This window comes from Gouania willdenowi, chromosome 24 (genome assembly GCF_900634775.1).
Source record: "Gouania willdenowi chromosome 24, fGouWil2.1, whole genome shotgun sequence".
NCBI lineage: Eukaryota > Metazoa > Chordata > Actinopteri > Blenniiformes > Gobiesocidae > Gouania > Gouania willdenowi.
This window is the reverse complement of record NC_041066.1, coordinates 9,254,660-9,365,352: the sequence shown is the minus strand read 5'-3', so window position 1 is coordinate 9,365,352 and position 110,693 is coordinate 9,254,660. Positions and strand designations below refer to the sequence as shown.

The 110,693-nt window shown below is 38.1% G+C and overlaps 3 protein-coding genes across 17 annotated transcripts; all 3 read left to right on the top strand.

Annotated features, from left to right (window-relative positions):
* Positions 1–25,402: 25,402 nt before the first annotated feature.
* Positions 25,403–38,712, top strand: LOC114457804 (sine oculis-binding protein homolog). 6 transcript variants are annotated; one of them, XM_028439896.1, is made up of 8 exons: positions 25,403–25,739; positions 26,342–26,487; positions 28,890–29,019; positions 29,234–29,443; positions 30,663–30,814; positions 32,304–32,396; positions 32,584–34,509; positions 36,383–38,712. In XM_028439896.1, the coding sequence occupies exons 3-7, from the start codon at positions 28,908–28,910 to the stop codon at positions 34,498–34,500; spliced, it is 2,484 nt and encodes an 827-aa protein (XP_028295697.1). In that variant the 5' UTR covers positions 25,403–25,739; positions 26,342–26,487; positions 28,890–28,907; the 3' UTR covers positions 34,501–34,509; positions 36,383–38,712. The 6 variants fall into 6 exon arrangements, with proteins under 6 accessions (XP_028295697.1, XP_028295696.1, XP_028295694.1 ...); XM_028439895.1 differs by lacking the exon at positions 26,342–26,487 and having other exon boundaries at positions 29,249–29,443; positions 32,605–34,509; XM_028439893.1 differs by lacking the exon at positions 26,342–26,487 and having other exon boundaries at positions 29,249–29,443.
* Positions 38,713–41,274: 2,562 nt separating this feature from the next.
* On the top strand, positions 41,275–87,892 carry LOC114457802 (rho-associated protein kinase 2-like). Of its 10 annotated transcripts, XR_003672958.1 has the most exons (35): positions 41,275–41,759; positions 48,473–48,554; positions 49,393–49,493; positions 50,115–50,252; positions 53,081–53,341; positions 54,340–54,484; positions 54,645–54,783; positions 56,050–56,141; positions 59,791–59,950; positions 61,731–61,827; positions 61,950–62,029; positions 62,484–62,532; positions 62,615–62,750; positions 63,877–63,968; positions 64,150–64,396; positions 66,215–66,321; positions 66,406–66,565; positions 67,839–67,999; positions 68,120–68,304; positions 68,429–68,498; positions 69,112–69,215; positions 69,550–69,736; positions 71,662–71,755; positions 71,850–71,944; positions 72,117–72,305; positions 74,957–75,125; positions 75,294–75,512; positions 77,070–77,137; positions 77,231–77,319; positions 79,132–79,210; positions 79,302–79,569; positions 82,632–82,917; positions 85,371–85,462; positions 85,617–85,708; positions 86,965–87,892. XR_003672958.1 is itself a non-coding variant. In XM_028439885.1 (34 exons), the coding sequence occupies exons 1-33, from the start codon at positions 41,664–41,666 to the stop codon at positions 85,699–85,701; spliced, it is 4,530 nt and encodes a 1,509-aa protein (XP_028295686.1). In that variant the 5' UTR covers positions 41,275–41,663; the 3' UTR covers positions 85,702–85,708; positions 86,965–87,892. The 10 variants fall into 10 exon arrangements, 6 of the variants coding, with proteins under 6 accessions (XP_028295686.1, XP_028295692.1, XP_028295689.1 ...); XR_003672957.1 differs by lacking the exon at positions 85,617–85,708; XR_003672959.1 differs by lacking the exon at positions 85,617–85,708 and having other exon boundaries at positions 85,195–85,462.
* Positions 87,893–91,001: 3,109 nt separating this feature from the next.
* On the top strand, positions 91,002–95,046 carry LOC114458055 (platelet glycoprotein V). The gene is made up of 4 exons (XM_028440300.1): positions 91,002–91,137; positions 91,311–92,301; positions 92,989–93,043; positions 94,026–95,046. The coding sequence occupies exons 2-4, from the start codon at positions 91,313–91,315 to the stop codon at positions 95,022–95,024; spliced, it is 2,043 nt and encodes a 680-aa protein (XP_028296101.1). The 5' UTR covers positions 91,002–91,137; positions 91,311–91,312; the 3' UTR covers positions 95,025–95,046.
* Positions 95,047–110,693: the final 15,647 nt, after the last annotated feature.

Here is a 110,693-nt window from a genome sequence, read left to right as displayed (position 1 = left end):
GACGCTGAAGTGCTCACCTTTGCGGGCGTGTCTGCTTACATGTCAATCACGGCAGAGAGCTTCCTGGAGGCGCGGCTTCTCCAGCTCAGTGCCTCGTCAAATTCGTCATCGAAGTGGGAACCCGTCATCAAATTAGAGCGAGGTGTTTGGGCTCACCCTGCAATAAGAAAGGAGCAAATTACCCTCTAACTAACAATTGAGGGAATCAATGAAGAAAAACACTTTGGACATGTGTATGAAGCCCAAATAGCACTTTATGATGTTTAAAGCACAGAAAAGTTAATTTAGGTCCTTTAAATGTATTTTTCACCACTTATTAAATTCCAAAATAAAAAGGCAAATGCTATGATGATACAACCTTCAAGCTTATTTGGAACTGTCGCCCCCTGAGGCCACAACTGTTTTTATTTATATTTTATTATTTATTAGAGGGTTACATCTGCATCTTTTTTTAACTTTTCCTGTTTTTATAGAGCAACCGAAACAAAACAAGTTGTAATTTTGACTGAAAAAACTGCTAAATGATTAAAAAAAGCAGACTGAAAGCTTTACTCTAAAAGAAAACAAGGGGATGTTTACAGGCAGTGTGACATCATCAATCACGTGATTTCATGGTGGCAGAACACAGGCTCCTTCACTGTAATGTAGTCCCATCTGTAAAAGCCATTTAAATGAATATGGTGCATAATAATGCATTTGCATAGATCTTCTAATAAGTGCATTTCAAAGATTTTAGGCCAGGTTTGTAAAAAACATTGCAGAATTCTTTGGAACTGTACTTGAGTGTTTGTTCTCTTTTATTTGTATATTTAATCCTCAGGCTGCAGTTGTGACATTTTCTAATGTCACATGTTTGTATTTATTTACATTGGAGTCTCAAAATTAAACTGTGTCTGTGATGATCTTCTCCTTATTGCATGTTGACAGGTCAGTGGTTAATTGACACCGACAGACGGCCACATTATCAACTTTGACATCAGCGTGAATTATTGGTTGTTTAAAAATGACCAACCTCAGCATAAATACTGGAAATAACAAAGGGTTTGTTTGTTTTTGGAGTTTTTTTGCACGCTTTTGTTGTATTTTTATCCCCCTGCTACAAAGTGTGGCTTCAGGCTATCAATACGTTGATGGAGTTCGAAAATGAGAAGTGCGCAATCATTGAAGTTGATTTCTCATTTATTTGCCAGTCAAATATTACAACGTTGGTGGTATCAAATCATTGGCACATACCAATATATAAATGGGGCCCATTACCCCATACGTGTCACGGGGGTGCCAAGTGGCCCCCCAGGTGCCCCATTTTTCAAACGTCTACTCCTCTGTTAGTTCTCCTTAGATCAGAATACAGTTTGGTATGAATAATCTATGAATGGATATGATGAGACACTTGTAATCCTTTTTTATAAATGGGGCCCGGGTGTCCACCCCCATTTCCGGTCATTTCATAATTTATGGGAACATAGTTGTGTGATATTTTGTTTTAAAGGTAGTTCAACGTAGATTATGATTATGCCTCGCACAATTCAATTAGGGGCCCCCCTCGCAAAATTCAATTAGGGCCCCCCCCCCCCTTTTTTTAGTAATTTCCATTAAAGTTTTCTCATTTATTTGTGAGTCAAATATTGCGACAGTTGGGGGTCCCGAATTACATTGACAAATACCAATATATGAATGGGGCCCATTATTCCATATATACCACGGGGGCCCCATTTTTTAAATGACTACTCCTCCATTAATGCTCATTGAATCCGGCTGCAATTTCACATTGATATTCTATGAGCGGATGTTAACACCCTCGAGGAGACTTTTTTAAAAGGGGGCCCGAGGGCCCACCCCTTTTCGGTCATTTCTACATTTATTGGAACATAGTCGTGTGATATATCGTTTCAAAGTCAATTCAACATAGATTACGATTTTACGTCTCACAAATTAATTTGTTTTATTCGGTGGAACCGAGTCATTTCACTGAATTCTCAGGAACGTGATACGTGCTACTCAACGCGGGCAGTAGTTTATTATTAGAACTTGTTTTTACTCTGTTTGAGGTATCTTCAAAGGGGACAGCTTTTCTTAGAAACCGTTTAAGATAGTCAGTAATTTTACGTATATTCTGATGTGATAATATTTTCTTATGTATGCATCTAAGTTCTTAGATTTAGGACATTTCGGAAAAGGTTGTGAGTTATAATGACAACCAATCTGGTGCGGGATGTTGATGACTGTCTTCTTGTTTTATTGTTGTTTGTTTTGTGTATTTTTGTTTTCTCTCATTTACATATTTTTGGAGTCACTTTGTGTTCCTTTGTTGTATTTTTTTTGTTTTGTGTATTTATTGTTGTCATACTGTGTAAATGTCCTTTTGTGTGTTTTTGATGTTGTTTTTTTCTGGAATTTTGTGTTTTTTCAAGGTATTTTTGTGCGTCATTAATATATTTTGTTGTAATTTTGCACATCTTTTTTTTGTTCTATGTATTTTTCTTGTCATTCTGTATAATTGTGCGGTTTTTTTTTGCATTTTATGTCTTTTTGGAGTCATTTTAGGGGGTTTTTCTGTCATTTTATGCATTTTTGGGATTGTTTTTTTTTCATATTTAGGTCTCAAGTTCCTTGTAAATAAATGGAGTTCAGTATGTTCGGATTAAGCTGACATGGTTTGTATAAAATGTAAATACAAACAAGAACAACCGCACAAAGATTTGCACTTTGTCCTTTGTTACATTTGAATATGTGCAAAAGAGTTCGGTTATCCTTCACTGCTCATGGATGTTATTTGTACTTCTGCATGTCACATAATTTCAAAGCAGAGGCTACAAATGTATCAAGTCATCTTTGTTTTTAATCTGAAAATAACAAGAAATTCTTTCTCAATTTTTTTCTTAAGTTCAAAATATAAAAACCTCTCATGGATCAGTTTTCATTTGATTACTGATACTATTCTAATACTGTTTTATTATTTATTTATCCAAGCTTCATCAAAGATTGAATTACAAAACACACACATTATACATTCACATAAATTGTGTCATCAATAATAAATTACAGCTCGAAAGAAGGCATGATACTCTCTAGAGTAAAGATAGCATCTTATCTTGGATTTATGGTAAATGGACTTGTTTTTATATAGTGCTTTATCACCACACTGAAGCAGTCTGAAAGCACTTTACATATCAGCTCATTCACCCAATCACTCTCACATTCACACACCAGTGGGACAGGACTGCCATGCAAGGACACTTCGACACATAGTCAGGTACTGGGATCGAACCCCCAACCTCTCGATCAGAAGACGACCCTCTACCACCTGAGCCACGGTCGTATCTATAGACACTGTATACAGCTGCCTGACTTCTTGTCTGCAGTAAGGAAATATACATGGAAACAAGGGGAAAATAATCACATTGTGTAATATTTAGAAAAACAAGTCAATTAGAACCGAGCCCGTTTACCCAGAGAACATTGTACGAGTCCAAATACTAAACCCTCTCCACAGCTCACTCATGTCTCACACTCTAATTGGGCGACCATCTGAGAACAAACCACATTCATTACACAAATGTCAGTGCCTGCTGGTGGAGTGTGGGATGAAAAGAGGGGTGTGATGGGAGGAGGCATGGACGGACTGTGAGTCGGGCTGACAGCCACATAATGAGGCATCAGCTAGGAAAAATAAAGCTCTTCAGTCTAGTAAAAGCACACATTTTAACATCCATGTTGGGTCTATAGCGTATAACGGGTCATAAAGTAATGCCATCATCGTGCATGCCCTTTGCTATTTTTTCTAAAAGATTAACAACATGTCTGACATTCATTGGCTTCACTCAATATATTTTTTCTCTTGCCCTAAAAAGAGATGAAACTTGGGGTTGTAGCTGAATATACTCCATTGTATTTACCTTTGAGTAAAACAGCCAGCGCAGAATAATGTAAATATTGAAGTCATTCTGCTTTTGTGCCAACAGCACGACATTATCTCTCCCCAGAGAGTCGAAACAACAATATTATTTTATCAATAGAAAAGAATAAAAGGTCAAAAAGATTCATTTGCTTTGTTTGCTGTTTACTAATTTGCTTCGTTTGCACTTTTTAAACATTTTTTTATTAACTCCTGGTACATAAATACCTTAATAAGTACCGGTATATATAAACAGCAAGTACAAAAATATAAATCTATCCCCTCTGTAGCCTTTACATTTACTGCACTTGGTGAACAAAGATGCAGGTCACATGACGTCATTTCCACTTAAAAATTGGGCTGCGTTTTACTGCATTTATTGTCAACCTAAATCAATGAGGGGTACTACATAATTTGTGTCAATTCATTTCTATTTAAATGTATCCAATTTAATAAGCAACAACAGTACACCATCTCATATTGTAATGGTACAGGTGATTATGCCTTTTTTTTCCCCAATAGTTGATGACATCAAAAACGCACAGTTCTTGTTGACTGTTACTATGGTAACACTAGCGATTGCTTAGGGTTCATGCAAAAAATCTTGGGGGCTTGAAATAAGTATTCAATTTTCAATTTGTGTGCAGCGGATGTGACTCACTCTAGCCATCACGCAGAATATCAATCCAAGGAAAGATCAATGAGAAATGACTTGAGTAACTATAGCTATAATTATAACACACTATGCTGGATTTGCATCAGGTGGCAGTTTAAAAAGAGATCAGAAAGTACATGTATATTGACTATTTCACTATTTTAGTGAAAATAAGAGCACCCTGAGAGCGCAAACCTTCGCCAAGTGCCAAATCTCTTTGCCAGATATTGGCAGTTATCTGGATCCTAATAGACCAGTAGATATTATTTTAGGCTAAGATGTTCACTTCTAGACGAAAGCATAAAAATTTGTACATAGGGGGTTTTTGAGTCCCCAAAAACCTACATTTTGCCACAAAGATCATGTTTCTATGTCAAACAGAAACACAATTATGGTGAGATTTAAAATCGCATTACGGATGGTGGCCATCTTGGATCTTGCTCTGAGCACAATTTACAGTATATCAAGATATATTTTTGAATTCATCACTGAAATCATACTACTATGTCACATAGAACCAAAGTTATGACAAAATATCCAAATTGGCAATACGGATGGTGGCCATCTTGGGTTTCTCGATTTTAAGTGGGAATCATTGCTTTGCCAGCGTGGATCACATTAAAAATGCATTCAGCATACTCATAAACCCTAAAGTACAAATTGTCACGCTTTCTTCCAGAACTGAAAATCTTTTTGACATATCTGCCAGGCTATAATCATGGTACAATGGTCATTCACACTTTAAAGGCTTGTGTTGAATTAAGAAAGGCTTTGAATTCAACACAAAAAGCAAAGCCTGAGATTTACCTCCAAAGGGATTCACTGCAGTGGATGTAAGTTTAAGTGTGCATAATCTCAGTCCGTGGCATTGCGTTTGTCAGATGTTTTTGACAGTTGAGTGGAGTTTTTGAGTGGAGCCTCGCAGTCCAGATGGTACGGAGACATAGCGTCTTGCATACTCATATTCAATAGGCATTGTCTGCAGCAGGGTCAGTCCATTTACAACCTGGATGTCTGACTAGAGCTTCTGAAATACTCTCCTACCCACACAGGAGGTGGATGCTTCCCCCAGCAAACAGGTGGCACCATGTGGCATCAGGTGTCCTAAAGGTTAAACCAAAACCAAACAAACAACAGGGTTTGTCCTTCTCCATGGACACTTCTCCTGTGTTTGAAATGGCATACTTCATACTATGCACTACAAACTCAATGAATATATATATATATATATATATATATATATATATACCGGTGGTTCCCAACTTTTCACAGTCCCGTACTCCTTCAGGCATTTAACCTGAAGCCATGTACCCCCTACTCCTGCACACTTAAAATCATCATAATGTATTGTTATAATGTAGCCCTACAGTTAACATTGTACCCCAATTTTACCTGTCCTGTTGAAGAATAACATATAACAATGATCACCATCATCATCATCATCATCTGTAAGCACACAAGAAAACATCTCATTCAGAATGACGATGCATTTATAGTGAGAAACCAAGCTCTTTTTTGGAAAATGAATTGAACTTTTTTGTTGGGTTTGTTTGTGTGAGGCTGCATAACGGGGCTCTGCATAGAGTTTAGATTCTTGGGCCTGGCTCAGGCCTCATTTTTCACTTTTTTTTTTTAAATTATTCTTTTCTTTTCTTTTTTTTAATCTTGATGACATTAATAAACACAAAAACACTTGTGGTATCAAGTGATTTCTGCTAGCAGTGGGATGGGATATTGATGCCGTTGTGTTGCGTTTTGTTGTTCAGCGTTCACATTCACTGCATATTTTTTGCTGATTTTGCTCATTCCTCTGCGTTCCACGCACGGGCCGTGCGGTCTGGTCTGCAATGCTGTAACGGACTGGGTCCTATGTTCTTGTTATGTTCCACTTGTGTGTATTCAGTGGTTAACTGATGCTGAGATTTCCCATGGCCGAGAAGGCATCAGGGTTACGTGCAGCTTTCTCTGCCAATGTGTGTCTTTGTTTACATGTGTTGATTGGCTCGGGGGCTGGGGAAAGGGCGGGGGCCTAAGCGGGGAAAAGTCTAGTGAACAATTCTGTTCCCACGGTATATATACACGACAGTGTAAGACGGTTCTTTGTGTGTTTGATTGTTTATTTTTGGAGTGTCACTACGACCTCCATTAAAGCCTGTAAAACTGTGCTCGAGTCACGTTATCGAGTCACCGCAGAGTTGCGGTGCATGTGTGCGCACCCCCCCTCCCCGTGCGAGGTACCGCGCTACTAATCTACAGGCAGCAATACGTTCAATAAAATAATAATTTACATCGGGTTTGCTTCGGGCTCAGGCCTACGTTTTAGGTTAATGGGTCGAGCTTGGATCAGGTCGGGCTTTATGCCCGCGGGCCCGGGTCGGGTCGGGCTGGATTTTTTGGGCCTGATCTAAACTCTAGCTCTGCATGTGTAATTTGTGGCAATGCATGGAGGCTCCTACAGTATTTTCCAATGTTGTCGCATTGTTTTTCATTTTAATTCACGTACCCCCTGTGACAGTCCGCGTACCCCTATGGTACCCGTATCATACTTTTGGAACGTAGGCTATATACTATAAGTAGGGTTAGGATGATGAGCGTTCCCACTGAAGTATACTTCCAAGTTTCCCAAGATGCATTTCGAACCTACAATGACAAAAACCTGAAGCAAACTGAGGCTAATTATCTCTGTTAATTCTCCACCTTTGAAAGTTCTGAAAGAATTTTAAACAAGAAAATGACCAAGTAGAATATCAACATGTGGTCATTTGAACCAAAAAAAACACATTTCATACCAACATTTTGGAGATTTTCAGAGACCCGCCATTGTGCTACTGACAAAACTTCCGGTTGACTTCAAAACAAGAGCCATATTTTTAAAAGTGTTAAATAAAAACTAATGGAAGACAGTAAGAGATGCTTTTGTTTTGAAAGGGGGTGATTGACGATTTTGCATTTCGCTCACAGTGCATCATGGGGCGGTTGAGTATGACTAGTGTACCCACTGTGCATACTTAGGAAATGTCCACATATAGTATAAATGAGGATATTTGTCACACACTCAATCTTTTCATACTATTTAATGTGAACACACTACATACTCATTTTGTCAGAGTTAATATGAATAGTACGTTAGTATGCAGTTTTGAACACGGCCTTTGAGTTTTGTATTTTTACTCAGTGGGACAGTAGAGCTGAAAATGTAGGATACACCCTATTGCTCTTTTTAAAATCAGTGGGACTATTTGGGTTCTCACTACTGTAATTGGTAAAGTTGATCTAATAATGCTAAAAGTAATGCAAAGAGACACCTACGCTAAAATGCACATTTTTTCTATTATTGTTCTGAAGATTCTGGTCATAAAACAAATAAACAATAGTTTATTTTCATTGTGCATAATGCAGGATTAGTGCGAATTGGATAAACTTAGGATTCATTAAATGTTTCTATCCATTCACTGTAATAATCATTTCACTTTTGCTGTTTGTTGTTACAGCACAGACAATTGTAAGTGTCTAGAAAGCTTTGTTAAAAGGCTTACAGGAAAAAAAAAAGTACAACTGGCCATCTGGCAGGAAGAGCTTTTCTGCTGATTTACAGCCTTTTGTTTCCCTTTTCCTTTTCCTATCTTTTTTTTTTTTTTTCAAGCAATTTGGAAGCTGATGCCACCAAAATGATTCAGTGCAGCTTTGAGTAAACAACATGTTGAGTTAAATTCACTATCAGCCTTTGATTTAGTTGGAACAGGCATCAGTGGAGCATCTCACTGTGGGAAATGGTGAAAAAGAATCAACAATCTGCCATTGCTGATGGAGACATGAATGTTTAGTTGTTTCTTAGAGAATAAAATGTTAGTTTTTGCAGGAACTATAACTATACACCAACAACTGGCTTTCAGTGAAGGACAGATGCTGCTGCTGCTGCTGCCCGGGCAATAGGATAAATTAGGGATAGCTGGACTTTAAAGTTGTGTCAAATCTATTTCTTTTATATCAGTGGAATGAATCTGTTCAATTATGTTACTGGTTTGTTTATTATTTAATTTTGTATATTATTTAATTACCCATTAAAAAAAAAACATCTATAGTATATATAGCACTTTGGAATGAAGTAATAATTTTGTTGCGTCCTGAATTTCATGTAATATATTTAAATAACAACGTAAACTGCCACCAAAAAAACCCTAAAAAAAAAAAAAAAAAAAAAATTGAAAATGTTTGTCTTTCTAAGAAAAACCACATTTCACTGTTATCAATCAATCATCTCCATTCAGGAAGTGTTGTACCTACCCAAAGACGACAGCTCGTTCTCGTCGTGAAAATCAAATTTTCAAAGGAAAAAAAGCTTTGCATCAACTGAGAAGGAGAGAGTGAGGAGGTAAACAGAGATGCAATGTAATCACATTTAAACATAAGACTACTATGCTAAGTCTAGAAAATAAGCACCAAATTCAGGGAGAAACTGTTTCATTTTATATCTTGAATATCTAATACATTTGTGTGTAACCTTATGCGTTATTTATTAAAGCTTGCAAGCAATCATAAAGTGTTCATCTCGAATTTAAAGAACACATATTTAGACTTTGAGGCGATACCACTGAAAATGAGCCCTGAGTTTTGTCAAGAACTCAGTAATGTTGAAGTAATGGAAAACATACACATTTCTGTGTAAATGTTTGCATGTTTGCAGAAATGTAAATGTGTGTAAATGACTGCTGCTCCTTAAGTACACTCCGTGGAACTCATCTACGTGTATGACGACGCTGTTGTTTCTTCTTGAATGGTTTTCCAGCAGCACTTACTGGGATTTGCATGTCTGTGTTTTTTTAAGTCTGTGTCCTCCAACAATCCACCTGTTAGACCAGGGGTATCTAACTCATTTTAGTTCAGGGGCCAAATACGGAGCAATTTGATATCAAGTGGGCCACAGATTTTAAGCAAGAAGACCAGTAATTTCCACATTATTGTGCCTTAGTTTGCACTTCTACGTACACATAAAATATAAAATATAAAAGAAAGCAACCATATCCATGAAATAAGTGACAGATATCAGTCCCAGAAGAATCTTCACTTTAAATTTCTTAGATTTTGTGACCAATTTCTATTCAAGTAAAGGCAAATATTATGTCATAATTTGAGAAAAATGTAAGATTTTGTGAGAATTTTAGGGTTTTTTTTTTTTTTTTTTTTTTTTTTTTAACAGTTTAATATTAAAAATGACTGGAATCATGCAATATATGCACTGGGAAAACTGTGTGAGCCTCTGTTAATATTGTTGAGTTTCATTTGCACAATGATTCATGTTTTTCTCTGTTAGTTTTACTTTCTTCTATAGGCCAAATTGGGTGCTCCAAAGGGCCCGATTTGGCCCCTGGGCAAAGTGTGTTAAATATTTTTAAACTGTGCATTTCCAGGTATTAATAATATTTACCTGAGTCCTAAAAATAGGGTCTATAAAATCCCCCAATCCCCCTGTTTTTATGGATGCCTGGTCAATGCATTGACTTGCTAAGGTTTGACGATAATTGTTTCAGACGTGTTCTGTTCCAGTTGCAGATTATTTATGAATTCAAAACAAAGAAAATAAACTAGTGTGGTCACATACTAGACTGCATTTCACCAAAAAAGGAACATTTTAAAGGTAAAATTCAAATATTGGCATTTATTTAAGACGTAATGACTCTCAAGTTTCTATGGTAGTGCTTTTGTCGGGTTCATCAGTCGCACCTTGAAATACGATACAAGCCACGGAGGCCTGTCCCTCAGAAACGTGACTGAATCTAATTAACGCGTGAAAATGTTCTTTTCTGTTTTCTATCGCAGAGTAATCCATTGTATGAAACACTGAGTATTATGTTCTACTGAAGACCAACTGTTTGCTTTGACAAAGTCCAACGAAACAATGTATGAGAGAGCTCCAGGTGAAGGGCGTCCATGTAGGTCAGGGAGTGACGTTGTGCCCGCAGGAGTGGCATCTCTAAATAATTCATCGAGCCAATCAATGATTAAAGGTCTGAAAGGTGTCACACTTCACACACACCTGATAGGTGAGCGTAGGGTAATGGGACATTGTGGAAAAGGCAGAAAACCTATGATCATGTTCAAAACGTGTTCTAACAAACTGTGAATACCTTTTAATTCTATTTTTTCTTTGTTCTTCTTAGTTTGTGTTAATGTTTATTATCTAATATTTGAATGTATCATGGGTTTATCTCTAATATCGAAATATTATTTTATGATTTGTTTATTTATTTAAACCTGACACTTGACAACTCAGGGGAGATAAACTGGGAGATTGCAAATTTTAAAAGAAATCCATTGAACAAAGGAAATGCTACGTTCATTAAATATGTTTTGGCCAAATACTACTAAATATTTAATTTCATTAGCATGGACAAATGAAGCCACTAAGCTTCATTTTTATTCCATTTTTCTAAAGCTTTTCCCATGACATGCATTGTTATAGATTGTGTGTGTGTGTGTGTGCGTGCGTGTGTGCGTGCGTGCGTGTGTGGAGGTGAACAGTGCAGAGAGGATTGAGAGACAATCGGTCAAGCTAATGAGTCACGAGGTTGGCTTTGCTGAGGCTGAGGCATTTCCGAGCCACATGCCAATTACTGCATGTGGAGTTGAGTGATGATCATGAATTATTGCAGATCTGAACATTTGCCGTTTTCTCCTAATGCTACACAAGAAAACCTCAAGAAAGTATCGTAGTTTTGTATGAAGTAAAGATTGACAATGACTCGAGATATATTTGCTAAATATTTTAATGTTTTAGTGTCAAAATTAAGTTTTTCTGCAACGAGCTGAAATAACAGGTCATTTCTTTTATATAATTTTAAAAAAAGACTTAACAATTTTTTAAATAACAGCAAAGCATAACAACAGGTTACATGTATTCGGTTTTTTTTTTATTCTGCAGAAATGCTGTACTTGAATTAACTTAACAGTAGCATAACTAACTTCGCATCTGCATTGCTTCAGCTCATGGAATTCATTTCAGAGGGTCCGGCTCTTATAGTGGGGTCTCCTAACCCTCTTCCCCTGGAGAACTGCAGCTGAACATCTGGCCAGGCATCATAGTCCATCAGTTCTGGTCCCTCCGTGCTGATTCTGATGAGCGTGTACGCTCTATCGCTGAGCTCGCCACGTTCTTCCTTTTTACTGCTGCTCTCAATGTGAGCGCGCACTCGTTATGCCTGGCTCCGTTCGCGGACTGCACACGCGCTCCAAAGGAGCACGCCGGTGTTTATACTCGGCGCATTCACCGTTGCAACTTGGCACCGCAGCAGTCAAGTTGTGTGAGCGCACACCGTCTCCTCACCCGCAGCGCAGAGAGAGAGAAGTGCACTCAGTGTGACGTAACGGGGCGCTCAGCCGCTCCGTCCAAAATAAGGTCACCCATACCCACTCGCACTGATGCGACCAAATAAAATTTTCACTCGCACACACTTAAAAAATAGTCGCATATGCGACCAGTTTGGTCGCAGTCTCGAGCCCTGGGGGTTTTAAGTTCTTCTTTATTGATATTTTTTTGGGTATTCATTGGTTTTCTCCTGTAAGTCTTCACAGTAGTTGGTTAAATGCTTTGAATGTGTCCAACTCTAACAAAGACATGAGAAGACATGACAATAAATGATAAATCAAATTAGATGAGGTGAGAAACATGAAATGAGACGAGATGAATTAATACAAGTTAGCATAAAACAAGTCAAGACGAGTTATCTTTGTGATGGACTGATGTCCTATTCTGGTACACTGCACTTAATGGGATATGCCTTAGCAGACTCATTGAGGTGAAAAAGCAGGTACATAAGAGAAATGAATCAAACTTCAGTCCTATCTATCCAACAACTTTTAATGGGTGCAATCAGTAGGGCATCTGGATGGAAAGACAGAATTCACTTTCTTCATTTATTCTTTTTCCAAACCACGTGCTCCTTTTCAAGGTCGTGGAGGAATTCACATTCTGAGATTGAAAAGCAATCTGATCCCTTTATTTAAAATCGAGCCCCAACATGACGTAGAAATGCCTCGCATGCATGTTTTGGGACAATATAATGCATTCATGCACTATTTTTCACCCGAAAAAGGGTCACTTAAAGCTGATATCCGGAGTTTCTGGGAAATCTATGTTTATGTCTCATTCTTTTGAAATGCGAAAAAAAAAAAAAACAAACTAGTCTTTTATTATGGTCTACTGCTGGTGGTCATTCATATATGTCAATGTACGTATATAAGTCCCACCTTCGTCCTATAGACCCCTATACCAATTGCAAATTACGCCGCGATCGCCCAGCCAATAGGCTTCGACTTCCTGTAACGGAGACTGTCAATCAAAGTGAATGCGCGTGCGTAAACTGTGCACGAAAACAAGGCCACGCGTCACAACAGCAAACAGGTGTCACTCTGAGCAGCATTTTGGCTCTTACCTCAGAAATGTCAATCGCCAAAAGAATAACATGGACCCAAAGACCTATATCAATGCGATGCGCGTGCACAAGAGTATATTAGCTTTAATGTCTAGAAAGTGTGACAAACGGACAAATATGTCCAATTCTGTCCATAATCCTATTAAAAATGTTGCATTTGGTGTTATGTTTGGACGAGTGACCATGTTATCCTGTGACTGAAAATGAATGCAGTGCTTCACCTGAAGTGTGTTTTTAATGAGTTGTGACAAATAGGGGTGTCCTGATCCGATACTGATAACAGATATCGGTCCGATATCAGCCGGAAAACGAATATCGGATTTTATCGGACTTCATCTAAAATTTCCGATATATATATTATATTTATTCAATTGAAGAATACTATAGATATTATGTTGAAGATTAAATAACCAATTGGTTAATAATAAATGGGTCAATTTTTCTCATACCTACTGTTGCTGACTATTGTTCTCTGTTTGAGTAACATCACTTGATCAAGCCTTTTCTAACATCCCACACTACAAAATAAGTAATAAAATTACGTATGATTTGTGCTGATATCGGATCGAATCGATATCAGTATCGACCAATACCCAAGGCTGCAATATCGGTATTGTATCGCAAGTGAAAAAGTTGTATCGGGACATCCCTAGTGACAAACAAACGGTTCAGATTATTTTGACCGCGGCTATGGTACAAAGTCAGGTTTAGCTGTTGGTGTATTATTTGAACTGGTGGTCTTTGTATACCTTGTGATGACACGTCACAGCAGAAGCATCTATGGAATCACACAAATGCAAAACGTGAGGGTGATTCTCCGGTTGGTGGTAATAAAAGATTTCACAAATAATGTTTTGGGACCATATCATGCATTTGTATGGTGTTTTTCCTGTTAAACAGGTAGCTAAGGGACTATCAGTGTAACTGACAGACATTTCAAGGTCGCTTGTGACGCAATCTTGCGTGATTTCAGCATAACCATCCCATTTTCGTAAATCATTTGAAGCGTATAAAATGTAAAATTGACAACAGTAATTTACTCTATTAACCCTATTTATCATGTTTTGTACGCTATAGGGAGGTTTAATGATGGCCAGTAAAGTAATTTAAAGAGTGAAATGGAAAAGTGGAACGTGACGCAGAAATGGGTAAACACCGAAATGGTATTGAGGAAATTTTGAAACAAAAATTAGCGTCCCTACAATCGTTTTTGCAGAGATGCACTTTGAAGAGGGAAATGTATCTGGGATGAGTTAAATGCACAGTAAAAATGTCATATAACTGTATATGTGTGACAATAAAGATTAAAATCTGCTTAAACCTCTTTGAACATCCTTACAATCTTTGAGGTTTCTTTTCTTTTAAGATTAAGATTAAATCGGGCTTTCGCCTTTAATTGGCCATGTAATGTTAGTACATTATTGGAATTTGTCTTCTGCACTTAACCCATCCCTGAGGAGCAGTCGGCAGCCATTTTTGCGGCGCCTGGGGAGCAGTTCGGGGTTAAGGGACTTGCTCAACATCCCACAGTGACAGCCCCGGTGAGGCTTGAACCGGCAACCCTCCGATTACAAGCCCAGCGTCCTTAACCACTAGGCCACCACTCCCCTTTTAGATGACTGATTACTAATCCTGCACACTTGGATGATCATGTCAAACTCAAACCATCCTATTAGTCACTATCTAATAAAATGACTGTAAAGTTATGTGTGGAAACCGTTTTGCATTTGATGCAGTCTTTTCTGCACGGAGACGTGATCTGCAGCTGTTGTGGCATTAAGCACTGGGACGTAAACAGGACCAAAAGGTGTCAAGTAACAGCCAGCCTTGGTGAACTAATCAAAAATGACATTGCATTCCCTAAAGGGCTCCTGGAACTCATCCATACTTACTCCGTGATTAAGAGCTGTGAAAAAAATGTGGTATTTAAACTCAAATGACAGGTTTGTGCATGCTCCGAGCATCATGGTCTCTACAAAACTTAACAATCCTCCCTTTGGATTTTTGAATGCTTTTCCATATTGTGCACCACAGAGGCTGATATTGTTTTTAATCGGCGCTAATAAGCGCTGCTAAGGCACTAATCCAAGGGGAGATCTGCGAGGACATCGGGGAATGCCGAAAGTCCATCTCCGGCCTGCAGCTCATCATCTGCTTGTCTAGACTGCCTGGCAGCTTTCTAATGAAGATTATCACCACACCCTTTGATTCAGTCGGGATTATATTCATAGCATGCAATCTTTGAGATGATAAAGTATGGTTAAGTCACAAAAATGATCAATATTTGAAGGCCAAACGTGAAAGGGACACGAGTACCATAATTTCATATTTTATTATCCATAGTTATTTCTTCCACTGTCTCATACATCAACTAATAAACAGTACATTTCCATTTATACAAAATATAAACTATAAGGGGGAAATATAAACCCAACACCATCCATGTCATACAGTTGGATAAAGGGAGAAATGTGTCAACCCAACCCTCAGTTTAATAGACCCAAACACAGACCCCCCAAAAAAAAAATAAATCACAAGGCAAAACTGACACAAGTTTGGTGGCAACTGTTTTGTTTTTTTTTTGCTACATACATTTCAAAGACATTTCTAATAAAAGAGCAGAAAAACAGAAAATAATTTTCTTCGGCCAAACTTTAGCATTAATTGGGATATTGAGAGTTAATCTGTATACGTTGAGGTGCAGGTCCATGATTTAATAGAGTCATGTGACGTGACAACTTCAGCCCTGAGCATTTCCAAAAATGTGATGATGCGACTTATGGAAACAAGAGCCAAAAGAAAAAAAAAGGGTGGAAGCAGAGAGCGTGAACCATGGGGAGTGAAGCCATGAGAATTGGGTCCCAAACGCCTTTATGGTGGATATATGTTGAAACAGGGACGTACAGAGTAGTGGAGTCCATCCAAGTTAGTCACATGGTCTCTGAAGCCAAAGGCTGGATGAGAAATGAAGAGGTGTTGCATGGTGAGGTGTCGACAGGGTCCGGGTTTCAGTAGGGGTTCTGGAGGAGGGAGGAGGCCACCATGATGGGGATCAGGAGGGAGAAGGGTCCTGCATGAAGCAAGAAGCCCGCTGCAGTGGGAGTGACGGTGATGTTGCCTGAGCCGCTCATGTTGCCAGGGGCCATGGTGGTGTAGTTCATGGTGGAGTTTCCTGCACCTGTTGGGTTTGTGCTGTTCTGGCACACCACCTACCAAGGAAGATAAGGTCAAACACAATCTTTAATATCAGAGAATTTTAAATAAATTGTTTCAAATAACGATGTTTGTCAGGAAGACTTCTTGGTGATCCACATAAACCAAAAGGAGGGGGGAAAAAGAGCCAAGTTTCCGCAGGTGTGTCTCAGGTTACTTTTGGCAAGCTGCTCTGAAAAGAAACTTTAGATTCTTCCTCCACCTTGAGTTTGTTAGACAATACACAGCAACTGAATCATTGATCCATTGATGTACAGGCTAATCAAGGAGTGAAGTACCAGCCAATGAAATACAGTGTATTTAAAGTTAACCACCAAAATAAAATGTACCAGCTGATAGAACAGAATCAATATCACACGAGTTTTGCTCTTTGAATGCAATCCAAATCAAACTATAAAGCATACAGTATTACAGACTATCCCACATGTGTCAAACTCAAGGCCCTGGGGCCAAATCCAGCCTTTAAGAGCATCAAATTCAGCCCACCCAAGAAAGTGAAAATAATAGAAAAAAGAAAAACAAAACATTTTGTAAATTACCAACTAATTTGGTTGTAGATATCTCAGCTCCTGCAAATACAAAAAAATCCATAGTATTTGCAGAGCTCAGTTTTCCACTTCTTATATCACATGACGACAGTCATTTCTCATCTCAAATTTCTTGAAAGAACTCAATTTATCCAAAATTTGGCAAATTTTCATCAAATTATTCCACGAAATTTCCCCAAAATTCTCAAAATCGGTTAAATTTAAGTGAAGATCCTGCAGGGACTGATATACTGTACTCACATAATTTATAGATCATTTATACGTAGGAGTGCAAACCAGGGCACATTAATTTTGAATTAGCTTTTTTTCCCCACAAAAAAACAGAAAAAAGATCTGTGGGCCTCTTAATAAAATGAGTTTGACACCACATACATTCTATACGTTTAAAAATAAAAAAAAAATCATTTAAATTGATAAGAAACCAAATAAACCGTTGTATGGCATAATAAAACGTGTTGTCCTACCTGTGAGAATAAACATAATGCGAACAACAGCACTCCCAGCTGAACGGGCGTCATCTTTACCACAGTGTGAGGGTGAAAGCTGCGCACACACACACAGACACGCGCTGCTTCTCTCTGAAGTGGACGGGCTCGACCTTTTATACCAGCCCCAGGTCTATGACGTCACTTACGTAGTCCCCGGCAGACTTCCCGTCAGAGGGGACGGAATTTCAACCCACCAAAGGGTTTGAGCTATACCCCCTGGGTTAATGGTGAGCTTAATTATAGGCGTTGCTAATTGGTTCTTGAGTGCGCATGCGCTATGGCGGATACCTTGGGGTTGTCTTTACTTTTACTGTAAAAAAAAAAAACTGTCCCTTTTTCCTCCATAGCAGGACTTGAACACCACTATTTACATAATAAAACGTATCATCTCACAGATGCGTCATAGTATAAAGGATTTCAATTAAATAATAGAGACAAATTCAGGTTTTATCTCCTTTTTAAAATCTTTACTGGTGGAACAAACAACAGGCAACAACCTGTTGGACAGTTGCGTTTAAATTACTGAGACAACAGCGATATCTAGTGGTTAAAATGCGATCTACTGGTAAATTAGGAAGTTCCTTTTTCAAAATAAACTAACAGAGGTGTAAAGATTACTGATATATCATACTCAAGTAGGAGTACAAGTAAAAAGTAGCTCAGTTAAATTACTCAAAGTAAAAGTTGCTATAGTTACTTTCGCCCCCATGTTTATTGTTGGTAATATATCTTACCACGGTTCCCTTGTATACAGTAAACATCTCGTATAAACTTAAAAAGGAAAGGACAAAATCTTGCACAATTGGAACTTAATTTATTTTTCACAAAGGCATCTAGGTTTGTCAAAATGTGAAATAATTATTTTCAATAAAATAAAAACCAACGAATTCATTTCAAAATAAAATTAAAAAAAAAAATCCTCAGGCTCTAAGTATTGCTACATTTATTAACTCTTAAAAATTACGTTTAATCTGGTTGGTCGGTTGTGATGTGATGCATTTGATTGTTGTCTGGTTAGTTAATTTTTTTGTATTTTCACAATGTCCATTGATCATTTTAAAACAAAAACTAAAAAATCTAATTTACTCAGTAACGGTTGGGTATAGAAATCTAGTTAATTACTTGTAAAATTACTGATTTAGAAATATACTTTAAAAAGTATTAATTCCCATATAAGCAACTCAATTACAGTAACGTGAGCAATGACGACTGGCCAATAGAGGGCGCTAGGGCGCCGCCCCACCACTTACCATGTTTGAGTGAGAAATTAAAATAATAAAAAATAATAATGAATTAAAAATACTACGAAACAAATGTATATCTGTATTTAGATAATCAGAATACATATTATATAGATAATAATGATGATGTGTGAAGTTGTTTCGTTCATGTGTGTCTGATTGTTGATGACGTGTTTCCTGTTTAGGGCGCAAAAATCTTTACCGTCCACTCTCGTTCAAAGTTTTGCATTCATAGTAACGCCTCTTCAATATGGGTGATTGGAATGTGTCTGGGCGCAGTTTACCTGCGCCCATGGGAGGGGCTGACGTCACAGTGGTCCGTCATAAAGTGGCTTTGACAGGTGAAACCGTGGGACGATAGAAGGTGAAGCAAAATGAAGAAAGAGAAATTAAATAATTCTGCTTTCCCTGCTTACCTGCTGACTCAGCATGGATAAAGACAGGTAGGACCCATTTAAAGCACTTTTCAGAGAAGGCAAAGAAACCTGAACAAACTACATTTGATGATTTCAAATCTTGAACATGTCCATATTTTGTAAACTAGGTCTTAAATTATATTTTTTTCACATCTTAAATACGTCTTAAATGATGTATATTCATTTACCACTTCATTTTTCACCCCCATTTTTATTTAATTACTTGTTAAACTAACTAAAACTGAAAAAAAAGGTCAAATCTGAAAAACAAAATTTAAAAAACAAAACAAATTACATATCAAGAAGTATAATAACCCTGACACACACTCACTCACTGTATTGTATGTACCAGAGTTTCTCAAGTTGTGGTACGTGTACCCCTAGGGGTATGCGATGGCACTACAGGGGTACTTAAGAGAGATAGAGAAGGGAAATTAATAAATGAAAGCATTAAAAATGTGGGGTTTTATAATGTTTATTTCTTTAGTTCAAAATGATAATACTACTAAATTTTACCAGCAATTTACAAAACGACAATAAAAACACCAAATAAGAGAAAAATATACTGAATAATAAAAAGAACAGACAACCAACAACGAAATCTGCAAAATGACACCAAAAACACCCACTAATAGATTAAAATACTATTACCAGCAACACACAAAACGACAACAAAGACACATTGCTACAAATTACACAAACATAACAGAGAAAATGACATCAAAATGACATCAGAAACAGACTGAGATGGAATACTTTTAGACAAAATACACAAAATGAAACCAGAAACACACACATTGACACAGAAAACCCACAAAATGATGATAGAAATGATACTGATTCGAATACTGAAAAAACAAGGATCATTCTCCTGGTCCCACATCAGGAGGGAGATGATCATAAATGATAAAAACTATAGAAATAAATCTATTCAGGAGGCACTAAATACTGTTTCTTTCCACTTATTTACAAAATGAGATTCTTTAAAATGTGTGTTATCACTCATTCATTCCATCATTATGATCTGTTGTTGTTTTTTCATAGTATTCTGAGCAAAATGTGGTAGTTGGACTTTGATTCAGAAATGAGAGAAAGGGGGTACTTGAGCCAAAAAAGTTTGAGAACCACTGGTATATACTATTACTATGTACTATATTTGTTCTTACTTGTTTATGGGTTCAATAAATGTGGTTAGTTTGAAAGCAGTTCTGTAAGTGCAATTGTCCTTACTTATTTGTTCAAAGCTACACAAAACTGTTTTTGATGTTTATCTATTTTGGAGTTGTAGCCCCCGCCCTGGAGAAAAATTCACCAGCCGCCACTGAACGTGAGTACTTGTAATCCATTACTATCACCTCTGGAAATTACTAGAGAAAAAGGTTTTTCTCTCCATTCAAACAAGTAAGGAAAATCAATATCCTCATGCTGAAGATAATGACATAAAATAATAATAATGTCAGTTTTACGTCTTCTTCTTTTTTGGTTATTGACGTGTTTGCAACCAACATGAATAGGTGCATATCACCAGCTACTGTATATGTTTTATTTAATTACTTTCCCTTTGATGGGTCACCAGCTCCTGATATAGTTTTTATTCTTGTTTTAGTTGCGTACAGCACTTTGTGCCAGCTGTGACTGCCTTAAAGTGCTATACAAATAAAGTTGCGCTGAGTAATAAGTAATATGATAAATATATGAAATACATTAGGAAAGAACGAATTAATCCACTTACCGATAAGTTCCATCCATTATCTGACCCGCTTGGTCCTTTTTTTGAGGGGTTCACTTAAGTTACATTAGGTAACGTTAGGTTGTGCTTTGTCATCTACTTTTTAAAATCAACCCTAAATAAAAAAAATATATATTTTCAATGAATATTGCAATTTACCCCAATGGGCTTGGCCCTAAATTATTACATCACTTGGTTCGATAGTATTATTATGATTATGAAGAATAAAAAGATTATTATCATTATCGTTGTTGTTGTTATTATTATTATTATTTTTATTAATATTATAACAATAATAATAATAATAATTATTATTATTATTATTATTATTATTGAGGATGCAGGAGGCATGCTAACGCTAACGTTAATGCTAATGCTAATGCTAATGCTAATGAAAACTAATGATGCGGGCCAGCACCTGCATCCTCACTAGCATTTTCTTCAGGAAATGCAAATATTCTATATTAGCAGGCTCACTCACTGGGCCTTGAACGTAGTTTTTTCAGCATTATTTTTATTCTATGTTTTTATATAGAGTTCCTCCTCCCTTGGCCCGCACATAGCTGGGACACGTGTCTTCTTTTGTTGTGATACGTAAAACATTTGCGTTTGTCAGCTACAAACATGAGCTTGTCTAAGATAAAGACAAACACGAATACATACAGGTCAAAGCATAGATTTCAAAAGTTTTTTATCTAACAGTATTCTTTTAATAGTTACTTAAAGATCACATTTACGGCTGATATAAAGCAATACAAATTATGTTCCAGATTATTGATTTATTCATTATTATTGTTTATCGTTTAGGGGTTGATTGTATCTGTTTATTTATATGAGTTGTTTAATGTGTATTAAGTTTAATATTTAAAATAGAATTATTCTTATTTGTCAATTATTTAGATTTTATGCCTTTTGGTCAAACTTTCTTTTTTTGGTGGTAAATGTATGAGTGTCCCATGCAGTTATTTACATCTGATTTGTCTAATCGCTTATACGTACTTGCTTGTGTTATTGTTAGATTTAGATGAAGTTGAAATCAGATGTTCTAAAACTGTTTGTTCCAATAAAAATTTGCGGTATGAAAGTTGACATGAATATATTTTATGAATAGAATTATTGAGTATAAATATATTTGATTATAGTGTGTTAAAAAAAGAAACAAATGAGTGATAATCCATTTCAACAGCAGCAGTAGTAGTAGTAGTAGTAGTAGTAGTATTGTTTTTCTTTAAAGAGACAATGTTTGAGTTTGTTGTGTTTTGATCAGCGTTGAAATGGTCTTACAGTATTGAATTATGAAGCATCATTTTCCATGATGCAGGCCAGTATATGAGTGTAGTCACAGGACACCATTGCCCTTATGATGCTGGCTATATTTGCATGAAATGTGATGCAGGGAAACCACCGGGCTGTGTTCTCTGGTGTAATTATTTAGCACTGATGGATGAACGTCGCCCTCTGTCGTCCTATTGTATCCTTGTATTAACCCTGACCAAACGAAATGGACAGTTTCCTCTTCTAAATAGCTGATATGTTCACATGTCTGTACCTATGAGCCGTGGTTCTGTAGCTATTGCAAGCAATCAAACACCAAGTGGCCAATTCTCCTGATTTGCTCCAGATGTTTGGGGATTGTAACTCTAGACCTAAAGGCTGCCTGCAGTCTTCTGTCATTTGTCTAAGTGGATTTCTGAGGGAACATGTGAGATGGTCTTTACTCCCATTTCCAGCCAAAGGGACAGCGCTCCCTGCAGAGGCACCAGATGTGCGCTGTTATGGTGAGCAGCAGAGAGGGGGCCTTTTGTCAGGCATCAGATAAGACCTGTTCCCAAAGCCGGGCTGGATCGGGTGTCATCAGCGGGTCTACGAGGGGGCGAAACTTAAGCTTGGCGCAGGTGGATCGAGTTTCTGTTTACACGAGCGTGATCCCTGGATTTCTCCAACCAGAGCGCGCTGAGGCAGGAGGAGGAAAAGGTCTGCGCCTGCTTCTCAATACCTGGGTTTCTAGAGTTCACAGGTAAACCCTGGAAAGGAGAGATATGAAAAAAGTAAAACATAAGTTCTAAGAGGCCTGAATAGGTCCTCAGTGTTTAATGGCGCAGAACGGACATGGACAACTGGGGGCCCAGGAGCCACATCTGGCCCTTGGAACAATTTTGTGCGGCTCCAAAAGTAAAGTTACAAATTGATTAGAAAAACACACGAGATGACTACAAGAGTAAGAGAAACGCACAAAATAACAACAAGAGACATACAAATGATGGGAAATGTACTAAACAATACCAAGAACGCACAAAAAAGAAGAAAATACAGAAAAGTAGAGAATATACACAAAATGACACCAAAAGCACACACAATGAAAGAAGAATACACAAGATGACTATAAGAATTCACAACAAATGTCCAAAACGACAACAAAAACAAACGACAGCAAAAAAAAAAAAAAAAACACAAAATGAGAGAAAAATATACAAAATGTTACCAGGAACTAAAAAATAAGAAACAAGTAAACAAGAAATACACAAAACGACAATAAAAACATGCAAAAATGATGGAAAATGTTCTAAATAATACCGACACACAAACAACAAGAAAATGACACAAAATGATTACTCAAACACAAAATAAATGAAGAAAACACACAAAAAGACACTATGACACAGGTTGAGAGAATATACACAGAATGACTATAGGAATCCATCAAATAAAGAAAAAATAAAATAAAAAACAAATGACAGTTTAAAAAAAAACACACACAAAATGAGGAGAAAAAAAACATGCAAAAGTTAAAAAAAAAGGCTACCAAGAACACAGAAACACCAACAAAAATCCACAAAATAACAAAAAATATGAAACTAAATATACAAAATAACACCAGAAACACACACGACGACAAAAAAAAAAAAAACATTAAATTGAGGGAAAACATTAAAACATATCAAAAACACACAAATGATAAGAAAAATAAACAAGATTATTACTAAAACACACAAAATAAATGAAGAAAACACATTGAATTAAACAGAAAGCACACAAAATGACATTGAAAACACACAAAATCACCACAAAAACGACTATAATAATGTTCATATTGATTATTACATTAAATATTGACGTGAAACCTTGTAATGTGATAGAAGTTGCCCATTTCTGGCCCAGAGGAATACTGTGGAAAGTATGATGTGATTTTGTTATAGTTTAAATAGCATCAAAGTGAGTTATTTGATGAATGTGGCCACAGGTCACTAAATGGCACCGGGTTGTTTAAGTGAAGTGGTAAAGTGTGTGGAGTTTTAGTTTTCCTATGCACTGAACTCGAATATCCTCAATACTTTCATCAGTGGTAGTGAAATGCGACACTGCAGCCTAATAAATACACTGGCCTTTAACCGTGAGACAAATGTTTACATTTCAAGCCATGTTTGTGGAGGGAGGCAGAGACACACACACGCGCACACACGCACACACACGCGCAATCAAAAGGATGCCATTGGAAAAAGGCTGCTAAACATTCTACCATGGTATCATTTCACCGCGGTGCTCTTTTCATCTCTTTATTTTAAGACAAGACTATACACACAGTGTTTGTACTGTGTCCCCTCAGATAAAACACAGTCTTTGCATTCCTTATGAAATGTATCTGTTGAGATTTGGGAGGGGTGGGCGCCAGGTGTTGGGTTACATCAAATCAGGGGGAGATTGGCGCTGCCTCGAGAGAGCGCAAGTTTGATCGGAAACTTAGGTTTTGGAATTTCAAAATAAAAGCACAGTAGCGTCGCTTTTGGAACAGAAAACGCCTTTAAAATGAGAAATGTTGTTACATCTACTAATTTGACCGGATTTGCCATCACCAAGAATTTGAAAACCTTCATAGGCAAGAACTAAAAGCGTATAGTTTGTTCATTATTGCAGTCAAATAGACAGAAGCTACATTTTAAAATAATTTAGACACTGTGGAGATGAGGGGTTCTATGTGGAGATTGAATTTTCTCCATGATCATGCAAATGTTTACTTCTCTTGTCGAAATTGGTGATACCATAACAATGATAATAGCATGAATAATATCCATCTTTATTTTAGCACCGTACCCACCATACCACCTTTGGCAAATACCAAATGTTAGTGTTGTTATCATGGTCACAGGAAATGGCAACTGGTTTGGACAATACAGCAAGTATTTCGTGGCAACTTGTTAGTGTTGAGTTTTCTACGGAGCCCTAGGCATGACATGGTAAAAAATACAAAATGAAAAAATTATGACTACAAATTTGTATTTCATGGCCACAAATTAGTGTCGCAATAAATCAATTTGGTTTTTTTTTTTTTGGTTTTTTTTTTTTTTACGATGTCATGTCTGGGGCTCCACACAAAAGTGATAAATCTGTGGTTATAAAACCAGTCAATTAGAAGGGAAATTAACCAACAAATACAGGCGAGGGACTTGTGGTTTAATTTTCCATATTTTTCTTTCTTTTTTTAACTTTACAATATATATATATATATATATATATATATATATATATATATATATAAATTAAAAAAAAATAAAAATAAATATATATATGTATTTTTATTTTTTTTTATTTTATTTTTTTATTTATTTTTTTAGAAGATTCTCAAGCAAATAGAAGCTGTAAATAATCAGCAACAAAGTTATGGGTAATTGTTTCTTCTCTGCATTAAATTAAAGTTAACTGTTAGTGATGTTTATTATGTAAATATGGGACACGATGGTGAGGTGTACTTTGAAAGTCCAGAGCGGAACTTTAACTGTTGGTCCACGGTGACTTGACGGCGGTGTAGAGGAAGGGTGAGTGTGGCTCGTTCATCCGCGGAGCCTCGAGCGCAGAGTGCGCGCATGTTCTGCGGACTCGCACGCACTGGAAGCCGCTCATGAGGAACTCAGACGTCCGGGAATGACAGCCGCTGTCAGCAGGAGTGACAGCTTTCACTCTGAGCCACTCCGCTAAAGCCTTCTCCTCCGGACACACCACACACTGATCCGGTTCGGATCCAGCCTACAGCAGGACTATGCCAGAGATGGAGAAAGGAAGACCACCGGAAAATAAACGCAGCAGAAAACCCGCACATCCCGTGAAGAGGGAGATCAACCAGGAGATGAAGGTGAGTCTGTGTCTGTTTGTTTGTTTGATCATCCAACTTTTTACGCACGGAGTGTGGCGATCCAGCTGTGCGCCAATCAGTGTTTGGTGTCAATGAATGTTGCCTTTGTAATGTTATTTCCTAACGTTTTGTACACACAACGAGCGCATGCCTTATTATATAAAGTTATCACCAAAATAAAACAACAAATCTATGATAACCTGTGAGTAATAAAGAAATCTGAAAGGACTGTGGGAACATAGACAGTTTTGATCATACATGTCACTATGTGTCTGGAATTGAGCTGGCTGACCTTTAGGTCCAGCTGTGGCCGGACGCGCGCATACACTGGAGATCCAGATGTGCGTCACCTCGTTGCTCGCATTCACGTGATGCGCCACTCACAGATGATTTAAACAGCATAAAGTAACCTGCTCCTGTTTCCCACCTTTCACACTTTAAAAAATTAAAAATCCCTATTATTTTGTGTTAAATAATGTGTTATAAAGGACAAGTTTTGTGAAATCTCAGTACTGGGCATGATTCCCACTCATCATTATGAGTCCATTACACCATGGAAAGTAATCCACAGATTGTCTGCTTTGCTGCTTTGTTTGGGTTAGGACTCTGGACATCTGAGACGGCTGACTGTGATGGTAAAGGATATTTGAGGCTCCTTCAAGCTGAGGCTGGGGAAATCTAAAAGGACAAGTCGTTTTCTTGAGGGAGACCAGCCCTTTCGTGAGAGAGGAAATGTGCTCTTTTTCATGTTAGTGGTTTGGATTGTAGCGTTTGATATCCAGGGGAGGTGTAGGGTTACATCTTAACTAATTTTAATCAAAACATGTGAAACAATATCCTCGCTTGATGTAAGCCCGCTTGGGTAGAATCTCGGGGTCGGGCCTAGAAGTTTGTTGGCTTTGGCTGCGACTCTCTCTGTGGTTTGGGATATGGCTTGTCACTCTCTCAAAGCAGATGTTTGTCTGAACTGCCAAAGAAACAAAAACAGCATTGCAGGATTTTGAAGGTTGCGTGAAAAAAAAAAAGAAAATTGTCCCAGTTGTTACCAAAATATAGATTGAGAGACACTGGTGTGTGTTTATAAGGGGTTTTATGTGGAGGTTAGGGTGGGACGATACGCGATACTGGCCTCACGATAATGATATGAGACGATGTTTTTGGAAAGTGAAAAACTAGAACAATCTACACAGCCCAGATTTAAGATTTTAAGATATGTGCATGTTTATTTTCAACAATAGTAGCATGTCAACAATTTCTGGTAACAATTGAGACTTTTGGACATGGAACGCATAGTAATGTACTGCTCATCATCAAAATAAATATTTAGTGCATTCTGACAATTGATTACGCTAGAAAAACCTATCGGGATACCGCCCCATGATGCATTGCGAGCAGACTGTAATATCGTCCTGTGACCGGCTAAAAGTCAAACATCCCCCTTTCAAAACAAAAGCATCTCTTCTTGTCTTCCATTAGTTCTTAGCGCTTTTGTATAATGGGGCTCTTGTTTTGAAGTTAATTAGAAGTTTAGTCAGTTGCACAATGGCGGATCTCCAAAAATCTCCAAAATGTGGAGATGAAATGTGTTTCCGTGAGTTTTATGGATGAAATGACCACATGTTGATATTCTACTTGGTCACTTTCTCACTTAAAATGCTTTCAGAACTTTCAAAGGCGGAGAATCAACAGATATATTTAGCCTCAGTTTGCTTCAGGTTTTTGTCGTTGTAGGTTCGAAATGCATCTTGGGAAACTTGGAAGTATACTTCAGTGGCAACAGTCCTCATCCTAATCATACTAGTAGTATATAGTAAACAGTATATACTTATTGAGTTTGTATGCCATTTCCAACGCAACGCTTGCTTGGGATGGATGTAGCAGGGATGGAAAGGTTTACTGCCTTGATGATATATATCCTCTTGTGGCATTTTGATAAATCGCGATACCTTGTTGTAAGATATATTGTCCCACCCTTTAGTGCACAACACTACAGTTCCCTGATTACGAAAGATTTGGAAGTGAAACCCAAGAGATGTGCTCATGTAAAGTGAGTTGGAAGAAAATCGAGGCATACAGGGAACTAAATGAGCTGATTTCCAGCCCAGCTGAGGTCCATCCAGTGTTGTCTCTGTCATACATCTGTTTCAACACCACAGTCAGACCCACTCCCTCCACGTCAGAGCCCAGCGCAGCTCTGGACACTGGATACCTAACTTTAATCATCGTTAGGCATATTTAGCTGGAAACGATACCACTGCTCGCACTCACCCACACAATCTCCCAGACGCACACACGCAGCAGAAAGTGAGCAAGCAAGGGGGAGATCCATTTCTTTGAGGCCCTAGTGAAGAGCAGAGGTCGGAGTGAGGAAAGCAAGGGAAAGAATGTGCAGTCAGTACCACAGCACTACAACAGCACAGAAAAGGTTGAAACCTGAGAGTCGGCGCTGTGTCGGGTGTCAGGACTGGAAGGTGCTGGGATGGAGGGGAAGATGGGGAGGATGGGAGGTGTGGGGAGGCAGTGGGAGGAACGGGGAAAGCTGGAGTAAAAGAGAGAGTGAGAGAGCGGTGGACACTGGAAAGAGAAGTGGAGAGAGGAGTGGGGCATTTCCGAGAACCGTGGGACCTTGCTGTGGTGTAGGGTGTCCCGCTCTGATTTCTGCCCGTTCTGGATCATGTTTCTCCTCCAATCCGGTTCTTCCATAACCACTGAGAGAGGTGGGTGGATAAAGAGAGAGACCTTTGTATTTTTTTTTCATCTGGTGGTAATAAAAAAAAAAAAAAAAACAGGAGACCACACATCCCATCTGTGAAGAACAGTTTTCTTTTTCCCTTACTTTTTTTCCCAATTAAAAGAGATAAACAAAGTATGATTCATAGATTTTACACTGGTGTTGGGTTTAAAACCTTTCCCTCTCAGATTTAGAAAGAGTAAACAACTCGAATACATCATGGAAAAACTGTCATACTGTACTCTACTGTGTCCCTATTCATTTCTCCAACAGGGCTGGGACTCAGAAAGAAAACCTCACATTGATTCAGAGTAGGCAGGTCTCATATGTTCAAAAGTTCCACTAGTAATTCAACAAGGAAAGCGTACACCATGCCTGAGTTACACTTTGTTTTTACAGTCATTTATTCTCCATTTTAGACATTTGCAGAGAGCACCATGAATGAGCTCCTGGGATGGTACGGCTACGACAAGGTAGACCTGCGAGAGTCCGAGGCCAACGAGATTAGAAACTACAGAGAGAGGCGTCAGCATGTGTCTGTGCTAAAAGGTGAGGTCAGGTGGTAACAGTTCACCGTCGGTGCAGTCTTATCGATTTCAAAGTCACAAACAAGTTCTGCAGGTTTTATCGGGGACATTGAGTCACGACACAAATAAAACGTCTTGCAGTTGCTCAGGTTTCATTCATTCAGAAACATTTGCTTTCTATGCAAAAAGGTATTTAGATTTCTGCTGTTGGTATCACATGACCAAACCCAAGTTAGCATCTTGTCTTACAGAAAACTCATTGCCAAAACCTAAAAGCCTGGACACCCAAATCCCCCACTCCGTCCTGGCAATGAGGAGCGGAGAGAGAGAGCCTTCCAATGTCCCTTCCTCCTCGCCATCCTCCTCATCAACAAGTTCATCCATGACCACCTCCAAGGAGGTCAAAAGTGCTCCTGTAATCGTCCCCCTTATAAAGCCATCCGCAGGTAGGTTTCAGGAATACTGTTGAATACAAAATGTGTTGTTGAAAGCAGGGTGGTTGATGCACATCATATAACACGTGATTGGCCTTTGATTTATGTGAAACGGGGTCAAAGTTTAGGGTCAGCAGCAGGCGCTGGTTCAGGTTTTAGTTTCAGCTTCTTCCTCATTAACTTCTGAGCAGTAACAGGAACCTTGTAAAAACTAAAGAGGTGCTGCAATTAAATGACATGTCTCCATGTTCTTCACATTATTGGTCTTTTATTGTGCCTTAAGATTTCTTTTTTTAATGCTGTTTTATTATCTTGATCAAAACTACCATCAGAAAACACCTTAAAAAAAAATCTGGTTCACACAACAACTGAGAAGTTTAATCTTTATCTCTGGGCCACAGCCTGATACCAGATGATGGAACAGTTGGTAGCAGGCTGTGGAAAGCTGTGTGAAGAACACTGAGTACAGTACATAACCAAGCCCTGATGTTGCAGCTTTTATCTAATCGAAGCTGGATTCATGCAGTCTGAATATTTCCAACCTGAGCTAACTTCTTACCTATCACAACTACTTCCACTACCAGTATACGCTATAACCCGAGTTTGGTTGGGAACCAGTGCTTTCAGGAATTATCTCACTTTAAAAATGTACAACTCCAGTAGATCTACAACAGTAGTTCCCAAAGGTTTTGAACCTAGAGTTCAGTTTCATTTTTTTGAAGAGTAACTAAAACCTGAGTTTTTGGCTGATGTGCGTCGAGGCTGTAACTTAAAAAAATGCCCTGATTATGGGCGGGGCTTCTGGAGCTGTTCAGACACACCCAGTCTATACTATAAAATCTCTAAAGAACAATTGATGCTACTCTAACTATACGAAAATACTCACTATACTTCACTATTTGCAATTCTTTCAAGCCAAACAGTTCTCGTGCGTGACATAAAAAGCCAACAAAACATCACAAACTACCATTTTTCAGCCAATTACAATTCAATTGTTATAGCTGGTTTTCAACCCATAGAGGGCAGTCACTTTGATATTTTCAAAGGAAAATATGACTAAATGAAATAATTTGACTAAAATGTCAAGAGTTGGATAAGAATCAATCAACAACACTACTTAATACTCAAACACGATTGTTTTCAGCTGAAAAAAAACGTTTTGGGGTTTTATGTTTATTTAGGTGCATGGTAAACGTTAATTTTCCTGTTCTCCTTGGGTTGTCCTTTGCAGTGGAAGATGTGCAGAATGTGCAAATAGTTTGTGTTTGGTGCCAGAAGGAAGGTGTGAAACGCTACTCCCTGTGTATGGGTTCAGAGCTCAAGAGCTTCTGCAGCGAGAAGTGTTTTGCCGCCTGCCGACGGGCCTACTTCAAACGCAATAAGGTCAGTGGCTGGGGAACGAAAAATTACCATCACTCATTAATTCTCAATTGATATTTTTCCTTCATATGTTCGATACACAGAATTTGATTGCCTAACTGTTCTTAACACTGTCAAAGCATTACTGCTTTATTCGTTATTTTATCACTTAATGAACTGGGAACCACTGTTGACTGGAAATTCCTCACACTAGTGACAGAGTTAGAGATGCTCTGGTTTTCACTTTTTGCCATTTATCGAACCTGCTCAAATCCATAAAATTAGCCTTTATCTGCGGTTTTGTTATGTTATTCCAGTGTTTTTCAACCTTGGGGTTGCCTGGAATTAAAATGGGGTAATCTGAAAAGTCTAGTAATTAATACAAAAATTACTAAGTAAAACTATAGTTCTTTTTTATTATTATTCAATTATTATAGTAATTATTATTGAATTGTTATTGACACACAATCTCAATCAAAAGTATTCTATACTTTCTCTTCCTCAAAAATAACTAATCATGTGCACTAATCCTGGCTACTCTGAATTTGTAACAGTATAGCAAACATTGACTAAAAAGAAATTCTAGGAAAAAAAAGAAATTTGTGATATAAAAATGGGGTTACGACCCGAAAAAGGTTGGGAACCACTGTGTTAATCTAAGAACTCAATCAAAATTAATTTGCGGTCTGATTTTATTCACCTACTGTTATGATAAAGAGAGAGTCACTGTTATTCACGTCACCTCTCAGTAGTCATAATGTTATGGCTTATCAAGCCAGTGTAGGAATGGTTAGATGAAGGTCAAAGTTTGCGGTAGGCCCCGAGTATCAATTTCACTTTAACAGAAATGGTAAGACGTATTAGGTGGATTTGGTCTGCAGGCACAGGGAACCACTCTGATTCCCATTGCCTTGAATTCCCCCCAATCCATTATGGCATGGATATACCTTCTTTAGCGGTGTGCAGTGACAAGCCGTATTGCATTTCACCATCTCTGTTGTTTATACTGTGGTTTGTTTAGTCACACAACATGAGAGACAAAGAACGGCTGAACAGACTGCACACAACAAGCCCTTCCATTTTTTGTAGGCGGGGAGGAAAGCATTTCTGTCGGCTTGTTGCTGCTTGTCTGAGAGGAAGGCCAGGAGGCCTGGGGCAAGGTGTCCATTTTCATTGCATACCTTACCTTCAGCTGCCTCATATTTCGTAACTCAACACGACTCATTGGGTCACAGAGATGGATATGCACTTAGATCCACATTAGATCTGCTTACATGAATTAAGAAGAAATTCCTATATTAATACTAGCAGAGCCATTAATAAGATGAACACACTTCCTTTGCATGATCACCTTACTTGGTTGTAGAATTGAGTTTCTGTGATACCTCTTATCTCTTTCATTTACTTGCTTTTTTTTGTTGTGACACATGTGGGATCTGTTAACTGAAAATAAATATTCTGAAGCAGCTAATAATGACTTCAGTGGTTCATCTGACTCTGTGGTTTCACCTAGGCCAGGGATGAAGATCTCCACGGTGAGAGATCCCCCCAACACCCCCATACGGAGGATGCATCAAGGCTGATCAAGATCAACAGCAATGTCAGAGTAAGAAGAAACTCTGAATACATATTTTAATTTCCATTAGAAAGCAATAGCACAAAAAAGTCAATAGAAGATTTGCCTCTGAAAAATATGATTATATAGTTAGCTTCTGTTAGCTTTTGTATCTTATGTTTGTAGAACATTCTTATTGGTCACTGCTAGAACCTGTCACTTCAATAACCCCCTACAGTCTTTGTCCCCTGTGCCACAGGTGTGCGATTGGTGCAAGCATGTACGTCACACTAAAGAATACCTGGACTTTGGATCAGGAGAGGAAAGGCTACAGTTCTGCAGTACCAAGTGTTTAAACCAGTACAAGATGGACGTCTTCTACAGAGAAGCCCGTGCAGCACTCACCAGCAGCAGTTCCAGCCCAAACAGACCCAATCATGAGGCAAGGGGAGAAAGCAGTGTGACAGGGCAAAGATTGCTCACTCCTGAGTCTTGGACCAGCAATAGCAGCTCTGTGGAAGCTCGAAATAAAAATCTATCCCCAAAAGGGTCTGTGCTTCTTCAGGGACCGGCAGAGGCTACTTCAACATCTCCTTCAGAAGGATCCTCGTCTTTTTCAAAAGTCTCTATGTCAGGGTTGAGGAACTTAGAGAGGTCCATGCAGTCTCTTCCACCACCCAATTCTGTAGAGGTCTCTCACCATCCTCCTCCACGGCCCCCTCTGGAACAAAAACCAGTTTCACAGATCCCCATACCCTTCATTAGACCTCCTCTTCATGCCCAGGGCTTGAAAAGCCCTCTTTTGAATGTTCCCAGATATCCTGGCCCCCCCGCCAGCCCTATCCATAGACCTCCTCACTCTCCTCACCTGCAGCCCCCTACCCCTTCTTCTCTAAACCCCCCTGGACTAATGCCTCCCTTCCAAGGAGCCTATTTTCCAGGCTTGCATTCTCCTCCTATAAATATGATGCCAAGAGGTCCTGTTCCTGTGCATCCTATGATGAACTTTGGTATACCATCTTTTAGCCCGCTCTTGCCCCAACCCACTGTATTGGTGCCTTATCCCATCATTGTTCCTCTGCCTGTCCCCATACCGATACCAATTCCAATTCCTGTCCCCTCTAAAGGTACCCTGGAAACTCCGAGTCATGGAGGGGTTATTCAACCTGTCCCAGAAGGGGTAGACAGATGTAGATCCAGAGGAATCAGGGCACCAACCCCAGATGTTTCCGAAGGAGAGAGCAGAGCAATGGCCAACAAATTAGGTGGAACCTTGCTAAAAAGTGTGTCACCCCCAAGTGAGCATATTACCAGGGACACAGAGTGGGTTAAATCAGAGCGGTCATTTATGTCCCCAGCATCCACACCACAAAGTGGAGCATCCTCCCCGCTAACACAGTATAATGAATTTCCCTGCTCCGCTCGAGGATTAGAGGTGCAGGCAGACTTTAAATATCAGCAGACAGAGAGACATGTTATTCAAAGAGTTCTTCAGCGAACCCAAGTGAAGCTGGAGCCCAGTACCAATGGAGTGGTGGATCTCTCAGGTCTTGGGGAGTCAGAAAAGCTCAACAGATCAGGGCACCATGATATCATCAAACCCATCCTTCCCCTAACCCAGTCCCCTCCAGTTGACATTATTCACCAGCATCAAGACTCTCATAGTCCATCTTCTCACTCTCAATCCAGTCCAATGGGAAGCAGCCATGTACATGAACCCACATCCTCTTCTGTGAAATGTCACGCCCACGGTCAAAACGGGATGTCCTCATTGTCCACACCTGCCAGTCCAGACTTCTCCTTAAGTCAGAGTTTACCAGCAACACCCCTTGAACCTGCACTTAGTGAGCTGGAAGCTATTAAGGAGAATAAGTGCTCTGTTGTCAGCCCAGTGAGGGTTGAAGGCCTAGTTCGTCAGTCAGAGGAGCCTGTGACAGTAGCTAGAGATGCAGGAGAAGACTCCCATGTTCCTGATGAGGACCATGCTTACGCCCTGCCCACAGCACCAAAGACAGTTGGGACCACCGCACCACTGCTCTTGCCCAAACTCAGGGACAAGGGCAGCCTGCGGACCCCTGCGAATGTGCCTACCACAGAAGACATGGAGCCACCTCTGAAGAGGCGATGCCTACGAATCCGCGATCAAAATAAATAGACGACTGAGGTGAGGGATTCTGTTACAGTGAGAGGAAACTTAGCCTATAGATAGGAAATAGCTTCCATTATCTGGTATTACAGAGTTGCACATTTTAGGAAAGGCCAGAACTGCCCGACCAACTTATCATGCCAACACAGTAAAGGTAATGAGGAAAATCCAAATGATGTATCCCGTTTTGTGCAATTTTAATTTTATTCAGTAGAATAAAAGCAACAAGGAAACTCCAGGCATGTTCATATTTTCACTCAAGTCTAATGGCAGGTTTCACAGTATACACATGGTCACTAAACAGCATGGCGCCAAAGAGAGAGAATCCCAGTAACATTGCACTCCACAATGCTCTAGGATTACAGCAAGGGAAGGAGGTGTAGGGGACGAGGCAGTGAGAGTCACTTTGAAAAGATATCACTTCACCACAACCTGACTGCCACAGACCTTTGTTTGCATAGCCGCCTGCTACGAAGGGCAAGTGTCGTTAGGAGATGTGAGTGAATGGCAAATGAGTTTGTTGTGTTTAGGTTGCTATTTATTTTAAAGTATGAATTGGGTAGAAGTTTTTTTTTGTTTTGATTATTCAGATATATTGTATTGCACCATACAGACGTATGCGGAGGTTGCTGCACAGATAGAAGTGAGGGTAGGGGAGAATATGAGCCAGTCCACAGCAGTGATCAAGCTCTTGGGCTTCATTAGGAACCACAGAGGCAGAACTGTAGCGATCCAATTACACAGGTCATAATGACACCCAATTTTGGCCGTGGCTCGATTCTCTTCCACGTATCAACCGTGCACTCTCGCTTTTCTTCACTCACCACTGCTGTCTGTTGCCAACCAGATGTTGTTAGAATGCAGCGGGGTTTTTTTTTTTGTGCTTTGTATCAATCAAGGATTCCAAATGCATGGTTGGTTCAGTCCAAATAGCTGTAACCTCAGCCCACTGGTATTTTGACACAGTGTGGTCATGTTACCATTCTACTGTATGTCTAAAGATTACCTTGCTGATACTACAGATATAGATTCGTTTTCAACAGGCTTTTGTGCCACTTCGTAACTCCAAAGGCCAGGGGTCACCCTAATATTAGGTTTTTTGATATCCAAAAAGTCAGCATCAGCTACATGTTATTCTTTTTGTCTGATGGTAATTGGATAAACATGTTGCCCCCTTGCTCTTTTGTCATTTGTTGTGCTTTCATGCACCACCATAGTAACAAATACATATGAAATCACAGTGTGCAACTTGTGTCGTGCAGATGGATTTATGTTCCCGGGTTGTGTGTAATTGGAGATGGCTGCCGTATGAGAATGGCTTTAGCCTCCCACTTCAATGGTCTAAACTGAACTTTACTATCCTGCTCTATTGTCTCTGCTCCTAAAAAGTCTCCAAAAACTCATGCAGTGACACAGTCCACAGCAAACTAAAGGATTTCACCTCAGGAAACAGCCTGTTTTTACGTCTCAGTTTTCCTAGCCTTTATTTGGGATATTTTACAGCCTCGTGTAATTTGATCCCACCACATGGGTATTTGCTGTGTGTTTGAAACTAAGACGCATTGGGACAGAGGGAGTACAGAACCCTAGTTTGGCCCTTACGTGTGTGCGCCTGTTTGTGTTTAATATGCATATGTGAATGAAAGTCTGTGGAAGTGTGTGAGAGGCCAGATGTTCCTTGTTTGATTGGGGCCAATGCAACAGTTATCTCAGAGTCGACATGATTGAAAGCCTCATTCTCAGTGTTTGTTTAGAGTTCATTTCTCTCTGATTATCTGATACAGGAAAAGGTTTGGCGTAGGATGTGACAGAGCTTGAAAAGTCTCACCACGTGTCTAAATTTTCTCTGTTTTCTGTTTTTGCATTCCCACCCTCTCCGCCTAATGAACAGATTCCCTGTTCAACACTGAAAGGCAGTGCTAGATTCAGTGCAGCGCCCTCTAGTGGAGAAGACAAGTGCTCCCAGCATCCAAGCCTGCGTCCCAGCCTGTCAGCTCGCCAGAGTGTTGCTCTGCCTGTCGACCAATAGGGTGCCAACCCAGGAAGCAGCCCAGATGGCCAAAATATCACCAGTCAGCATGGAGGAAGGACAGAACACAGCCACAGATTTTGTCCTGGACCAAAGCCTTATGGGTTAGGTTGCGTTTGCCACATTTTGGACAGAAGCATCACAGATCTTCTTCCTTTCTAACTTTGCCCCTTAAGTGTGTTTGTGTAGCTGCCCAGATGTGCTCCTCTTCCTCCTCCTCCGCATGCGTTGGCTCTTCAGAGCAGACAAGGTTCAGATCAGCCTTGTGTGGTCTTCTCAGATGGAGCCTGAACATGATCTCTTTCCAGGGGAAACGGTTTGTTTTCTCTGCCCAGCTCGCACAAAGAGCCGTATTGTTCCTCTCCCCATATCCCACGCTGACTCCCCACTCCAGGTTTTGGGTTACCTGGCCGGCGGGGGCTCAGACTTCAGCAGCTTTTTTTTTTTTTTGACCGGCAGTCAGGAATATAGTATGCCCTTCTCTCCTCTTCCTATCCGCCCAATCTAAATATGGTACACACTACACTCACAAGCTCAGAGCTTTCATCCCTCACAACTGATTGCCTGTGATTTCCCACTTCGCTCATTTCTTTCAAGTTGAACATTTCTGCCACTTTTTACCCACAATGCCGAGGGAGTCAGGCCGAGCTTGTAGCACAGAGGACTATCTTAGAGGAGAGGCTGATGTGCCTCCTCTTAAAGACGATCTAACCAGAATACGAGAGGCTGCATCTACTGATGCACAGTAGCTGAGATGTGAAGACTTGAGTCATTGTGATGACGCTGGTACGTAAACGTGTGACTTACTGATCCACACTCAACGCTCTCACCTGATGCACCAAAATCTTTGATAGCAAAAAAAAAACAAGAATTTGTTTCACTTGTAGCACTGAGTGCCATGCATGTTTCCTTTGGTATCCTAAACATTCATGAGCCGTATCAGTTTAACTGATTCATTTATTATTATTATTATTATTATACAATGTGTGTTTTTAGCTCACTATTCTCACAAAGCTTGTTTTGTTATATTACTAAAGGTGGTGATATACACATAAGCATCAAATGCTGTAGTGGGCAGCGATCAGTATTACAGTTCCTGCTATTGTTGATACCTAAAGGAATTGGTCACATACTGTATTTCACATAGAGGATTGTCCCCTAATAGGATTCCTGTTCTCTTGTTGAAATCTCGACAAACTATTAAATGTCATATTAACTTATAAATGATACATCTGAAGAAAATTGCTTTAAATATTCATGTTATTTTTTCCTCGATTATTGTGTTTTTTGTAAAAGTGTCGAAGCTCTTGAACGCCCCCTTTGTTCACTGTATTGTCGCCAAGCATCCACTGGAGGGCAGTGTTTGTCTTTGTTATGTTTGTCTCATATTTCTGACCTGATAAAAGACACATTTGGCAGTCTGATAAAAAAAACACTACACTGCACTCAGTGATATTTAATGCCAATATGACATCTCGTTCCTCGCATCCTGACATCACAGTTATTCTCGTAAACAGATCCTCACCAAAGAGGTTGTTTTTTTTTTTTTTTTTTTTAATCAGTTTAATTTTGTAGTCTGTCACAAATTGAGGCTTACTATGTTGGTTTATTGTTAAAACCGCAGAAAAATTGTGAAAGAATTGTAACACGGCGGATGGAAGTGGCTATTGGTCAATGAAGATGAAGGATTTTGGTGCACGTTCTTAAAAACACAAATTCTTAAGTTTTCTTATCCATTATAGAAGCTTCTTGGTAGCATCCTTGTGGTTTTCAAACTTTGCAAAGGAAAATTTACCCACATTTTAGACTTCTTCTTTACAACGTAAGAGTGAATTTTGGCACCTTCGAAGTTTATTTGAATAAGTTTGGTGTCAATATAATACACACACACATTACTATACAGTCCATTGTGTGCCTCTGTATGTTTGAGACATGCATTTCTTTCTTTCTGCCAGTAATTGGTTCTGTTTGACATCTGATATTTCACTAATTTCATCCCTATCAGAGGATAAATAGTGTGTACAATCTTGAAAAAGATGTTTTTCCAGCCAACCAGCAGAAAATGACATAATGTTCATTGATTTCAATGGTCTGTTATTATTATATATCATATACTTAGACTACAAAAGTGTGTTTTACTTGAATTAAATACTAACAAACTCTATTAGTTTGCATCTCAGATGTCAATAGTTGGACAACACCTGTATTTCATCTTTAAATTCAAATGTCTGTGTCATACTGTCAGGGACCGAGGGTCAAAGTAGGAAACACACCAAGGCAATTCAAGTTTACGGCTTTTATTTAGCCAGAAAATAGTCAAAAATGACCAAATAAATGAGGCCAAAGTAACCAAATGTTAACAGAAGGTACAAACTGAACTCCAACTGAACATTTTTTTTTTCATATGGTCCTTATAAATCCCTTAAACTTGAAGGGATTACTAAGGGGTGTCAAACTAATTTAGTTCAGGGGCCGAAAGCGGACCAGTTTCATCTCAAGTGGGACATTGATTTTAGGCAGGAAAACATGGAATTTTGTGCCCTAGTTTGCACTTCTATGCATAAATAACATGTAAAATACGTAAGAGACTGACAATATTCAAGCAATAAGTGACAGATATCATCCCAACAGGATTTTCTCTTTAAACGTCCTTGATTTCTAAATGTAATCTAGTTAATTTAGGGACATTTTTGGAATAAACTCAGAAAATATTCCTAGTTATTTCAACTATTTGTAGTTCAAAATGACTGCTATCATGTGATATAAGCATGGGAAAACACAAATATTGTGGAGTTTTATTGAATTTGTGTATATGGAGGAAATGAATTAGTTGGTAATTTACACAATGATTCATGTATCATTTTTACGTTCTCCTGCGGGCCAAATTGGATGCTTCAAAAGGACGGATTTGGCCCCCCGTGCCTTGAGTTTGACACAAGATTCAAATTTTCCCCGTAGCAAAAGATTGAATGATCGCTTTTATTTATATTCCCAACCTGGTCCAAGAATTTCTCCAAATCTAACTCGCTCCTGCCATCATTCCTACATTTCTTGCTTATGTGCCGAAGAGTTCAACACATTTTCAGCCATCATGCTCCCCACAGGTCATGCCATTAAGTCACTGGTCATCCTAGATTCAGCTGCTTGTATGAGTCAGAGATGACATCACTTTGTGCACAGTGTCAACAAGTGACCCCTCCCTCACACCCCCCACCCCTCCCCTCAGCAACAGAGCAAGCCATTTTTTTTTTTTTTTTTTACATGACCACACCGTTACTTTCAATTCACTTTGTAAAAGACTAGAATGACTTCCTGTGTTTCAGTTGTTGTTGTTTGTTGCTGAAATCCCCTTTCAGACATTTAGCCTATACACTGTTTGTCTTTAAATGAAGATAAATAATCATGAGCTTTTGTGGAGAATTTGTAAAATAAAATAAATAAAAGTTATTCTAAGAGCAAAGACATGTCCAGCGTCTGCTTATTTCATTCGTATTGAACTTTTTTTTTTTTTTTTTTTTTTTTTTACAGTTTTATTTAGTTTTGATACATTTTCTTTTCTTTTTATTTGGTTTATTTTATGCTGGAGGATCACCTTTCATCCAAAGGTGATCTGTACATCAGTAACAAGCTCCCTGTGTTCCGTGTAAATGACTATTTTTAGTGGCAGTGAAGGCAGTGCATCAGCATTCTTTACATACTGAGAGTTGGTCTGACGGTAAAGCCGATGAATGAGATAGGAGGACAGGAATTCCGGCTGCGCGAGAGCCGCTGGGGAGCGGCGGTGGTGGTGGTGGTGACCAAGTTAGACAATGACACTGTCAGGCAGATGATTTACAAAATAAAAGACGGCAGAATTAGGATAGACGAGTAGCTTTATTGATCCAGCAGTGGGGGAAATGTATTTACTGTTATTACCGCTCAGATAAAGTGCAAGAAAAAGAATAGAAGGCAACACACAGATTACCCAAAAGACACCCTAAAATAGTGCAATAAAAAAGGAGATACAATAAACAATACAATTATAGAGGCTATACTGTATATAAATAGAAAATATAGTATAAAAATTAAAAATAATATCAATATATACATATTTACAAGCGGGGACAAGGAAATATATTACGAAAGGAAGACCCTGTGATATTTATTTATTGTTATATTAATTGATATAGGCCTATTTATTTGTTTAGCTATAAATGGTAATCCATCCACTCGTTGTAACTACCAGAGCTCTTTATTTATTTATTTATTTATTTGTTCTGTCTGTCTATCTACACAAAACAATGTACACACAAACATAATACATTTTTTTTTTAAATAGCAACATTCGTGTTGTGCAAAAGAATAAAACAAAAATAGAAATAGTTTCACTATATATGTAGAACAAAATTTACAATTAACAAAGTGTTATAAAAGGGGAAAAGGTTATATGTACAGAGATTTACACACATGTGCTATATATATATATATATATATATATATATATATATATATATATATATATATATATATATACACAAACACATCTATATCTATCTATGACAATTTATGTGTGTATAAATGGTGTCCAAATTTAATCACCAGTAGTTTTTTCTGTATTGTTACCAGTTATCTATTTATTTATTCATTAATGTTTAAAATTTGTTGTTTTTTTCCTTAGTTTTATGAATCATTTTCGATTCAGTCGTTTAGCGCAGACTTTTACGCTGATAGGTGTGACCGGAAACAGTACCTTAGGGCTGACCCTGGCTTGACAGTAATGCGTCCCGCAGGTTGCACGCGCTGGGTCGGTCACACTTTGTTTTACCTGCGCTGTTGTCAGCACACGAGCTCACACACCTGAGCCAGGGGCTCCACTGTCCTGTCTGCCCTCAGAAAGTGACTTTTACTGGGGACCAGGTGCTTCAAAGCAAAACCAGTTTGTTGACTTTTTAAAATTAGAATAATTAACTTGATAAGTCAAGCCGCACTTTGTAGAGGCACGAGGAGGAGCTGAGCTGAGCTGAGCCTGTGTATGGGACTAAAACCAGGCCTGGGCCACAGGTGCTTACTTTACCCCTGACTTCTTTTTTTTTTTTATTATTATTATTATTTTTTTTTTTTAACCTTTTCATGCCTGGTGAATTGAATTCACTTTACTGGAAACATGCTGGGAGCAGAGAACATACTGGAAAGCCGGCTGAAGAAGCTGGAGTCTTTGACCAGGAACCCTCAGTCGGCCTTAAACTTGGAAACTTTACTGGTGAGTTCACATTTATTACCCTGGAAGTGTAATTATATTCTGCTAATGTTCATGTCACAGCTGAATAAAACATTGTAGACTGGGTGTGAGTAAGAAAACGCCCAAAAAGTGCCACACTAATACATTATTATTATTATTATTGTGTGTTTAAACTACAATAAGCTATTGAAACTTTTTTTTTATTTTTTATTTTTTTAATTTTTAATATTTGAGTTAAATATACAGTAAGGTGAGGTTTACCAAAGGGTTTGGCTTCTAATCAGAAATGCAGGAGAGGGGAAGCCCCACCTAAAGTCTACACTTTTCCTGTGCCTGAGCACATTCCCTCTCTATGATGTCTAAACATGCCTTTGTTTACACGTTTATACGCATTATAAAACCCTATAGGTAGGCCTCATATATTTCTTTAGGTTAACATCTATATTATTTCGCTATCTTCCTAGAAAATCTTTGTTTGTTTTGAGTCTCCTGTTGAATTATTGGTGTTGTTTCTAAGTGACAAACCTTTACCTGACCTGTACTGTAAGAATGCATTGACATTCAGTCATTGATCTCTTTAACCCTGAACCACACACAGTTTATGTAGTGGCTCTTGATCTGCTTCTACAATATCCTACACGTCTTAAATTCCACTGTCAGGCGTGTTATTACCTGAGTTAGAGCTGGGCAAAAAAAAAAAAAAAAAAAAATCTATTTAATCGTTTAATCGAATTTGTAGATAAAAACGATTTTTATTTTGCAAATTCAAGTTTATTCTTATTTTTTTTTTTCCACCACAGTTTTTTTTTTTTTTTTTCGGACTTTTTCGCATTCCGATGTGAGCCCGCCCCCTCTTTGTTTACCCTTTGATTAGGTTATAATATGTGTGCCACAGGCATGTTAATTTTTTTATTCGCACTATGCTGAAATGCTAAGGGAAGAGTTTATTATGTTTTTAATTGTAATGTTATATGTTTAAAATTTTAATCTACTGTGAAGTAGCTGTTGCTCTTTTGCTTAAACCTGGGTTAAAGCGAGCCTCGTTTACTTTTTTTATTTTGGGATTGTTCTATGTATTTTAACTCTTGAGGACAATCACAGCAATAAAGTAGCACTTTTGACAATTTATCTGATGTCTGCAGTCATTTCAAGTGTATTAAAAAAATCAAATCGGAGATTTTTTTTAGGCAAAATTGCCCATCCCTAACCTGAGTTAATTATACCACAGTTTAGCTCATGTATTATGATAAAACTAAGGTCATTTGATAAGGCTAACGATGCTAGCTAGCTAAGTCATTTATTTAAAAATTTCCACATCTTTTATTGACACATACATCATAACTTTTTATCAATGTTTTCAGTGTAAAATATGCCAATAAAATATAATTCATTCATAATGTTCTCATGAAGGTGTACACATTTACAGATTAGTTGTTTCTTCAGTCATATGTATATATAAAAAATTGCAAAAATTGCCTTAAACTTTAATATCGGAATACATCGTATTGTGACCTATGTATCGGGATACGAATCGTATCACCTGATGCCAGCAATACACACCCTTATTTGTTTCTAAAGTTATATATATATATTTCGTATCCCATCATGATCTATGTATCGTAATATGAATTGTATCGTCAGATGCCAGGCAATACACACCCCTAGTCACCATGGTAACAGCCAATCACGAGCCCCCGAAAACTAAAGGCGGGGTTATGGTTATGGTATATCTCCCCTAGATTCATTTAACACCCTAATTATTATAATTTGGGTGAGGTTAATCAGCACAATTTTCTGATTAAATTACAATTATTGAAGTCTTTCGTTGAAGTTTTTTTGTAACATTTTGACGATGATCAGTTTTTGATTATTGCCTTAAATTTTTGAATTCCATTTACTATCAGTCAGCTGCTGATATATTTGACTTATCTTTTGAGTAACACCTCGCAGCACCTCAAATAGTTTATAGATAAATAAATGGATATATATCCAAATTAGGAGGACTCGTCTGCTTTGTATTACAAAAATAAAGTAAATTATCGATCTTTGGACATTTAAGAATCAATTAATCATGGTCAATAATAAAATTGTAATTCTGGTTAAAGTATAAATCAAATATGTTTTTTCCACTTATTTCAGTTACTTAAAGCTGCTGGAGGTTATATATTTATTTTTACTAGATAACTAAAGATATATTTTAGGCCTCATAGATAAAAAAAAATAAAATAATAATAATTAAAGAACATCTTGAAATTGCTGCTCGAAAGTTTGTTTTAATTTCCACCGTAAATACTCTACATCCCACAATGCAATGCGTAAAACTCGTTTACAATGGAGATAAAAAAAAAAAAAACTTTCCAGCAGCAATTTTAACCTCTTACTTCTACTTTTTTGAACAAACGATCTATGATTTATGGATCTATGAGGCCTACTCTATGTCTTTATCTCTAGCAGCTTTAAACTATCATTACCAATTCCATAAAAAATAGAATTCCACAATTCTAGAAATATTGTCCTTTGTTATCTTAGTAAATACACACACATTAACTAGTGCAATGTTGTGACTAGTTTTGACCCTTCATCCTAAGCAAACTCATTGAATTAAAATACTTTCTATTTTAATGTAGTTTCTTTGCGTTTTACAGCTTGGTGGAATCTGACTAATGTTAAAATGGGAATCAATGAAGATCTATGACATAGAATATAATCTGCTTGAATTGTTTTTGGCAAATCCAGAGATCCTTGTAAATAATAGGACCTAATTAAGACTGGATTAACCCGTTTTAATGCTCTCAGTCATGTTTAGCAAACCATTAGACTAGGCTAATTGTTTCTTGTTCCTGGTATCCAACTCTTAATGGTATGCTGATTCATATTTTGAACATGTTTTTGAATGTGACGGGATCAGCTGTATAACCTTAGGACGTTAGGGCCGCAGTGAACCATTGTTTATTTCGATCAATTTTTAAAACGATCATATAAGTGAAATTGCATGTTGTTATTCCATAGCTAACAGATTTACGTGACACAAAAACCAGCTGAGGTGTTTGTTTTTTTTTGTTTTTTTTGCACATTACAACCCCCCGCGCTTCACTAAACAATGTATTTAGATCTAAATTGAGGTCAAACTTTTTTTTTCTCCTCCCAAAGTTCAACAATGAACAATAAAGTTTTATGTTTAACTTAAAAAACGTTACACAAAACAAATGCAATTTAACTTTTAATTCCACCGATATTGCATCCTTGGGTCTCAGCCGATACCGATATCGATCCGATCCGATATCAGCACGAATCATACAAACTTTTATTACTTTTTTTTTAGTGTGGAATGTGAGAAAACGCTTGATTATTAAAAAAAAAATAAAACAGACCCATTTTTTATAAACCAGTGGATTACATTTAATTAACCTTTTAGAATAAGAATATTCTATAGATTGAATAAAATAGAAAACATTTGAAAAAAAAAACAATATATATTATATCTGCAGTCCGATAAATGCAGCCCGATAAAATCCAATATTCGTTTTCTGGCTGATATCGGACCGATATCCAATATCAATATCGGATCGGGACACCCCTAATCGGGATACATCAAAGCGATCAGCAGACGCCTCTGAAGAAGACTGGCAGTTGACGGTGGAAACATGTCAAGAGATTAAAGTAAATTTCCTGAGAAAGTGTTGCCTGAAAAATGTAACTATAACATATTAAATTTCACATTTGTTAGCAAAACAAACCGAAAACTTTTTTGTAAATAACATGCTTTTTTTTTGTTGTTTTTTTTAATGATTCATAAATATGCAATTGGGTTTCCATTTTCTTATGTGTGCATTTTATTGTTATTTATATATCAACAATTACAACTACAAGAGGGTACATGTGATTCTATCTACAGCTCGCTTAATTTTAATACACAATTAAAATAACAAACTTACAGTTTTCAACCTATTTTCACAGGTGTATCTATGTATTAATTTAGAATAAATGTGTTTTGCTAAAAAAAAAAGAAAGACAAACCTGCTTTGTCTTTGATTATCCGCTCCTTTAAAAACTGCATTAGCATAAACCCACTTTACTGTCTTTTTGTCCTGTTTGTATTGATCCCACTCATTTTCTTCACGTGTTGAATGGTTTTGGCCCGACAACATGTTATTTTATACCTGGAGAGTGACACTTCTATCCTCAGTGCTGATGAGGCACAAATCAAAGTCCAGTGTGTCGCTGCTGTTCCCAGGGAAACCTTTGTGTTTGTCACGTGTGACATAACCATTGAACGCCGTCATTTTGAGTCGATTCCCTCAGCTTCCTCTGGACGGCCGCGGCGTGAGTTTGAAGCTGTTACAATGGTCCACTGGGCTTCCTAAAGGCGCTAACTACTGCACAGGAAGCTGAAGTCACATCCTGGAATTGAGATGGTGATAACCTCCTAAGGCCTCTCGTTACCATTTCCTTTTGGTCCACTTATTGTTTTTTTTTTCTTTTTTTTTTTTTTTTTTTTTTTACCAAAAGCATTATTGAAGCATGTGGTTCTTATGGTTTTTATGTCACCCAGTAATAGAAAAATTATTAACATTTACACAATGTTTTATTTTCTACTCAATAATTGTTAGATACTGTACATTTTTGTGTTCTTTGGTTTAACCTTTTGCATTTTTAAGAATTTGTTTATTTTTAAAGTTGTAACCAGTAAACTAGGTATAAATTATTGTAAATGTACACTGCCTTCAAAATAAGGCTCAACGATTAATTGCATTTGCGATAATAATGCGATATCATGAAACGCGATTTTCTAGTCGCAAAGGCTGCAATTTTTTTACATTTTTTTTAGTAATTTATTTTCAGTTTGTTGGGAGTTTGATTTTCCCTAAAAAATGTCCAATTGGTTCAAGCAGATATTAGTTCTCCTTAATCTTTCCTGCACTTCAGTATGCGCTGACTGGATATTAGTAAGCTTTATTTAGTCCACATGTTTACATGTTTCATGAAACATGAAGTTAGTTAGATATGTTGAAGTGGTAAAGCCACAGATTTGTTTGCTTTATTGTTGTAATCTGTGCTTTAAAATGTATCTTTTATATGTATTTAAAGTTTAAATAAATCTGAAATTGTTTATTATGAAAGAGATTGATTTATTGCTTGTGTTCATTGAAAAATACATGACAAGAGGCCCTGTGTTTTTTTATTTTTATAATTTTAATTTTTTTATTTAACACTTTAGAGTAGCCATTAAAGGAAAAAAGAAAGAACATAAACATCCATTTGGATGTATGAATATACAACAAAAAATAGATAAATAATAATAATTAGGGATGTCCCGATGCAACTTTTTCATTTCCGATATGATACCTATATTGCAGGTCTGCGTATCTGCAGATACCAATATTGATCCAATATCAGCGTGAATCATACATATTCTCTCTCTCTTTTCTTTAATAAAAAATATTAATGACTTATTTTGTGGTGTGTAATGTTAGAAAAGGTTTGATCAGGTGATGTCACTCAAACAGAGAACAATAGTCAGCAACAGTAGGGATGAGAAAAACTGACCCATTTATTATTAATCAGTTAGTTACATACATTTTAACCTTCAACATAATATCTACAGTATTCTACAATTGAATCAAATAAATAAAAAATGAATTGAAATAAAATAATAATAATGGGAAAATCTGGAAATTTGAATCCGATAGCCGATATTCTTTTTCAGGCTAAAAAAAAACTATATCGGCCATTAGCTGAATTTTAATCGGTATCTGAGTCGGCCTTTGAAAATCCCGTATCGGTCGACCTCTAAACATAGTTGTGTTTACACATGATTCAATTATAACAAAGTTTATTACCTTGATATAACAAAGTTTTTCTAGTTACGCTGTGAAAACAGTGTGTTCACCTCACAGCAGCGTCCACAGCTGTTAGAAAACACACGGTCAGACGCACAGTGGAAAATGATCACAGATCCTCAGCCTGAATCCAGAGCCGTGAGCTGTCTGTCCCACAATAGCTTCTGAGCTTTCAGCTCTATTTCCACCCGTCTGCTGTGGGAGGGGGGGATCTCTCCTCACTGACGCTATTTAAAGGTGCGGAATTGTTCCTCTTGCCCCCTTGTCCACCCACCACCACCACCACCACCGCATGTACCCGAACAAATCAACCAGCCAGGGCTCAACACAAACACGCTGGGTGACACAAGATGACCCGTGTTTTTCTGGAACAGACGGTCACACACTCTGAGTGCATCAAGCGGCGTTTGGGTTCAACGTGAAATCTAAACCTGCTGGTTGAAAAGTAGGGTGCCATCGTCAGGTTCTCAGAAGGGAGGAGTATTGGGTGTTTAGCTGACCGTGTGTGTGTGTGTGTGTTGAAGCAAGAGGCACTTGTCTGTGTGTGTAACCTACTTGGATTGCTCTTTTGTGTTTGTCTTTGCTTTGCTGCACATCAGCTGTCCTCTTTTCAACCCTCCATTGCTATTTGTCACTCCATTCACAGAGCAATCTTTCATTACTTTATATCAAGTTATCACTTTCCAAACCTAACTACGTTTTCCAATATTATATTGATTGCGAAAGCTGGAGCCAAATAATATTCTTCCTGCTGTATAATAGTTAGTTATGATTATATTACCCAGAGGTACACACTAGCATTGTTTGTTTTTTGCAATAATGATCTGCGTTTTGAATGATCAAGTACATTTTCTTAATAAAGATGGCCTTATGTTTGTGTTTTCTGTCTTTCAGGACTCCATGAATGCTTTGGCTCATGATTTAAACTACCCTGCGATGAGGAAAAACAAAAATGTCGAAGCATTTCTGAACAGATGTAAGAGCTGCTTTGTGTTTTTGTTCACGCACTGATCGTCATCTATTTTTGCTAATATTTTTTTATACATATTTAATTGCTAATTGAATAAAAATCAAACTCAATAATAAAAGAGTAACGCATATTATAGACCAGAGGTGTCAACCTCATTTTAGTTCAGGGGCCAAATACGGAGCAGTTTACCTTAAGTGGGCTGCAGATTTTATGCTGGAAGATAAGTTATTTAATCATTATTTAGTATAAATTATAAAAAATATGTATGACACTGATAATATTAAACCAATAAGTGACAGATTTCAGTCCCCGCAGGTTCTTCACATGTAATTTATTTGATTTTTGTGGCCAATTTTTATGTAATTTGGGGAAATTTTGTGCAATCTTTTGAAGAAATTTGCAGGAATGGGTAAAGGTTGAGTTCTTTTTATCAATTTGAGATCATAAATGACATCCATTATGTGATATAATCATGGGGAAAATGTGAGCCTGCTAATATTGTGGAGTTTTATTAAATTTGTGTATTAATTTGGAGATATCTACAACTGAATTAGTTGGTCATTTACACAATGACTCATGGTTTTTGTGAATTTTTTGTTTTCTGCTGCAGGCCAAATTGGATGCTCTAAAGGGCCGTATTTGGCCCCCGGGCCTTGAGTTTGACACGTGTGTTATATATTTATCACATTTCCAAAAGTACTGCATTATTGTTATTATTATTATACATTAGGAGTCCATTATATTTATTATAACTTTCTGTCCTCGTGCAAGCAATGTGAGGTTTAGAACTTAGAGGCAAATTATTATTCTTGAATATACATAAATACCATTAATCATCCCACAGATGAGAAGGCGGTGAACCAGCTGCGAGAGCTGCAGGTGAAGCTCGAAGACTTCGAAAAAGTCAAGTTGATCGGGAGAGGCGCCTATGGAGAAGTGCAGCTGGTGAGATGTTTTTCCTCTGTGACGTGTTTATAGATAAGTGTGCGACGACTCCCTGCCATGTTTCAATTTCAAATCACCTGCAGGCAGCAGAGCAGAGGGTTGGGAGAAGGTAAAATGTCTGATGTTGCTTATGAACTCAGCAGTTTGGTGTTCTGAACCACTAGAGGGAGCAGCAAGCTACAGTTTAGTAAAACAGAAAATATCACAGCTTTAGGTGCATATTTGCACAGAAACTGCGGTTTAGGTGAACATGGAGGTTTAATGGAGGAAGTAGCGTCTTCTTTCCCTGGCTCCTAGTTCTTACCTCCTGTGCAGGCAGAATCTGGAATCTGCTGCGTGCATTGTGGTAAAAAACGAGTCTGGACAGGCTCACTGTGTGGGAGATAAGTGTGAAGTCTGCTGAGGGGGGTGGGGTGGGGGCTGGTGCATTGGTGTGTCTGTGCTGGAAATTTTGTGTAAGCATGTCTCTTAAGGGTGTGTACTACAATTTAGACTTTCCATCTTTGCCTACGTTGCTCAGCATTCCTATATTGTCCTGATCATGCTGACGTTTCTGTGATCAATGCTCAGTTGTTTGCATTCCAACGTCTCCTCTTCCGCCTCGTCCCTCCCCTGCTGCAGGTCCGACACAAGGCCTCTCAGAAGGTTTACGCAATGAAGCAGCTCAACAAGTTTGAGATGATCAAGCGCTCAGACTCGGCCTTCTTCTGGGAGGAGAGGCACATCATGGCCTTTTCCAACAGCCCCTGGGTTGTCCAGGTCTGTACAGTCCTGTATCTTTGTCATTCAAATACACAACATATAATGTGGTAGTAGATTAGACCCTTGATTAAACTCATAAGATTTATATCGCTCTTTTTTGTGAAGGTTGCAGTTGTATGAAATAAAGATGAGTTGACCCAAGCACTCTTTCAATGTAAAGTTTAAATGTAAAAACATTAACACAAACACCTGGATGCAGTCCCTCAGCCCAACACTTGGCCAAGTCCTGGTGTTTCTAAAACAATCCCAAGGGAAAACGTGACACTATCACAAATAGATGAATGTTTTTTTATTTATTTATTATTTTTTTTTGAGCCCATCAACACATTTTCTGCAATTTCAAAGTCATGCATTTCGATATGGTTATTTTGTGCTATTACGACTGATTAAAGGATCCACATCATGCTATTTTAAACCCTCCAAAGTCAACTACAGCCACATATGTTTAATATTTAACATTTTGCAAAATAAAATACTAATTTATTAAGAAATATGACTTATTTTCTTTCAACACGGAAGTTGAGACGCACGTTTCCTCCGGAGCGCCGCCTCTCCCCGTGTGAGTGCCGCCCATTTCATGATGTAGTCCTACAGCAGTGAAGCAGCATGGGCGACAGGCACACAGTGTTCACCGTGGAGGGAGAAGGGTCTAGCTGCAGCCACAGCCGCTACAAACCCAGCTCCGTTTTTAACGACTCAGCGCATTGAAAAATTGCTTGCGTGGGCGTTGTTTGTAGGGGGCGTCGCTTGTACTGTACCCGTGGCTGCAGTTTAATATACTAGCATTTGGTACTTACACATAACCTGGCAAGAGCCAGATTGATGTGTAGCCCCTCCCTCTAACTCGAGTTCTCCACATCGATCTGGGTCTGTGTCTGGTGAATCCTTTTGGAACCAGAGAGGGACATGAACAGAATGCTTGAAGCTGATTGGGCGAAGCACCTGTCCACCATGATTTGTTTTAGCCAATCACACGGTAACAAATGATGATGTCGTCGTCCGCATGCGCCGCAGAGACGCTGCTACAACAACAACAAGGCTCCGCTGGTGAAAACTTTCTTTTGGGATAGTGATGCTGTGGTCATTATGTCAGTGACTTTTGCCGTTTTTGCAACACGAGTATGCGAGTTAACCATCCTCCTGCATTGACATCTCTCTATTTTGATTCGGAGTTATGCTATTAGCGGTATCCCAGCTAGTTCCTCTACATGCAACTGCACATGCGCCAGTTTTGCTTCTGCCTTCATCACACCCGGATATCCCGCCCTAAGCCACAACACTGCCTCATGATTGATCCGAACCGTTTCGGTTTGGATTCGAAAGGCAAAGACAGTACAAGATGGATTCTGGTGTTTGTGAACACCAGAATCCATCTTGCAGGCAAGGTTAACTTTGGTTTCTTTGAATGATAACTTTTCACTGCTATAAGGTAATAACTGAAGAATACAATGTTAGACTCATTGGCAAGAAGCTCTTTGAAGCTGTCTAATGTCTGCACTCATTCCCTCTCGTATTCAACCACATCTTACTTTAGCAGAAGCTATTTATCACGATCTAAGTTTATTAAATCAGGGAGGTATCTAAAACAAGCAGGACAGTAGGGCTGGGTGGTATGATCAAAAATGTATATCACGGTATTAATTTTTTTTTTCATGCATAATCAGGTGTTCACAGCATTTTCTACTGGTTGAGAATCAGAATTTGAACGATTAATTTTGCCGAGTACAGTTTAAAAAAAAAAAACAGCACATGGAATTTGACTTGGTAGTCGGTACGCGGAACAAAAAACACAAGCCAGCAGCAATAATAATAATAATAGTGATAAATATAAGGATAAGGGATAAATAAAGGATAGAGGATAAAGATAAGAGAGAAATTACTGTAGTAGATTGATTTATGATTGCCTTTTTTATTGTCATGATGAGTGAATATTGTAGAATAATTCCACACTAGTAGTAATACAAGTTTACAACAGCAGCCCAATGGCTCTTTGCTGTGCTAGCTTAGCTTTAGCATTAGCTTGATTTCTAGCTTTAAATGCTGCATACTCAGTGATGTGGTGAGTTCTTATGGTGAATAAGGTAGCGTTTTGTTTGCGTTACAGTAATTACAAATTGTGATCCTTTGCTCTCTTCTTTTGTGTATTACTGCCGAACTGCCAACATGCTAAGCTAGCCGTGCCTCTGTGTCCGTGAGTGTTGTTCTCTTGTAGCAGAGGCATGTGCGCACACAGGCACATGCTCACATACAGCCTCAGAGCTTTTAATTGTTTTTCTTATCCATTTACATGTATGATTTACACCACAACTAACACCAGAGCGCTACTGTTTACCTTCATATTTAGAAGTGCAACATTGAAAAGGGTCCGGTCTGAAACGGAACGTAGCGTAGTGTTCTGAAAGTTGTCTCATCAAATACCCCGGTATGGCGGTATATTAAAAATTCATATCATAACGAAATTATATACCGATACTTGGAACTCCCTGTCCTACAGGACAGTGACTCTCCAGGACCAGAAAAGCTGGGATCTGAGGAACATCATGCAAACTCATGCTGGATTCAAACCCTTGATATCTTACTTGAGAGCCAGCAATGCTATCCTGCAAAGCTGAGCCACTTTGCACTAAATGTTTCTCAAACTATTATTTTATTTTTATCACATTGCAATTTGATGAGCAACATCAGTATGGATAGCAGAATACTTTCTTAAATAACAAAATTATGAGTACAGATTATTCAGAGGTTAAACCCACAATTTGCAGGAAATAGTAGTTGCAACATGATATCCTGAATGGGGCAAAGTAACACACTGCTCTGTCTCCCAGCTATGCTGCGCCTTCCAAGACTATTGCCACCTCTACATGGTGATGGAGTTCATGCCTGGAGGAGACTTGGTCACGCTCACCATGAACTACGACATCCCCGAGACCTGGGCCTGTTTCTACACAGCAGAAGTCGTGCTAGCGTTGGATGCTATTCACTCCATGGGCTTCATCCACCGCGATGTCAAACCGGACAACATGCTGCTGGATCAGCATGGACATCTGAAACTGGCCGACTTTGGCACGTGCATGAAGATGGACTCGGTAAGAATGTTTGTGTTTGAAGTCTTTAGACTTAATGGAAAACAACTTGTTTATCATAGCAGTATTAAAACAATATTTCTGCAAGGCTTTTGCTCCCCCAGGTGTTCACGAAGGGAAGTAACAAATAAATACTTTACACCTTCGGAAATTATTTATGGAAGTGCAAAGGGATAAAACCTTTGCACAAAACAGGTGAATTTTAACAATAAGGTTAAAATTCACCTGTTTCCTTCTGAGTTTGACACTCCTGATAATCTAAATGACTGTTAGGCACCAAAGGGACTTTATTAGTAAGGATGTAGCGTATCCTCACTATTGATTTCTATGTACTTTATTATTATTATTTTTATTATTATTAATAAAATAATAGAACAGATATTTGTCCTATAATAATTTAGTCTGATTTTACTAACAAGCATACAGAATACTGCAAACACTTCTATCTCCTTGTGTTTACTTAAGTTTAACAGTTATTGATTAATTAGCTAAATTCAACAGAAATGTTCCCATTCTTTTTTTCTGATTTTTTTTTTCTTTTTTCTCTTTTTTTTGTTTTTTCCCCATTTTTCTTTCATTTGTTTTCCTTTTTACCCTTTTTTCTTCTTTTTTTCTTTTATTTTCTTCCTCTTTTCCTTCCCTCACCCTTTTTTTCCTCTTTTTTCCCCTTTTTTCTTTCATTTTTTTCTTCTTTTTTTTCGTTTCCCCTTTCTTCTTCCTTTTTCATATTTTCTTTCTCCAGTCTTTCTCTCTTTTTTTTTTAAAGAAAAAAAAAAAGAAATGTTCCAATTCAAACATATTAGAACAATGAATACAGTGTTGACTAACAGTGAAGTTATACTGACTCCAATGGGTTCAGCTTATGCATCCTCACTTTCATTTACTTTAGGAAATGCAGTTAATTTACTGACTATTGAGTTTAATCATCTTCTCTCTTACATATTGCTTTAAAATGAAATATTGATATGTTTTAAAAGCTCACTGTGTCTGTCTCACTGCAGTCAGGAATGGTTCACTGTGACACAGCTGTCGGTACACCAGACTACATCTCCCCTGAGGTGCTCCAGTCTCAGGGCGGGGACGGTTACTACGGCCGGGAGTGTGACTGGTGGTCTGTGGGCGTGTTTATCTATGAGCTGTTTGTTGGTATGCTGTTTTTTTTTTTTTTTAAATATGCAGTAAATCTAATTATATTTAATACATGTGTATTGGTCAGGCAGCTTTTGCACCTGCCTGACCAATAAGTTAGACTAAAGGTTCACCTTCCTTAGCTCTGTGTTTTAAAGGTTTGACCTCCCTCCCTCAGGTGAAACGCCCTTCTACGCTGAATCTCTCGTTGGAACGTATGGAAAGATCATGAACCACAACAACACCCTGGTCTTCCCAGAAGATGTAGAGATGTCCCACAATGCCAAAGATCTCATCTGTGCCTTTTTGACTGACAGGTTTGAATTCATGTGCAAATGTCTTCTTTTTGGGTCTGAATGTTGGGCTGTTTGTGTCCCAGAAGTGGTGAAGAAACATTTATTGTCCCTTATGTCTGTCAAGAAATGTTAACAATGTTTGTTGTTCTTTTATTGTTGTGAAATGCTGTTTGTGTCTCCTGGGAGTTACTGTTTTCCAGCAAAAGAGAGGCTTATAAAAAGATTATATTTTAAAAAGGCAAAACTTAAGGTGAAGGCTGTGGAATCGATTTAAGACAGCAGATTGTTTAGCTTTTGTTGCACCAAGAAGTTTCAACAGAATTTCTACACATTGGTTATTTAATTCTCTCCAGAAAGGAGAGAAGAAGACAATAAAAACAAGTAAGGAATGAGCTTTTCCTGGCTGGAAATATAGAAGGCAATTTGGAACACAAGTTTTTCCGACCTCCCGCTTAGAAAAAGTGACTTGGAACGGCACCTGAGTTCATGACAGTTCCCCGCACAAGTCTTTACTTAATTCCCTTGTCGATATTTGATTATATAACCTCACTATTCGTGATAAGTCCTTTGAAGTGTAGGTCATGGTTTTTGGTTAATGGCCCTTCCCCCTGGAAGAAAACACTTCCTGTTTACATTAGTAGCCCCGCCTCCCAGGAGTGCTTGAACACAGGCCCTTTCAGTTCCAACACAGGGCGGCCTTTCATTCTTTACCCGTCTGTTTATTTACCTCCTCACTCTCTATCCTCCCACCTCAGACACACACACACACACATGCACACACACGCATTACTGACCAATGTCTGCATTAGCCACTAAACTATTAAGCTCCCACAGTACTGACGCTCCATTAAACACTTTTTCTCTCTTATTTAGGATTTATTTTCTCTGTATTCATGTGGATTTTTGGCTGCTGTCCTGACCTTTAGGGCTGACTTATTTTCTCCTTTCTTCCCCTCCACTCCTGCTCTGTCTTCCTCTTTGAATGACCAGGAATGTCCTACACGTGGCAGGCTGTGCAACCCTTTAGCCGTGCACTAAAAGGTGTTGGAGGGAGTCTTTATGCTGATGTTTAAACTCTTTTGATTTGTTTTATCATCAGTCTGATGGGCTAGAGGCCGCCCAGGTTACACCAGTGGTTATGTGGCTCTCCATGCTTGGTCAGCGTGGTCAGCTCTCCCCTGTGTGCCTTTAGGAATGACATGTTGGTGATGATAGGTTGAAGGGAGGAGTGACGGCTGTGCAGTGTTCGTGTTGAGGCGGCTCAGCTCACTGTGGTGCTCTGTGCAGGAAGGTACGCCTGGGCCGCACAGGAGTGGATGAAATCAAGTGTCACCCCTTCTTCACCAACAGCCAGTGGACCTTTGACAACATCCGGGAGAGTAAGTCCATCTGCACTCGTGAAATGTTTTTTTTTTTTAATATCTCCACATTTAATCTTTCTATTCTTGCTGCTTTTGCCCTTATTTGGCTCATTTGGTTATCAACAACCCATTGTTCAAAATATCTGTTTCATTTCAGCTTCAGTTCCAAGTTTATTTCTAGCTTTTGAGCAAACATGCCTCCATGTAGGTCACGCATGCTTTTTATATGCATTAAATGAGGAGATGCAAGGAGTAGCAGAGTGCAGTTTGAAATAGCAGACACCCATTGCACAAAACAACTTGATTTAATTATGCACAGAAAGAAAGTTTATTAATTTATTATGCATTTGTCTTCTGTTTAATATTAGATTACAACACACATTAATTCAGCAGAATACTTCTTACATGGAATATGATGTGATTAAAAATGTCGTTAAGGAAACAAATATGGAAAAAATTATTTAGGTAAGCCATATTAATATTATTTGCTAGAAGTGCAGTTACTGTCATTGAACCAGTGATGATATGACATCATTGATGGTTGAGATTATAGTGTTGGGATCTGATGTAACTATAAGTGGGGCATGAATCATCATTTTTAATTCATTGATGTTTATTTAGCAGCTTCTAAATTTTTTTTTTATTGCTTTCTGTGACATTAATAATTCATTTATCCTACTTTTAGGACAAGAATCTATTTTTTTTTAATTAAGTGATTCATGACTTTTCTGTGTTTGCAGATTTTCCTCTTACTACCCAAATTAACTCTGACAATATCTCAATTCTGTTATGGTCAAGGTTTATCACGTTTTGCAGTTAAAACTGCCAATTGTTATTAGTTTGTTGAGCAGTAGAAAATGTCCTGTTAATAAGAGATATAGGAATAAAAATAGCAATATTCTGCTTTAAACAGCCATATGTCGTGACTTATCACTAGTGGTTTCTTTTATTCACTGTTTGATTTGGCATAAAGGGAAAGGATAACACCCTTATTTTGGTAGCACATGAATTAGACGTCTGTGTGTGTATTTAATCACATTCAGAGTCGCTCCCTATGCTTCACCTGTGTCTGATTAACTCCACATACTGAACTTCTGATCAAAGACTGTAACTCCAAACCACTGCCCCTGTGTCTCCACGTTAACACACAACGTCACACACACACACACACACACTGTACATGAGGGATTCCACTGTGCCGGTATTTTGTTTTTGAATCGATATTTAATATTGAGACGATTAAGGACGAATGGTTGGGACGGGCGACAGTGTCCCCGTGGGCAGTGGGCGGGGCCGGCTGTGTGGATCGTGTGGCTAGGCCTAATGAGAGGGGTGTCCTTGTTTGGATGCTCGCTTCCCATTTCACTGTGGCCACGGCCATCTGTCATTAAGCGTTCACTATCAGAGAGGATTCTGGGAAATCATGCCACAGCGGCTTCTCCGGGACGGCTCATGTCTCCTTACGTCTCACCACACTCGGTTCTATTTTTCCAACATTGCTTTTTTCTTTTATGACCCCCCCCTTATTTGTTTCATTTCTGCACCTAATGTTGACCTAAAAGTAATGAGCTCCTTACTTACATCCATAATGGCTGTTTTGGAAGTGGAAGCTATTTATAGGTTAAAGTAGGGGTTCTCAACCTTGGGGTCAGGACTCCATTTGGGGTTGCAAGACACTGGGAGGGGGTCGCCAGATGCTTTCATGAAACTAGGAATATTTTTTTGAAAATATTTAACCCAGTTTTTGCTCAATTTTTTACCCCTTTTTCTGCAACTACTTTAACCTATTTTCATCACTTTTTCTTGCCAAATATTTTCTCCTTTTAAAGGTATTATGGAAGATGTTATTTTGGCCTCAAATTCCAGGTGGATCATCAAGACTATTGGTCCTAATTGTTCATCATTCTGCCGATATGTTTTTGTAAGGCCGTCGTACGTGCTCGTCCCTTGTTAGTTTTCGCTTGCTGCACATGCGCACTTTCAAGTGTCTCATAGATTTTCACTCACCGGTGGCGAGTTTGACATAGTAGGAAAAGTGCAAATCTTCTTTTGGAAAATAAGCTTGTATGAGCGATGCCAACATTAACTTGTAAACAGAGCTGCGCACGAGGAAAACTGGGCTCGTGCACGCTCTCTCACGTATAATAGGCGTTCCCTCTTGGGAGCAGGTAGAGTGTTGCGCATATTCATTTTTTCAAAAAGTGAAGGCATTTTTTTTTTTTCTAACTTTTGGAAAATCCTCCTTTATACCTTTAATGCATTGTTGCTACATTACTCCCATTTTTGCCACTTTTTCATCACATTTCAATGCCTTTTTTGCACATTTTTTTTCCACTTTCAAGACATTTTCAGCACTTTAAACCCTTTTCCCACCTAATGTCACTATTGTTGACCCATTATTGTCACTTTTAACCTCTTTTCACTATACTCCAGATTTTTGCCTATTTAACCACATTTAGAATTTGTATTGGCCATTATTGGCCAGTTTAAACCAAATGTTCCAATATTGACACTTTGAACCATTTTTACTACTTTTTCCACCATTTTTGGTCACTTTTAACCCATTTTATTCCTAAATAAAACAAGGATTTACATCTTTAAGATGACTATATACTGTACTATGGCACAAATAATAATACACTTACTGGATAATAGTGGATATTATTTAAATAAATAAATAATTGTGGTTATTAGGGATGTCCCGATACAACTTTTTTCACTTCCTATACCAATTATAGGAGTGTTGGCCGATATCAGCACGAATCATACATACTCTTATTACCTATTTGTAGGGAGGAATATTAGAAAAGTCTTGATCAAGTGATGTTACTCAAACAGAGAACAATAGTCAGCAACAGTAGGTATAAGAAAAACTGACCCATTTATTATTATATATGTTTTACATACATTTTAACCTTCAACATAATATCTACAGTATTCTACAATTGAATAAATACAATATAATACATATTGGAGATTTTAGATGCAGTCCAATAAAATCCGATATTAGTTTTCTGGCTGATATCGGACCAATATCAATATCAGATTGGGACACGCTTAGTGATTATCACAGATTCATAGAACAATAATGGACCATCATTTTGCTGACTGTACGGATGGGCCCCTATAACCTCTCCCCTTTATTCCCCCTTATAGATGACCCTGTCTCCTCATGACTGTTCTTCATTGTTCATGTCTGTGTTCAACCACCTTCTGGCACCTTTATTTTGGGGGTCGTGGGCTGAAAAGGTTGAAAACCTCTGGATTAAATAATCATTGGTTTGAGTTTTATCCGATTGACACATTTTGTCTGCGTTTTGTCCTGAGGTTTAAAGGGGCAGCGTTTTCTCCGGTCGTGTGAAAGGTGCAGTGTGAGGCGCACAAAGCCACTACTGTATAAGTAAAGGAGTGGTGTCAGGCTCACGCCAACCTGTAGAAAACCCACTCCCGCTCTAAGCTGCGTGTCAGCGTTAGCGCTCTAAAGTGCTGAAAAGATGCTTGTCACTAAGAGGTTTGAACATGTGCATTAGATTTAAAATCCTACCAGCAAGGGATTCACTCCCTCTCTCACTTTTTCTCTCTCTTTATTTTTTAGTGAAACTTTCTTTCCTCAGACGAGGTTGTACCTGCTCCGCCCCTTCACTCTCACTCTCTTTCTGTCCTCCAGCTGTGGCCCCAGTTGTGCCGGAGCTGAACGGCGACATAGACACCAGCAACTTTGATAACATAGAGGACGATAAAAAAAATGCGGAGACTTTTCCTCCTCCCAGAGCATTTGTGGGCAACCAGCTGCCATTTATTGGCTTCACTTACTTCAAAGAGGATCAGTAAGTCTTCTTTTTTAACCCTTTTCTTTGGTGTTAACTATGAGCTTTACTAACAGCCTTTGGTTTTTGAAGAATTTGAATTAAGTGTCTAAAATAATGTGTAGACATGTTTGTAGTCAGCACGCAGCCTGAAGGTTGACTTTATGTGTCGCTAAGACAGAAGAGGAAATGACAGCTTCAATCTGAAAACTTTGAGTGCGTCCCACACCGGTCACACACTGCATGCCTGTTTGTGTCCCACACTGCTGCCTTGTTCTGACAGCTGCACTAAGAGCTCACTTTGTTAAGGGTCAATCTCACTTTCTATATTTTTACCCATTTCAGCTGAAAATAACAAGAAAATTGTCTGAAAACTGGCAATTTATAAATCGCAGGTTGTATTTCCCTTTTTAAACTAGAATCAATCAATTGTAACTATTACACCAAGGAGCACAAAAAACATTCTATTGAAAAATGAAACTGTTGATTATAGACTGGGATGATTGTTGCTTCACTTTTACCTGGTCCTAGATTTTTCTGTGGGGAGTTTACATGTTCTCCAAGAATGTGTTTGGGTATTCTCTGGTTGCGTAATTTCCAAGGGTGTCATTAGTGTTTCCAAAATAACTACAGCATTGATCTGAGTGTGTTATTGACCCTGGATAAGGAGTAAATAGTAAAGCATAGGGATGTCCTGATACAACTTTCTCATTTTCGATATAATACTGATATTGCAGCCTTGTGTCGGCCGGTATCGATATTGATCAGATATCGGCATGAATTTTTTTTCTTTTTCTTTTCCTAATCAAATAAATATCATGACTTATTATTGTAGTGTGGAATGTTGGAAAAGGCTTGATCAAGTGATGTCACTCAAACACAGAACAATAGTCAGCAACAGTAGGTATGAGAAAAACTGACCCATTTATTATTAACCAATTGGTTACATACATTTTTAACCTTCAACATAATATTTACTGTATTCTACAATTGAATAAAATAAATAAATGAATTGCAATAAAATTAAAAAAAAAAAAACGGAAATTTGAATCCGATATTTGTTTACGGGCTAATATCGGACCGATATCCGATATCCTTTGGTTTTCTCATTGCAGGATTGTAGATGATAGCAATACTGGGGGGTCATTTCTTTGATATGAAAAATGCACTTGTAATGTAATTTGTCTTTATTGAGCACTTTAAAACAGCTCACAGGTGACTAAAGTGCTTTACAGAAGAACACCACAATAGAAATACAGAGCATAAAACTAATGACAAGAGTAAAAACAGAAGCATAAAAGCAGAAAATGTCGACGCACTACTAGATATTAAAAGCCATCCTAAATAAATGTGTTTTAGGTTTTGACTTAAAAAGGCTCAGGTCAGAGATAATGCACAGCTCGCAAAAGCTCCTAAGCACATAAATCATACAACATGCAGCAAGTGAGCACATTTCCACATGCATGAACAAATAGTTTGTTCATGCGTGTGCATAACTGTTGAGAATTTGTGAGAAAGCTGCAGTTTTACTCTGAGCTGTTATGTTTCATTCTGAGTGTTTAATTCTAATAACGGTACTTTGCAAACAAGCTGAAAAGTTGAACCACTTGATGTGCATCAGTAAAGGCTGTGTATACGAGATGATAAGGTGTGCTGTGTAAATCTGAACACAGCTTTTCTTTGTTGGTCGCCACATAGCCAAAAAGCGTGAAAAATGCTAAATTACAATGCTGTAAAATATTTTTTTAAAAAGAAGAAAAGCAAAAAGGAATGAAGCTTTCCTCCACTTTTATTTTTCCAGGTTACTGAAGGAAAATAAAATCTCCGAGGAGGATCCAGAGGACTGCAAAGAAAACTCAGAAGAAAAGGAGGAGAAGAGTTCTAACAATAGCAAAGAGGTAAAGTTTATTGTTTTATATGACACAGGAAACTCCAGCTGTAATGGAAAAAACAGACACATTAGAATTGAAGGGATTAGAATTGGAGGCTTTTATAGTCATTTGTCTGTGTATCTGAGCAGCTTCAGCAAAAGCTTCATCAGCTGGAGGAGCAGCTCAACAATGAAATGCAAGCCAAAGATGAGCTGGAGCAAAAGTGCAAGTAAGACCCAACAGTTATTCCACATGTTAAAATTATGAGACAGCTTTAAAGTCACACACGTGACCGCACGTTAGGGTGAAAGCAGTCTTTGTCTACCAGAACACTACAATAGTTTAAATATCCAGAATGCTAACCAGGATTGTTTTTAGCCATTTATGTGCTGCTAAAACAGAACCGACCATGAAAAGATTGCAGGTTTCTTCCTGCAGCTCAAGAAAATTCCATGTTGTGTGTTACATGTGTTTGCGTAATTGCAGATGCTAAAAAGAAACATAACAGCAGCTGCAAAATAAAGCATGGGCCGCGTTGTGGTTGTGCTTCGCTGCCTGTTTAGTGCTAAATTAGCTGCTGGGTATGTTTAATTTTGAAAAGTTGAACGCCGCACTTATAATGGTTGTAAGTTAGCACTTAAGCAGACATTTCAGAACATTATAATGTTCTTTCCTCTCCCCAGAAACGCAACAAACCGTTTAGACAAGCTGGTCAACGAACTGGATAAGGAGGTTAGTTTAGTTATGTGGTGTTATGAAGTCGGTGAGAGTTTGTCTTTATTCTCATCCTGTGTTTAAAACTCTTTCTCTTCAGATGAGCAGCAGGCAGAGAGTGGAGGCCTCACTGAGGCAGCTGGAAAGAGAGCGAGCTTTGCTGCAGCATCAGAGCACTGAGAGCCTGCGTAAGGTGGAGATCGAAGCAGACCGAAAACGCAGCCTGGAGAACGAATGTGAGGCTTAAATCTGCATAAACGGTCACCAGAGCAGGGTTGTTCAATTACATCTCAATTATGATTACAGTGACCAGCATTTTTTCCAGTTAGAATAAACATTTAAATTAATTTCATTAATTTTCCATGTAAGTCAATTATAATTACATGCTCAATTACTAATGTGTATTTAATAACAATAACTCAGCATTTAACTCATTCACTGCCAGCCATTTTCAGAGCAGCCTACCCCATATTGCCAGGCATTTTAGATGATTTTCACTGATCTTTCAAGACCCACAGAATATTTTGCACTATAACGATCTGAAATCAGATTCTGAAAGATTAGAGACTCTACTTTCATCTGAAATTTTTTTTTTTCTAGCTTGTTTCGTTCTTCCGTAATTGGTAGTGAATTTGAAGTATTTTTAGTGACGCCTCAACATTGGTTTTCTTCTATAAAACTACAAAAACAACACTGAGACCTGCCTTTTGATGACAAAAATGGTTATTATATTGCTATCTAGGTCAGAGTTGAATGGTTTTCTTACTGTATTTTGGCCGTCCTCCAAGTCTCTCCCCCCATCGCGGCACTCTCAATAGTCCACTTAGTTCTACACATGCTCTGGGCGAGTGTGCGCTGCTAAGAGCCTTTTTTGTGTTAATATACCTATAGATTTCAATTTCTTTTTTGAAATGGTAAAAGGATCCTCATGAAAACTGACAGGTCGTGGAAAAAGTTTATATGAAACAAATTTTAATTATTATTAACTACGTTTATGTAAGCCATAGAAATAAAACATGGTTCCGCAGTTTTGCATTTAATTAAATTGTACTACATGTTTTTATAGATTTTCCATGTCAATTACAAATTAAATTATCTTAACTCAATTACAATTAAATTATGATTACAACACACATCATGTCATAACTGTAATTAATTATCAATTACGCGATTACAATTATAATTGACCCCAGCCCTGCACGAGAGTGTCGTGAAACCAGTCAATCAGACAATTGAAGGGCAATGGATGCTCTAAAGTATCCTAATGGGTCATTTTCCACTGTGTTTAAATCAAAGTGCTCGTGTGAAGCTTTCTGTGTGTCTGAATTCTAATAAATCCAGCATTTTGTGTTCATTCTACAGTAAATAACCTGAGGGACCAGCTGGAGGATCTGAAGAAGAGAAACCAGAACTCCCTCATCTCTAATGAAAAGAACATCCTGCTGCAAAAACAAGTGTGGAAAGCTTTTATCACTCTCACTTCTTCTTTTATTTATGATCTTACGCATTGAATCTGTGTTTCTAAGTATCTGCACATCAGAAAATCAAGAAATCGACATCAAAAGCAGAATCTGTAACCACAGATTGAAATATTGTCTTTATCTGCTGCACTGACTGTTTCTTTCTCATGTGTAGCTGGAAGAAGCCAACAGCATGCTTCAGGCTGAGCAAGATGTAGTGGTGCGGCTGAAAAAGACTCAGTCAGAAGTGCAAAAACAAGCCCAGAACCTGGAGGCCAACCTCAGAGAGATGCAGGAGAGGTGCGACCAGCTGGAGAACAGCAAGGTGGAGCTGGAGAAGCAGCTGAGAGGACTGCAGGCAGAGCTGGAGCAGGAGAGGCGAGATCACAACCAGGGAACAGAAACCATCACCGACCTGCAGGGTGAGACGTGGACATTAAAGACACAGAATGTTCTAGAGGAGGTGAAACTCAAACTGAGGCAAAAAGAGAGGGTTCAATACAGGAAGACAGATCATTTTATTTCATTTGTTTATGAACATTTGAGTCACACAGAGTGACACAATCACACACAAAAGTGAAAAATGTAGCTAAAGCCCTATTCACACAGGATTAGTTTTGCCAAGGGACCACATGAGATTTATAATTGCGGAGAAAGTCTGTGATGTTAATTCTGTGCGAATCGGCCATGTGAGTAATTTGTAAAGTAAAAATTCCCCCGCAAATTACCTACTATATTTTGCTGAACTCTGAGGTCCTGTGATAATAGTAATCCAATGCGAATACAGTAGGTCTCTGTGATTTGGACAGAAATGGGTGGGATCTGATGTGTGATTATGCGTTGTTTAGTTTCTGGGACTCATGTTTATTTACTTTTGGCAAGTTTTAAGGTTTCTTCTCCCATCCAGTGCCTGCTTTTCTTCTTAGCGCCCGCCACGTTGAAAACAATGTGAGCGAATGTTACGCAATGTGCAGCGCGTTCATCATATCCGATAGATATCCGTAAATTTCAGCAAGATCTCAGGCTTTGGCTATCCTGCGCGAATGCGCCACATAAAAACAGACGTTGGGGGGTCATTTATTTATTGGGGGTCCCCAGATAATACTTATCTTGTGCGAATGGGGCTTAAGACATGGTAAGCAGAAGGAAAATTATGTTTTGGTTTCATATATTTTTCTCCACAGTTGTTTGGACGTAGGTGACTCATTTGGCTTTAGCACTTTAGGCTTGATTCTTTTGAATAATTTTACTTTATGCTAGGCTAAGTTATTTGTATAGTGCAATGTCCTTTACGTGATTAAAATGCGCAAAAGAAAACATTTAACAGTTTAAAAATATTTAGGAACATTAAAATCAGCAGTAAAAACATTTAAAATCAGTAGTGAAATATTAAATCAACAATAATATGATTAAAAATCTACCTTTCAGTCAGAAAATGTAATGAAAAAATGTACAATATTTCTGTTTAAAAGCATCATTTGTAAATATGTCATTGTTTGCTAAGTACTTAAATTGCTTTACCCTTTTAAAACAATAAAAAAAACATTATGAAGGTGTAGTTTTTAATTAATTATGATTTAGTTAAATGCCTGTAAATAGATGTGTTAAATTGCTGTTAATTGAAAAAAATATCTATTAATTGTTTTTTTTTATTTATTGTTTCATGTTATTTATGTTTGAAGTCAACATGAACTGATGAAAGTAATAGAAAATTAAGGAAATAGTGTATTTTGGTTACCTTAAACAAGAGGCAGAAATTAAAACATTATACAATTTGAATATGAAGACTTGATTGTGCAATAGTTTTTTTTTTTTCTTTTCTGGACTAAACATTGGGAACTTTCTGATCATAGTGGAAATATCTACTCATAAGGCTGAGACAGAAGCAGGAGGTTGAGAAAGCCAACATCCCGAGCACTGCCAGGCCTTGTTGTAATGAGCCTCTTCGGAAACTAAGACTCAGCGTGGAGATCCATGCTGAGAAACAGCCTCACCTGTTCCTGTGATGCATGATTTTCCCTTCGTGATACAAACGCAGCAAAGAGTGTTGTTTGTTAAAATGCAAATAAACATGAGTTAAATGTTCCTGCTTATTTAAAGCTGGACATGAGCTGTAGTGTTATGTAATGTCTAAACCGTTACCGTCACTGAGATATATGTCAATTCTTGCATGTTTTATCTGAATATATCTAAACATCTATAGTAGATCATAATAGACATTTTCTTTTCTTCTTCCTTAGGACACATGTCCATCTTGGAGGAGGAGGTTAAGGAGGGGAAATCCTCTCTGTCCAAGGTCCAGACTGAAAAGAAGGAGCTACAAAAAAAGCTCAATGACCTCGAGAAGGTTGGTGGTATTTTTTTTTGAAATGCTAGATTAGCATGAAACCTTTGCATTAATCATATCGACTATTGTAATGTAACTTTTAAGGAAAAGGGCAACCAGGAGATTGACCTGACATTCAAGCTGAGGTCACTTCAGCAGAGTTTGGAGCAGGAAGAGGCTGAACACAAAGCCACCAAAGCCAAGCTCGTCGACAAAAACACTATCTACCAATCTATCGAGGATGCAAAGTCCGAGGCATTGAAAGGTAAACATTCAAGCTTGATTGCATTGGGAAAAAATGGATTTAATACATATTAATACTGATAAAGTTGTTGCAGAAAGTGTAGACATGACTCGATGTCGTGTTCTCCGCTGTAGGAAACGTGAGTGAAGAGTTCATAGAGCAGTGGTTCCCAAACATGACCACATTTTGATATCACACATTTCTGGGGGCCCTCGAAAGACTGTTTTTTCCTAGAATTTTTTTTAATCATGAGTAGCTCAGATATTTTTATATTATCCCCCGCCACAAAGTGTGGAAGGGGGATGTAGGTTTGAGCTCCGTTCGTCCATCCATGAGTGCGTCCGTCCGAGTTAAAGGGGACAGTTTTCTCAGAAATTGTTTAAGATAGGATAACCAAATTTGGTGTGTGGCTTCAGGTTATCAACACCTTGATGGAGTTCGAAAATGAGAAGCGTGCAATTATATTTTCCGGAGTTGTCATCATTCCGCTTTTCTTTATCTTCAAAGGGGACAGCTTTTCTTAGAAACCGTTTAAGATAAGTTAGTAATTTTATCTTCTGATGTGATAATATTTTCCTATGTATACATCTATGTTCATAGATTTAGGACATTTAGGAAAAGGTTGAGAGGTTGTTTAAACTAGATTTATATTAGAGAAAGTTAAAGTGTAGAATACATTTATTTAAGATTGTGTTCATGTTTTAGGTTTAGAAATAATTTCATTGTAATAATAATTGAATAATTTCAAAAAATGTTGAATGTATTTTTTTAGGCATTTTGTATATTTGTGTTGTCAATTCATGCATTACTTTGTTATTTTTGTGTATTTCCCAATCATCTTATGCAACTTTTTGTTAATTTTCTGTGTTTCTGTTCACATTTTAGATTTCTTTTGTGTTATTTTTATGTATGTTTGTTGTGCTTTTGTGTATTACTCTGCAATTTTATGTTTAATGAGTCTTTTAGTGCATTTCTGTTGTCATTTTGTAAAATTTTCTGACATTTGTGTGTGTTTCTTTTTATTCGTTTTGTAATTTACTTTGGGGGCCATACACAATTAGACCGTGGGCCGCATGTGGACCCCGACCCTCCTGTTGCCCATGTCTGAGCTGGAGGTGATACAATGAGCAATACATATTTTAATCAGTAATTACTAGACATTTTATGTGACCCCATTTAAATTACAGCTGACCCCAAAGTTGAAAAGCCCTGTCATAGAGACTGCAGACATTTGCTTAATAGTGTTTTATGTTTTCTCTCTCTGTGTGTGTGTGTGTTCTCCTCTGTGGTCCAGAGATGGAGAGCACCCTGCAGGAGGAGCGCAGCCTGAAGCTGCAGGTGGAGGCACAGCTGCTGCAGCTGGAGAAGGACCACTCCATGCTGGACTGCGACTACAAGCAGGCCCAACACAAACTGGCCGAGCTGCAGGCACAAAAGGAGAAGCTTAGAGAGGAGGTACGGCTATAGGAGAAAGTATTAGAGAAGCTTTCTGATGTTTGAATAAAGCCCCCAAGAAGATCTGTGACCTTGTTACCTTTTGTTCTTCTGAAGTTTTGATCTCCTTTCTATCAACAGGTGAGGCAGCTCGGTCTGCGTCTGGAGGATGAAATCCACAAGCGTGGTTTGAGCCAGAGTGATCTGAAGATGCAGAACCAGCAGGTGGCCGTGCTGCGCTCCTCAGAGAAGCAGCTTAAACAGGAGCTCAACCAACTGCTGGAAATAAAACAAATGCTGGAGAAACACAACCAGGATCTGCGCAGGTTGGACACACACGCACACCTGCAAAAACATAGAAGAAGACAAGACGTTTCTGAAATAAATGTTATTTGAGGAATGAGGAGTGATCCAGAAGCAGGAAATGATTGGTTTTTGGATCCGTTTCAGGGAAAAACAAGAGGCTGATGGACACATCAAAGAACTGAAGGACCAACTGGAAGCAGAGCAGTATTTTACTGTAAATGTTTTACTCTCCTGCATGAATATTGCTAATGTCTGTCAGTTAAACAGTTAAACCATAACCCAACCCAGAACGATAACAGAGGTAATGTAATATGTTAAGGTTTCATTTATTCAGACAACTGTTTTTCAGGAAATGTACTTTGATCTCCTGACATGACAGGAAACATCAAAGCGATCAGCAGACGCCCCTGAAGAAGACTGGCAGTTGGCAGTCGAAACATGTCAGGAGATCAAAGTACATTTTCCTTGCCGCCATGATGAATTCATGTTGGGTGTGGGATACATATGTATGTGTATATACGTATATATGCATATGTGTGTATCCATAAAATGAAGAGTCCGTCCTTAAGACTGCTCTACTGTAAAGTGTCTTGAGATACCATTGGTTATGATTTGGCGCTATACAAATAAAGATTGATTGATTGATTGATTGATTGATTGATTGATTGATTTCCTGAAGAACAGCTGTTTGAATAAATAAAACCTTAATATATTATTCAAAAAGAACTTGCTGGAAGAGTTAATGTAATCGTGTCGAGAAAATGTTGAAAGTGGCTTTTTAATGTGCGTTTCATAACTAATTAAACTTCTTCCCTGTGTTTTCCCAGACCCTTTACAAGACCCAGATTCGGGAGATTAAGGATGAGTGTGAACAGAGGAATAAAATGTACAAAGAAGCACAGGAGCGGTTGGCAGAATACCAAGAGGAAAGGTAATCGCTTTAGCAGGAACATGGTGCATCACTGTTTCTAACTGAGATTAAAACTTCGATGCAAATGCAAACCACAGTAATGTTGACACAATCCATGTCATCCCTGCCTCAGTGTGTTTAATGTGCTAACTGAAGCAGGGACGAGTAGCTGACACAGACCCAGCAATGACACAAAGGTTATTGTATGATTAATGTATGGACATGCTGCACGTACAGGATTAGTAAACCACAGGGAAACCGCTGAGACTTTGTGTAATTCTATGACTTATCCAGCTCTGCCAGTGCTGTAAGGTAATAATGACGATGGTTTATGCTCCGTCTTTTCTCCCATCAGGGAGTCCATGACGAGCCAGCTTGAGGCCAGTCTGACCAAAGCGGACGCAGAGCAGCTGTCTCGCTCTATTGTCGAGGAGCAGTACTCAGAACTAGAGAAGGAGAAGATCATGAAGGAGCTGGAAATCAAAGACGTGATTGCCAGACACAAACAGGAGCTCAGTGAGAAAGAGTCCACCATCAGCTCGGTGAGGATGAAGAATGTCAGGCAGGGATTAACAATTTAATACATTAATAAGGATTTCACCCATATACACTCTGAAAATATGCTTTTATAATGTAAATATGATATAAATAATACATACGGACGGATTTCAGGATTTCAAAAAATTGATTACTGTGAATACTGCAAAAACTGAAAAGTAAATAGTGATTTCTTCACAGTGTTCTAATTTTTTGAAATCCTGCTTTCATGGGTTTTATGAGCTGGAAGCCCAAATTATGTAAAAACAAACAAATAAAAACTTGAAATCGTTTGAATTGTTGGCCCTGAATCTATAATCTATGAAAGTTTAACTTTTTGAATGAATTGTGAAAATTAAACAACTTTTCCATGATATGCTAATTTTTTGGAAAGGGTTTGCATATAAATGTAACAAATTCCCCTAAATTAAAATATTGCTTGAAATGATTCAACGTTAGAATATCAGAAATCTGTTAACATTTCATAAACTTCACAAATGTGACTAACAGTCCACTCGGCCTGTTTTGTGTTTTTGCATTACAAAAATGGACAATTTACATCACATGAGTCAAACTCGAGGCCCAGGGGCTAGATTCGACCCTTTAGAAGATCTAACTTGGCCCTCAGGAGAAAGTAAAAATTACATAGAAAGCATGAACCACTGTGTAAATTACCAATTAATCCAGTTGTGTATATATCTCAGCCCCTGCATTTACACAAATTCAAAGATACTGAAGAATATTTGAAGAGATCACAGTTTTCTTATGTTTATATCACATCATGGCAGTCATTTAAAATCGGAAATTGTTGAAAGAACTCTCAAATTTTCAAAATCATGCAATTCTTCTCAATTATATTCTACAAAATTTCCCCAAATTAATTTTTAAAAACTTGGTCACAAAATCAAGGAAATTTAGGATTCAGCATTTTTTTTTCAGGCGTGTGACATTCAATACATTTTGTGCAATCACATACATATCAAATATTCCTATACCTACATACATCCAAAAATATATACACCATTTGATGTTATTAAATAAAATTAATTATATCTTATGAAAATGTAGTTATACAAAAAAAATATATGAATATGTTTAATTAGACCCACACATACATACATATCTCATATCAGATTAGCATGCCCGTAAGGGGTAGGAAGAAGTAAACTTATCAAATCCTACCCATTGTCCAGTATTTAATAGTTATATATTACAAATGTCTTTTTGTATTAAAAATAGTATTATACATGTAAATAAAGACTGTTATCTAATATAGATGACCTATTTTCATATATACATGTATATATACAAACATACATATTTATCAGATATATACACAATGTCCAGTTTGCATTCATATACATTCATTCACATAGTGCTCCCCTTCCCAATATGCCTGTTAACACCCAAAACCTATATATAAAATTATATCTACAATCACCCGTGTATAATCCTGATTGCAGTGTAAGAGATTTCAAGTACTTCATACCTGTATTCGGTTAATATTTTAAGTTTGAGCCTTTTTTTAAACAGTCTCATGCTTGGACATTGTTTTAGGTCTTGACTGAGGTGCACATGCTCCTCATTGTTGTTCGAACACACTTGGTTCTGAAGTCCAGATTCCTCCTGTAGTTATAACTTTGACATTGACTGATATCTGTCACTTATTGCTTGGATATTGCCGTGCCTTGCATGCTGTATTTATCATTTATACGTGGAAGTGCAAACTACAGCACAATAATTGAATTTACTTGTTTTCCTGCCTTTAATCTGTGGCCCACTTAATGTCAAACTGCTCCGCATTTGGCCCCTGAACTAAAATGAGTTTGACGTCCCTGGTCTACATGTTTGCATCTTTTGCTTCAAACTTTCATGAAATGGATGCGTTCGAACCAGCAATTTCCTACCCTCCTTCTGCTTCCTTTCACAGCTGGAGGAGTCCAATCGAACCCTGACGGTGGACGTGGCCAACCTGGCCAATGAGAAGGAAGAACTGAACAATCAGCTGAAAGAAATGCAGCAACGTGAGTTTCCTTTGCTCTTAAGTAACTAAGGAGTAACTGATCCTTAACAAAGCACATCATCCCTGATCCTTTTTATTCCTCCGGTTTTTTATAGACTTCCAGAGAGTCAAGGAGGAGAAGAAACAGTTGAGTTCTGTCAAAATGTCCTTCGAGAAGCAGCTGCAGAGTGAAAAAACTCTGAAAATTCAGGTATGTGCCTACACAGGTCAGGAAAAACAACCGTCATTAGTAGTTCAGAGAAGTGTTTCTGCTTCAGGCTTGTGTTGAACTCTTACTGTGACTCTAACAAAATCTTAGACAGTTTCTCTGACTCCTACTGGTGATGAGCAGCCCTGTGAATCTGCACCCGTGTTGCTTTCAGGCTGTGAACAAGCTGCACGAGGTGATGTACAGGAGAGAGAAAGGCCGCGGGGGCCACCGGAGCATCGACACCGAGGTGCACAAGAGGGACAAGGAGAACAGAAAGCTACAGCTGGAGCTCCGAGCAGAGAAGGAGAAGTTCAACAGCACCATCTTCAAATACCAGAAGGAGATGACAGAGATGCAGGCGGTCAGTACGCCCACACACCGCCACAAATTACATCCAGTTTAAAGACATGCCCGGCTTCAAAACAAGCTGCATCTCTGGTTCTGTGGGATTTAAAGAAAATCCAGACATTTAGTCCCTTTTAAAATGTTGTGTGCACCATTTGAGAGGATTTTACTATTGGCTTTACCAGTGGTTCTCAACTGGTCTCACCCTGGGACCCACATTTTGCCATGGTCATTAAATCGCGACCCACTTTTTTTTTTTTTTAGAATTCAACCAAATTTAGTTTAAAAAAAATAGCTGTTTAAAACAATCTGTGTACCCTTTGTTCTTTGGTTATTCAGTTTTAAAACCAAATCAAAATAACAGTGTGGTTATTTTGTTTTTCTGATTTAAAACCAAAACAGAAATACGGAAAAACCAGATAAGCAGGTTTTTTTTTTTGTTTTTTTGTTTTTTTTAAAAAAAAAGAAAACTTGTTTCGTTTGTGTGGTATTTACGGGGACATTAGCGCGAGAACTGAAGTCCGCTGCACCTCGTTTCCCTCCACAGGTCTTGGACCAGGTCTCCACACACAATAGGATTGTTCAGGATTTATTTCAGCAGTTTTCTGGTCCTGCTCCTGTTTTAATTCAGTCTGTGGATGTTTTAGCTCGTAAAAAGCTGCTCACGATTATGTTTTGTTTTGCGGTGTTACGGTCCAAATAGTATCCAAATAAACTGGTGACTGACTATTAACTGTGAGGCTGGTGTGAGGAACAATTGATGTTAGAACTTCTACCATTTAACACTTTTGCAAAAAAAAAATACAGCTTTTTTTTAGGGTAGTAAAAATGTTTATTTTGCACTTTATTTTACCACTAACAGCAGCCGTCAACACAAATGGAAGTTGATCATAAGAAATGAGGAGCACCAGTAGATTCATTACACCACCTCTGGTTCCAAATATGTGCGTGTTTTACGTAACATCCATTTTTGGTTTTGATTTATTAATGTATTAATAACGTTTCAATTCACCAGTAATGTGAATTATGCTTTGCTTCTTTTTATGTCAGGATGGGGGAGCAAAATTCCACCCAGTCATCAGTTTATATGGATACTATTTGGACCGTAACACTGTTCGGTAATGTTGGCAGATAGAACTCTTTAACGAAACGTCATTGACCCACAAATTTTTGTTTTGAAACAAAATAACCAAAGAAAGGTACACGGATTAAAAACACAAACATATAATCTTTTTTTTTTAAACGTAAATTCATATATTTTCCTGTGCAGCATGCATATCACAGCATACCTGTCAAAAGAAAAGTTTATTTCAACATGACATACATTAAGTATTTATTTATTTTTGACCAGCTGTCCACGACCCACCCAGTACAGATCCGCAACCCCTTTTTGGATCCCGACCCACCAGTTGAAAGTCGCTGGTTTACTTTATACATACACACATATTCCATACATTTTCCTATCAAAATTAGCTTCTTCTCTCAAATCTTAACCATTTAAAGTCGTAATATTAAACATATTAACTGGTTTTTGCTTATCGGCCTTTAGTTTGACCCTTTTTGTTGATGTTAATGAAGGTTATTTTTCTCTCTTTAAACAACGACTTAAAGCTTCTACGTCCAATATTTTTCTTTTTCCTAATAAAACCATAGTGTAGTTTTACAGATCAATGAATCAAACATAATTTATTCCAAAAAAAAAGGAAAAAGGTCAAAATTGTAACTCTTAAAATTGTATTTTGCTTTTCATTCTAAACATGCCGTTTGTTGACATTTTCACACATTGCATTGTGGGATGTTGAGTCCTGTAGACCAGTGGTTCTCAAACTTTTTAGCCTGCGACCCCCAACATAAAAGTGCCAGAGACCCCCACTGTACTTGAAGGTGGTTGAACATAGACACGAACGTTGAAGAACAGTCATGTGGAGACAGGGCCATCTCTAAGTGACAAACAGTGGTTAAATGAGCAAAAATAAGCATGAAATATGGTGAAAAGAGGATAAAAATTACAACAATCTGTCAGTATATGCAATATTAGGTAGGAAAAGTGATGGAAAGGGTTTATACGTGCAGAAAATGTCTTGAAAGTGGAAAAAATGTGCAGAAAAGATATTGAAATTTGATGAAGTGGCAGAAATGGGAGTTATGTATCAAAAATGCATTAAAAGGAGCAAAAATATGGCAAGAAAAAGTGATGAAAATAGTTTGTAATAAGTTTGGTTACAGAAAGAGGGTAAAAATTACGAAAAATGCGCTCAAATTGTTAAAAAAAATCTTCCTAGTTTCTTGAAGGCATCTTGCGACTCCCTCCCAAATGGGGTCCTGACCCCATGGTTGAGAACCCCTGCTGTAGACGGGTGCAGCGAAGTGTTTTCGCTTCATTCTGATATCACAGGAAATATTGGGAACAAACTAGAACAAAAATGGTGTCAAGGGAATCACTGTCCTTGTGTGGTGAAGGATAACAAATAATCACGGTATGAATAAAGTTAAAAAAAATAAAATAAATAATCCACTTCATCAGTTTTGACCCTTTTCTTTTTGTTTTTGGAGCAAATGATGTTCGATTCATTGATCTATAAGTCATACAATATGATTTTATGTGAAAAAATCTTTCACGCTGACATTAGATTGAATAGAAGATGAGTTTGTGTCTCTGTTATTCAGCTGATAGCCGAGGAGAACCAGGTCCGTCAGGAGCTCCAGATGGCCTTGGACAGTAAAGACAGCGACATCGAGCAGCTTCGATCTCAGATCACATCCCTCAGCGTTCACTCTCTAGAATCCACCAGTATCAGCAGTGGGAATGATCTGGACCCTGGTGATGGATACCCAGGTACAAGCTTCACTTCTTCACTCCTACCGTTACGCTGGTTTCCCACGTCGTCTCCTGGATCTTTTCCTAGCTTTGACTTCCTTTGGTTTCCTTTTCACATTGACCTCCTTCTTTCTTTCCTTTTCTTCCCTCATTTCACCCCTTCCTCTCTTTCAAAATTTGGCACAGTGCGCATTACTCAATCTCACACCTCAGAGTCCATGTCCTTCACCTACCAACGCACACACAAATCTGTCTGCATCGACACTCGGCCCAACCTTCACTCTGCCCGCACTCTTTTTGACTCTGGCTCTGAGGAGGAGGAGGATGAATATGACGGGCATGAGGAGCAGGGCGAGCGTCCTCTGGCCCTCACGTATGATCAGTCCTCTGAGCCTGAATCTGAAGGTGACCCTGCATGGTGGTACTAACGTTTATCTATAGGATTCCTTAACCACTGCTTTACAAACTTTGCACAAGGACCCAAAATAGGAAGCACGGGTCTAATCTGCATGATCTGCTCACTGATGTTAGCTGCACATGTCAGTACTTGAAAGTTGATGCTAAACGTTTTGTAGAATGCGGTAAAAGTTTGGGTGCATGTGAGTTTTAATCACTTGTTCTAGTTTTCTGCAGAAATCTCTTGAAAAAAATCATTAATTTCTGCAGTAAAGCCAAAGGCCTTCAGTTATCAACCATGCGTAAAATTGGGTGCAAATCTGAGTTCACATTAGGCCGGACGACAGGACCAACGCGTGATTCATGAAACATTTGTATTTGACCAGTTCCCAGTGTACAAAATAAATGATTGGGTGTTGATGAATGCGGTGGCTAAATTTCATCTTCATTAACATGTCACGCCCTTAAATCTTCCTGGTTTGGATGCCCCGCCCACTGAAGTCAAACAAACACTGGCAAAGAAAGAAAGAAAATCCTCACATCTGAGGTGCAGCAAATCAAAGATGTACTTTTTGACAGAGTGAAAACAGGATTTAAAGGTATAGTTTGGAAAACCAAAAAAGTGGTTTCAATCATAACGTGGGCTTTTTGTATATTCCATTTATTGAGTTCAATTTGTTTTAAGAATATTTTTTTATCTGTTCTGAATGTGTGTACTTACTTAATTACTTTATTTTCAATGTCTGTCAGGTTTTGCTGCTGAACCACAAATCCACACACTTAGATTTGCGTACACGAGGTCAGACCTGGCGTATGATCTGATCGTAGCGTATGCTTGCGTGTTTATGGTCGTACGCTCAGATCTCAACGTACGAACGGTTGATAAATGAGGGCCATAGTGTTGTGACAGATATATAAATATAAGCCACACAAAAACAATGAAAATGTTCAATAAACGTGTTTTTTTTTTTTTTTTTAATCCAGCAAGTTCATTTTTGTCTCCTTTTTGAATGAAATGTTATGGTTCCATTTATTCAGACAAGATTTTTCAGGAAGTTTACTTCGATCTCCTGACATGTTTCGACTGTCAACTGTCAGTCTTCCTCAGAGGCATCTGCTGATCGCTTAGTTGTGTCAAAAGTGTCGGGAAGAACTCACAAGGACCAGAAATGAAACCTTAACGTGTTTTGTTTTTTTGTTTTTTTTAATGGATTTCATGTTTTTCTCCAGTGAGCTTGCTTTGGGTTTAATTACAAACACTTGTTTTTTTGACTCAGTTTTAACAAACTTCCCCTTTTGTGTTGTTTTCATACCGCGTTTGCCACAAATGTGCCTGAGATCCTTTGAAGCTTGTTGCATTTCCCACTAAAAAAGCCTGTTGCTTTTGCTCAAGAAACCAGCCGGACTTCCTGATTCCTGCCCTTCACTCGCTTGTAGTGAGGAGTCATTTCCTCCTGAGAACTGAGCGCCCGAGTCAGGAAAATGTCAAGATGTTCTGTGAAGGGATTGACATCATCAAAGCTGGCCTTTATGTCAACATCTTTCTGTTTTCTCTTCACTCACCAGACTCCAGGCTGGAGGGATGGATTTCCCTCCCCAGCAAGAACACCAAGCGATTTGGCTGGGATAAGAAAGTAATACACCTCTCATTAATGATGGTTATTCTCAATAATCACGTCTCCACTGAGTCACTTTGTCACTTTTTTTCTGATGTGTTTCCTTCACAGTATGTGGTGGTGAGCAGTAAGAAAATATTGTTCTATAACAGTGAGCTGGACCGGGAGCAGGCCAACCCTTTTATGACCCTGGAGATTGAGTGAGTCCTTAATGGCATCATTTGAACACTTAACTAAACGCCAAGTAGAGCCGAGGCTGATGGGAAATCAGCAATTCCTCTCTCTCTCTCTCTCTCTCTCTCTCTCTCTATATATATATATATATATATATATATATATATATATATATATATATATATATATATACACTCTTGGCAAGGAGACAGTTACCCTGTTTGTGTTTGTGTCCGACAGAATAAATCTCTGTGCATTAGGTTAATTGGAGTCCCAGTTGTAGGTTGAAATTTTAAACATGTTGAGATGCCTCTAAATCAGGGGTGTTTAAACTCAATTTACCTCAGGACCCACATCCAGTGCAATGTCACTTGCAATTTACTCGCAAAATAATGATCTATAACTCTAAATTTATGTCTTTGTTTTACTCTAAACAAGTTAAAACAAATTGAACTACTTTTTTCCAACACATATTATGAAAAAACAACATTTCAATACAATAGCTGCAATGTAATCAATACTACGCATCAGTTCATTTACACATGTTTATTCCAACAACAGACCACAGAGGATTTTAACTCATTTTATGTAACTGGGCAAGAAAGATTAACCACAGAAACTTCCTTACAACAAAAACACAGTGACTGTGCGCCCCCTGTGGTTAAATAAAGAACTTATTTAAGTGTAAATGTAAAATAACTTTTGTTGTACCCGCTACTCCTGGAATGAGCAACTGGCCGCCCTTGGCCGATATTTGTGTGGCTCCCAGAAGAAATTGCACAAAATGACAGAAAAATACATAACAAAATGAGAGAAAAATATACCCAATGATACCAAAAACACACAAACCACCACAAAAATGCACAAAAACATGCAGAGTGAGAAAAATATACAAAATGATAATTAAAAAAACAAGCCAACGGCATTAAGAGCACACAAAATGAGAACAAAAACACACAAAATGACAGTAAAAACACAATATGACATCACAAAATTACACAAAACAAAAATGACATTAATAATGTTCGAATTGGTTAGATTTATTATAATATTGTAGATTCTGGTGAACAAATAAAAAACGACTTTCCACGGAGTGCTTTTACATATCTTAGAAACGTTTTGTCTAAATGTTATCTCCATTAAGCACAATGTAAAATGTTTGTTTTTGTTTTTTTTTTTTTCAAGAATAGCTGATGATAAAAAACTAAACGCATTCAATAGTAAAGTTTTTTCACATGTCAATATTAGACATGTCTCCTGAAACTAGCAAACTGTGCATATTGTTGCTTTTGTGCTGAATCTAACGCAAATGAACCTCTTTTAATCATAGAGGATTACAGTTGTTGTGGAAAGTGGTGAACGCAGCAGCAGAAAGTACTAACATCACACTGGTTAAATATCTGACACATTTGAATAAAAAAGTTGTTAGTCCCGCTAAACTGACAGTGTTTCAAAACTGAATATATATTTTCAGGAGGTAAAAACAAAAGCTGTCAGCAGAGTTATGTCAAAAGTACTCACACCATGGAAGATTCCATTACACTTTGGAAGGGATCTGGATCAATGTACTGATTCTGGATCAGTTTAAAAAAATTTAAATAATAATAATTATGTCGTCATTGGCAAAAGTTAAAAATTGTACATCTCTGTTCGTGATGACTGATGTTTATGAAAGTAGACTCAGTTTTTTATGGTTGGTTTATCAATTATTCCACTGAGTTTCATCCAGATTGGATCCAGATTATGCATTTTATCATGATTTTTCATAATCATGGCACCAAGTAGAAACAGTTGGTAAATATCTCATTTCTCCGTTTTCTTTTCCTTTTGCTTCTCAGCAAGCTGTTTCATGTCCGGCCTGTCACTCAAACGGACGTGTACCGAGCAGATGCTAAAGAAATACCAAGAATATTCCAGGTAATGAGAGCGAACCGTCAGTGTCTGTGTCATTCTATGACACCATGTCATCCACTCACCCCCCCCTGCGTCCCCCTCACTTCTCTCCCAGATCCTTTACGCCAACGAAGGCGAGAGCAAACGTGAGCAGGACATGGTGGCAGAGCCTGTGCAGTACAGCGATCGCTCTCCCTACATCAGCCATAAGGGCCACGAGTTCATCCTCACGCTCTACCACTTCCCCTCCAGCTGCGAGGCCTGCACCAGGCCTCTGTGGCACGTCTTCAAACCCCCGCCAGCGCTGGAGTGTCGCCGCTGCCACACCAAGTGCCACAAAGACCATCTGGACAAAAAAGAGGAAGTGATTGTTCCCTGCAGAGGTCAGAATGACACGATGACATGTTACATGCTTAGTACTTATCAACAGGTACATTTTGAAAATATAGAATGTCATTAAAAAGTTCAATATTTTTTGTCACAAAGTTTAGAAGGTGAAAGTCATATATGATATAGACCATTTTTGTCAAACTCATGGCCAGCGGGCCAAATCCGGCCTTTTGGAGCATCCAGTTTGGCCCACAGGAGAAAGTAAAAATGACAGAGAAAACATGAATCATTGTGTGAATGAAACTCAACAATATTTGCATGATTGCAGTCATTACCTCCGCCAAGCGCAGAGTGGAAGGTAATGTTTTACACTGCGTTTATTACTTTCGAAAGTAATGTAGTGGTCGTAATGTTTGTGTGTCTGATTGTGTACGCGATAGTGTCCTCAATTTTTGACGAATCCACTTCAATTTTTTCTGTTAATTGGTTTTTGGCCACAGATGAGACCATATCATTTTGGTGAAGATAGGTTCAAGATCAAAGTCACAAAAAAATGTCAAAAAATTGCAAAATCCCCGATCTTTAGCATGGAGCAAAATTTCTAAAACTCATATCTCCGTCAGATCGTCATCCATTTTTTTTCAAGATTTTGCAGGATAATGTAAAGCTATGACATGCAACATCTGACCGAACTGGATCCGATCCAGATTGCTGACTCGGCGATTTTTGGAAATTAACATTGGAAAGGCCATTTACGACATTCAAAAATCCCTATACAGTTTTTTTTTTTTTTAGGATTTTTTGGGCTCTAGTGGCCTTTATATGACAGTTGCTTGACAGGAAAGGGATCAGAGAGAGCAGGGAATGACATGCAGCAAAGGGTCCCAGGCCGGGAATCGAACCTGGACCGGCTGCAGGTGAGGAACTACAGCCTCCGTTCATGGGGCGGGCGCTCAACCCACTGAGCTAAACACCACCCCGAAAAATCCCTTTACAGTTTAAATAAGTTTTGATGTCATTCAAATTTGGTGGAAAAATGAGAAAATACCCAGAAAAAAGGGGCTGTGCCTGAGCCTTCTCCTATAAGCGTGGTGGCTATTGGGTAATGTAGTAGTGTTAGGAAATTGCATTGTGTGTTTATCCCGCCTGGTACTTGTGCTGTACTTTGCGGAGGTCTGCGCTCTCCGAGTGCTCTAGTTTTTAAAGTTAAACAGTTGAAAAACTCAAAATTCTTTGAAATCCTTCAATTTTCTTCAAATTATGACATAATATTTCCCTTAAATAAATAGAAATTGGTCACAAAATCTAGGAAATTTAAAGTGAAGATCCTGTTGGGACTGATATCTTTTTGCTTGGATATGTTTGGTTTCTTACATATTTTGTATTTTATGTGTAGATAGAAGTGAAACTATGAGCACAATAATGTTGAAATTACTTGTTTTCCTACATAAGGTCTGTGGCCCACTTGAGATCAAACTACTCCATTTTTGGCCTGATATAGACTCATGTCAGATAGACTGAAATATGTCAAGTCTTTATTTCTTGAAAATGTGATGATTGAATCCATATCATATATGATTTTACCTTTATGAAATGAGTGACCAAAAATATTGAACTTTTTCATGGTGTTCAAATTTTTTTAGATCGACCTGTAATGTACACATAGACGATCAATGAAATGATTCATCTTTATTTATTTAGCACGTTTCATGCAGATGTACCACAATGTGCTTTTGTTATTTTGAACAGAACCCGATCTCCACATCACCCTTGCATCCCCCGTCCAGTCCCTCCCTTTGAATAAAATAATAAAAAGATATTGATTTTAAAAGGAGGAAAATCACAAACTTAGGAAGTGGATACAGAATTCCTCTATTGGGAGAATAATAGTGTTGTGTTTTTACGCCTCCAGGACACAAACATCCATTTTTAGCAGTTGGTCTTAACATAACAGTGGAGCTGGAAACAGAGCCAATTCATTTCATTATATACACAACACTATAGTGTGTGATTAGGAACGTAATAAATAGAAGTAATTAGTTGTAGCTAAGGAAAGATATTTGGCTTTCCATTTATTATGTATTAGTTCTTGGAGCCTTGTTGGAGCGAGATATGTAACAAGACCCTAATTGTTTTTTTTTTTTTGGTTTTTTTTTAAAATGTAATAAAACCTGAAATATAATAACTGGTCAATAATGTAACAAAAGTGCTGAGCCTGAAATGTAATTTAGAAAAGTAATAAAACCAAAAATGTTACAACTGGTTAATAATGTAACAAGATGCTGAGCCCAAAACTTAAAAACTTGTTTGCCTTTTTTATATACAGTATATAAACTTTATATATAAGTTACTTATGTGAAAGTAAGAAGAAGAAAAAGTCGAGATTCTGCAAAAGTCTTTAACTTATATATATATATATATTTTACACATATGCATTTGTGTATGATACTACTCATACACAATACGCAATAAGTCTTTAATCTCTAATCCATTACACCATTGATTCTTAACTGGTGGGTTGCGGGCCTGTACTGGGTGGGTCACGGACAGCAGGTCAAAAATAAATAAATACTCAATGTCTCTCATGTTGGACTTGTCTTTTATTTTGAAAGAAACTCTTTTTTTGACAGGCATACTGTGAAATGCATGTTTCACAGGAAAATATACATAATCCTTTTTAAAACATAAATCTAAATGTGTATTTTCAACAGCTATTTTTGAAAAACTAAATTTGGTCTGAATTGGGTTTCAAATTTATGACCGTGGCAAAATGTGGGTCCCAGGGTGAAACCAGTTGAGAACCCCTGCATTACACTATTAGGGAGAAAATGTTTTCCCTGCCCCATAACATAATAATGACGTTTTTGGTTCAGCATTTTGTCACATTATTGACCAGTTTTAACATTTTGGGTTTTATTAAGTTTTATTATTATTTTTTTTTTCTTCCAATTGAGGTGTTGTTTTCTTTATCACTAAAAGTCAATATTCATCAGTAGATGTATAAACATAGAAGTCTTTGGTTCAGTAAATGTTGTGAAAGACTATCGGAACCAAAGTTTTTCTTTTCACAGTGATTGACCTGTTTCTTTCTTCTCTTTCTCTCTCTCTCTAACAGTGAACTATGACATGTCTACGGCCAAAGACCTGCTGCTGCTGACCAGCTCTCAGGAGGAGCAGCAGCACTGGGTCAGTCACCTCCTCAAACGCATCCCCAGGAAACACCCGACCTTCAGCCCACCCTCCGCAGCACACAACCAGTCCCCCGAGGCGGCGCCGCGGCCGTCCCCTCGGGCGTCCCCCAGACTCTCCCCACGAGGGTCCCCCAGGGGCTCCCCACGCATGTCCCATCGTGGAGCCATTAAGATCCAGGCCAGACAGCAAACATCACCTGGGAAGCCAAGGTTAGGATCCACAAGAGAACTATTTCTACACACAAATACAATGAATGTTCACCCAACTGTGGCTTCTTTTCATTAGAAACTATGATTAATATAACAATGTTCAGTAGGTTTAATGATAGATTATTTAAAAATGTCTTAGCCTGGCAGATTTGTCAAAAAGATGTTCACCTTTGGAAGAAAGTATGAACATTTTAGGTTTTTTTTGTAAGCTGAATCCATTTTTAATTGGATCCATGCTTGTAAACCAATGGTTCCCACTAGGGCCGGGACAACGCGTCGACGTAATCGATGACGTCGACGCAAAATGTGCATGCCGATGCGTCGTCTGACCAAAACAAAGATGGCGAGTGGCTCCTCCGAGTTTCAAAAGCGCAAGCTGTTCCCCGTAACCCTCGTCCTTTATCCCGGGTGTGACCGGACGGCAGCGCGTCGACGCGACAAGGAGGAAACACCCGCCGTGACATCAGCAGCAGACACACACACACACACACACACACACACACACACCGAGCCAAGCGTAAAAAAAACTCATTCTCCTTTACAACTGAGTGCATAACATCAAATGGTTCTCACCATTAAAATATGAACAAAACATGCTTTGCTCTTTTCCAGAGTCAGGGTGAGAAGTTGCTCTAAACCAGTGGTTCCCAAACTTTAATATAGATCATAATAATGGAATGAATGAGTGATCACACACATTTTAAAGAATCGGATTTTGTAAATATTGTAAGTGGTATAAAACAGTATTTAGTGGCTCCTGAATAGATTTATTTCTATAGTTTTTATCATTTTGTGTCATCTCCCCCCTAGTGTGGGACCAAGACTGACTTTTGTATTTTCAGTTCATGTTCTAATCAAGATCATTTACATCATCATTATTATAATTATAATTTTTAACTAAGAATGAACATTATAAAACCCCAAATTTATTTAATTTTCCAATTTCTTTCTCTTATTTTTTGTTGGAAAAGCACTTTCTGTATTAGCATTTGGAATCTTGAGTTTAGGAAAATTGTGAGTGGCAGAGTGTCTTACTTTATTTGTTGTTATTCTCATGTGAATAAAGAAATAAAAGATGCACATTTTTCAGGAAGCTAGGTCTGTGTTTTCAACATAAATCTTAAATTCTGTTGGTTCATGAATGACACCATGAATGACGCCTTTTTATTTTTTAATGAATGCTACCTCTGACTCTGAATGCATTATTTTGTTCTTTTATATTCTTACTGAACTTTATTTTGAGGAATTTTGAGTTGAAGAGCAATACACATATACAGTATTGCAATGTTAAGGAATTCATGGAGTTTTTTTTTTTTTTTTTTTTTTTTAGATATGTAAATCAACATGTATAAATTACTTTTAGTCAATTAATGGGGAGATAATCGATAATCGAATTGGAAAAATGAATTGTTAGATTAATCGATGCATCAAAAAATAATCGCTAGATTAATCGTTTCAAAAATAATAGGTCAAGGAATTCAATAATATAGCTTAAATTATCGTAAATTGCGCCACGATCTGTATTGCGAATTTCAATCTTATCATAACTTTGGTTCTGTTTGACGTAGAAACATGATCTTTGCGGGAAAATGTAGGTTTTTGGGGACAAGGATTGTGATGAAATGGCTTAAAACACAGTTATATTTTGATATGTGCTGATGCCTGAGAAATAAATCAATGTTGCATATTTTCATTCAACTTGATGCATCACAATTTCACTCCTTCCATTTTCATCCCGAATTCTGAGAGTGGGAACAATATTGATATTATAGAGGGTTGTCGGATTTGGTCCAACAGATTGTTGCCATATTGGATCATGCTCTATTTGCAAGACATAGTATTTTAAGCCGTTTCATCACAATCCTTGTCCCCAAAAACCTACATTTTGCCGCAAAGATCATGTTTCTCCGTCAAACTCAACCAAAGTTATGGTTAGATTGAAATTTGCAATAAGGATGGTGGACATCTTGGAATTCCTTGTCCCTGAAAACCTATAATTTACCACTGATCTCATGCTGCTATCTCAAACAGAACCAAAGTTATGACAAAATAACCAAATTGGCAATACAGATGGTGGCTCATTTAAAAAGGATTCAGCATGCTCAAAAACTCACGTGTACAAATGTTCATGCTTTCTTCTAGAAGTGACCATCTTAGCCTAATATTGATTCTTATTTCTTCATCAGGATTTGATTTAGAAAATGATTTCATTTCAAGTGTGAATACTTTCAGTTTGTTTATGATCCAGTGAAGATGTTTCCTGCTTTGTTCTAAAAGGCTTCCTGAATCCTTTCCATAAAGCAGCATTAATGCACCAACCTGGCAACATGGCACCCTACCCTGTGACTGGAGAAACCTTAAACCCAAAGAATCACCACTAACTATCCTCTTTGTTTTTGGTCATGAATCCAATTAATGAGGCTCATCTTTAACGGGCTTTCATCCATCCTCAGCGCTGGCCCCATGCTCCGTATCATCCTCCACTGACCTTTGACCTCTTCACCTCTGACCCCCACCTTTCTAACGTCCCTCATGATGGCGGGCTGTAAGTAGCCGAGCTTGTGAGCCATTGCGCTGCATGGCTTTGCTGCTGTGCCCACTAACCCTACGGTCCCCGGTCAGCTCTACGTCGCCCCCTGCTGACCACAGCGCACCACCCACTGTAGACTTATCATTCAACCTTGGACCTACTGTTACAGATTGCTTGCAATTGACCTTAAAGGCTGGAATTGGTCATTGGATGATGCCGATAATGGTGATGATGGTGGTGATATGTTCTTCTAAATGAAGGGTAACTGGAGCCCTGAATGTGTTTGCAGTGACGCATGATCGAGTGGAACCAGATTCTTGTTGTTTTTATTTCATTTTGAGGTGTTTTTGTTAAATTTGAGTGGAAACCAAATTATTTAATACAGTGCTAGAATCTGGATTGATTTAATTTGACATTTTAACTCATTAGGAAACAAAATGTTTGCAAAAAAAAATCAAACCAACTGAATCCTTAGTGAAGTTGATGGAATATCTCCATTACTTTACTTCATATGCAGGTGAATGAATGAGGGTTCAGTGGAGGTCAAAAAAATGGCTGTTGGTGCTGCGCTAGAGCAACTGTGGCTACAGATGTAGATTACCTCCACCAATATCACAGTCTTGTACTAGGAATGAATAGTTATTGGATGTGTTTTATGTTTTTAAAACCAAAAAAAAGAGAACTATAAATTCAAGTCTATTAATAAAAAAAAAAAAATACGATTTCAACTTGTAAATCACACAACTGTGAAAAATCAAACTCCTTTTTATGTTCCGCAAGCAATGTCATGACACCAAAAACACACAAAATGACAGAAAAATGTACAATAAAACGCCGTCGAAAAACAAACATAACGACTTCAATAACACAGAAAACTCTAATAGAAATACACAAAATATCTCTAAAAAACATACATTACAGAAAAGTACACAAAATGACCCCCAATAACACACAAATATACCCAAATGGAAGGAATGAAAAGACGACAACAAACCCTTTTTTCTTTGCTGTATTAATGCTCAGATAGGTCATTATTTGAAAGGCTGAAATGAATATTAATAATGTGATCCTCAGATCATGAAACGATCACACATTTCTCACCCCCGCTGTGATAAAAGATGTCCATTTCTGACTTTAAACGAACCATCTGATCCCACACTCGCATCTACACTAAATTACATATTCACTTTGAAGAAAGCAGTAAACTAGTGGATTAATGTTGGTTGGAGGATCATTTATTCATTTCTTTAATGTTGCTTTTGATTTTCAGCTTCTCAAACATGCTTTTCCTTGTTTACAGGTTATAGTTTCCTAAAAATGGCAAAACTAAGACATTTAAACTCAGGATTTTACCCCGCAGACCTGGATTTTTCTGGATAGTCGAGATCTTCCTTATTTTTTAATGTGTGTGCGTGCTGTGTGGGTGTGCTTTTGAAGTGTTGCCATTCGGTTGGTTGCTTCTCAGGTTTTCACATCATCATGTTTATTTCTCTCTCTTTCTCTCTCTCTGTCCACAGTTAACCGGGACTAATCAGAAGCCTGTATTTCCACCGGCGGGTCTGGACGCAGCAGCATGGTGTGATTTTTCACTCACAGATGTAGGCTGACGAGAATAAGAAAAAAAAGAAAAGAAAAGAAACACTAATTATGGACAGAGATGCTGGCAGAAAAATGGCTGTCGTCATGAGAACGGTGTTGTTTTTTTTTTTGTTATCCTGAGAAGCAGAGAATGGTTCTGTCTGCCTGCTGCAGTGTAAAGAAATAAAAAGATCATTTTCAACACATCTGATGATTTGAAAAGCCTGATTTATAACTGATGAATACAGATGCATCACATTGGACTTACTGTATGTTCTGTTGAGTGTTAGACGTGTGTGTGAACATTTGCATAGAGAATGAAGCCTCAGTAGATTCATGATGGATGTAGAATTTTATGAATATCTATTTTTCTGTCCTGTAAGTCTGATCACTCCACATGCCTGAATTTATTTAACTAATCACATCATTTATTACTCATCACTACACAGTGAAGATAAGATCACTATGTTTAAGGTTGCTTCATTAGACTGAAATCTTTGAACATTTGAAGGCCATATCATCACCTCAGACTGGTCAATAAATACGCTTTCAAGTACAATGTGTTCAGTCATGACACAATCTGTTATAGATCTTTGTAAATGTTACTTTGACCCTTTGGTTTTCTCTGCAGGACATGTCCTCACACTGCCTTTTTCATGCTGTGCAACCTGGTGCTTTTCCTTATGGGGACACATTAGGGAGATGCACACCATTAACACAAGTCGTCCATCATCTTCTGTATCCATTCTGTGAAGTAGATAAATACCCACAAAAAAAAAACAACTACCAGTAGTAATATTAACTATTTATTTAAAATGAATTCCAAACCAGATTGTTTTTGTTTTTAAATAAATGTACTGTATCTTAGTAGATATTCTTTTAACAAATGTGTGAGGATGCCTTTTTTTTTTTTTTTTTTTTTTTTACTGTTTTGATTAGCACCCCTGAGGTCTTTTATGCATTCAGGTCTTAATTCAGGGTTGTTTAACTTACTTTAGTTCAGGGGCCAAATACGGACCACTTTGATCACACGTCAGCAGCCAATTTGAAGTGGGAAAAAAAAGAGTAATTTTAACATGAATTTGTCCAATTTTGCAATTCCGCCTATGATATGTAAAGTATGTAAGGCACGAACAATACCAAGCAATAAGTGACAATTATTAGTTCCTGCAGAATCTTCACTTAAATTTTCTTGATTTAGTGACCAATTTTTATTTAACGTGGGGAGATTTTACAGGTTATTTTGAGGAAAAATGCTTGCTTACTGTACATCACATGAATCACTTAAGACAAGTTGTTGTCTGAAGTGATTCATGTGATGCACAGTAAGCATGGGATAACTGTGAGCCCTGCAATTATTGCAGAAATGTGTTTAAGTTGTGTGTTGTGGAGTCGCTGAGATGACTACAACTGAATTAGTTTATGATTTACACAATGATTCCTCTTTAATATTAACGTTCTCCTGCAGAATTAATTAAATTAGTTTAAAAAAAAAAAAAGTAGGAATAATTCGTGTAAACTGGCAAATAATGGGCATGACAAAACGTGAATGTGGATAAATTGGCAAAAAATAAGTATGAAACTATGAAAATATGCTATATTAGGTTGTAAAAGTGATGGAAACGGTTTAAATGTGCAGAAAATGCATTGGAATTTGATGGAGAAGTGGCAGAAATGGCAGTAACGTAGCAAAAGTATGGCAAGAAAAAGTGATGAAAATAGGTTAAAATATGGCAAGTTTGGTGTAGTTGCAGAAAAGGGGTAAAAATAAGCAAAAATGGGCTCAAATTGTTAAAAAAAAATATTCCTAGCTTCTTGAAGGCATCTGGTGACCCCAAATCAGGTCCTTACCCCAAGGTTGAGAACAACCCTGCTTTAAAGTGCCGGATTTGGCCCCTGGGCCTTGAGTTTGACATGTCTTAAATGAAAGTGTACAGATTGGAGTTTGAAAAGCTGTGGTTTTCCACAAACGGAAAGTCCCAGGAGAGTTCCTCCATCCATCCATAGCTGTCCATTTTTCTGAATCTGAATAAATAAAATGTATGCATACATATCTACAGTATATGCAGTCTCAGTAACGTGTCCAAGGGTAAAAGTCACCACAGAGTAGTGGTCGTTGGTGTTGTTGGTGCATTATAAACTAAAAAAAAAGAGTTTTGGTTTGAATCCCTCAGGCAACAATGGTGTATCTGTTTTTCCCTGTCTGATCTGAACCAGAGAAGGTCTGTCTTTATTCTATCTTCATGAGGAGTGAGTGGGTTCGACTGAAATAAATCTTTCACAACAGCCTGAAGCCAACTGGCACTCATAATCCATAATGCAATGCTTCATCATGTTGTCCATCTGCAAAAATTTGTGTGTGTGTGTGTGTGTGTGTGTGTGATGGGAGTGAATCAGAGGAGGGAATGTGCACTACCTGCCTGTCATGGCCTCAGAAGGGACGCAGCCTCTTCCTCCTCCTCTCAAATGTACATTTTTCACATCTTTCATTTAATTTACATTTCAAACTTCCCTTGGAGGTGGAAGGTGAAATGGATGCGAGATGTTTACCTTGTGCTGGACTTAAAGATTCCACACAGAGGGAAAGGTACAGCTCTCTGTGCTTCACTGTATTCAGCTCCAGTTACTGTCACGTTACAAAATGAACATAATATATTGTTTTGTTATTAACCATCTATCTATGAGAGAGAAACATGATGTGATGACCTTTAATGGCAGAGATGGGCAACTTTATCACAGCGGTTGTCATTTTGGATATTTTCCTTTAAATTTTGTATATGATTGTTGTTGCTTTGTGTGGTTTTGTCCTTTTTTTGTGGTATTTTTTGTCATTTTGTATATCTTTTTTTCATTTTCTCTGTTTTTGTCGTTTGTTTTGGTGTGTTTTAGGAGTCATCCTCTGTATTTTTGTTGGCGTTTGTATATTTTTGGAATCTTGTGGTCTTCTTTTGTGTGGTTTGTTTACTCATGTTATGTATTTTTTTGAATATTTTTGCATGTTTTTTTGAGTCATTTGGTGTATTTGTGCCACTGTTTGTGTATTTGTCTGTTCATTTGTGTATTTGTCTGTTCATTTGTGTATTTGTCTGTTAATTTGTGTATTTGTATTGTCATTCTGTGTATTTTTTTTTTATTTTGCATGTTTTTGTATCGTTATTTGGTGTATTTTAGTATGTTGTTCATGTTTTTTGGCTGTTTTGTGTATTTTTGTAGTTGTTTTGTGTCATTTTGCTGTTGTATCGTGTATTTGTCTGTTCATCTGTGTGTTTATGGAGTCATTTTGCGCGTAGTCTTTATGGCATCAACGGCACGTGTTTTAATATAGAAACAGATCAAACGTCAACAGATCTTTAGGTGTTTTCCTCTCACAGCTCCATTAAAATGTGCAAAGATTTACACGAGGTCACCTTAACTACAAATCAGATTACATTCAATGTAATAGAATTTCAAGAGTTGCCGCTTTTATACCAAAAACAACTGTCAGACTTGTTTTGTAGCTATAATATATTCTGCCACTGTTTACTGACCTTTTTTCTTGTCACATGGAGATAGAAAATGAACCTGCTGGATTTGTGACAGGCTCTAAACTTGGCAGATGGCAAAAAAAATCCTCCTTTTATGTTGCTGAGCAAACATTTATTTACTTTTATGAAGCATTATGCATTCAAGCAAATGCACGTCACTTTCAAACTGATGATGGTGCATTTTCAATCCCCGCTATCGCTCGATCATTTGTCAAACCCAAAGTGCAACTTAGAGCAAATAAACAACTTGCAGACGTTCTGAACTCTGTCTCAACTCATTATTATGTGAAGCAAAAATAATGTCAATGTAATGTGTCAGTATCAGAGAATTGTAATTTAAAAAAAAGTGAAACTCAATTTAAAAAAAATCTCGCTTTACTTTTTGGACAGTTTCCAAAAGTGGAGCGTCCCCTGCGGAGTAAAGTCACCCACTGTGTTGCAACCCCCCGTCCTTGACTGTGCTGTGACGGCTCCTTGTTTACTCAATAAGTAATGATTAGATTAGGGGTAATGTTCCCTGTAAATGACTGAAAATTCACCAGTGGGACACAATCAGATCTCTGAGCGGAGTGGCTGCAGAAAACAGCAGTAAGTGCACGTTCCTGAACATAATTATATGCTATTTTCACTGAATCACTTCACTTGTAATTATCATGTGTTTCACTTGCATATTTAAAAGTTTGTTTTTCGTGAGTGATGCAGATTTATATCTGGCAGTACTTTAACAATCCTATTTAAGACCATGTTTTCTTGTCTTCTAGCTATGAAGCCCCGTTGTTATCTTCTCATCCTCTCTTTGGCTTGTTTCTCCAACGTGGTTCTCTGCTGCCCTGCCATTTGTAAATGCTACCCCCAAAGAGCCGAGGTGGTCTGTAACGAGGTCCCCCTGACGGAGTATCCCTCTCAGGGTCTGCCCGAGACCACCACCATGCTGACCATCCAGTTCACAAACATCACCCTCCTAACTGAGCAGCACCTGAACGCCACACCCTCCCTGACAGAGCTTCACCTCTACAGCAACCAACTGCAGAACGTGTCCTCTCACCTCCTCAGGGGCGTTCCTCACCTCCACACTCTGGATCTGACCGGAAACAAGCTGAATGAGCTTCCTGCAGGGGTCTTCAGCCACGCCCAGCTGCGCAACCTAGTGCTGAAGAAAAATCAGATCCAAAAAGCTGAAGCAGACTGGCTTCCGGACAACAGCAACCTGACCTGGTTGGACGTGTCTGGAAACCGTTTGACGGAGGTTCCTGCCTCTTTGCTCCAAAAACTGTCCCAGTTGGAAAACCTGGATCTGTCCAACAACAAGCTGGAGAAGATAGCTGCTAATTCTCTGACTATCCTGACCAGGCTAGAGAGGCTAAACCTGCAAAACAACAAGCTGGACACACTTGATCCGTCCGTGTTCCAGAGCATGCCTAACCTGGCCTATCTGTTCCTCACTCGCAATAAGCTCAACAAACTACCTCCGAACCTTTTCCAGATGCTCAGCCGCCTCCAATACCTGAGCTTGGAGGACAACCAGCTGAGTCACATCCCCACGGGCCTGCTGGACCCGCTGGTCAATCTGGACGAGGACGGCCTGGACTTGACCGTAAACCCCTTTGTGTGTGATGAGAAGATGGAGTACCTGTGGAGATGGCTGCTGAAGAACAAGAAGAAGGTGTTCCTCGCCGGTTCCATCACATGTGCCAAACCTCCATCTCTGGCAGGGCGTTCGGTTCTGTCCCTGACACAGAGTGAACTCAACCTGCATTCCTAAACACACGACTGTCTCTGCTATAGAAATATGGGGAACACTTTACTTGTAATGGTATACATAAGGCTGACATTACTCTGTCATTAGCATTAATAAGGTGTTTTCTCTTACCCTAACCCTTTATCTGCAACCTTTACTCTCAAAGGAGCCATCTTGCCTCATCTCACCTGGATTGAAATCCTTATGGAGCCGGAAAAAATACCATCTCAATTAAGACAATATAGTGTATAAAATTCTATACAGTTAAAATGATATCAAATAATGTTATGTAAAGAATTTTGAGGTAATGTAATTGAAAGGCTACAAAAAATAACTTGAATTTGACACACATGATCATGTACTGTAGGTAAATCCTAATTTTCTTCCAGAGTAGTCTGGAAGAGTTGATTTAGTTTTCCTACTAAAGGATTGTAGATGTTAAAAGCTAGATGAAGTAGGAAGGTGTCAGAGTTATTGCACAGCGTGATTTATTTCTAGGTCGACAAATTGTTATATCACGACTCTTTATTTCAATTATTTCTTTTAAAGCTTTAGGGAGCCATTGCAAAAGAGTCAAAGGGCCACATGAGGCTTCAGAGCTGCAGGTTGCAGACCCCTGGCCTAACCCTAACCCTAAGCAAAGAGGTTACCACACATAAATCAATGCCTGCTTTCCTATGTGCAGGTAAACTTAACCCCAGATACACCTTCAAACCCTGTACCCTACCCTTCCCTAACCCCAACCCCCCTCCCCCCGTTTTATTTCTAAATCTTAATTATTTGAATTATGAAATTTACATTTGGTGAAGCGATAATCTGGTTTTTTTTATTTTTTTATTTTATTTAATTATTTTTAATTGACTCTTATAGGGAGGGAGAAGGGCTTCTTGTGGCCCATACCCGTTAAATTTCTATCCCTACCTAACCCCTAACCCTACCTAACCCCAAAGATCCCTCCACCTAACCCAAAAAAAAAGCCAACATAGCTCCAAAGGTGTCATAATTTAGCGAACGACGCTTAATGGCAGCCTTCGTGACACCTTATTCATGCTAATGACAGATAATGACAGCGTAATGTCAGCCTTGTGTATAAAGCTTCAAACAAAGTGCATTTCTACAGCTGTGATGTGTTTTAATCACTGAAACATCCTTTTCGTGTTTATTAAAACAAGTTCTACATCTGAATATTTCTGTCTTTTATTGATTTCATTGAAACAAGATGAATGTGACTTTCCATTTATTTGCTCTTTACATATAAAGACGACTCATGTCTTATGGAATGCCAATCATTCCACTGTTTCATCCAAAAACAGCCAAAATGTGGAATTCGAATACTGTATATTGATAATCAAGCTTCAATATCTAAAATGAATGAAAGTTAAACAGAGGATAAAATGCAGATTTGTTGAAAAGAAGAAGAAAAACAGGTAGAAAAGCAGGCATTGATTTATGTGTGGTAACCTCTTTGCTTTTAGAAAGTACAGACAGCACTAAAAGGCCGATGTGCTGCTTTGTTTGCTTGGATTTGTTTGCCTCTTACAACATTTGTTCTGACTCACTGCAGAGAACTATCGCTCCCCACATTTTAAAAAAGCTAGTCTGAATAAGGAGTGAAAAGGTTCTCGTCTGTCTGTCAGGTAGGAAAACTTTTCAAATTATCTCCTTTTTTTTTTTGCACTTTCTTTAACCAAATTACCATTTTTTTTTTTTCCCCCCCAATCAACGTCCTCTGTTTCAGCTTCTAACGATGCGTTTGTGGCTGCTCGTGACTTTAGCTGCACTTGTTGAATGCAGTATTCAACAGACAGATGTTCCCTCATGCCCACATCTGTGCTCCTGCCTCCCTCTGCCTGTGGGCGTCGAGGTGTCGTGCAGCCATTTCTCCTTGTCTGAGAGTTTTCCACCCAACACAACTCGGTTGTCCATTCAATCCACGCACATCGGTGTCATCACAGCCTCCCACCTGAGACCGGTTCCTCTTTTAAACAAACTCCAGTTGTATCTCACCAACCTGACAAACCTACCGTCTGATCTGCTGAGCAGTAGTCCTCGCCTGCAGACCTTGGACCTCACAGGAAACCGACTGGTTCGCCTTCCCTCAAACATCTTCAATCAGTCCTCACTGCGTAACCTGGTGATCAAGGACAACCAGTTAGAAGAAGCAGATCCAGACTGGTTTTCTACTAACAGCAGCATCACCTGGTTGGATTTGTCTGGAAATAACTTAACCAAAGTCTCAGCTGCTCTGTTTCAGAGGCTGAACCATCTGGAGAACCTCGACTTAAGTGACAACAATCTACAAGTGCTCCATCCTGAGACATTTAGTAACCTCGGCCACCTGGAAACCCTCAACCTAGCCGGCAATAGACTAATCTCCCTCCAAGCTGCTACGTTTAGCAACAACCAAAAGCTAACCCAGTTGTTTTTACAAGAGAATCGTCTCCAAGAGCTTCCAGCAAGAATTTTCCAAAGCCTGGAACACCTTGAGCTTCTTCTGATCAATAAGAATCAGCTCCAGTCTCTGCCCACAGGTCTGTTCGATGGGATGAAATCCAGTTTTCGTACAGTCTTGAGTGGAAACTCCTGGAAGTGTGACAGAGAGATGACGTACGTGTGGACGTGGCTCAACGCTCACCCTGGAAATGTCTTCTTTTTGGAAGAGGTGACGTGTGACAGCCCGGAAACTTTGAAACACAAACCAGTCGTTTCATTAAACGTCAGTCAGCTCGCTTGGTAACCAACGACTTATAAAAATACATTATTATTATTATTATCATTAGCAAACCTTTGCGGCAATTATTGTGAAGTAATGTTTCCCAACTTTCTCAATAGTTTTTTTGTTTATCATCGGCCGAACATAAATGCCAGATTTACTGTATAGGTAAGCTGCTTTCTTCAGTGTAACTTCCTTATTCGCTTCAATGTTCTTGTTGTTGTTGGTGAAATAAATAATGGCTGCGCATTAGCAATGGCTTCATCTAATGTTGCTTTAATGTAAATTTAATGTAAGATAAGAGCTTTTACAGCCTGGTGAAGTGAGATAAACCTCAGTATATTATATACTGTATATTTTTCAGGCCAAAGGCGTTTCTTGCTATGCTCGAACTATCAGATGCATAACCCCCCCCCCCCCACGCTGTTAGCTTCTAATGGTTTCCAATACAATGGTATTCTATTTATTGGTTTAAGAGCAGGCTGCCTAACAATCATATACATTGTGTTATGTGTACAATAAACAGGCGGTTTTCTGTCTTTCCACTCACACTGTTCCCAGTCTCTTTTTTTTATTGTAGTATTTTATGCAAGGTCTCCACTTACCACACATTTATATTTATGAATATTTACTTATTACTACTTATTGTATATATACCTTTTTCTTTTTATCTGTTGGCAGCTGTAGCACGTGAGTTTCCGTGTTGTGGGATTAATGAAGTATAATCAATAAATCAATCAATCCATAAACATAATGCAGTCAGGCTAAGTGATTTTTGTCCATGTAAATACATTAAGAAAGGGGAAAATAAAGTAATAAGTAGTGAAGTTCCTTTTCTACGGTGCAAAGCACATTTTCAAATGCCGAAAACAAATTTACACATTACTGCAAGACTTTTACAAAAGGTCAAATAAACAAATATGGAAACATCATTGTAAATCTTTTTTTGCTAATCATGTACGTTTGTTTTCAAAATTGTAAATTTGTTGTGGCATTTGTAAAAGTACAGAAGTAACTAGTAATGAATGACTTTTTTTTATTTTTTTTATAGCAACTATACCACAACACTGAAGGACAGATTCTGATCTTTCCATGGAAGCCCCAAAATAAACATCTGCTATAGTTTTGCCACAACTTAAATGTGTTGGGGAGTCACTTTTTGCAGAGTTTTTATTTGGGGGGGCAAACACAATCACAGTAAGAATGAAGCGAAAACATGTCTATGCGTCTGTCTACAGACTCCACATCCCACAATGCAATGCGTGAAACTTTTCCGACACCGTCAACAAACCCGAGCGGACATCAGAACAGACTTTCAAGCAGCAATTTGAACCTTTTACATCTTCTTTTTTCTGTGTAAATCATCTTTGCTTTATTGACCTATGAGGCCTGCACTGTCTTTATCTGATTGAAAATAATGACTTTAAATATTTTGAATGAAAGGAGGACATAAAAACTAAATGGTGTGGTTACTGTTATGGTCAATTATTATATTCATCATCATATCGTCAAATGTATGTTCATGTGTACAATTTGTCATGTTTTAATACATGACGACTCCATTACTCTTTACACTTTTGAACAGATTAAACAGTACAGAGCGTACTCAGTGCACAGAGCCAAGGCCAGAATCTCTGCTCACATGCAGACATACACTGACGCACACACTTATCAAGACAGATAAAGACTGGAGCCGAACCTTCTCATAACATCTTCATCATCCTCCAACAATTCCACTATGGGCATCTGACTCCCTCCCTTTTGTCTCTCACTGTTGGGACCTTTTCTTATCTGTATAAAACCTTAAGCTGAAACTGTTAGGGGGCGCGGCACTTCCTTCGGACGTCCGCCTGGACGGACGCTAATTTTGTTTCACTTTGTTCCATCTTGTACCTTTTTTCTTAGTTTTAGAATAAACCTTTTTTTATAAAACCATCAATGCTTCTCCTGGACTCCATCATTCAACCAGAGCAATAAATCATGTCTCCAAATGAGGTCAACCGTAAATTCAGCCGTAACATTACAAAGTGAACAGCAGCAGTAGTGAAGGCCTGAAAGAAAGATAAAGAATTTGTATATTTCTGACTTGTGTTGTTGTCGGCTACATCGCAGCCTGCAGAATTGTTTAACTTGTAGCCTTTAGTTTGTAAAGATGTTGAGTGCGTGGGAGTGAGTGGGCAGCGTTGGAACTGACCTCCACTGAATGCATTAAAAATCCCCCTCTACTCTCATTCTTTCTCCTTATTCTCATTGCGAGAGTGTGAGTACATACATCATCCCCATGCACACGACTCCAACCACAATCCTTGATCAGATGAAATGCATCGCCGTTTATTTATTACACTTGTAAAAAGATGAGGCCATGTGGGAGTGTTACTTATGAAAATTAAACCCCATAAATGTTCCCTAAAGGAAAACTACAGCAGTTTGATTCAGCACGTTTGATTCTTCCGATCATTCATTTTATAAATGAGTTTGGGGAACGAGGTGTGCTGCCCTGCACTATGCCTGAATAGATGATAATGATGACTGCCTGACACAGAAATCTAAAGGTCACGAATGAAGTGTTCACACACTTGAAAATGACTGTCCCCTTTGTCACCCCCGTGTCCTTGTAATAAAGAGATGCTCATCTTTGATAGCGGCCTATTAGCACACAACAGAGCACATGTTGAATTTTTATATTGATTGTAAATAATATATCAAAAGAACATCTTTGCCAAGGTTTATCCAAAAGTGTGGAATCTGCACAGGCCTTCAGAAAAAACTGCTGAATTTGCCTAAATGCTTTAATCCTTAGATATTACACAGTAAAGGCAATTAATGGAAAAAACAAGTTAAATCATTGGTTTTATTGTAGAGATAGAGGTCTTTATTGGATTTTTGCTATGACAGAAAATGTACATTGTTTAAAGCAGGGGTTCTCAACATTGGGGTCAGGACCCCACTTGCGGTCCCAGACACTGGAAGTGGGTCGCCAGATGCCCTCAAGAAACAAAGAATGTTTTGTGCAGACAAGGTGAAAGAAAAACACAAGAAAAAAAAAAAAAAAGAATGTTTTCTGAAAAATTTGAGTCCATTTTTGCTTATTTTTACCATTTTTCTGCAGCTACATCAAATATGCCATATTTTAATCTATTTTTAATCACGTTTTCATGCCATATTTTTGCTCCTTTTATTGCATTCTTGCCATTTCTCCTTCCAATTTCAATGCATTTTTTGCAAATTTTTTACACTTTCAAGACATTTTCAGCACTTTTCCCATATGTTGACCCATTATTGTCACTTTTAACCTCTTTTCACCATATTTCATGCTTATTTTTTGCCAATTTAACCACATTCCAAATTTTCCATGCCAGTTTACACTAATATATATATATATATATATATATATATATATATATATATATATATATATATATATATATATATGAATTGCCACTTTTAAGCAAATATTGACACTTTGAAACATTTTTTACCACTTTTTCTGTCTGTTTTTGGCTACTCTAATGAGCAACTTTTAACCAATTTCTGTGGTTTTTAAAATCCCATTTTACCCTCTTTTCCACCATTTTTGATCACTTGTAACCCATTTTTTTTCTGAATCAAAATCAAGGATTTACATATTTAAGATGACCGTATACTATGGCACAAATAATAATAATAAGAAACTTCCTGGATAACAGAGGATATTATTCAGATGAATAAATAAATGTGGTTTTCACAGATTCACAGAACAATGGACCATAATGTTGCTGACTTTATGGATGGACCCTAAAATGCTATCCCCTTTATTCCCCCTTATGGTCCCTGTCTCCACATGACTGTTCTTCAATGTTCAATGTACCTTCAGGTACAATAGGGGTCCACGGTCTCTGGAACCTTTATTTTGGGGGTTGCGGGCTGAAAAGGTTGAGAACCACTGGTTTCTAGAATACAACTAACAGGCATTTTAGATTAACAGTAGACTAATTAACAACATAATGATTGTGCACCCGTGGCTCAGCCGGCTTCATACACCATTAACATGATGCCAGGTTATGACAGGGTTCTATTCGGCCTCTGCTCTCCTGTGCTGTGTCACATTCAGTCTTTTGGAAGAGATTTTGTCGATTCATTCAGAGGCCTCGGGCCTTTACAAAGCAAAGCTCCGAGCAAAAGCAAAACACTCCCACCGAGTCCTTTTGTTCACCTTCCCACGCATTTTGTTCTCAAATAAACCTTATATTCCTGCATGGTTTGGACCAGCATGCATTGCTCTTTGCATTATTCCAGCTGCATGTTTAATCAATTCTCACTTGTGCAATATGAATGTAGCGACTATAGGAGCATTGCCTGTTCATGAATCATAATCCTACACATACATGTTCGTTTGATCTATTTCATTCCATGGCCCATAAATCATGGCTTGTCTTGACTAAACAAACTGTGTAATGTAAAGGAAATGTAATGCTGACTTAGTGTGTTGTCCTATTATTGGGACAGAAGGTCCGAGGCTGCGTTCCCAGCTGTGTGATTGCTTGTTGTGAGCGGCCTCTCATGTTCTCCAGGGAAAATGGGTTATTAGGGAGTCTGTTACAGTGTGGATGTCGCCTTTAACAAATGGCGACAAAGTGAAACTGTTTTACGGCGATAGTAAAGGATTTTTCAGGTAATGCATCAGGATCCAACAAATAGATATTCAAAGAAATGTGCAGATTGGTAAACTGTGTTTGCAGATGTGGAGGTGGTGGCGCTTTAATATAAGCCACAAACGCAATATTTCCTTTTTTTCATGTCTGCATAAGTTGTCAGAGGTTAGCACTACATGTAGTGCAATATTATCACAACAGTATATTATTCTTGCAAAAGAATAAAATAATATCTTTATTATATTGCATGATTGTGACCGTCAGTAGCCGTCACTAAGGAGGGCTAAGCTCATCTGTAAAATGGGGAAAGATATACTGTAAAGAGAGGTCAGTGTTGCACACATGAGGGAGGGGAGATGCTGGAGGGGGGGGGGGCAATAAAAAGATGGATGAGTGCTGTTGTTGTTGGTTTACTGTGATGTTGCTACTGCCAGTGTGGAGAGAATAAAAAGGGATAAAATCCCACTGCTCAAACACAGCAATGATAAAAGTGAACATAGGGAGTGAGTGTGTGCTTACAAGTGTCACAGAGCTTAAGTTTTGTTTTTTAATCATGAGCTGCTGAATGTGACTACAGTCATTTTCAATCAAATAGCTGGATTTTTAATGTTGCAGTTTTCTTGTATTAAAAGAAGAGTAAACATTTGGTGTGGGTTTCTAATACAGATTAATCATTTTATGGATGTATTTTTACACACAGGGCTTGGCCAGAGTATTCACTCAATAAGGGAAGGGAATTTGCTGCCTGCTAAATTGTACGTGGGAGGCCTGCTATGTGTTGATAAGGGAGTCATTAAGGTTTGGGATGTTTGCGTGGGCTGGATAAAGTTGTCCAAGAATGCTAACTCTGTTTTGGGTTTGCTGTAATGTATGTAATGTCTCTATGGACATGTTTTCATATATTTTACGTAGTGTCTAGAGTTCTGGACTTGGACCCCAGACAAACCGGACTATACTTTCAGCACTTCCTGTGCGCATGCACGGACCTTTTCTGCATAAGTGGCACAATGTGCCTATGTTGCCATTGTGTCAGGATGGCCGAGTGGTCTAAGATGCCAGACTTGGGTTTGAATCCCACTTCAGACATACATTTTTTTCATTTTAATACATTTTTTTCATTTTAACACATTTTACACGGCAAATTCCACCTTTAAAAATACATACACAACAACAGATAGATTTTAGGGTATTTCCTGGGTTAGGGTTAAGGTTAGGGGTTAGGGTTAGGGTCCGGCAGTGACGGAACTACCGGCATTCAACTTTCTGTGCATGCACACAGAAAGTGTCGGAACTATAGTCCTTTTTGCCTTTAGCCTCGATTTTATTATGATCTCTTTCCTTATCATTTGTCAGTGTGTAAATAACTTTGTAGAAACTTACATTTCGCTTTATCTCCTAACTTTCGACATTGCTGACTCACCGAGTCCTGACTAACTCAGAATTTGACCCCAACCCAAAACTCTAACGCTAGCAGATATCTATTTGTTATAATCACTAGGTTTTTGCGCTGCAGCAGCATTGCCCATAGATCAATGGCTGCACTTATGAGACTCATAATAAGTCAGACTGTAACGCTCCTCCTTGTGGTGTACAGTTTTCACAATATCCCTCTATCAATAACCCACATAAGGAGAGAAACAATACCCCATGGGTATTTTTCCCGTCTACGCATCAGGACAAGGACACGTGCATTTCATCACAGCCGGATGCCTAAATCTCCTTTCTGACGCTTCTCATCCCTGACGTTTCTTGCTGAGCTCATTTGGATTATTATGTGACTTTCCGTATGTCTTGTGCTAAATAATAATAATAATAATAATAATAATAATAATAATAATAATAATAATAATAATAACAAACCTTCCACCTGTAGCTAAGTTTCAATCAGAGTCACACAGTGGAGCCTAGGGCTTTTGAAACTATACTCCACGGTGTCGACACAAACTCAAAGTCACTAAGGGGTGTCGTGTCACAGATGAGCACAGAAAGAACAGACCTGCTGGCTCTGAGAGATTTTTCCAGTTTAATGATGGCTCACTGCAGCACATCAGACTTATGGGTCCTAAATCAGCTGTAAAATACACTAAAAACAAATATATGTACTGTATATATATATAATTTATTTCCTGTCTACCTTGTTAGGCTTCCTAATTAATGAAAATATAGGTTTTAATGTTTTTGGTGTGGACACCTGAGCCTTTTTTGCATCAGTATACCCTTAGATTTATATTTTTCTAATGGTAAAATGTGGAAAAGCTTGTATTGAAACATCTTTTAATAACTGTTAACCACATATGTGTAGAACTGTACACAGAACTGTAACATGGTTCTTCAGTTTTAATTAAAATTGACAATTTCCATAGAATTTTCATAGCAATTACAAGTAAATTATGTAAACTCAATTACAATTCAATTTCGATTACGACAGCAACAGATTCTTAAAATTACAGTTGCAATTATGCTATAATTGTGATGAATTATCAATTACGTCATAACATTTATAATTGACCCCAACCCCGGTACATACTGTATGCCAGTTTGTTCTCAGTAAAAACTAACATTTTATTCAAAGGAAAGTTTGATTTAGTCACAATAATTATATAAGCAATTGAGTTGGAACATGTGAAGAAAGAAACTATATAGCGACTAAAGTGTTTCTGTAAATGTTAAACTAAGTACAGCAGATAAGAGTGTTTTAGCTTTTCTAAGGCGTGAAGACACAATACATGCTTTTCTTAAGGTCAAGTGTTTTTTTTCTTTGTTTTTTTTTTTTTTTTACAAAAGTCTGGTTTTTCTGACTTTTTTCTAATTATTCACAAGCTTGCAATTCTTTCAACCTTGGTAACGACTTTATTTCACTCTTCAAGTGGAGGGATAAGGATAATGAATTTATGCACTCAAATCTTCTACATTTTGAATCTATTCAGTTAACTCAACTTAATCTGTCTAGAATAGATATTATTTAAAGGCACACCGTGGACTTTTTGACCTAAAGAGTTGACCCATATGAGTTATTTTAAATGATTCCTCAGGCCAGTATACAGAGCTTGATTGTATCAGTGCTCCTAGCGGGGCTTCCCTCTTAAAATACCGGCTATGTATGTTTGGAGGGGACGGACCGTCTTTGGCCAGGTCATGTGACCTGGAGAATGCCTGGAGAACATTTCTCTTTACGGCAGTCACGTGACCACAGGCTCAGATATACATACTTCCCATGTGGCGTCACAACATACGGGCATTTCCCGACCCGGCGCTATTGCTGTGGGCGCAGCAGAAACGAGTTAGCCCCCGTTTACAGCCCAAAGAGCACAATATGGTAGTTATGTGTTGGGTTAATGGTGCACTAATTGCCGCGATAGTTGAGTTAAACGTGAATTCTTTAGTAAGGGAAGTCAGCAAGTCAGATCCGTAACTTCGGGATAGGATTGGCTCCCAGCCCCGCCACCGCCGCCCTTGTGTCCGTTGTTGGTGTCCTTTGCCGGGCTTCGGAGTGGAAGGGCGACCCGGCGTGCGCTGGGTCGCCCGTCCACACCGACCCTCGGAGAAGGGGGCCGATGACTGCAGCCAGGCCAGGGAGTGGGGGGTAGCTGCGAGGAGAGGAGGGCGGCGGTGGCGGCTGCTCATCCAGCCCATAGACTGTAGCCGCGGCGCGAGCCTAGCCTCACTTCACACCCCAGACCTTACAGCCCACTCCTTATCCCGAAGTTACATGTCAACTACTGTCTGCGTATAGAATCAAAGGACAAGCCCAACTGGCTGTTTGTTGATTTTTGCGACAGTGCTCGCTTGTGGCCACTAGTTACCGGTCTAGAGCTCCTAGTGGCTAACAGTTACACCTTTGTGTAACCATGTATTTGGTCATACACTATTTTGGAATTCATACTCATTCCCGAGAGCCATTACAGACATATACAGGCGACTTACAATTAAACAACAATGGTTCTCGTAGTAAGAGTGTTGGAGGAGATGATGGTGATCTGACCTTTCTCAGTGTTGTTTTTGCTGTTTTATAGAAGGAAACCACTGCTCAGATGTTTGAGGTGTCACTAAAGCAAAATATATTTGCATCAAAGTCACTGTTCTTCTGCTTGACATGTTTCTTTTTACAAAAAAGCTTGTGTTAAAGCAGGAACCGGGAAGAAAAAATGTGGGTAAGTACACGAGCACCAACCCCATTTTGTTACATGCATGAACATTACTTATATTTAATAATTTACCGTTAGTGATTTCAATGACCCTCACAAACACTAACCCTCACCATTACTGAACAATTTCTCATTCTAATAAATTCATCACTGTGCTACAGCAGCCATCATTCTCTATCTACCTTACCAATTTCTGTCTTAAAATGCCTTTTTCAAAATTTAAATTTAACCATTTAATTATCCTCAAAACAGAAATCTAATAACTTTCAGATATCATGCTGTTACATTACTTTTGTTGCTTTTTCCCAATGGCTAAAAAAGCAAAAGGCACCGGTAGTGGTATTTGGTTCAACTCCCTACAGTGTTCTTGCTAAAAGCCAAAATATATGAAAACACAAAAGTTATGACTCCACACATTAAACAACAAACCTAAATGTCCCTGACGTCCCATTTTCAAACACAACCTCATTTGGCCATCCATGAAAAAGCAACTTAATCTCCCACGTTTCTATAGCAATGCATACTTCCTACGTGCACTGCACTAGTCATATTAAAGACAAATAATATTAGCCTTCTTTTCTTTAGGTATAGCCTGTTTGACTTCTCAGGTGACTTTTAATGCCAGGAAACTCTCACATCCTTATAACGTCATCAATCAGGTAACACTCACTATGCACTGGTTTTATGGCCTGCCATTCTAAATTAATAGCAATCATTGTTGCAATCTAGTGTGGGACAAGTCTGTTCCACTCCATAAAACCTCATTGCCTCTGGGTGGGTTAATCAGCATTGGGAACAACATTGGTGTTAAGGCACTAAAACTTGGAATATTCACTCTGCGAGCCGTTTTTGATAATTTTACTTTACTTTATAATGCAGTCCAATGATTCTGTCCTTTGCTGATGTTTGTAATGTTATAGATAAATCAAATTGGTGACAATGCCTTTTGAAACAAATGGATTTATTGAGCGAAAAAAAAAAAAAACAGATAAGCTGCTTCACCTAACTTTGTAAAAAAAAAAAATGTTGGCGGACATGGATTGAGTTTATCAGAGAGAAATGTGAAGTTCACATGAGGCCAGGTTATAGCAGACAGCACCGCGCTAAGAGAAAAACCTGCATCACTGCAGCAGCTCAATGCAGCACATCCACACAAAACAAGACAGTGACAACGTCAGCAACTAAAAGTGGATTATGACTTCTATAAATCTGTATTTATTTATTTATTTATTTATTCAGTTTATTTCCGACATGGTTGCATTCACAGAAGTTTTCTTTTTCTCTTTTTTTTTTGTACATGCCGAAAAAGGAGACGAGAGAAGCAGTTTGCTTAGTCCCGTCCCCTATTTTGAACACAGAAAATTTACATCAGAGCTTGTCTCTCTGGTCAAACATTCTTTGGTTCTGAACACAATTTCATTTTTTTTTTTTTTTTTTTTTTTTTTTTTTTTTTGTCCTTTTTTGTGTAGGATTTATTCTCATCTGTAGTCAGTGTTGTATTCTTTTTTTTTTTTTTTTTATTCTTTTTCTCCATCGTTGTTCGTGTCATCCTTCTTCCCCGTAGATTTCATTCCTAGACGTTGTTTGTGGTCCTCCAGTTCAAAAGAAAAGTTCATCTTCTTTCTCATTGATGTGTTGATCTCGTCTTCTTGCAAAAATGTCTTCCGAGTTTTTTCTTTATATCTTGCCAAGTTTGCAGCTTGTTTTGTCTCTGCATCAAGGATATTCCAGCTGGTAATAGCTCTGTTGACAGTGCTGTATTTTCCAATGTTAGATTTAACCCTTTCTTGTATAAACACATTATTATGTCTTAGTTCATAAGCAGTGTGTTTGTATGTGAAACGTTTTTGTATTTGATATGGGAGTGTTTTTAGTGATGCCCTATATGAGAGAATTTGTGTGTTGTAGTGTATTATTTCTTGCAGTTTTAGGTATTTGGCCTTTTCAAATAGTTCATTTGTGTGTGCGTTGTGTGGTGCCTTATATAAAATCCTAATTGCTTTTTTTTGTAGTTTAAATAAAGGTTCAAGATACGTTTTGTAGGTGTTTCCCCAGATTTCTGAGCAGTAATTTAAATGTGACCCCACAAGGGAAGAATAGATTGTCTTCAGTGATTTTGTATGTAGTATTTGTTGTAATTTCCATAGGATGTAGGTGCTTTTGGCAACTTTTTTTTTAACTACTTGTATGTGCTTTTTCCAGGTCAGTTTCTCATCTATCCACACTCCTAGTGCTCTATATTCTTTTACTTGTTCAATTATATCCATGTCTAGTTTCAGTCTAATATTTTCTGTTATTTTTTTATTTCCAAAGCTGATGAATTTTGTTTTGCTGATGTTTAGGGCTAGTTTATTTACATTGAGCCATGTTTGGATTTTTGATAGTTCCTCATTCGTCGTTTCTATTAGAGTTTTAATGTCTTTACCTGAGCATAGGATGGTTGTGTCGTCCACAAACAGCGTTAGTTTAAGGCAATTTGAGACTTTGAAAATGTCGTTTATATATAGAATGAACAGTTTTGGCCCTAAAATCGAACCCTGTGGCACACCACATTGTATGGTTTGGCATATTGATATGTTTTGTTCAAAGTCCACATATTGTCTCCTATTTGTCATATAGCTTTTAACCCAGTTTAGGGCGTTGTGCCAAATGCCGTAGTTTTGAAGTTTTTCCTCCAGAATTTATTATGTCAAATGCTTTTTTAAGGTCCAAAAAAATGCCGAATACAAATAAATTATTTTCTAATGCATCTCTTATATTTTCCGTGGTATCAGTTATAGCCATTGCTGTTGAACGTCCTTTTCTGAACCCATATTGGCCTTCATGTAATATATTATTCTCTTCTATGAATTTGTCCAGCCTTTTCATGAACAGTTTTTCTAGAATTTTCGATAATTGCGGTAATATTGAAATAGGTCGATAGTTGGTGAAATCTCGTTTGTCTCCACTCTTGTGGATCGGCCTGATTTTTGCAATTTTCATTTGGTCTGGGAAAATACCATTTTTGAATGAGAGATTGCTGATATATGTTAGCGGTGGTGTTATTTCAGCTGTTATAGTTTTTAGTAGACTCATAGTTAGATTATTAACGTCTCTGGATTTTTTTGAATTACAGTTCGTAATGATTGCTTTCACCTCTGCTTCCGTTACTTCTTCAAGTGTTAAATACTTATCATTCTCTATATTCTCACTGTCAAAATGGTTCCATTTGTGTCTTATTTTGCACATTGAAAACATGCAGACTGAGGGGCAGATTCACTAAAGGTTTAGGGGTGTTATTTAAAACGTGTGCAAACGTCACTTCATATAAGGAAACATATACAAACTCCAGGGAATCAGGACTACTCCACGTCTTCAGCGCGTCAAAATGCACCCTCAGTCCATTTAGCGCGTTTCCCTCTGATGAATATGTAAAGTAGGCGGATCTCATAACAGGCGCAAAAAATGGAAGGAGGACATGCAAATAAATTAATGCAGTGGGCTCAGTGTTATTCATTAAATTTGGAATTTTTTACCGTGATTGTTTTAGCACCGGAAAATAGTACGACTGACAAGCAGAGATGTAAAAAAAGGCTCCAGTGAACCTTTCTAGTATAAGTAAATAATTGAAACAAAACAGTAGTCAATATTAACAGCCACTAAATGAGAAAATAAAGTGTGAGTAAAGTGTGTGTGAGGGAGAGAAAAAGCTGCACACCCGTTGTGGTGCGTGTGTGGAGTCTGGTGTGTGTGTGACACGATGTGGTACAGAGACAATGCTGCGTGCAGAGCTGCATGTATGTCGCTATGGACGCACCGCTCTAGGGATTTTTTGAACGTCAAACTCACGTGTCGCGTTGATGGAAAAGGCATCAGGCCCGAATCAACTGATCAGATGTGTAATTCACGCAGTGATGGCACAATGTTCACATACTATGAGAGGGTGGTGACACAGCTCTACTCAGGAGGTCAAACCTGCTGGATGATGATCAGTAGATCATCTTCAAATGGTGCAGACTGATTGAGACTGTGTTGCTGTATTAACTCAGATCAATGGCAGATCAATGGGAAGGTTTCTGTACAAATCTGCCTTTTTTCATTGACTGATCAGAGCAAAGTTACAGGACCTGATGGAGCAGTCATATTAAATTAGGGGGAAATTTTTTTAGAAGGTTTTACATTTGTTTTTGTTTGTTTTTTCATTTTGCAGGTGAGGGAACTGCGTCACCAGGATTTAGGGAAGCAACTGGTTTACCACCCTTTATTATTTTTATAAGTTTTTTTGATCAGAACAGTGTTACACTGGTTACCTTCTTTGTTGCCTGGAGTGAAAAGATTCACTGCTATGTGTTTGTGTTGTTAGCATTATACCTGTACCCAGGGGTGGACTGGAACAAAAATTCAGCCCTGGCATTTTCTGTCTAGACCAGCCCACTACATTATCAGAGGACACCATGTAGAGGCCATTATTAAATCAGTAATGCTCAACATGTGGTTCTTTATGTCTTAATTTGAATTATTACTCCCCCAGAAAACTTTTTAACCCCCTTATAACTATTTCCTTTGGCTATTTTGCAACTTCCTTTGTCCCATTTTGCCCCTTTTCAAAAAGTTCTGGGTTTTTTTTTAATTTTTTTTTTTAGACTTTAGCTACTTTTTGCCAATAAATACTCCTTTTTCCTATTTTTTGTCCATTTTAGCAAGTTGGTTTTGACACTTTTATTCATTTTTTGTCCTTTTTTTTAAATCTATTTGGCCACTTTTCATCCACATTTTTGCCCTTTTTCGCTATGGTTTGCCACATTTCGTCCATTTTCATTATTGTTTGCCACATGTTGCTCATTAAAACCACCTTTTGACATTACATACTACCTGGTTCTTGTTTATTTGCCCATTTTTTGGCCACTTTTGACTGCTTTTGCCCCCATTTTAGTCACTTTACACTCTTTTCTTGCCCCATTTTGGACCATTTTTGGCCATCTGTTACCATATTTGCCTCCACAATAGAGTATTTTCAATTAAAAGTGTCTTCACTTCAATCAAAGAACGCATTTTCAACCAAAGAAAATAGTGTTTAAGTGGGAAAATATGTACGATTTTTGTTATTTAATTAAATGAGATACTCCATCGAGGATATTGCAGGTATTAATTGTAAAATTACCAAAACCCACAAAGATTTTCCACAAACAAGGATTTATTTATTTGTGTTGACAGATCGTCTGCAGCTTTTTTTTTTTTTATCAGTACTGCTTAGTTATTAGATTAAATCAGTGTTTATGGCTCAGATAATATGTTGTTTAGTCTCTTGTTGCTCCTCTAGGATTGGGATTTTTAATGATGTATAAATCCAATCGCATAAGAGTTTCCAGACAAGATGGTGTGATGCAAACACCCACAGTTCTGCATTCGGCAGCAGAGGACGGGTCTAGATGTGTCATTAAGAGCTCCGAGCCGCAGATCTTTACACTGAGTTATGGTCACATCATCACCTCCGTTAGACTCTGCCTTGCACACATATATCCACCAGTCTGTTCGTAAAAGACACACTGTTAAAGTGCCTCGATTAATACCCTGCTGAAGGAGACTGTATTTTTCAGGCCAATCACCAGCGAGCAGGAATAAACTCCATGACACGTCGTTTCTTTTATCACTACTTTTCAGACGAGCGTCTTTGTGAAGCTTTGTGTGATTTGGCCGATTTACAGGTTGGACGACAGGTTGGAAACTAAGAGAAACTCTTGCCACTTCTTTATTCTTCAGGCTTACATTTGAACTTCTAAAACCATTATAAGTATCAACTTGTTCTTCAATCTAGCAGCACTGCCAAAGCTATGTGCACCAATTGATCAAAACATTAAAATTCCTGACAGGGTCTCAAACCAAACAAGTAGTGTTTACTCCAGACTCGCCTTGGTCATGTGACCACATTTGTTTTGAATTCGAGAGCATTTTTACTCGGCTTTGTCTCGGTCTCCGACTGGCCAGACTCAGGATACTCCATCAAGAGTAGTCGAGAGACTCCAGACCAGTACTGATCTGCTATTCTTCAACTTCATTATTTTGATATTTAGAAGCAGCACTTGAAACTGCTCCTTATTGATTTATGTAGTAATTTGACTTCAAACATTTAGCATTAGCTCACTGATTGTTCTGCCTCAATGGAAATCTTTCGGCTGCAAAACCTTGGTCAGTCCATCTTATTTCTAGTCAGAAATACCTCTGAATATATACTTTGGGCCTCATTCACCTCACGAATAAACATCTTATTTTTCAGATCTTTAAAATAATTCTGGACTTATCAGTGGCTTTTAAATACATACAAATATTTAGTATTTGCAAGAATTGAGTTAGTATTTGCATGTTGTGCTTTGAAAGAGTTTTTGAACAAAAGGTGAATTAAATGTTAGAACTATAGAAAATTATCTTTGAAATAGATTTTCAGGGTCTTATCTTAGTCTCGGTACATTCTAGTCTCGGGCAAGTCTTGGGTTGTGTTTGAAATGGCAAACTTCATACTATGCAAGACAAACAATTCAATGCCAACATGCCAGTTTCCAGTGACGTATTCTAAGTTTCCTGAGATGCATTTCAAACCTACAACGACAAAAACCTGAAGCGCACAGACTAAATATCTTTGTTGATTCAACACCTTTAAAAGTTCTGAAAACTATTTAAGTGAGAAAGTGACCAAGTAGAATATCAACATGTGGTCAACACACACATTTCATGCTATGCTTTGGAGATTTTCGGAGACCCGCCATTGTGCTACTGAAAAAACTTCGGTTAACTTCAAAACAAGAGCCCTATTGACAAAAGTGTTGGAAAACTAATGGAAAACAAAGAAGAGATGCTTTTGTTTTGAAAAGGGGATGTTTGATTTTTAGCTTGAAGCCAGTCCCAGAATGATTTTACAATCTGCTCGCAATGCATCATGGGGC

Coding starts and splice junctions, on each gene's coding strand:
- LOC114457804 (XM_028439892.1), top strand. CDS start 25,647: ATGCCAGAGATGGAGAAAGGAAGACCACCGGAAAATAAACGCAGCAGA. Junction 29,020..29,233: donor GCATGTGTCTGTGCTAAAAG/GTGAGGTCAGGT, acceptor AACCCAAGTTAG/CATCTTGTCTTACAGAAAAC. Junction 32,397..32,583: donor AGATCAACAGCAATGTCAGA/GTAAGAAGAAAC, acceptor AACCCCCTACAG/TCTTTGTCCCCTGTGCCACA.
- LOC114457802 (XM_028439885.1), top strand. CDS start 41,664: ATGCTGGGAGCAGAGAACATACTGGAAAGCCGGCTGAAGAAGCTGGAG. Junction 56,142..59,790: donor CTTTGACAACATCCGGGAGA/GTAAGTCCATCT, acceptor TCTGTCCTCCAG/CTGTGGCCCCAGTTGTGCCG. Junction 79,211..79,301: donor AAATACCAAGAATATTCCAG/GTAATGAGAGCG, acceptor CTTCTCTCCCAG/ATCCTTTACGCCAACGAAGG.
- LOC114458055 (XM_028440300.1), top strand. CDS start 91,313: ATGAAGCCCCGTTGTTATCTTCTCATCCTCTCTTTGGCTTGTTTCTCC. Junction 92,302..92,988: donor ACACAGAGTGAACTCAACCT/GCATTCCTAAAC, acceptor ACTTAACCCCAG/ATACACCTTCAAACCCTGTA. Junction 93,044..94,025: donor ACCCCAACCCCCCTCCCCCC/GTTTTATTTCTA, acceptor CCTCTGTTTCAG/CTTCTAACGATGCGTTTGTG.